Below are 144179 nucleotides of genomic sequence, written 5' to 3' on the forward strand. Positions count from 1 at the left end.
CAGTGCCTCTGCCTCCTCCAGGTACGTGACACCTGCCATCAATGAGTAATCACACAGAAGTGAAGAGCTTTTCAGTGGCTACCCTACTTCAGGACAAAAATGATGAGAGAAACGCAGACTTCACTGCCGTTTAGGACGCCACTGAACTAGATGGCAGCGCCAGTGCAGTGTGCTTGATGCTTCCATTTGAAGTGTTCTTGAAATGTCAAGCGAATCAACTGCAAGTTCTGCACATCAGTGCAGACCCCGGAGTCCAGGTTCGCGAAGGAGAGAGGGGGCTGCTTACTTCTCTTCTGATATTTCTTTACCTCCACTCCAAGCCAAGGTCACAATAATCCAGTGCTTATTTATCAAGAGCACAGGACAGCTGCCAAGTGCCCAGGATCAAGGCAGACGGGCAGGCGCCTGACTGCAGAACGCTCAGACAGGTTGAGGTTTAGCTCCCCAGGTGATTCTCACACAGAGACTTATTTCAAAACCAACTTTGGAATTAGCTTTTGCAGCAGATAAAGGAAAAGCTCTTTGGAATGAGAACTTATTAGGAAGTGAAGCTTCCATAAAGCTTTGTCCTTGCTTTTCTCTCCTTCTAGGTGTATGCCTAAACCCAGCGTAACCTACTCTGCCTCAGAATGGTCACACCTGCCCCGATAGTAACACCACAGAAAGACCTTAACTTTTGACAATGTGGGTAGTTTCATACAGCATAAAAACTACACCTGCATGCTGCATCAGTTAACAAAGGGGACATTTCCTAAGTGCTTATAGCAAAATTAGACTAAAATACTAGCTAGAGACTTAGAAAGCATTTCTGGTTGGTGACACACTAAATAGAATGCCACTTCTTAGTAAAAGCAAGGAATCAGCTTGAGGTTTTCTGAGAGAGACTGCATGGAAGATGATACAGCAGCCTTTCCATCCAGAGCCTATTCAGACTGCAGAATTCTAGGTGTAGTCAGACCCACGGAAGGTAGCAAATGTGACAGAACAAAGATCTAAGCTAGATCTAAGCAAAGGCTGTGGAGCCATCTTTTCTCGAGGATAAGATAGATGAAGTTCACCTGGCTGAATGCTGTGGCCTTCCCACATACTGTGAGCTAGCCACTGGTGAACACACAGGGGCCACCCTCCCCTGAAGAGAGCTCCCTCCCCTGAAGAGAGAGATTCTGTTTTTCTCCATGGAGTGCTGGAGAATAAGCATTTACATCAGTACTCTGAATTCTCAAGAATTTGGAAACATGTTTATTAGTGACAATAAACAGGAGAAGAGCCTTGGAATTACTTTAGTTCAAGGAGAAACTTATCCCATAAAGGCCTGCTTTCCAGGGGTAATGTTTTGTTGGCTCGTGGAGAAGTAAAAGATTCCTGCTCTAACATAAGGCCTCTTCCTAAATATGGACTCTCACAGTCAATGGTTAAGAAAAGTATATCTTAAAAATATAATGAACAATAATAATGAGATGTTAAAAGGAAAAATTTTGCAAATGATCTGGGATGGGTTAGCTGCCCTCTGCTAACAGTCTTAATCTCTTTCTGCAGCCACTACCAACTTGTTAGCTGGGTAGTAAGATGGCGGGGGCATATACAGGTTTAGAACCTGATTTAGTTATGTATTTTTTTATGTATTCAACAGCTGACTTACTTCACTTACTTTTTTTTTTTTTTTTTGGCGGTATGTGGGCCTCTCACTGTTGTGGTCTCTCCCGTTGCAGAGCACAAACTCCAGACGCGCAGGCTCAACGGCCATGGCTCACGGGCCCAGCCGCTCCGCGGCATGTGGGATCTTCCCGGACCGGGGCACGAACCCGTGTCCCCTGCATCGGCAGGCGGACTCTCAACCACTGTGCCACTAGGGAAGCCCCCACTTGTTACATTTTGATTAAAGTTAACATGCTCATGTGTTTTGCAGGAGGTGGGAAGTATGCTTCATAGGAGAAGACCATCTGAGAATAGACAGTGGTCATCAGGCTTGACCACAGAGGGAAATAATTCCCTTTTCAGTTTATGCACAGACAGAACAATGGACCATGAAGCAAAGACCTGATTCCAATGTCTGTTAGCTTGTCAACCTGAGCAAGTTCCTTATTCCAATCTGTAAAATGGGTAAAATGTGGATAATACTAATCCAACAAGCCCAAAAGTTTGAACAATAAGATGGAAATGTTTATGAAGGATTTCACAAACTTGAATATGTTGGGAAAAAAAAAAAAGTAGTATAAAAGGAACAAGCCATAGACCTCAAATATAACATCCACTCAAACAACCAGGAGAGACAAATCAAAATCTGTTATGATGTTAAGGAAGTTAACTTACAAAAGTACATTTTCCAGTCTGTATGAAAATGGTTTAATAATAGTGAAACTTAAAAAGTGGTAAAATTAACAATGTATATTGGTTAAAGACTATGTTTTCCAACCATGGCAAATAGTATGCAGACATTTATCAATGCAAAGCTTTTAGTCCCTCTATCATGTACTCTGGATCCTACTTACTATTCAACATGAAACACGATACAGTCAGAGGTTTCTTTGGCAGACATAATCACATGCATCAATAGGTCAAATTCAAAGCATTTTCTCCCTTAAACTTACCTGACCGAAGGCGTCTGATCAAAAGACAAAAAAGAACAGTTTTAATAAGTAGTTCAGTTTCTAGAAGGTAACAAAAGTACCAAGATCAAGCTTCTTGGAAGTTAAGTTAAAAGAGAAATAAATTTTACATTTTATTAAATCATCAAATATAATCACTTGGGTATACTTTTATTAGCAAAAAATAATAATACCAATGATAAAGAAAAGAGGAAAAAAGTAAATGTGCCTCAGACCAGAATACCATAACAAAAGTTTTGTGGAAGCTGCATTTTATTTGAAAATCCACCCATTTTTGCTAACATACATTTTAATATTGTAAACAAAAATAGAATCTGCAGAGACAATGCAACAAGTATGCTTAACTCATGTACAGAATTGCTTTCCTACAACAAACTGTCCTTCTTAAGGCCCCTCTCAACCCAAATGTTAAGATGTATTTACACAAAGCACCGATCAACAGTGCAGCTTAATTCTTCGTTAACTAAACTCTTGGCTAGACATTAACTTTAAAGATACTATTTCCCCTTATTTAAAAGGTACATGATCATAACATGGCATGAGCCAAATAAAAGGTTCAAGGATTTTGTCCCCTCCCCTCCCCCCATAACACCTCCTAGAGTTTTACTGAAAAGAAGGAAAGTCTTGAAGTGAAAGCAATTCCTCACATTCATTTTGGAAAGGCCCTAATGTCAAATGGAAAATAATGACATGCCAAGCACAAAGCAGTAAAGTCCCTTCCCAATGCACTAATGCTGAATTTAAAATGTAGTGCTTTTCCCAGTTCTGTGAACTGTTCCCTTGCAAAATCCTAGGCACAGAATTGACTATAAGGATTAATGCATTTATAATGCTTCCCTAAATCCCATAGAAACTGAGAATTCTTAAGCGATTCAGACCTATGGACTTGCCTTAAAATATTTAGTGCTCTGTATGTCAGCTGAAAAGCATTCTGAATCAGATTCATTCTTATGGATAAAAATCAAACATACTGTGTACATCCATACTCATTTTCATAAGGAGGTTTGATACAATATTAATGTTACGTAAATTGATAATCATAAATAAATACAAATACTTAAGGAATGTCTACTGCAAACTGAATATATAATTTTTTAAAAAGAAAAGTTAATTTTAGTTACTGTTTCTGTATCTGTGAGGACTGGAGAAAAGAAAGATACTGCATAATTAAGAATTATGATTTGATCCCCCCAAAAGAGTCCTGTTGCATTACAGTAAAGGACACAGCTCTTCTCTCCAGGCAGCTTTTCCAAATACAAATTTCACTCTTTCCAGATAAGGGCTTTTCTTGGTAGGTTACTGATTATGGGTATTAACAGGAGATGAAAGAACTGAAGAATTAGTCACCAAAAAGACAGTCTGAATTCATGGCAATTCTTGGCTTTATAAACTGTATTGATACGTTCTCCTATCGACTAGTCCCAATTTCCTTCATGGGCCTTCATTGGGTTACTGTAGCATTCTAATGAGAGTTTAAGAGACAGCAGTTTGGATTTTGCTGGAAGTAAGTATTTGCTGCTTGAGCACTTGTCTTTTTGGAATAATTCCATTCTCTTCCATCTAGTTACATAAACTGTATCTGGGGGAAAAAAAAGAGTGTAAGTTAATTCACTGCATTGTAGGGTATCTTCTCATAAGTAAAAATGCTTTGTGCCTCTTACTATTCAACTTGCCTGGAAGTGTTCATGGCATGCTTATCACAAACCCTGATTACAAAACGAAGTCAGTATTATCAGCTTATCATGAGCCAGAACTCAATATTTGAAGCATAACTACAGGAACTTCCAAATATCTTTCTAATTACTAAAAAACCAAGGGATATGGGAAGAAAGAAGACGAATGATTTTTCCATGACAAGTTCAGAAAATCTCTCCATGAACACAAATATTCCACATAAAAATCTCATTTAGGCAACAAGCAAAATTTGAAATATTATTTCCAAATATTATAATAAAATCAGAGATAATTAAGGCAACAGTAATATATTTATTAAAAATTTCTGATATAAATCAAAATCTGAAAGATCTACAAAAGAATACTTTTCAATAGGGTGTCAACTAGTCACTCAGATATTTCACTCATGATATCTTTATCCTTTAAACTGCTCATCCAAAGACATTACTGAAATGATGTGCTAATAAACTGTTGTCAAATCAGAAGAGTACAAACTCTCAAAGATCCAGAAGGTGTATCTACACTGGGGGCTACGGCATCAAGAAGAACAAATGACATTGTCTTCCAGGAAAAGAGGCAGTGTGGATCAAAAGCAGAATCTTTCTATCAAAAAGGGCACTAAGTATTCACTTGCCTTTAATTTAAAAAAAATATATAAGCTGTTTTTTTGGAAAATACTACTATTTTAAAATGAAAAAGGCATACATAAAAATATAACCCTTTAAAGAAATTGTTAAAATGAATTCTTCACAATGAATCCTGGCCATTATGTTAAAACTAAAGATGCTCCTAATAAAGCTTGAATCCAGTGTGTAAAATTGTGTTGTTCTCTATAAATCTTTTAAGACTGAATAAAACACCCAGTTTTTAACGGCTGGTGTTTGAGCTCATCCATCTGCTGTGCACAGTGGATGCTTATATGTACATATGTGAGATGGTCTTTTGATTTCACATCTTCTAATAATGTTAAAGATATTTTCCAAAAGTTCTTTGTCCTTATGACCTGTCTTGATCTATTCTTCACCTAAAGAACAGAGGAGGAGGAGAAAGAGAGGGAACCTAGAGTCCTTTAAAGAAACAGAGGAGAAGAGTAAATTGTGCTTAATGTTTGGTAATTTTTAAAAGTATTGATATTTAAGTCCCCATCTCCCCCAACAAGCAGCAATACCTAAAGTGATTTATAAGAAATCCTCCAAAGAGAGCTCTGCAAAAGGGTCCTTTCCTGAAGCTCTGTGAGGACTGTGACTGGAGGGGCTGGATGCTGCCGACAGCTGGGGGAAAAGAAGACAGAGAGAGGGAAAGAAAAAAAGATCTCAGAATGACAGAACATGAAAGCAGAAAATGTAATGAAAGAAGAAGTGGTTTTTGTTTTGTCAACTTTAATAAATATAATGGCAGCCCTTGCAGAAGGTGGAATTATTTAAACAAAAGTTTCAGTCACACGTCTAGTTAAAAGGGTATCCAATGGCATGTGTTTTTCAGAAAACAAATTCTTGTTTCTGAATTCCAAAGGAATAAAGTCTTTTACCCAAAAAGGTTGAAATAAGCTGACCCATGGTTAAGACTTTTATTTTATGTGTGTGTGGGAGAGGGGAGGACGGGAACCACAGCCTAATTGTGAGCCACAGAAGATGGCTTCCTGTGTCCAGGCTGTCTGTCAAACGGTGTGTCAAATCTGACCTCAGTCCAGACCCAACACATCTAGCTGCAATACCCTTTCCTTCCTTCCTCATAAGAGGTGGAAAGTCCTGTTCTCAGTGTTTACACTTTTTTCACATGGAGTTGTCTCCTGCCTGTTTATCTGGACATGCCACAGCTGATGCTTATACTTTGGGAGGTAGAAGGAGCTTAGAGGTTATCTGGTCCAACTACCCGCATACTGCCCTGAATACATGGAATACTTAAGATCTTTGGTTCAGCTTCCTGTTAGAATACATTCACTTGATTCTTGGAATTTGCTCCTGTTGTTTAATTTGAATATACAGTAAGGCAAGCAGACTGTTGAACTCCATAACGTATCTTTAGTAACCCTAAAGTACCAAGATGTTCATTTCATACATGTATCTCCTTCACCGAGCCTACTTTAAGAGTATTTTAAACCAAATATGAGCCATTTTAGTTTGGAACAAACTTTTAATTTTTTCCTCCTCCTGCATCAGATTGCAGAGGCATGAACAGGAATGTTCAACTGAGCATTAAATCAAAGTTAAGACTAAGTAGAAACAGTTTCAATTCATACCTCAACATTCGAATTCCTATAAAGGATTTCAAGGCTCAAAATCTGTCTTTGCTGGGTCAAAGTGATCTCATTTCTACCTTTTTATTTTCTTAAGAAAAGCACTATAAAGAATGAAGAGCCAATGAGCTTTCAACAAATATTACACCACAAGTATGTGCAATTTGTTGTTTTGGATGCCAAGATTAATTTACAGGTTTAGAAATCATCTTCAGTTATATTAGTGGTTGAGTCATTTTCTTAATCCATACCTTGTTCTCAGAAATAAATGTTCAAAGACAATGGGAAGAGACAATGGAAAAGTTGATGGAATTACACAAGCAGCTACAGATGGGAGGACAGGACAGCAGGTCTGGGTTTGGAGATTCAAGTATCATACGTGCTGAGACAGAATAAGGTGCAACTTATTAGAAAGACATTTCCTCCTCACCTTTCAGACCAACCAGGATGACCATTCAGAAGCGAAATGATTTTAAGTAAAGTGATCCCTGAGCTGGAGGGAGTTTAAGATTAACTGGGTTTTTCTCCAAAACAGATTTTCTTTTTCATTTGAAGTTAAAAAACAACAACAAAACCCCCCTGCTTACTGCAGATAGCTAAGCATCCAAAATCAACAGTCTCCCATGAGAGCCCCACACTGAAACATCTTCTTAAATCAAATTTTCATGAGGGCAGCAGTCTGAAGACCTGACAGTCTCAGGGGAAAATGTCCCTGAAGAATATGGTCAAAGGTAGCACCAGAATTCTGTTCTTTTCCATATGTGAGCATACTGCTGGAGAAAAGTCCTGGAGGCTCAAAAACAATGTTGAAGAGGATCAATTTTCCTTGAGGGAAGAAGTGCTAGTTTCTAACTAATACTTCTACTATTCTGTTAAATTGGCAAAACAAACACACACATATGTCTTATACCTATAAAAAATATGTAGCTAAATTAAAACATGAGAAAACAAGACTTAATATCCCTGCAGTAAGTTTCATATCATCAACATCCATTTCAAGCAGATGGAACCTTGGCCCAGACTGGACTGGCTGACTGCAGCGAGTGCCAAGGACTGAGCCATGGAGCAGCCCTTCACCAGCGGGCCCCACCCCTTCCTGGCACCTGTACCGAAGCATAGGCACATCTTGCACTGGTGAGAAGGTAGTCAGCTCAGCGAGTAAATAAGGAAGCAGAAGGAAAGGAAATATACTGCAATCGCCCAGTTAATGCTCAAGGAAAGAAGGAAGAACAAAGTACACAAAGGAGTAACAGGATCCTGGCGGGTGAGAAGCAGCAGGATTTAAAGAGCCTGAGAAAGTCAAGTTAACCCTCCTTTACTTATAATTCTTGGGAGTAGATTAAAGAACACGTAGGGTTGCTACGTACTGGAGGATAAGGAATTTAAAAAAAGAAAAAATCCAATGACCATCATTAATTACAATATCACCATATTTTACAAGCCAGCGTAAAACAAATTGTAACTGACCATTCCAGTAAAATTCTACTACAAATATGCCAACACACACACACACACCAAACAAAAGAAAAAGACTTTCACTCATTTATTTCAAGTAACATTCTCTATACCAAAATTCCCACAGAACTAAAAAATTAGTACAGCTATCAGTTTGTTCAAATTAAATCGACCTACCTCACAACTAAATATGCCATTTAAACAAAGCAGTCAGTCTCACTAGTCTAATACAGACATACTTAAAGTCTTCTCATTTTATAGGAAAATGAAATACTGAGAAGCAGTGAAAGAAGAGCCGCAGATAAATAAAAATACTAAAATGTACAAGTAATTGATGATGGCAACTCTCAGCTGACATTCCTTCACCCACTCCCGCCACTCTAATCAACCTTTAAAAAAAATATGTTGAAATAGAAAAAAAAAGAATCTAATGTTACCAAAAATCTTTGTTTTTATCTCCAGAGCAAAGATTTTTTTTTGGCTGTAGTGTGTGTTTAGTATAGTAAAGACAAGAGTACAGAAATCGTAAGTTAACTTTATAAAAAAGCAAACATACAGAGAATAAAGGAATTTTTAAAAAAGAATTCTATCAGCACACTAAAGATCATAAATAAAAATGGTTACTCCTTCATTCTACTCCCATTCAACACCAAAGAAAGAAAATTTCATGTTAGAACAGGAAAATAGCATCAGTCTCAGAAAGTGAACCTAGTGCAATTGAAAGCTTACGGGAGAATAAAAGACTGGGTATTTAAGGACAAACTTGGCTGTGCTTAAAATTCTTAGCGAAGAAGCAAGGTGCCACATCTTTACATTTGAATTTGTATCCAAAAGCCTGGATAGCAAATAGCAATGCTGTAAAGACTCATTTTGTCTTTCTTGAAGAAGCAAAGTTAACATCTTAGGAAAAAATGGGCGTATTTCCTTTGCCTGGGATGAGAGAGCACAGTTTTATGGAAAGGAATCTAATCCTGGCTCTTTTGTAAAATGAGGTTAAGAATATCAAGACCCAATACCCACATCCCCGTTAATGGCTGTCTTGAGGATTAAAATATACAAAAAGCACCCTGGCATATGTTAGTCACTCAAATATTAGTTCAACCTTCCTTACCACCTACAATCAAATGCTCATCTAGTCTTACATAATAGGAGCCACTCTGTCTTGTCCGTGTTGCTCTTATAATAGTTCTTATTTTACCATCAACCAGTCACTTGTGCTTCCATATTATACTCACCTTTAGGCTCCTCAGATGTAAGAAACATATTCTCCCTGTCTCTTGTTCAGCAACTAGCAGTGACTTACACATATTATAAGCATTCTATAACATGCTAAATTAAAATGTTTTTTGGTGATAAAACAAGCTCTGTATAAAAATGTCACCAAAGTCGGATATTAGAAGTATTAGAACTTCCCTATTAATTTTTACCCTTTTAAAATGTCTATTTTTACATGTTATTTAATGTACATATTGTTGTAGGGATATATAAATATAAATACACTGAGGGTACATGCTTAAAGAATATTTTCCTGATACTGCTGTGCAATGGACACATTTTAGAAACCTCAGCCCTACCTAATATGATTTCACAGAGATGTCAGATATAAAACTGAGCACAGAAAGGTATGTTGTTTTTGAATAATGTTAGACCATGGCCAGACCACTGAATCCAGATGCACAGGGATATAAACATATAGTGCTGCATTCCAAAATTTTATACTAAAGATAATGCTATTCTCAGCTGCCTCTGTGAAGTATAGCTAAAAGAGAGGACTCCTTTCTCCACTGCATAAGGTAGAGGGCCTGTCCTGTACGTTGAGTCTAGTGCCTTTTGATAACTGCTTCTTGGGTTTATGCTTAACACAACCCATCTTGGGCTTCTGCCCATCAATAACATCACAAAGTTACGCCAACCTTACTCCTGTCACCTTCAAAGCACTACTTCATCTTGTCTTAGTGGCACCAAACAGTGACCTAAGAGGATTTCTCTTTGAATGTGTTGTTTCTAAACCTCTCTACTGCTAGAGTCCACATAACTTAAAACTATTAACATAGGAGTGACATTATTCCAAAATGGCATCTAAGTCATCTCCTTAGAATTATGGCAACCTAAACCGACAAAGAGTTAAAGAAGACCAAATTGGAGAGAGGGAAATAGATCAGAAGATTTCCTAAACTCATGGGAGGAAATACTATTAACTGACCTAAGCCAAAAATAAACAACATTTCTGTATATCAGAAGTATTTGCAAGGGTAAGAGAAGTCTGTTTAAAGTTCCATTTGATGGATGGAAATCATGAAAACTGGCTCAGCTTATTTGAATAAAATGTTCACTGCTCATTCATATTAGACTCTTACCCCTTGAAAACCAAAGAAAATGAAAAGCTGTAACGTTTATGTCAACTGGTACATAAGGAGACAAAATAATAATTACATGTGCCTACAATGCACCACTTATTTGCTGTTTATTGAAAATATGGCACTTTTGTTTGGTTAAAAAAAATTTCCAAACCGTGTTCCATATATGAGCTTGAGGCTACCTGCTTTTACCTGATTTATCTATTGGGCTTCCACTAAAAACGTCTAAGACAGAGTTCCTTAGACTTAGACATTTTCAAAAGAGGTTTGCCCCTCCCCACAAAAAGAGACTTATAAACTGTATTAAATTGGACCAAATAAAGATTTTAATTACTATAAAATAAAGCTTGGTCCTTTAGGGTAACACCACCTCCACAAATGCTGAGCCAATTCAGGTGCTGCTGACAGAGTCCTCAAGAGCGGTGTGTCAGGTTCCTGTAAACAATGTCCAGCGTCTACACCTCATGTGGATGATTCAGGCCCTAATGCAGACCGTGCTCACCCAGCCTGCCCCATCCCCACACTACAGTGACTACCCTAGCCTGTGGTTCTCTATGAGTTTATCTGATGTCATCAGATAATAGTGAGTCATGATTAAGGTTTCAAAATAATGAAGTATGAATTATTATATTTACAATAAAGATAATTTGTAACACATGGGAAGAAATATAAACTGTATTATTATAAATCAGAAGTTGGGAATAGGGACACCTCATGGAATAGAAACAATTTCTGAAAATAGGGCAACCTTGTAACATTTTCTTCTAAAGACAAAAAAGGTTCCTTATAATCATCAATAAAAAAACATAAACATCCACATTCCTAAGTCAATTACAAATATTTTCATTTGGACCTTTCAACAAACTTATAAAGTACACAAGGTAAAAATCACCATTCTATATATAAAGAAACTGAGGCTCATCAAAGTTACGTAGACAATTTTCTCTGAAACACCCGGTTAAGTGAGGAGTCGAGCTGAGAGTCTGTTGAACTGTATCCCCTAAAAAGATACGCTGAAGCCCTGACCCCTATGAATGTATTTATGAATGTGACCTTATTTGGAAATAGGGTTTCTGCAGTTGTAATCAAGTTACGACAAGGTCATTAGGGTGGGCCCTAGTCCAATGACTGATGTCTTTGTAAAAAGAGGGAAAGGCCATGTGAAGACAGAGACACAAGGAGGATGCCATGTGAAAGAGGCAGAGACTGAAGTGCTGCAGCTCTAAGTCAAGGAATGACTGGGGCTACCAAAAGCTGGAAGCGGCAAGGAAGGATCCTCCTCTAGAGAATTCAGGAGGAGCGTGGCCCTACTGACACCTTGTTTTCGGACCTTAAGACTCCAGAACTGTGAGAGATTAAATTCCTGCTGTTTTAAGAAATCGAGTTTGTGGTACACTTTGTTACAGCAGCCCCAGGACACTAATAACAGACTCGAAAGCAGATCTGCTGACTCCAAGGCTGGTGCTTTGCTTTCTCTCTAAAATCTGCTATCTCAAGCTCAACTCAGCTAGAATTCATGGCTATATTTTAATGTACAGAAAAAAGTTTAAGAGTCGAGAAATAATTTTTTAAAAAGGACTTCTCTAGTAAATGTTAGACAGTCAATATACCTGTGTGCTTTCTATATTCACAGTGCCGTACACAATCACTGATGTTCATCATGAGGATTTTGAAGAACTTCACAGTCACCCAAGATTTTATGAATATGTTCTAAGTTTTGTTTAAAACAAGAATTAGATTTCCACCTTTTAGAAAAAATGTTCTCAGCAAAAATCCAGTGAAAAGGCCTGGTCGTACATGTTGTCTTATTAACAATAATGGTAAGCAGACGGGACTCCAGAAACATTCTTACCTATGGTCCTAAATCCCAATTCCCGAAGTAAATCCCCTCCTGAGCTCTTCTACTAAGCAAGGATGAATGAGCACAACACACTGCTGACAAGGAAAAAGGCTTTCACAGAAATGCAGCTGGGCAGATCAGCTGACAGAGAGGCACTGCCAACACCCACAGTTAACATACCAAGAAAGTAAACAAACAAACAAACAAACAAAACTAAACTAAGCCTAAAAGCAAAGAGAGCTATTAGTTCTTATACACAGGAAAGTCATTAAAAGGCTTTTTTTTTTTTTTGGTAAGACTTGAATTATTCCAATATCCAAAGCCAACAGTGCCCCCATTTACATCGGTAAAAAGCACTCACAACTAGCCATTGTGTCCTTTCAGACACTTAACTGATGTCATACTTACTTAAATTTGGCCAATACAAAAAAAACCCAGCAGCCATTTTACATCTTTAACCACAGCCTCCATTAAAAAAACCCCTCAAAGCCCCCCAATACCAACCAAGAAAACAATAAAACTTTTAATATGCTTATTTTAAAAAATAAATCCCCAAATGTAACACTCTACTATGGTTTTCATATTGCTTTTGGGAAAACAGATAAGGGATCAGTTTGAGTTTCTCATATAAATAAGTGATAAGAACATAATAAACACAACCCTCCCCCTCAAAAATCTTCAACATCTAAACTGTCTTATAAACATTCATTAAGAGAATGTTAGCTCACGTCACAGTAACTTAAAAAAAGCAAAACTAACTAGGTTAATTGTCTTCATGCTTAGTAACATAATAGCTGCATACTGCAACACAGAACGAGTTTATAAAATATTGACCAGCAATGGATATTTCAATTTATATACCAGTAAGTACCAGTAAGATTTATACAAAGCATGAGCGAGAGGGCATTAAGAGTCCCCACTCTCCCCAAGTTAATGAACACATTAGTAACCGGTAACAAGCAATCAAATAGTGTGAGGAAGCACAGAAGAGGAAAAAAAAGCATTAACCAAAGGTATCTAGTGTTTTCCATGTAGTCAAACACCTAGAAAGATGCACTCATGTAAAACATTAAAAAAAAACAAAGCTACAATGTTAGGCATGGAACACAAGAACGTAATACCCATCTTTAAGCATCTAATAGTTGTGTTAAAATATCTTAAAAAATACAGAATAAGCCAGCACAAAAAATGGGATGGGAACAGAACAGAAGAAGTGTATAGGTGTATAGGGAGGCATAATTTCAACACTACAGTGTAGTCTATTAGATTAAAGCTATTCTGAAGACCATTTCCTAAAGAACAAAAAGTCTGAGCTAACAGTCATGTGGAAGGTATTAGCTACTTTCTCACTAGCAGGCCCTAACACAGCACTAAGAGTAATCTAGATATAATTCAGAACACACAACACATTGTTTGAAATACCTCACTGATGGTAATATGATAAATATATGTGGGAGTGTTGAGGTACTCTCAAGAATATTAGCTTGGTTCAATGGTAAGTAGGCAAGAGACCAGGAGCTACAAGTTACACCTTTGGTAAGTAATGGCTCCCAAAAGAAATACTTCAAGGAATAGGAAAAGATTTTTGATAAGAGCTGGAGAACTGGGATTTGATTAAAAGATTCTATTTTGATGGCATTTGACTTACATTTAAACTATCATTTACTTTACAATGTACAAAGAGACGTCTCTGCCTCAAGGAATTTTTATTGAAAAAAAGAGCAAAACAATAAGAGAACAATTAAAAGGTAATTCATTAAGAAAAATTACTTTGGTTACTACTACCATTGGATGGACAAAGTTAATGCAAGGGACTGGCTAAGAATCATTAAAATACTAAAGCATGAGAAAATCTTTCCTACTTCAAAGATAAATCGTTTAATTTTTAAATGATTAAAAATATTCAATCATGAAATTAAAGGTGTCTTCATTCTTCAGGTGACAGTCATCTAACATTTTAACTTATGGTCTATTAGCATAAATTAAACCAATTTTGAACACTGCTATAAATTATTACAATGGTTATAAGTAAGTAAAAAGCTATACCAATGAGAAGCAGAGTAAGTTACGAAATGGTAAAGGTAAGTTTTCAACCAAATTCACTTGTTTGACAAATAATGTTCAAAAACTATCATGAATCAGGCACTGTTTTAGGAACCATGAACACAGAAGTAAACAAGCCACACCTAAGCCTGCCTCTATGAGGGTTACAATCTAATATGGGATCAGATGGATGGATGGATGAACGGACAAATGGATAGACTGATGGACAAACAGATGTCAAGTAGTGGTAAGTTCTATAAAGAAAAATAATGCAGAATAAGGAAAAGAACTTCAGATCTCAGAAGAACTGAAAAGGGACAAGACATGACTAAGATTGAGTAAAGAGTAAACGCACTTTATGACAGACAAAGGACTTCTGGAAAAGACAAACAGCAGCAGAACACTGGATACTTATCGAGAGTTATAAAGGCATGGGAATTGAATATTCTGTTTATTCATTATTATTCTTACAAAGAGGGAGATTTTGTGAGGTAGTTTTTATGACAGAAGGAAAGCCTTACATTTCAGTTATGTTAGATTTGTCTCCTCAGATTTTTGAATATGGAGATGATACAAATGCTGCCTATAAAAGTTTACTCCAGTATCTACAAAATGGATTAAATTAGAAAGGCAAGAAAAGTTCCAATCTGGGCAAAGGATATAGACTGCAAAAAGGGTGGAGCTAATAATAGCAGAGGAACAATTAGTGGGACTTTATGACAAGACATATGGAAAACAAAGGGGTAAAAGGAATTAAAAGTAACATAAAATTTAAGATTCTGACTTTCAACTGATTCAAATAACTGCATAAGGAGAAGACCAAAGCCTCTTTGAGCCACTTTACTGCCACCTGATTTTCTTTTCCTAGTTATCAATTTCCTTCCTTCACAGGCTTTTCTCAATCAGTAATATTTAAAATTAAGTACTCGCTTCAAATTTGATTTCTCAACTAGAAACTTATTACCTTAATGTTCTCATTCTCTTCTCTTCTGGTATAATTAGAAAAAGGCAGTTCTATCACTCTTTCATTTAAAGAACTTGGAAATTCTTGCACTTTTTTTGGTGTTTCAGTGAAAGTTACATGGATTTCAAAAGGAAACAGGATATAAAATCTGTGTTAAGAAAACATGCCAGGAGGCCAGCAATTTTTTTAAAGGTAGATTTTACTAAGATTTTTTTTTTACCATATTAAAAAAAACCCCTCATATAAAGTGTTTCAAGGTTAAAAGTATTATCCAAAATTGTATAGGATGCTCTTGACAACTACAGTAGTTATATCCCAAATACATAAATATAGTTTATAATATAACAGGAAACCCAAGGAATTAGCAGAGTGCTTCGTTGCTGACAAAAGGAAGACAGTACTACTGTAGTGGCCACAGGGGCTGAGTTGCACTAGTAGAGAGGCAGTGTGGCACAAATGAGCACTCGACCAGGAATCAAGGATTCTGGGAGCTAAGTTGCATTTCACCACTTATTTAGTTGAAGAACCTTTCCAAGTCTCAACTTTCTTTATCTATAAAGATAAAGGATGATGACAATAGTGATCCTAGGCCCATCTACCTTAAAGATTATTTTGAGAATAAGATGAGATAATGTATGTGAAAGTGCTTGGAGACTGTCAGGCAGCATCCAAGGTTAAGGTAACAATATATTCTGTTTTCTGTTTCTGTTTCTGAGACAAAAGCTTCAAATGGATCAATACAAATAATTTTGGCCATGTAACACTGTATGCACTGGCAAGTGTAATACTTATATCCATTCAAGTGGAAAAGGAATAAGTCCATTACCAAATGCTCCCATGAATGTTTTCAAATAGCATTAAACACATAAAGTAACCAATCAGTTGGCATCGGAAGCCAAGAAAGGTGTACTTTAACAATCACATGTCATTATTTCTAACTGTTAAATGATATGAGCACAGCCACAGATACAGAAGGACAAGCTGTCCTATCACTTTACAAGGATCTCATTCCATAGTATGCTGCCAGAGAAGTAAATAACAGAGAAACTTCATATCTCCTCTCCTAACCACAATGAGAAGCTTTTTTCAGAAAAAACAGATTCCCCTGATGCTAATAACGAGATGAAAAAGAAAGAGTGAATATTTAGGTGAATTTTCTTGAACTGGAAGAAGGCCTTAGAAACATTTGAAGAGGAAAGTCTTTCCTGTGAAGACATTAGGTCAGCATGGCATTTCAAGCTTTTTTGTCCTTTTGGAGGGGTTGCTTTTAAATATGATCTTTAGCAGCAGGAAGTTATCTAATGAAAAAACAGCATTCGCAACTTTTGAAGACTCGTCAAGTTTCACAAATATCTCAAAGGCAACACCTTTATTGTAGCACCATTCAAGCCAAGGCACTGAGTTCTGAGTTCAAGGTTTCTAAGGCCCACAAAGGAGAGCATGTCAGAATCATCATCAGAAAAAAGGTTCCTTAACCTCAGAAAAACCATCCTCTGGACCCACCAACTGTAAGTTATCAAGAATTTTCCATCTTTAATATTTGTAATCTGCTTATCCTTTCTTTCTAAATAATCAATATTCCTACAAACTCTTAGATGAGAAAGATATGCGAAGAAAATAACATCCACAATGAAGGGGAAAAAATGCTAATAACCTGCTTCTCAAGTTGTATAAAAGGATTTTTTGCTATTATATTTCTTCCACATCAAGCACATTAAAACAGTTACGTGTAGCATGTTAATTAGTACCTGTGCTCCTGATACAGGGCCAAAAGGGTTTGGTGGTCTCATGACAGGCTGGCTGTATATTAAGGTTGGTTGTGTCATTACAGGTACACTTCCCATTTGAGGAGGCTAAAAAAACAAAAAATGTCAAGTTAAAGGATGTTAACTCACATTTTCCTTATTATGAGTAAGTAAACAAGAAGGATGACAGGGATGAACAGTACTAGTACTTTTGCAGTAACTCAAAGGGAAAATACCTGTAAATGCAAATAAGACTGACAGCTACAAATTTTTTTTTTTTTTGCTGTACGCGGGCCTCTCACTGCTGTGGCCTCTCCCGTTGCAGAGCACAGGCTCCGGACATGCAGGCCCAGCGGCCACGGCCCACGGGCCCAGCCGCTCCGCGGCATGTGGGATCCTCCCGGACCGGGCACGAATCCATGTCCCCTGCATCGGCAGGCGGACTCTCAACCACTGCGCCACCAGGGAAGCCCCATCTACAAATTTTTAGGAGTATTTTTTTTAATATGGAAAGTCTTTAATGTGCTCATCTTTTAAAGTTTGCAAAAAAGCTCAACTTTTTCTACATGAGTTGCAAAATTCAAACTACGATAAACAGACAAAATAATTTAGACCAAAAAAATTTCCAAATTTGCCAGCTTTAGACATGGGAAACTTGAAGCTATAAAATGGCTAAGACATTTCAAAGAAAACTGCCTTTGTGTATCAAATCAAGTTCTTATGCCATTATGCAAATAAGCACAAGGGAAAATAGTTGATTGTTTGAAGAAGTTTACTCCCAATTGAAAGAACCCAATGGTTCTTTCATTTTATTTCAGACGTTTTTAGGGAAAACCAAGAGGCTTAAATTACACACAAAGAGGTTAGTTCATTCTTAAATAATTGAAAATCTCAACCAACCATCTCTTTAAAAATTACCACTCCATGGTATATAATTAACGTAAGTGACAAAATAAAGTACACACTGACCACCATATTATTTTGGTTAAAATGCTATATTCTAAAACCTTACCTTTCTGCAAGTTCTATTTAACCTTTTAGGATGACTCCTATTTGTAGTGAGATTCATTTTGAGTTTTTTGTGCAGACACCTTTTTAATGTAATGACTACTAATCCAAAAGCTGTGAAACTCCTTCATATGCAGGAAAAGAGCTACAGATGTATAATAAATAAAGAAGTAGCAGAAGCAGCCACAGTAGCAATACCAACGGATGCAGTGCTGCCTCCCAACAGCAACAGTTCCGCCAAGTGTGTGGTGGGCCGAAGCCACTACCTTCATTTCTTATTTATGTGAGTCTATGTATTAAGAGAGTTGGGAGAGTAAGGGCAGTCTAGAATGTGGGTTGTGGGCAGCTTAAAGGTTTAAGGACTGTTTCTGTACTATCCCAATCATGTCATAGGAAAATTTCTGTGGCCTTTACTAAACTAAATTTACCCCTACACAATTCAAGAAATATTAATTCCCCCCTTCCTCTAGAGTGGTATTCAGGTTATAAGACCTCACTGGTATTAATGTAAGATCACAGCAACGAAGACTTGGAGTTAACATTAATGTTTAAATGAGTTCATAATGAAGTATAAAATGCCTAACAAACTTATGAGAGGAAAAATAAGCCAAGTAAATACAGTGAACATTAATAAATAGTATCTGTTGTATAATGACTATTCTAGAAATACTTATGAAACCTATGCTTTGGTGCAAGGTTCTGTGTTAGGCATTAAGGATATATGTGGCACTAAGTTCTTTTTTCAGTTAAGCTGAGAAATAAATTCATGTTAAATGTGAGTCAACCTATTTTCAAAAAGCTGTGTTGGGAAAAATACTTACGATTCCATATCCTATCATGCCTGTTGGTGTAGTAGCAGGATAGGCCATTACAGGGGGTGCCTGACATGATGAAAGAAAAAATAAACAAGGAAGTATAACTCATGTATGTCAACGGAGTTCAAGGAATTAATAGCTGTAGTTCCACTAAAAAGAATTGCTAAGACAGCTGTGATTAAATATGACATTTGTGTTCGTTAATAATTGTGTCAATTAAAGCTCAATGAAAAAAAGTGTCTTGAAATTAGCGGAAAAGAAGAATTATCAGAAAGAAAAAATACCATTTAAAGTTAGATACAACAGTGATCTAAGATTTCATTGTGCTTTTACAAGCTTTAAAAATATTCAGATTTTTAAAAATACTCAAAGTTCTAAATTTAAAGTCTATCATTAACATAAAAAATGTTTGCCTAGAAAAGTAGCATTACTGAATGTTTTCCTAGGTACTTCATTTTTTGAGCAAAATAAAATGTAAAGATCCCAAATCCATGAACAATCTGATCTTCCAAAAAATTAGTTTCTAAGGACCTCATTCACTCTTTTCAAATAACTCCAAAGATTTCAAACCACTATGGAGTATGACTATTTCTAAGAAGCACAAGTTCTTACATAGAGCATGTATACTAGTATTCCTTCTAATTTATTTCATAAATTATTTAAACTATCTTCTGCAAAGCACCAATTTGGAAGAGCAATACATTTTTAAGTCTGTTTATGCTTTAAGTCCTAAAAGAGCCATCTACCACTAAGATGTTTAAGGTCCCTTCCTCCTCCCACTTTAACTCAAAATAGACAATCTCAGCACAGAATCATTTTAGACATATCTGCTGTCTTAACAACATTCCCTGTGTGTGTTATCTTATAATAAAAACTGAAGAAGCTGAATACAGGTGAAAGACCAATAACACTGCTAAAACATGAAAAATAACAAATTATATGGCAATTTGAACATACACATGGAGAAGTTAAATGAAGCATAACTAAAGTGAACAGTTAAAAGTTTAGTATTTGGGTGAGCATGTAGGACTTATTGGTCTCTCCCTACTTAAAAACCAAGAGCTGCGAGAGCAGTAGACAAACTGCCAAGTTCAGCAGAAGCCTGTAAGATTTCATGCAATTGTTATTTTCAACATTACCACAATCAACATTTCCCTTCATTCAGAAGTCATCAAGTGCATAGTGGCAGCACAGATACAGACACAGACACCCAGCCATCTGGCAGCAAATGGCAGAATATTAAGCAAGAAAAAAAAATTTGTATTTCCCATGCCACCATCAGAATCAATTCTGCAACAAACCCACAAAATCAGTAGATGCTAGGAAGAATTTTTGGCACATTGAAAATCTGAATGTGAAAACAAGTAATAGCTAGAAGGTTATGAGATTCTGCTACAGCATTGGTTAACAGCATGCCAATTTATTGCAAAAAAGGCTAGTTTTCGGTCACTTACGTATTGTGGAAAATGCATGCCATTCTGTTTTTCCCAGGGAGAACAATTACATAATGCAATAACACTGGATTAGAACAAGTACTTACACAACAGAAAATACATAGAGAGCATTTTAGTTCACATGAACATTCATTAACTACTTAAAATCCCTTGTATTTCCAGTATCTAATGGAAGAACATCTATACTAAAACACTATCAAGGTTGACACGGGAAATTTAGTCTTTGGCATCATCACCTTACTTACATAATAGTTTATCGATTACAAGTGTCATCAAAACATAAAATCTATCAGTAGCATCAACAGTGCATCCCATAAACAGGGTTGCATTGCATAATGTCTACCACAGAAAAAAAGCAAACAGTAATAGAAAGAGTTGGTAGTGTAACATCATTATATATTTTAATAAAACATCAATGAATGGTTAAAATTTTAAAAAATTTAAAAACCTTGACAGTGTTTAAGGATTAATTAAAAAGGTTAGAAATGTAAAGAAATGTCAAAAGCAGCAGTTTATCTAAGTAGTGAATCACATCACCAGCCCTAAATGTTAGTCATTACAAAGAACCTCTATAAAATACATACATACAAATGTTTTACCAAAATCCTTAAGAGATGATATACCTTACCGTATACAACACAACACCATAGATATTGCTTCTTATCAACAAATTCTAGATGGTTAGATGCCTATTAAATGCTAAAAGTCAATCTTAAGTCAAGTGCTATTCACAAACTTCTAATACTTCATACAGATTAATACTAATTTCATACAAAATAAGAAAATATTCATTGTATTTTTATATCATTTGGATTTATATCATTCCTCATATACTGTCAATGTATAATTCACTCCTGAGGCTATAACATCTACTAACCTAACCTCCTGCCATCCCTAGTCAGAGAGGTGTGTTAGAGTGGGAAAAACACTGATTGCGAGTCAGAAAGGATGGATTTCAATTTAAATCTGCTTTCTAGTTGCTTTGCAATTGAGGGAAAAAAAAATTGCATAACTTTATCCTTACAGCTGGGACAATAGCTGCTCAAACTCCCCCAAGAGTGCACTATTTACAGACTCCGGATAGTGTGTGTGTGAGTGTGTGAGTGTGTAAAAATGTAAACTATTTAAATGCAAGGTTTTATTATTGGTGACGGTAGTGACCACTACCAGAGAAAAAGTACTGATTTAAAAAGGTGGCTAAATTTCAATATTATTTTCCATTAATGGAGACTGAAACTAATAAAACTCTTTAATGTCATGTAAAACTTTAACAGCACACTATTTTTAGCTCAGCCCTATTAATTTTAACATACAATTAACCCAAGGAAACAGCAAAACAGCACAGTACTCTGGAAGAGATTTAATAACAAAAAGTAGCTATAACAAGGATAATGTGGGGAGATCAGCTTGGTGCTTTGTAAGGACATAGAGGGTGGGATGGGAGGATGGGAGGGAGACTCAGGAGGGAGGGGATATAGGTATACATATAGCTGATTCACTTTGTTGTACAGCAGAAACTAACACAACATTGTAAAGCAATTATAACCCAATAAGGATGTAAAAAATAAATAAATAAAATGAAAAAAATTAAAAAAAAGAACGCCCCTGAAGGTATATTAAAAAAAAGTGGGCAAATGGGGATATATGTATACGTGTGGCTGATTCACTTTGCTATACGGCAGAAACTAACACAACACTGTAAAGCAACTCTACTCCAATAAAAAAAATTTAAAAATTAAAAAAAAAAAGGATAATGGGGGTCTCTAACAACAACAGAAAGGATACAATGTGTGGCTCGTGTAATCAAATGCTGATTAGCACACACTGTTGCAAGAAAGCATGTTTCAAATTTTTCTACAAAAAAATTGGTTTTCTCCGATGCAGGGAGACTTACTGGATTGGTAAAACAGCAGCTGACCAAGGATTGGGGTACGGCCACAAAACTACTCTGGGACGACCATACCTTATATTAATTAAAACCATTAGAACTTCTTCAGTACTAGATGCTAACTCATTAATTATCATATACAATTAATTTTCATTACTCATGGATTCTGTACTTGCAAATTTGCTATGCACTGAAATTTATTTGTAATCCTAAAATCAATACTTGTGGTGCTTTTGAAGTCATTCACATACGTGCGCAAAGTGGTGAAAAATTTGTAACCGGATGCATTCATTCCCAGCTGAGGTCAAACAGGGGCTGTGCCTTGTTTCAGCTCTGACATGAAGATGACCAGAAGATGGAGAAGTAGGGAACAGTGTAGTGTACTGCAAGAAGCTCTGGGGCCAGTTGGATAGGGCAAGAGTCTCTCAATTCAGGCACCTATTAGTGGGGATGCCTCAGGCAAGTCACTTAATACCTCTGGCACTCGTTTTCTCTTTTGTAAAATAAAAAAATATATAATCCACTAGAATGAGTTTTTTTGTTTTGGGATTTAAGATTATAATCTATGTGAGATGTGTATGTGTATAGGCATACTCAATTAAAACTATACTTGCTTGGCTTTTGTTAATACTGTCATATAATTTATATAGTTGATTCTCCTTATTTGCTGCACTTACATTCTTAAAGTCACCAGAACACTGAATTAGTGAACACTGCACCATCAGTGCAGCGGTCCCCAACCTTTCTGGCACCAGGGACGGGTTTCAGGGAACACAATTTTTCCTCGGGTGGAGGAGCGGGGAGAGAATGGCTCAGGCGGTAGTGTGAGCGACGGGGAGCGGCAGATGAAACTCTGCTTGCTTGCCAGCCACTCACCTCTCCTGCTGTGTGGCCCGGTTTCCTAACAGGCAGCGGACCCATACTGTCTGTGGCCCCAGGCATTGGGGACCCCTGCATTAGTGAACACTGAGCCACTGTTGGGGGAAACACGTGTATGTGTGTGAATCTAGCAATTGGTTCAGTGTTAAGGTTATTTATTTATTGTAGATAGATAAATAATAGATTTGAAACCAGCAGTAGAGAATAGTGATTAAGAAAATATGCTCTGAGGTAAGGCTGCCTGGGTTCTAAAAACCCACCCAATCTCTGTGATCTGGGCTTACTACTTAATAACCCTGTGTTTTCATTTCCTCATCTGTAAAATTGGGATAATAGTTACTACCGTGTAAGGTAAATTTGAGGATTATATAAAACAAAACCACATATTATTTGTTAGAATCATGCCTGACACAAAGTAACCTTTAAATAAATGTTAGCTACTAAAATGTACCTGGCAAACATAGTCAACCAAGCTTCCTTTAAAAGAAATACAAATTACTTATATTTCTAAAACTTGGTAACAATCTTTCCACTTATGCCTTATCACTATTTAAAAAACATTTTCATGTTACACATTTACCTAAATCATTCATGTTAGTATATAATGAGCTTTTCCAACTCACCATTGTTGCAGCATTCCAAGCAGTTGTTGGTGCAACCTTCGGTTGCCAGTTAGATCCTCCAGTTAGCTTCTTTTCACCTGGCTGACTCCAATTTACATCACTTTAAATAAATATGAGTGAGAATATTAAGTGTGTGTAATTATGAAGTTTCTTTACTACACATGTAGATTGAACAGAGCATTTAAGATGCAGATGACATCTCTACACATACTTTCTTGAGAGGAAAGCCTAATCAACCTCTAAATGGCACATAGGGAAAGAATACAAATAAAACACTCACTTCTTAGTGGTTCCATTTCCAATGCCAAGATCTAGGACAGGAGAAAAAGAAAGCATTTAAAAACTAGACTAATTTTTATAAAACAACTTATTTTAAAGATTAAAGAATACAAAAAATACTTACTGCCAACAAGGTTGGCTAAGGATGAATCCAAGTCATCAGATACTAACTTGTTAGGTGGGAGTTTGGCAACAGGAAGACTCTGGTTCTGAGAGGCCACTGTTGGTTTGAGAAGTCCACCTAGTTCATCAAAGCCTTAAAGTTACAAACAGACGAAATAGGATTTGTAAGGAACTTTATGGTGCTACAGCTTTCTAAAGGAGGTCTCTGCCTTTTCTCCTTGTTTGTTTACTGGAGAAGTCCTCCAGGTAAATGGGCACTAATAAATGCTCTTAAGTGGAAAAAGGAGAAATCCACAATTTCAAATCCCTTCTCTGTGAAAGAGAAGGGAATGGAATTAATCCTTCCCCTCAGCTGACAAAATTTTCTGAAGACTCACTTATACCTGAAGCAATACAGGTAAAAAATATATCTCTGTAACTTTGAAAAAAAGTTCCTTTTAAGAAATAATATTTTATAGACCTTTTAATACTCTTCAAAGTGGAGAATGTAAGGTATATGTAAAACAGTATATTAGAAGCAAGTGAAAATGAACCACTAGGTTATCTCTTTTCCTGTCTAAAAACAGCTAGCCTAAATTATACACAGAAATAGTTAAACTACACTCAAACTGCATAAAACTATCTAGTAAAGTAGAACCCTGTTTAAAAATTAAAAATAAAATAAAATAAGTAAAATAAAATCCCTTAAGGTTCTCTACCAAACGGTAAAAGGTGAAACAGATCCAATCAACAAACCACCAAAGGACTGAACGGCACAACCCAGGAATACCAGAGAATATGAAAAAGAAAGTCACCAAAAACAGGGGTTTATAAAATATGAACAATTGGTTTCTATTTCCTTTATCCTTTTTCCCAGCAAGATAAACTCAAGAGGACAAAGTCAAATGCATCAAAAAATGTAATTATAAACCTACTAGTGCACAGAAAAAAATAAATTCCTAGTTCATACACATTCTTTATAAGTTTGCTTCTTACTTTTGTATGTATACTTATGATAACTAATTGTATATTATAAAATTAACACCTCAATATATTTCTTTAAATGGCTTGAGTTTAATTACTACACTTACCACCCCATGATTAAGAATATAATTTGGTGCCAACTTTACAGGAACTCAATCTTTACAAAACTTGAAATTACCAAGATGTTAAATGGAAACTTGGCTCTACAGATTTTATAAAGTTCTCTTAAGATGACTAAACAAGCATACTATAAAACAATAAAAAGCCCCCGAACCCACAACTCTGATATTTAGTTATTCTAGCTGTTCATTACACAGACTACCTCAACGAGGCAAGGTACCACAGGTCATATTTTCCTAGTTTCCAAAAAAGCCAATTTCATTTCAGTAAAGGTAAAAATTAGAGTAAAAGGTACAGCATTCTACACACAGTCCCTAGCAATTTAGCAGTCTAATCTGAGTAAAACCTCTTTTTTTCTCTCTTATTTAATAGCTCTGGGAGAAATAAAATCTACCCAGATTCAAAACTGCCACTAAGAAAAGAGTAAAGGCTAACAACAGTCCCTTGAAGCTTTCTTCTAGTGGCTGGGGGAAGAGGGACCACTTCTTTGGCTACCCCAATTTCATCTATTTACACGTTAAAAGGACCATTATCTGTCCTTACACAGACTCTAAACTAGAACATTATAGTAATGTTAATAAAGCAATTTTTTCTTACCCCCAGAATCTACAATAACGTTGGTAGATTTATTTCCAAACACAGATTCAAAGTCAACATTAAGGCCAGCTGAAGGATGTGGCTGTGCAACTGGAGAAGGAGTGAATCCTAAGAAAAACCAAAATGGAAAAAGCTCAATTCCTTAATAATTCTACATCTACAGCTCTTTAATAATGATGACAATAGAATGGAAAAAGCAGTAAATTCCCACAACAAAAAACAAAGCCAACCCTTCAAGCAAAATGCTTCCTAGACTACCACATCTCTTGTGATTACATTTTCCAAAACAAAATCATCCCACTAAGAAAACTAACAAAAGAGCAAGTGAAGTTGAACTACTAGTTTGTTTCATTACAGAAATAACATTTTTTGCTTATTTTTTTACCTTAAACTTGTAAGCTGATGTTAAAAAACCAAACACATCTAAAATTCTAGGATTTTGCATGAAGCCAAATTTAATTTAAGGGATCATTTGGGAATAAAATAAGTATTCTGTGGTGCTTTAAAAAAATATGAGTCTACTTAGTATCCCCCAAGAGTCTTTCTCCCTCTACCTACTCACCTTCCATATTTCTCTCTCCTTCCTTCCTTTCTCCCTTCCTTCCTTCGATGGTTAATCAAAAGCTATATGGTTTAAGTTAATTTGAGAAGTGACAGGATTCTGAAAGTTATAACCCACTAATCCTTATGAGCCCCCCCCTTGTGTCCAGATGTGTTCTGAATATTAAAAAAAAAACAAAAAACAGACTATTTTCAACACCCAACCACCCTCTAGCTTCAACTTAACTACTTCCTAAAGTGGAGCTGACATGTATAATCAAATATACTAATTTACCTAACTGTTCTGAAACACCAGAAAATTTATTCTTTCCTGTCCATGTTACACTGATGGTGGTGGCAATAAGCCAACAGACACCCAGCTCACGTTGCTGAAACCAAACAATGCTGAGTTAAACGTTAAGATTTTCAATTGTGTGAGGTTGTATTTTGTGAGGTGAGGCTCTGAATTTCCAGAGGCTGACAAGAAGAATTAAAATCATCTAAAACCATTAGGGCTGTCACATGACTTGGGGAGCTTTCAATCACTGAGTATATATCCAAGTAGAGAACAGCCTAGCAAGGATCACAAAGAAGGAATTCTTTTGCTTTGTGGAAGGCTGTAATAAATGGCTCCGGAATTCTCTTCCATTTCTAAATTCTATAAAGTCAGAATGTTAAAAATAAAAAAAAAGTCTGGTATCAGAAGATTAACAACTATATCATTAAAGAGAAGTTAAACTTTTGAGCCCTGAACATAGACTCTCTCTCTCTTCCTGTCCCAACTTTCTGCTAAAGGACTTTCAGTCTATAAGAATCTCACTTTGAACTCTTAATGTATACCACCAGGATATAAAGAAGTACAATAATGCTGTACTAAAAGGACTGATCTTAAAGAAAAACAAAAAGTAGGACAAGATTTGGTGAGAAGTTCAAGAAGGTCCTCAAAGCCAGAGAAGCCAGAAAGCAATGACTTATTATTAACAATGACCCACACAAGCTGGTATACATCAATGATACTACTTTAAAAGTAGCATTTTACATCATAGTATGAATATTCTGTAGGGCACAAAATTTTTTAAATGTACAAATTTGATCTTATTCCATAATTATTTAACCCTTTCTTAACTCAAAGACACTGGTCATACAATGAGAATACAAGCACTATCAAAACATAAAATAATTTAGTAAATAAATCTGACCATTCATCAAAAGGCTCCTAGAATTCTATAGATATACTGATTTAACAGCTCTTTGAAGTGTACAAACTGCTTAAGAAATATACCATGGGCTTGACGGTTCTTCTCCTAACTCCTTACAAAAAGAACAGATGTATCTACTCAAGAAAGACAAAAATCTATCATGCTTAATTATATGCCCATGCTGAACCACCACACATAGCATTCTTTAAATCATCCTGGAAATAATATCTGAGCTATGATATCATTAAACTTTAGAAAACACAGGGAACAATAATTTATAAAGTAGGATGGCATACCAATTTCTCTTTTCCCTTGCTATCTTGTCCCAAATTCTTTCTAGAATTTGATTGATATCAGAGATGAGCCTATCCTTTATAATAACACAAAAACAACTTCATTACTTTCTGTAAAGAGAGGAGCCATCTCCTGAGGTCCCTAGGGGCACCAATCTGTGAAATTATATTACTGCCTAAAAGTATAAAAGCTATGAAAAGATATAAAGTAATCCAGAGCTAGTACCTCAAATTTTAAAAGCTTCTACATAGCAGAAGAATAAACTAAAAGGGAAATTCTTAATAAATTATAATAGCTGATTAGATTGTCAACCTTCAATTTTTAAAAGTTACTTAAAGCAAAGTTACAGAATTAATATCACCATTTCAAAAGAGCAGATTTAGGGACCGCCCCCAAAAAAGATGAATAGGCTATCAAAGTTAAGGATAATTTTATGAAATAATCACTACACTGAACTGCCTAACTTTCATTTCACAAAGCCCAATGAAAACTCTGTCACTGAACAGCTCCAGTTCACAGATTAACATTTAGAAACCACTGTACTACAGGGCAAATCTTGAGAGGACAATAGTAAGGTGACGGAAAGGTACAAGATGAAAACGCTTTTGGGACAGAAAGGCAATCCAAACACCTTTGAGAAAAATTGGCTGGGTTGTTTAATAGATTTTGATGGTAGTTCTGTAATAAATAGGCCTCATTCTTTTTTGAGAAAATTACTGCTACTATTTATTAAACATTATGCAAGGGCTTTATAGATAGGTTATTATTTAAACCACACAATAACACTATGAAACAGTTATTATTATCCTCATTTTACAGATGAGGAAACTAAGAGATTAAACAACTTATCCAAGGTACAATAATTAGTAAGTGGCAGAATCAAGACTTAAACCCCAATTTGTTTGATTCCAGAATCTATTAAGGGTTTTTGGTTTATCCTGAGTATTTCATCTTATATAAATTAGTAGGTAGGAAAATTAGTTTTTATTATTATAGCTATAATAATTATATCTATCAGGACTCTTCAAGTTTTATGAACTTCTTGAGCTTTGAAATAGCGAATACTGGGCTAAAAAATAAATAGCCCTTGGCAATTTAAAAATCTATCAGCAATACAAAAACAATGAGTTTTCAAGATTATATCTGATGATTAAATAATTTAGGTAAGAAGTATACTCCAAGTATGAAATGATCTGCATACACAAGATAATTGCTTTTTTTTTTGGCCTCGCCCTGCGGCATGTGGGATTTTAGTTCCCAATCAGGGACTGAACCCTTGCCCCTGCAGTGGGAGCGCAGAGTCTTAACCACTGGACCACCTGGGAAGTCCCCACAAGATAAGTTCCCAATGCAAGTAGTTTTAATGATACTTCTGTGTCAGGCATTGTGCTAGATGTTATACAGGCATATATGTACACCTCATTAACAATCCTGCAAGACATTATAATCCCAATTTTCATAGTCTTAGAAAGGTTAAATCCTTGCTTAAAGTCACACAGGTAAAGGAGTGTAACTGGAATTCACACCCAAGTTCACCGTATTCCAAACATTTTCTTTCTGTTAAATGCCCTCAACAATTCCATTTTTAAACACTTTTAACCATGTCTAATTCTTACTGCCAGTCAAGAACCTCAGTTCTTCAGTTGTGTCAAACCTACTTTTTAATGCCAACTTAACTAAGGTAACAACTCCTATACACAAAAAAATTCAGCTGGATTTTGAGGTCTTATTGCTACTGCACTGGTCTAGACAGAATATATTTGGAAAGATACAGATCAAATTGGTTACACCTCCCTGGAAACTACTTCCCATTTCTATGGCCTTTGCATAGCGCTGGAAAAGTATACTTCTTTCCAGTATAATCTCCCTTCACCTGTGCCACAACTGTTCAAATCAAAATTATCTGCCATTCTATCACTAAGATCTATACACAGAGCTTTAAATTCCATAAGCTTGTAATATTAAAATATTATAAACTCTTCTGAAAATTTGAAAGTTTTGAGAATGAATAAAATCAGGAAGATGACAGGCATCCATTCATAAAACAATCGTGTTTAATCAAGGAAAACAAAATTAAGCAAAAAACTACCTGTTCTTCAAAACCAAGTATTTTTTTTCTTACCAACTCATTTTAAGGAAAACAACAAAAAGAAACCCCTCTTGCATAAATAAACTGATAAATTTTAGAGATTATTGTTACCTACCTCCAAATAAACCAGCTACAGTAGAAGGCTCATGGCACATAAGGGTAGTATTACGATAAGCTTGAGTACCACAAAAAGAATCTGACAAGGCATATAAGGGGGGAAAAGAAAGGACAGGAAAAAAAGAAAAAAGAGAAAGAGAAAAGTGAGAAAGTGAGGAGGAACAGTTAAGAGTGGAATGGAGTAATTAAAAACAAACAGAAACAAATAAAAACAAACAAAAGAAAAAACAGAGGAGTCCAAGCCATTGGTGTTCTTCAAATTACAACTTACTAAAAAAAAGCACTTAAGCCTCCATTGTAAGTACTATATTTAAAAAATATATATAAATAATATTCACAACAAATTTTTAAAAATAACCAATACTGCATTTCTTTAGATAAAGAAATATGAACCAGTTGGCTTTTTAGTCAATACCAACATGTCTTCTAATGTCTTCTTTTGCAGATGAGGAAGCAGGCCTAGACAAGGTCACAAACATGGTAAGGCTGAGACCACAACCCACTCCCCTTGACTTACAAATTTCAGTATTCTTACAGCTTTAATGAGGACAAGCTACAAAGTACACTGAGAATCATATCATCAAATCAAGGTCCTCTCCTGGAAGGGTTGGAAGGTATCTACATGCCTAACTCTGATTGTTCTTGGTTGTTCTTAATCCTATAGAGCAGGGGTTGGCAAACTACAGCCTGGGGCCTATTTTTATATGCCCATGTGAGCTAAAAATGGTTTTTACCTTTTGAAAGGGTTGTTTAAAAAAAAAAAAAGAAAGAAAAAAGAAAAGATGACGACTCAAAGATTTTATGCATCCTATAAAAACCTAAAGCATTTACTATCTGGTTCCTTACACCAGAAGTTTCCTGACCACTGTTCTAGAGCACTATCCAACAGAGCTTTCTAATAACAGAAATGTTTTATAAATCCACACAATATGCAGATATGTGCATATGGTACATTATGGTAGCCACTAGGCACATGTGCCACTGAAGAACGGAAATGTGGCTAGTACAAGTGAGGAAGTAAAATTTTAATTTTATTTAACATTTAATTTTAATTAACCTTTAAATGATGACATGTGGCTAGTGGCTAATTAGACTATACAGTGCCAGGAATGGCACACCTTGGGTGGTCCTCTCATGCTCTTACTACTCTGAGTAAGAAAGTATTGGAATTTTTATTACACAACTCTACTTCTCAGGAACTTTCAACTTGCATTGAAAGACTTATTAAAAAGCCTCTTCTAGGACAGGCATCAACAAACTACAGCGGCTTATCTTTGTAAATAAAGTTTTACTGGAACACATCCAAGCTCATGTGTTTATGTCTTGTCTACAGCTGCTTTCACGCTATAATGTCAAAGTTGAGCAGCTGCGAAAGAGATCGTGTGGCTCACAAGCCAAAAATACTTACAATTTGACCTTTTAAGAAAAAGTTTGCTGACCCCTATTCTAGACTAATGCCTAATGGTTTGACATCAGTGGTTTTTAATTTCCCCTTCTGCACTCATTTTCATTAAAAAAGAAAAGTATTTAACAAGTTTTTTTTCTCTAATGACAAAACTTAGCAGATGTGATTTTTTTTTTTAAAGTATACTTCATACTTTCATTTGTATTATTCTCCATCAGAAAGAGGAAGATAAGGGTTTAAATGAAAGTCTGCACTTCCATAAGGGAAAGAGCGCTGCAGAGCAAAGCTGCTGTCTCCTGATTTAGGCTTTGCTCCCACTAGCTGGGTTATCTTGATTAACTTTTCTAGGACTCAGGTGATGCATCCATAAAATGGTAATAATGTTCTCTTACTACTGTGAGAGTTGAGCTGGACCAAACATTCTCTGCAGGTTTTTGCAAACTCTAAATCACCAATTCTATGATTTTAATTTTCAAATGGACCGACTGACCTTGGAGTATATAGCCATCAACTTTACTAATCCGCTTTGCTTTCTGGTCTTCCTCTTGCCCCAAATCATAGGCCTTAAACTTAAAAAAACATTAGGAATATGACATTTCTAGGATATTCCTCTTATTACAGGCTTTTTTCCTTGAAAAGTCAAAATAATAATTAACTCTCTCACATGACTTTTATATATTTTTACTCTGTTTTTGTTTATATGTGAAATACCTACAACCTTCAGCACTTAAGGTTACTGTCCTCCATTCTGTCCCCCTTCAGGGGATACAGATGTGACATCCTGAAGCCCATGCACTGCTCTGACCTAAAAGATCTAAATATATAGTCCCAAAGCAAAGACGTATCTGTTTCATATCCCCAAATTAAGGCAACTGACTTAAAAAGATACAAACAGCCATATTTACAACATACAGACTATTCATATTCAGTAAATACGAAGAAAAGATAAACCTAAAAAACCACCACCCCAACAGAACACTCCAAAGATAACTCTAGTTACCCCTTATTACCAAGCAAAAAGGCACTCCATTTGACAAATTTCTAGAGCAACAAAATGTATAATTTAGTTTCAATTACTTTTTATATAATTTTTAAATGTACTACAATAAAGGAATTATTGCAACCAAATATTACACTTTAGAACTATTAGACTAGTTGTATAACTGGAGCACGTGCCTTGAAACTTTCTCATATCTCCAACTACTGCTTTCTAGTCACCTTCCATCCTCCCCTCTCTCAGATATATCTAACAGAATATGGCCACATGATCTACCTAGGGTACACAGATGACTTTCTGCATGCTGCTTTAATCAAAGATTTAAATTTGTGTCACCTTACGTTGTTTCTCTGAATTGAATAAAAGCAGTTTTCATCATCTTTTAAGGGGGTTTAGTATCTTTTTAGTAGGATTCAAAAACATTTATTTCAGTTTAGTATGTACTTAAAAACTTATTCTTCCTTGTACAACTTTGGTATGAAATTTTGCCTTTTTACAGATTTTTAGACCACAATTAAGCCTATTCAGTCAAGTTGCTTTTCATTTTCTACTTTTCACCCCAGGCTAACAATGAAATGAGACCCTTAAGATTGGACAGAGGGTATAGTGGGTTTTAGACAATATAAAGTTGTACCATTATTTGAAATTAAAAACGGAGAAAAAAGGAAGATTCAGAAAGCTACTAAGAGTGATAATCACCCTCTTTCTCAAGCAGAGAGGGGAAAATATAAGCACACATAAATACGTAACTAAGTTTAAGAGATGTTACGCCTTCAATCAACTCTCCTAATAACCACCTCTCTGAACTAATAAACAGGATGTAGCATGTGATGCTACAGTATGATAGAGAACAAAACAAAGTCCAATTTCAAAGGAAATTTTCTTTCCTAAAAACTTGCATTAAATAAAATTAGGGATACTGGTGTAAAAAATCTCACTACATTATTGCTCTTTAGTTTACTTAAAAATTTATTATTAAAATACAAAGTAATTATTGCAGTGCTTTAAAAATAATGGATACGTTAAAAAAAATACTTAGGCAGTATAAACATTAATTGGAAAGAAAGGTTAAATGGTACTTTACCAACAAACATTTCATGAGTAGGTGTCCTAGTAGTAAAAGTGGATACATCTGAAGAAATGGGAGGGTGAACATCACCACTACTTTTTGTGAGGAAAGGATTTAAGCTTGGAATGGCATCATCAACAGCATCTACAGTAGCAGAGAAAGGATCTGTGCAGTCCAAGTGCATTATAGCAAAATGAAGAGAGGAAGTAAATTAATTAGTATTGTAATCAGTCAAAAGATGCAAAGTGAAAAGTAGTAGCTATATTATTATTAATCTAAATGCAAATGATCAAATCTAATCACCAAGATAGAAGAAATGCATTTAACATATTTTAAAATGAACCCTCAGAAAAAAATACTTATGTGTCCATAACAACAGTAGCATACGAAGGCTAGATCTGCTTTACATCAGAAAGCCAACAGTCATGTAGTTAAAAAAGAAGATAAGTAAGAACAAAAATGTTTCTATAAAAGAGCCATCTACCCTGAACCGTGTTCCCCACCCAAGGTGGGAGTGTATCAGTTCTGGTGGCATAGCTATGTTTACTCACATAATTGATATAAATAATTCAAATGTGGAATAAGCAGTATTTCAAAAGCCAAAGGGAATTAGGGGTTTCTAACATGTGAATATAAACTCTTGTATGGGTTCAGATGTAGGAAACAAAATAATAAAGACGAAGAAAAGGTCTAATGATGGGAAAGGAATTTTAGAAAAATTAAGAACAGAGACAAAAGACTGGCCATCCCAGTAGACTGGGATTAGCTTTGAAGGCCTAGCTATGAGTTTTAAAGCCTAAATGATTTGGAAGGAATAACAAAAGTATTGTTCCCTACTAGAATGGTACCAAATATGTACTTTATTATCAAATTTAGAATCACATATTTACTATACCTATACCTCATTCAAGATAACTGTCACTGTAATGACTGAAAGCCATTCATCATACCTTAAGTTAATGGGGAGAAGAAAAAATAAAGAGCAGCGAAAATATAGTGTCATAATTTTTTCTCTTATAACACAATTAAAAATGAAAAGATACTCCTGTACTTCCAACCAGCACCTGTTCTTGCCTCTTCTAGTCTAGTTTGTGGTCCTTACTTAAGAATACAGTATTAAGCACTGTATTTTACTCTAAGACTGTATGACAAAACAATAAGGAAGCAATGGCCTAAGGATCAGCTTCTGCAAAACAATATAGGCACACTTTATCCTTAAAGTCAATAAATTCAAAGCTAGTGTTCCACAAATCCTGCAACTGCAACTTTAAAAAGAAAAATATCAAGATAATATTGAGGTCATTGTATGAAGTCCTACAAACATCAAAACTCACTGATGTACTATTCTAACTCAAATGATCATGTTAAACATCTTTCCCACCCCTCCACTTCTCAATAAATGGAAATATGGGGGAAGAGAGTCAGAAAAAATAATTCAGAAATAAAAAGCAGAAAATAGTCAAAAACAAGATTCATTTTTTTGTACTAAAATAAAAATGTAATGATGACCGCTCTAACTCCTTGTTGTATAAGAAAGGATTTGCGTTAAGTTTAGAGTTGACCAGTTTGGTTGAAAGTACTACTTTTAAATATTTGATAGAGGCATGGAGTTTTTAAAGTACATCATACTTTGTTGGACAAGTAACACAAAACTTCTCTCTGGTTTTCCATGCAAAAGAAGTCATGAGAGAAGTCATTCAAAAAGAGTACACATATTTCTACAACAGATCTATTAGGTTCATGAGAAAAGACATGTTTGGAAAAAGTTACTAGTTATCTGCTATTCTATTGATTGACACTTTTTACCTAAGCACTTAATATCAATCATTTCCTATTATATGAAACATCCTAAAGAAGAATATGCAGAAATGCATAAGTGAATCTGTATATTTAGATCAGTCAGACAATAAGAAAAACCAGCTCTTAATCTACCTTGACAAAACACTACTACTATGGGTAGCAGATTAACATCATTTAGATTAGATGACGATTTTTAAATCTAAATGTTAGTCTACTATACCATAAATGATTAATTCAAATTCATTAAAGATAAAAAAAATAGTAATAATGTTCCAGCTATTCCAACTTAAACTGTACTTATCAGACTGGCAACTCTAAAATTCCTTATACTTTTAATAAATACTTTTTTCCATTATTTTTATCATTATTCACTTGAAAGTTTAATTTTATGTTACATTAGAGTCATAGAAAAATAATGCAAAAAATTAAAACAAAAATAGTACCAGTCATATTACAGTCTTGAGGTAAATATTTGATATCTATGTTTATTCACAGAAAATTGAGAGTTTTCATAGTGTTGTGTGTCTCATGCCAGCTGAGACTAAAACAAATTCAACTTCAGAAAGGGTCATTCTTTTTTACCTGAATTAAATTTTGAAATCTTGCTTAAAATATACAACAGTATACTTAACCTGGTAATACTGTATATTTTTAGATTTGCTGTAACTCAAAGTTTTCAAGGTGATGAAAACTGATATCTCAAGATATTAGTATTCAACACCAAGTGCTTGTTTAGATGCCAGACCATTTCTTGAAAAATCAAAGGCTCACTAATAATGCAATGAGAGAAACAGGAGAGCTTGTGTTCTCTCTCTTCAATGTTCATTTTTAGGTGGAACCATAAAATGCCTCTCACATTAAACATACGAACTTTACCTCCTCTTAACTCTAATCACTAACCTAGCTGTGATTGGGAATATACATCGTTTCTGTGGTGCATATAAGAACTAAATTAAATACCAAATCTGTTGTTAACATCCATTTTTAGCAAATGAGAGCAAGGAAAGCATAGAATAAGATTTTAGAATTATCAAAAAAAAAGCATACCTCTGTTTCGTCACATACTATAAAAAGCATGATGTAAAATGCTACATATTTCAAATGTTCAGGTAAATGGTTAACGTCAAAAAAATGCCTTTTAGAATTTACTGTTATGATCAAAGCTTTTTATATATAAGATTTATTTATCTTAGTAACTTTAATTTTAAAAATAAAGTAAGAAGTCTTAATCTGAATGTCATGGGTATGAACAATACAATGACTAAATTAGTAAGTATTCAAAGTTCTTGGCTTAAAATACTCTTCCACTATCCAATTATGCAGAAGTCAAAACTCTGAAATTATCACCAACTCAGAAGCCAAATATCTTTATATGAAATATAAGACAAGATTTCATTCTTCTTAAATTGAGGGGTTTATATAAGATCACTGTCCTTTCCTCGTATATAATTGTAAGCTTTTGGAAAAATAGTAGTCAGTTGCTACTGCCTCTGCTCTCAACTATACTTGATAATACTTTTTTTTTTTAAACAGTTTAACAGTGTCACTTGGACACAGCAAGCCTAATGTTAAAATATGGGGGAAATTTTGATGAAAATAGTACATAAACCAAAATAACCTAAACTATAAAAGGAAATCATGATTAAATGTACTCCCACACTGTATTCACACACAAATTGCCATGGAATATTTCTTCTAACAGAATATAAAACAATTTTTACAGGTTGAAATTACTTAAAATTATTCTCCTACAGTAACAGTCTATCTGCCTTCATATATGAGCTCAATAATTCCAAGCAGAAACTTTGTCATTGTTAGAATTAATTGTACATGGTATCCAGACAAAATAATTTCACAGTTCAGTTTCATTGAAATGTTATATTAGTCCTCATTAAGCCTTCTGTAAAATTTTTCATCTATCTAAAAATACAACTTTTCAGCCTTAATTTTAGAAAAACTGGTTTGTTTTTTTAAAAGGTGAGCAAGCTAAAACTGCTTAAACGGTCATGTTAATCCTACTAATGTTTCCTAAATCAATTCACAATAAGCAGGAAATAAGCATGTAAATTTTGGCAGATTAAAAATCCTAAAATTGTAATGACTGTTAGGATATTAAGAAAATGCTTTCTTAACCTTAATTTGCTGTCTACAGATCATTCAGATAAATAATTCTAAAATATTTACTGACTTTAAAACTAGCTTATCATTTTTAGAAATTACTCCCAGATCTTAAGATTTAGCTAAATTAAACTAGCTTTCAAAATCAATTAGTTTTAAAAATCAAGTTATGGCTCACAAAATTAGTCTAAAAATCTAGTATTTTAGTGTTTCACTATTCCTGTTCCCTGCCCTGTCTTGAACCACAAATAACCTGCCCTCCAAAAAAGAAAACGTCTAATCATTCAACAAATATTTACAAAGTACATGTTATATATCAATAAGTGTTCTAGGCATCAGGGATATATCACTCAACAAAACATTTTGGAGCTCTTCCCTTCACATAGTTTACATTCTATTATATAAAATATAGTCTTAAGAAATAACTATTAAAAAACCCCTAAAAAGTTATTAACTCAAATCAGTGAAATAAAGATGAAAAAGTCGAATACACCATAAAAACTCACTAGAACAATGAATCCTGCTATGGGAAGTAAGCTAGTCAATTCCGATTTTACATGTGACCAACATAAATGTTAAGGTAGCTTGCCATTCTCTAACGGTTCTCTAGACAGTGTCCTTTCTCAGAGTATTTTTCCCTCCCAAATAATTTTTCAGTGTTTATAAAATAATATTGATACTTACATAAAAACAAACAGAAGTACCAAAACCAAACAAAGGAAATGATTTGAAAACATACTAAATGTCTAAGCAAAACTGCTTAAAAACTGACATGGACTAGGCTCATTCCTTCAAAGATGCCAGGTCATGATCATAATATGGTCACCTTAAGATCAAAGAACTACTCAAGGTCAGCAAACTTTCCTGTTGGTACTAGGGGAAAAATTCTTTGAATACCAAAATCTTGCAGGTCTGAATTAAATCAACATTTTAAATACAAGTAGCATAAAGTTTGTCATGACATTCCTGCAGAGAAGCTAGTGCACTGCCTGATAACACCATCCGAATTTTATTAGAACTTTTATTAGATGAGTTTTCCCCTCTGCAAGTAAATTTTTTTTTATATACCAAAGGTAAGATAACCATTACATATTTTTGGGTAATAGAACAGAAATTCAACATTGAAAGAATGATTTCACAACTAAACATACATTTGGTCCTTTTTCATCTTCATTAAACTTCATTTCATAATTTAATTGAACATACATTCCAAAATTGCATTTATAAATGAATGGAAATGTCTTCAAGGGGCAAAACAACTTCACTGTCATATTAATATTTTTCAAGTACTCATGTATCAAGTGTAAGGCAAGTAAACCCCACAGAATGGGGAAGGGAGATGCCTATACAACATACAAAGTAAGTTCATTAATGCTTACCTCCCCATGTACTTGCTACCTGAGAAGCAGCTGACATAGGAAGTACAGATGGGTGAAAAGTTGGCTGTTGCAAATCAAGCAGATCATTTGGTAGCTTTGATGTGCTAGGAAGATATTTTGAAAAGATGCTTTATTTATTAGATAAACTTTGCTACATTAGCCACTCCCCTCATCCACCCCGGTAAATAAAAACATTAAAAAGAAAAGTGAAAAAAGAGTCCCAATAATATAAATCTCCAAAGGAAAAACAGGTGCAACAAGATAACAGTTGCATACCCCTCACGTAACAGCATATTTCTAAGGAGGCCTGGAAAATTATTCAAGTACCATATCTTAAGTTTACATAGGATTCAAATAATAATAGCCCTTCTGGAAAGAATCAATGACCTCCCCAGGAAAAAACTAATTTCTTTATTGAAAAGAACCTAGAACCTAAACAACATAATTTTAAAATATGAAACGTCATGGCAATTAATTTTTTTTGAAAGAAATTTGTTTTCTTAATCTTCAAAAAAACTTCAATTAAATTTGCAACACTAATACTCCTACAAAGTAAAATACCTGTTAACCTTACCTTTATTGCTTCAAATATCAAACAACATACCAACAATACATGGAAAAGCTTATACATGCATATATGATATAAATTTACAACGAAGCCACCCCATTACATAACTCTAGGGGAGTACTACTTACGTAATATATTTCGTGTTACGTGATTAAGGAACAACACAAAAAAAGATCCCAGTTTCCATGAATTGAGGCATTATGTGTATCTCAGCATAGATTATTTTTAACTTACACTTATTCAAAAACAAAAGTTTTGAAGACATATCTTTCAGATGTAAAACGTAGTTTTATAAGTAGATAAATCAAAATACAAATGCATTTAGTGCTTTGGGGAAAAATACAGAATATGCAATAAGCATTCTGTAATAGGCTGTAGGTTTGTCCTCAATTACTGTTAAAAAGGTGAAAATGTTGAGGGTACTAAGTGAAATAAAAAGATTAGTTCTTTATCTAATAATTTGTTTCATCCTCAAACCGTCAACATTCTTTTCCATTTACCCCCATCCCCCCACCCTACTAAGACAGACTTCTTTTTAAGGTCCCTAAGTGAAAAACTTGACACTTAATGGTTCAGTGTTACTGGGGACTAAGGAAGGTATTATACAAAAATCAAAACAAACAAAAAGATAAAGCTGAAAGAGAAACACATAGCTAAATTCAACATCTACTAAGACTTCAGAGAGCAGGTAGCAGCTGAGTTAGTAAAAGTTACACTGAGCTGTGACAGGAGTCGGTAGGTGGAAGGGAAGACCATTTAAGGATGAGTTAATAAAATAAACAGCAACAACAACAAAATCAAAGAAACACAAGCAAACAAAACACCCCATCACTCTCTATGTAGCATTTACCATGCACTAAGCACTGTGTTAAACCCTATACTAGTGATCCTGTGACCCTGGCAGAAATGAAAATTCTTGGGCCTTACCCTGCAGGTGGGGCCCAGAAACCTGTGGTTTAATAAATCCTCCAGGTGATTCTAATGTTAGGTAAAGACTGAGAACCACTGACTTATACCATACATTATCTTGCTTGGAAACTGAGGTTTAAAAAAAAAAAAAGATTAAGAAATAAATAAACCAGGATTCAAACCAGAATCTGAACTTCAAATTTCTCTAAACCACTCTGAGGTAAAACATAGGAGGAATTTAGAAAAATCCAGTTATTCCAATTTGCCTGGAAATATAATATTCCTATTGTTAAGCAGCTTGAAGTTGGGCTGGTAAGCTTCAATACCACAGAAATCTGGCAACTAAACTCTTATTGTGTTCCAGATTACTGAGTTTGAGTTTAACACCAGGGACTAGATATGAAAAACATTTAACATCCAATGAAAGGATATCCTGAAATACATATCATACATACATATCCAAGAGTTATATACAGGGTCTTGAACCATTAGACACTTCACAAATGTGTTTAACTATAGTTAATTTTTTCACAATGAAACGTTTGCCCAGAGATAACCCACCACCTTTCCAACTGGTATACCACCACCTTTCCAATTGGTATAAGTCTATCATTTAGCCATATCCCATTTCTTAAATATTTGAAATATAAAGTCTTTCACTTTATATTTAGCTATTATACCACTACCACCATTTATCACTACCTCCTTTGTGTGAATTTATGATTACAAAATCATGTATCAAACTAAACCTGAAAAACTCTGCAAAATTTCTGTTAGAAGTCTTTAAGCCTAAGTATTCAAAGGTAATCATTAACCACTCCACCTACCTGTTAGAAGAACTAGGGGTAGAAAATATGTCAATGGCTGGTGCAGTCACTATACCCCCTGCTGAGGTGGACACAGGAGAGGCTGCAGTTGTTAAAGAGGTATGAGGTTTCTTTGCAAGTTCTTTTAGGCGCTGTTCCTGTTGAGAAAGGGAACTACCATAAGGAATCCAGAAACCAGATTTGTTTGTATGGCCTCTGAAAAAAAAAAGCATTTTCTAATTTTGTTTTGATAGCAGAAGGGTATTCTCTGTTTTGCCAGTCATTCAATGTCAGGATGAAAAATTAGACTACTGAATGTCACCCCATTTGTACAAATATTTATTAAATACTGTTAGTCTGTACAGAAGTCCCAGTTACTTTATGAACGCCTATACTTGTTTTTCCAAATAAAGAGAATGCACACACCTACCTTTAAAGCTTTTAAACGAGCCTGTTCTTCCTCTAATGCTGCCTGCTTTTCCCTTTCATCCACTTTGGTAAGAGACAGGCCAGTGCTTGCCAGGGAAGAGACTGCATTGGAAAGTGTTGTTGCCCTTGGATAATCAGACAAAGGTAATTTGGTATTTTGCCAAACATTTATTTCACTGGTTATGAAATGGTCTAGCAAGCTAGCCATGGATAGGCACCATAATTATGAACTAAACTTATGGAGTCAAAACCCATACTTCAGATGAAATATTCTACCCACTGACCTAGAGGATTATTAGAAATTAGTTGATCTACACATACATTCATTTATTTTTTTAAAGTAAGTGTTAGACTTTGGAAAGGGTTCACAGTAAAGGTGAGGGACATTGCCTCTTCCAAGCCCCAAGGTAGGGAACCAATGCAATTAGAGAAGAGCTCACATACTTCTAGGAAAACCCTGATGTGTAAAAAGTATTGAATTTCTCATAGAAAATGATCTTCTGCTAATTTACAGCCTGGGTTTGGCAGTACTACTACAGAATACTAAAACATAAGTACCAGCAATAAATAATGTATGTCTAGGTATGTTTCCCTTATAATAACACCCAAAGATGTCATTCCCAGAGGATCCACAGGTTCTCTCAAAGGAAGATCAGTTTCATTCCAGTCACTGGTCCATCTGGCTCCCCCTTTCTGTCTGCTATCCTTTTGCCAAGCTAGAATTTTCTTTTCAAACATATTATATATGCACAATACATCATCCCTTACTGATGGATTCACAGCAAACCACCTCATTTCTCTTATATCAAAACCTTATCCAGATCATAAACCCCAACATTTAATTCCCCAATGTTATTAATCCTAGGCAAAATAAACATGTGTGGTAAAGAATTCTAACAGGAAACTACTCCTCAGTGACTGCTACTAATTTTCCTTTTCTCACACACCAAACACCATTAATTTCTACTCTAAGCACACAAGTGGAAAAACTAAGTTTTATGTAAAATCAATTTTATAAATGAGCCAATATAAAGATATAACTCAGAAGACAAAGGAAGAGTAATACTGCTGTGAAGAAATACAAGAAACCCAGAAAATTTTATGTTAAAAAACATATGAGGTAAATCGGTGTACCTGAGCTACCTGGCTATATTTTTCATTACTTTCTCAAATAATCGGACCTTATAACTTGGCTTATACTTCTAAAAACCTACTAGAAAATCCAAAGAACAAATCTACAATTAAAAAGCATTAAAATCCAGTAATGACATTTTCCTTTACAAATTACTTAAATTTTGTTGCTAAAAAAAAAGTTCTGAAACAACAATCAAAAAGAAGAAGAGTTCTCATCATACTTCATACAAATTTCTTCTTCATACTGCTAAAAGGAAATCTTCATAAGAAAACATGAGAATTACTCAAGTTACTAACCAACACAAAAATCACGTTACAAGGTCAATAAGCGATGATGTATATTACTTTCAATTTGCTGGTCTTGGTCTTGGAAATCAGCTAAAAGTCTAATAGAATGATTAAAATATGTCCACAGTCAACCCCATAAACTGGCATTAGAGAAAGATGATGAAATCTTATGTCAGACATCCTAGGTTTGAGTCCCAGAATTACTACTGCATACTTCACAGGGCTATTGTGAGGGTTAGTCAAATCTGTAAAAAAGGCATCTTGTAATTATAATACACCATATGAACCTATGCATTTCATCTTAAAGAGAAATACTGACACTATGAACACCATTCTAAACCACGTAGTTTTCACTGCCATCATCTTAACAGATGCTGACATTTACTGAAAATTAAGAACTATCCCCAAAACTTACATGTGTTAATCCTTAACAGCAACTCTCTGAGGTTGATACTATTATTAAACCGACTTACAAATGGTTAAATCAAGATAAAGAGAAGTTCAATAACTTGGAACTTCAGCTAGACTCATCTACTTTCTCAGAAACATCACTACTGTTCTTTGCCCCACAAAGAATAATGTACCTGCTTGCAGCTGTAGAATCTTTGATTTTCTTTCCTTCCAAGGAAGCTAAATGTTGCTCCAAAGCATCAAGAAGACTGCTGGGGGCCTAAAATTGTACAAATATTAAGACTTTCTTTCGTCAAAATAAATCAAGTATCATCTAACACAGGAGAGCAATAAAAATAAATAGGTATATTCCTCATGATCTAATTAACAGTGTAGTTTCAGCCACCTAAGAATGACACTATTATTTTTATTACGTAAGTATGACCTGGTAAGGAGTATTAACAAACATAAAGATATAAAAACTAAGACTATGTGAACATGAAACATTAAGAGAATCTTAGAATTTTCTATATTTAACTTATTTAAATTTTAAATAGAAACACAACCCTAAAAATCAGACATACTGTTGAGCATGGTCCTGGTACTTAATAACTACTCACTGAGTAACTGAAAATGTCCAAACACTATTTCTGAATAGTTATTGACAAATGAAACTGAAGACTAACATCAAGGAAACAAAAACTGAAATCACAGTGAGATATAACTTCTTACCCACTAGAATGGTTAAAGTTAGATAGACTAGTAATATCAAATGTTGATGAAGATATAAAACAAATGCAACTGTCATACAATGCTGGTGGGAGTACATCCACCTTGAAAAAAGCTATGGGTTTTTAAAAAAAATAAAGTTAAATATACAACTACCTTAATTACCCAATTCTATTCCTAGTTATTTATTCAAGAGAGAGACAAATGTTATCTCCACAAGACTTGTTCAAGAATGTTTTAAGCAGCTTTATTTATGATAGTTAAAAAACTGCAAATAATCCAAAAATTTCCAAATTTTCCAATTTAGAAAACAGATAAACAAAATTGTGGTAAATTGACATGATGGAATACTATTCAGCAATTAAAAAGAATTAATCAATGGTATATTCAACAATATGGACAGATCTCAAAACATTATGATGAGCAAAAGAAGCCAGATATGAAAATAGTTGCATGATTCCATTTATATTAAATTCAAAATCTGATACAAATTATTCTATTAGAATTCAAAATAGTTATTTGTGTGGAGCGGATTAGGGAGTGACTGGAGGGGGACAGGAGGATTGGGGTGATGCAACTGATTTATATCTTGAATGGGGTGTTGATTACACAAGTGTTAATGGTTATCAATCCTCATTCAAATAGATATTTACCTCAATTTTTTTTAAAGACTAGCTTTAAACCTTCAGTCTATATATCAAATCTCAACTTAATATGAACAGTTAATTACTTTCAAAAGGAAATCTTTTCTGTGAGTTGAAAAGGAATTTTTCACTATTTTTAAGTGAAGCAAATACATCAGTGGCATTCACTTACATCAAATATTCTTTAGGATTTCAGATAGAGTTTCTCAATTACAGAGATCCAAAAGCAGTTGCAAGAGACAATACTAGCCAACTTCTCTGCCAATTATGACCTGAACAATTTCCTTCATCCTGTATTTTCTCTCTACATATCAAGACCTTAGCACAAGAAAGATATGGTAGAAAACATTGACTTCTTTGTTGATCTGAGAACACATGTGCACTCCCTCAACCCCAATAAATCAGCAGGCCAACTACTGTCCCAAGAGCTATTGTTAACAATAGCGGTTAACATTTAAAAAGCTCCTGTAACACCACAGGCACTGTGCAAGCTACCTTATATGTAATCACTGACTCTATGAGAAACACACTACTACATATCCATTTTACAAATAAACAACCTGAAACTGAAAATTAAGCAACTTGTCCCAGATCACATATCTGATACATAGCAGGAGCTAACATAGTGTGCAAGGTTTGTCCGATCTGAAAGCCTAGATACTAACTACTATGCTACAGAATCCTAAATTAAAACTGTGGTCATTTAAAGTGTACTTTAATTTTTTCTGAAGGGTTTAAGCTGTGCTTACAAATATTAAACTACCTAGTTATGATAATTAATAAACTATTTCCCAAATCCCTTCTAAATGTATCTGGCTGTTCTTTAAAAGTCAAACCCACATTACAAAGAGTGAAGGAAATGTGATGCTTCACATCCTAAAAAGAGCAATTTATAACAAACAAAAAAAGAATAAATAATCTCAAATTTCCTCTCTTGTGTTTAACTACCATCTTCCCTTAAGTATAAAAAGCTTTGTTTTAATTCACTTGAAAATTTTCTGAATCATTCAGAGATCATCAATGAAGAGGGAGGGACGGAGGAGGGTCAGAGGCTGGCCAACCCAACCCAATCACAATACCATGAATATTAAAGTACAGACACATAATAACAGTCTGGCCTGAGGCTGATGCTTTTTAAACAAAAATAGGTGAAGCTGACATGACAAATGGGGTAATGGCTTATCTGAAACTGCCAAATTAGCTTATACTACTATTGTTCAAACAATGACTCTTCTCACTTTTAGCCTACAGTAATGTGCTTAATCTTAATGACATCAATTATCTCATGTGGGCATATGCAGAAATTTTTTATTTACATACAATCCATAACTAAATCTAGTGCATACTCTTAGCCTGGTGATCAAAGGGATGAATTAGAACAAGTGAGTACAGAGAAAAACAGTAAGAACCTTGATACATAAGGATAGTTTATGCCAGGTACTTTCATTCTTAATGCTCAGTACACAAACACCAAAAAAGGCCAGAACTTCAGGTTTAAAGTTTCCTTCCCAGAAATTTTTAGAAGATAATGATGATAAAAATAATATTATAATAGCTAACATTGAGTACTTAATGCTCTAATTGTTTTTTAGGTATTAACTCATTTAATCCTCCAAACTACCTAATGAAATGGGTATTGTAATATCTGCATTTTAGAGATGAAACTGAACCATAGAGAGAACTTCTCCAAATCACAGGGCCAGCTAGTGGAACGGCCAGGACTCAAACTTAGACAAAGCCTGCTCTCTTAACCCAACATCATGTTCTGAGGTTTATCCCATTTAATATATTTACCTGAGCCAAAGAGCCAAAGTGGAAGGTTTAAAACAGGAAAAATAAATCCTGTATAAGATCATTTTATACTGTAATAATGTTAGAACAATTGTCAGCAATATATCAAAATGTTAAAATCTGTCAAGAAAAATTACACTGATCTCCTTGACAGCAGAGGCTGCATATTATTCATCTTTGTACCCTTCATACCTAGCAGAATATAGCAGGCAGTGATTGGTATTATAACAATACTTACCTGTGAAAGGTCTGGTATATCACCTCTGTCAATTCCAACTTGCTGTAAGAAGAAGAAGCATTGTATTTAATAGATAAAATTACAATAGGGTGTTTTATAAGTAAAATTTAGAAAATGACATTTATGACTAGTACTATGAGCAATATTTTAGAAAGAATTCTTTAAAATTAGAAGAATATTTAATCCCCACAGATATCATTCAGTACTTCCAAGGACACAGATGTTGTCTGATGGCTCTACAAGTTCTAACAGGAGGGGAATAAGAGTTGGAAATTCAACAAGGCTCTTAAGTTACCATCTCCACATCTTCTAAACACCTATATAAACCACCTTGTCACAATCTGAAAAATCCATCACTTCTATGACAAAAACATTACACCAAGAATGAGAAAGGCTGACCATGAACAAGTCCTCTGGGGCATAAGAAGAAGTTAAAGGAACAAACCTAATGACAATGACTCTCTCTCCATATAGTATGCTTTCCCTGGCAATCACCACAGATAACAATTTTTAAAACCTATGTTCACTCAAGCAGGTCAGGTTTTATACAAATACCAAGTGATATTTAACCAGGATATAACTGTCACCACAAAGCAATCCCCATACACTTTCATGATGTTCAGGTACTAGGTAATTTCTAGCAAAAAAGATAAGAACCATTTCTATTTATTACAACACCCAAATTTAAAAATTCTTTTCCCTCCCATGACTATATGACTATATTTCATTTTCTAATCATTCTCTCTTCCTTTTCTCAACCTCTCAAGGGCCAGTCCCAGAATGATAGCAGTAGAAAATTTGATAAAATAATTCATACTAAGATCTTAAGAGCTAATTGATATATTTGTCCTCTTCAAACACATTTAAAAAGGTTACTTGTGTCTTTTTTCATTTTTAAGTATCATTTTGACTTTATTTATTTTTATTTATTTTGGTTGCGCTGTGTCTTCGTTGCTGCGCGTGGGCTTTCTCTAATTGCGGGCAGCGAGGGCTACCCTTCGTTGCAGTGTGCGGGCTTCTCATTGCAGTGGCTTCTCTTGTTGCATAGCATGGGCTCTAGGCACGCAGGCTCAGTAGTTGTGGCTCACGGGCTCTAGAGCACAGGCTCAGTAGTTGTGGCGCATGGGCTTAGTTGCTCCACAGCATGTGGGATCTTCCCGGACCAGGGATCAAACCCATGTCCCCTGCATTGGCAGGCATACTCTTAACCACTGCGTCACCAGGGAAGTCCCAGTTATTTGTGTCTTTACTCCAAGAACTAAGGTCTCATAATGAAATTGCTAGCCCAAAGACCGCCTCATGAAAGAAAAGAAGCCAAAGGGAAAAGCCAACAAACTAAAACTTTATTTAAGGAATTTGCTAGAATCATAGCATAAACACTACCTTTTTCTGGTTTTAGTATGTGACTGACCCTAAAGAAATGGGGAAAAAAAACCCATTGATTTCTCCTTGAGAGATACTTTAAATCCAAAATAAATTTCAGTACACTTCACAAAATAGCTGATTAACACCACAAAGCTATTTTCTTCAAAGGTCTCGTCATCCTTTTCTATCCTATTCCATCTGCTACAGAATAAAACATCACTATGTAATAGAGCTAGAATCACCAACTTGCTAGTTTCAGATTAACTACTTTGATATTATTAATCAGTTATATAGTCTATTCATCTTCTAGAATTATCCTAGCAAGACACCTCTGGTGGTAATGCATAGAGGGCAGAGAAAGGGAAAACAAACAAAAACACTTCAAGTGCCGCCTCTGTGCAAGCAAGATAATGCCCACAAGCATTACCACAACTACCTTCTGTGACAGTCGCAGAAAATTATTTTTTAAACCGATTTGTAAAATTAGATTATCCTATAACCTACGTTCATGGTTTTCATAATCAATGACAAACAATAAATGCACTATATTCACTTCTGAAGGGAACAAAACATTTTGAACAATGTGGCTCCAGCTGCAACTCTCGCTGGAGAAAAGAGACTTGCACTAACATAGAATATTCTCTACCATATTGAATAGAATAAATCTTCTACAATACATGGCCAATTCCAAACATAAAAGTCACTGCCACCTACTTGATTTTATAGAGAAATGAACAATTTAAAAATAGATTACTTTTCAGTATTCAATACTGAATTAAATATACAGGAAATTTTTTATTCAATATTATATCATATTCATACCATAGCACAGAATTCAATATTGCATAGTGATATAATTGAATATATACCTTACTATATTTGACACTTCTTTCACTTGGATATAGACTGATTTCTTTGAAATGCACGCTTAAAGACAAAAAAAGCAACTTAAGAGATACAGTCACTTAAAGACAGTTTACCTCTGCAACTTTGAGAAACTCTGAGATTCTTGTCATCCTAGTCAGGAACTTCTTATAGATGTCAAGACCTTCTTTGCACTGGTTCTTTTTCATATCGAAATATTTTTCTGCAAAAAGTAGATGTAAATATACTTTTATTCACTTCAAAATATAACACTCAAAAAGGAAAAAGATTTAAAACAGCTCTGAAGAGATTATATTGATGTCTCAGAGAACACATTCACCCTACAGAAAAAATAGTGTTAAATAAGCTTAGATATTTAAAGCAAATTAAAATAGAGATGCTGTTATACTAAAAACTAAGAAATTATGACTTTACTCATATTACTAGTATGTTCTACAATATTTCTTCCCTCACAATTCCCTAAATATATACTTGCATGTTAATACAGATCACATTTGACTCCATTTAAAACAGTGCTAACATCTATTTCCAAATATTCTTACTAATGATAAAGAAAGATGGGGGCTTCCCTGGTGGCACAGTGGTTAAGAATCCGCCTGCCAATGCAGGAGACATGGGTTCGATTCCTGGTGCAGGTAAATCCCACATGCCACGGAGCAACTAAGCCTGTGAGCCACAAGTACTGAGCCCATGTGCCACAACTACTGAAGCCCGCGCTCCTATTGTCCATGCTCCTCAACAAGAGAAGCCACTGCAACGAGAAGCCTGCGCACCGCAACGAAGAGTAGCCCCCGCTCACTGCAACTAGAGAAAGTCCACACGCAGCAACAAACACCCAACACAGCCAAAAATAAATAATTAAAAAAGAAAGAAAGAAAGAAAGATGGCAACTTTTCCACGTCCAAATGTCACTTGGAAAGCTAATTTAACTTAATATATAAACAGCAGTAAAGAGCTTAATTTATACCAATCACAGGGTGGGAGACTATGCCTTCCAAAACTTTGTAGAAAAGAAAACTTTCCATTTTTCACTTGTTAAAAAAAACAACAACCTTATTTCCCTATCTCCATAGATTAAAGCATCCCTGAATGAGTCTGTGTTAAGCCAGCCTATGAAAAACAAATTTAAATAAATTCTAAAAAAAAAGAAGTACTGAAAAGGGAGAACAATTACATTGGAATATTTGACATCTGACACTTGATACTTTGGCACACTTGGCAGACTGTTAATTGTCTACTCCAACCAAATCCCATTAAAAAAACTAGCATCTCTAGGCGAAATTAACTGCATTCCATATATACTGAATACACAGTAAAGCACCACATTCCTACAATGCCTCAAAAGTAAAAAGCATCCTTAAAAATGCGTGTTTAATTATTTTAAAATAATTAGCAATCTGAAAATTAAGTTTAGAATAAAATACCAATTTTACAGTTAAAGTTCATTTTGGAGTAAATTGTGAGGAAATGATTTTCCTGAGACAGAAAATTCCAACTTAATTTTTATGAAATTTTTGTATTTCTAAAAATAATAAAACTGATAGAAAAAAAGATATATCTAAAAAATACAAAATTCATCTAGCTGAACATTCTAGTTGTATAAGTATTTAATCACTTAGCATATGTAATCAGATATAAAATTCTTTTCTCCGAATTGTTACAATGAATGACTATATCTCAGTGGATTTTTAGGCAGCTTTAAGTAACAACTTACTATATGACACAAGATAAGAAATAAAATGTTATTTAACTATAGAAATACTTACCCAGCAGGTTAATAATTCCTTCATTGTACGCTGCAAACAGTCTAATGGCATCTTTGAACAGGAGCATGAAGGCAGCATTTATTACCCCATTTGTAAGTTCATTGCTATTAACCTGGAAAAACAAAAAGAAAGATTAGCTAATGTTTTGTTTTAAAATGACAATTACTTCCTTCAAATTAAAATACAATGAATTCAAACATTTAGGTGTATGAGAGGAAGACATTTACCTCTAGCAATCAGTTATAGCCATATAGTGCAAAAATCTTGATCAAAGAGTTCAGATTTATTTAAAAGCTACAAACACAAATCCTACAACATTCAATTTAGTTCAGAAATAAGTCATTGAGAACAAAAGTACCCTTTAACTCTTGAAATTCTTAGGCTACATCTCAAAAGTTTTTTAAGTTCAATTCAACATTAAATACTTCTAACTGCAAAATAAAGCCCATTTCTAGGTAGAAGTTCACTCTGAGTCATGAAGAATTTACTGAATATTTATAAATCAAAAAATATTTATTAAATGGCTACTACAATCACCAAGGCACTGAGTTAAGCTAGGCAGAATATATATATTTTAAAAATATAACTTTTCCCAATATTACAAACAAGCTCACCTTCATAATGGTTATAATAATATTTCTACCTCACACAGTTACTGGGAGAATTAAATGATATACTGAGTGTAAACAGCCTGATGCAGTACTTTACAAATAAATGATCAATATTTATTATTATTAGTGAATTATGCTTTAACAAAAAAAGCACTTATTTGTTTACCAAGAAATACAAGAAACACCTTTAGTTTTATCTTAAAGAAAGAATCAAAAGGATAAACCAAATTTATCTTAAATTCCTTTTTAGATATCTAAGTACATGATAGTTACCTTGTTAGGTATAGAAAAATATAAGCACAAAACTGAATGGTAAGCAACCAACTGGTAAATATTTGCAGAATATCTGACAAGGTTGACTTCCATCATAGAGAGAATTCTATAAGACAATTCACAAAATAAAAAATACATACAGCTAATAACATGTGAAAAGAAGTTCAACTTCATTGATCAAGTAAATTAAAATAATCAAATTAAATTCCTGAACTATCCTTTCTTGAGCACCAGACTAGTAGGTATCAAGATAATCAAAACCAAGGTATTATTCTATACAGATAAGGATGAAGAAAAACAGGCACCTTTTGACAAGTGACTAGCTCAACCCTTTTGGAGTGTTAAGTTGGCAAAATTTAAATTTCTTAAAAATTTAAATGCTGGGACTTCCCTGGTGGCGCAGTGGTTAAGAATCTACCTGCCAATGCAGGCGACATGGGTTTGATCCCTGGTCCAGGAAGATCCCACATGCCGCAGAGCAACTAAGCCCATGTGCCACAACTACTGAGCCCAGGCACCACAACTACTGAACCTGTGAGCTGCAACTACTGAGGCCACACTCGGCAACTACTGAAGCACGCACACCTAGAGACAGTGCTCCGCAACAAGAGAAGCCCGTGAACCACGACGAAGAGTAGCCCCGGCTCGCCCCAACTACAGAAAGCCCCCGCGCAGCAATGAAGACCCAATGCAGCCAAAATAAATAAAGTTAGTATTCCTTAAAAAAAAAAAATTTAAATGTTTATGTCCTTGAACCACCAAATTCTTTTCCTAGGCATTAACCCTATAGAAGTAGGTTTATAAATGTGTAGATACACTATTATCTAACACACACAGAGTACGTAGTGTCCCTCCCACTTGTTTTTTTTCTCCATTTATTTTCTGAATTAAAAAACCAAAATACCCTAAATATTTATCAACAGGAGGATCATATAAGTTGTTACACACAATGCAGTATAATAGACACTGAAAAGAATATGCAATTTTATAAAGGTACCCACAATAAATTAAGTGAAAAAAAAAATTCATGGTTGAACCCTTTCTCTATAAAAACCAAAATAAAGCTCAGTAGTTACATTAATCCCCTGTCATGTAGACTAGGGGCCAGCAAACTTTTTTGTAAAGGGCCTGATCGTGAGTATTTTAGACTTGCAGGCCATATGGTCTCTGTCACAACTACTCAATCCTGTTATTACATCAAAAAAAGCAGCCACAGACAACATGTAACCAATGAGCCTGTTCTAAAAACACAATTGTGGACACTGAAAAATAAACTTCATATACTTTTCACCTGTTAAAAATATTCTTTTTTTTATTATTTGCAACTATTTAAAAATTTAAAAATATTCTTTGTATTATTTGCAACCATTTAAAAATGTTCTCAGTTCACAAGCCTATAAAAAAATACTGGTTTGAGAACCTGTTCTAGTCTATAAAGCACCTTCAGGATTCATTTATTGAATGTTTACTGAACACTATCTATGTGCCACACGCTACTGACAATGGAGACACAGCAGGGAAAAAGAAGACCCGGTCCCTACCCTCCAGAAGCTTAAGACTACCAATTAATAGCATACCATTAAAGGAAAATCAATTTCAGCATAAAACTGTCACAGTTCCAATCACTAACTTGCACTTACAAGCTCTAAAATACAATGTCTCTAAGCTAGATGAACCAAAAAAGAAAAGACTTGTAAATGCTAACACCTAACATATTACAAACAAATGACAAAGCTGGCAATTTGGTTCAAGTAACAGTCATTAAAACAAAAATCCCAGGGAACACAACATCCTTGGGCAATAGCTATATAACATGTTGTTACAAGTATATTTGAACTTCCCTTTATTTCTCAATAACTGTCATGCTTTGAGTTCTACAATGCAGACAAAAAGTGAAATATTAAGTTAGCTTATCATAAAGAAAATCTTTATACATTTTTAATATCTAAAAACCATTATCAAAAGAAAGTAGATTTTCACATCAATCTCTTCATCTCTCCATCACTTTCTTTAGCTTATATACCCTATAATTTGGGGGTTAGAGAAGCACCACCAAAGAAATCAGAGTAAATCTAAAACAATTATAAAAACGGAAAGTAATCTGGTTTGGGACCACATTTATAGAAAATCCTTAGGCAAATAGGATATTAGTGTGAAAAAATTAGTCTATGATAACTTGAGAATAAAAACTCTGACCAATTAAAATGATATAATTTTTAAAATCTCAAATTATAAAAGCATTTATGCAATCAACTTACATTAAAATCAAGAAGGGCATCCATTTGATTTTGAATAATTGGTACAGTTTTTAGGAGTTTTTCTGTGTTCATTGTTCTCATAACTCCATCAGCCCTGTTTAAAAAAAAAAAAAAATGAGTTTGTTATTAAATCTACATTTTGAACTCCCATCTGATTCTCTATTTAAACAGAGAACAAGGTGCTACAAAACATCGCATGTTTTTATCACTTTTTTTTTTTTTTTTGGCGGTACGCGGGCCTCTCACTGCTGTGGCCTCTCCCGTTGCGGAGCACAGGCTCCGGACGCGCAGGCTCAGCGGCCATGGCTCACAGGCCCAGCCACTCCGCGGCATGTGGGATCTTCCTGGACCGGGACACGAACCCGTGTCCCCTGCATCGGCAGGCGGACTCTCAACCACCGTGCCACCAGGTAAGCTCCATCGCATGTTTTTAAGTCATTATTGAACCTGAAACCTCAAGTATCAATAGAAATCATATAGAGAAAACAAAAACAGGAAACACCGTTATGTCCAATATCAAGGTGCTCGTTTATAACTAAAAAGAAGATGTAAAGCATGAGACATAAAAATAAAAGCTTGCATTATATAGCCAAGTTTATACTATACTTTTTACATGAGAAAATCGTCTGATCCTCACACCACTCATATGTGTGTACAGGGCAGTTTTACAGATTTTTTTTTAATTATAAATTTAAAAAAATCATTTCCCTCAAATCACTAAATAGGACACAATGGAGTCTGCAGTTGAACACAAGTCTTGGTGAGCACCACTTTACTTAAGGTACTTTATTTGTGACTCAAATCAAAATAAAATTATTTTATTATAAAATAAAGAACAATTTTACCAAGTCATTCTAATCTGGCCATTAAAATAAGTGATAATTAAGAGGAATGGTTTTTAATAAAATGTTCTGTTAAATATTTCCAAAAAGATTTCTTTAGATATTTCTAAAAATAGAGAAATATCAGCAGTACCAAATAAACTAGAATTTTACAAAACTGACAACAAAAACACTATATAAGAGGTACCGGGGTTAAGGTGCAGAACTAACACTAAGTGTTTATTATATATCAGGCTCCATATTAAGGGCCTGATGTATGTTTTTAAAATCCTCACAAAAATCCTCTGGACAGTCTTGTCCCATTTTATAGACATGAAATTTTAGGTTCAGGGAGGTTATGACTATCTAAGTTCAGAAAACAAATTCATTTTAGGGTCAGTATGTAAACCCAGGTGTATGAGACTCCAAAACAGTGCTTTTCATAATCTTTTGGCAGAGGAACAAGACCCTTTCAAAAAATATACAGGCTTTCCCTAATTTACAAATGATCCATACTTATAAACAGCTGTTCTACCTTAAGCTACCCCTTCAACCACAACTCCAGATACCAGAAAAACAATTAAGCTATGAAAAGCAAAAACAGTGCTTTGCAGGACAAAACAAGAGTTTAAAGAACAAACACTGGACTGCCTTACATAGGCAGCTATTGACCAGCTTTAGTCCAACAACTCTCCCACATAAGATGTGTTAACCCACCGACACCTATATCCTCTCAGGTATTAAACTACATTGACTGGAGTTTGGGATAAGGACGCCACTCCCTCTTTGTAACCCTTTCTTTATTCTCATACACATCACACTCTCGTTTTATCAGTCACTGTTAGTCCCCTTTTAGTTCTTCCTCCCTCTCCTTGCTGAAGTAATTTTTGATCTCCCGGTCACTTCCCCTCCATCACAGAAGACTTGAATACTGGCTCAGTTTTTCTCAGTTAACTTCAACATCTTAACATGCACAACCAATCCAACATCTTGATCGCAAAATCCCTTAACCACAACCCCTATTCCCATAGTCAGATCCTAACCTTAACTGCCCACCCCCCAAGAAACAACATTATCCCTACTCCCACTCCTACTCCCTTACCCCCAACTTAAGAAAAAGGCAAAATTCAGACACCTTATCCTGACAATAACCTTTTAACTTTCCAGCTGCCTTGGTCAAGTGTCCCATGGCAAAAACTATTTGACTTTATCATAAACTTCAATGCATCAACCCCACCACTACCCACATTGATCCCTTTTCATTTTTCCTTCTTTAATCTAGCTTATAATTCCACAGGTCATTATTATAATCACTCCCTTGCTAATACCCTAACTCTCTTACACCTCTCATTCCCTTGCGGTCACCTGGCAAATTCACAATCCTGGGTGAACACACATTTATCTTCTCCGTGCCTGTACACATGCAGCTGAGTGCTAGTAAAGAAAACTGGGTAAACTGGTTAAACTACAAATTCTTGATCATCAGCCTCAAATGGGGACTCAGCATTGCCAGCAGTCCTCTTAGCCTCTCTAGTGAATCCCTCCCCTGAGTACTTTCAAACCACCTTCTCCCACCTGTCCTTCTCCACCCCTCCCCCACATCCAACACACAAACTCTCAGCTCATAACTCTCAAAATATTTCATTCAGAAATAGAAAATGACAAAAAGAGATTGTCTGATTATCTTGCCACCAAAACTATATTTATCTGATCTGCTCATATTACAACGGAGGGAGTCTATTTCTTTCTATCAAATGTAAATATCAATCACACAGGTCCTTTGGATCCCACTCTGTCACAATCTTTGGTTATCCTCTTTCTCTTTAACACAGCAGTGTCCAATAGAACTATCTGCAATGGTAGAAATGTTCTACACCTACACCATTCAGTATGGTAGCCACCAGCCACACGTGGCTACTGAGCACCTGAAATGTGGTTGATGGAACTAAGGAAATGAATTTTTAATTTTATTTCAGGTGAATTTAAACAGCCACACGTGGCAAACAGCTACCATATTGGACAGTGCAGATCATTAATCTCTTTTAGACTATATTATTCCCATGAACATGCAAGCGAAGTCTACCACACTTTAAACACAACCACACTTTAAACACAAACACACACACACTTGCACTAACCCCACATTCCCATTCAGCTACCACTTCTATTGCATAGTCAAGCACACTTTTTAAAAGAATTGCCACTTCCTTTTCATTCATTATTCAATTCACTCCAGTAAAGATCCACTCTTGCCTCTCCATGTTGCCTCTCCAATGGGTACTTGCCTAACATTACCTGACTAGACTTCTCAGCATCATTCAAAAGTTTCCCTCATTCTTGTAATACTCTGTACTCTGTCTTAGCATCCCCTATATCCCCCACTCCTTGTTTTCTGCCTACTTCACTACCACTTTTTTAGTCTCTTTCATTGACTCCTCATCCTCTACTCATTCTCTAAAATAAATGCTGTGTATCTCAAGATGTTTCTAGGCCCTCTCCTCTCATTCTGTATTTATTCCCTAGAATACTGTCATTCCCAAGCCAGAAATTACCAAACTGCCACTGATATATTTATATTCCCAGACTAGAAATCTCAAAGTTCCTAGTTAGTATTGTTGAATTGCCTAATTGATACTTTAACTTATAAAAATTACAGGCATCTAAAAACTAATATTTCAAAAACGAAATCCTTAATTTTTAATCACTATACCCTACCCTACCATTCCCAAAAACCTTCCCAGTAAAAGGTAACATCTCCCCAGTGACTTAGGCCAGAAACTATGGGGATGTTTTTTTATTCTTCCCTCTCTCACTAGCCACATCATTTCATCCCAGAGAACTTTAAATTTTTCAATTAAGAAAAATCCTAAGTTATCACATGCTTACATCAGACTTCAAAAAACTCAACTCACAAACCCAAATGCTTAAATATGATTCAGAGCAAATGTATGACAGTTCATACTCTATGTAGAAAACAAGCTTTTATTACTTCTTAAATAGATTATAATTCAGATACTTGCTTCCCAAATATAAGAGCAGTGAATTAAAGGATGATCATCCATATCCTTACTCACAGACAATACCTCTAATATTCTTTCTTTTGCTTGTTATGTAACAATGTCTTGTTACTTTGAACCGTACTAATTTAGAATTCAAGATAATTAAACATGGTAAGTTAACACTATCAAAAAATGGAATGTTAAACAAATAGAAAATGAAGGGACCAATCTTTAACACAACTAACTAAAAAGATAAATCTACAGGCAATTTACTGGATCCATTTTTCATAGAACCGTTTAATGTACTATTTAGAAACACCTAGTCATCTTTTCAAAAACTATTACATATTTACTATGTTTAGATACTGTGGAAAGTCCTGAAGATATGAATCTGAGTAAGACTATATTGTCTTCATGGACGGACAATCTCATATAAAATCTAACAGAAATAAGGCTTCCTCAAAAAAATGATGTTTGAGTGAATTCTTGAAGAATGACTAAGAATTTGCCAGAATAATGAATAAGGGGCTAGATAAAAGAAGTATATTTAAGTGAGAAGTCATTTAACCATACAAGGGTAATAATTCATTTTGATTTTGAATATCCTATATTTCTATTAAAAATTACAGTTATCTCCACCTCAATTTCTAAATACCAAGATATATTCTAAATGAATTAAAGATTTAAATATAAAATACTGGATCCATAAAAATATCCAATGAAAACATAAATACCTAGTTGATCACTTTGGGGTAGAAAACCCCGCTCCAAGTTTGCTTAAAAAACAACAGCCATAAAAATAAAGATAATGGGCTTCCCTGGTGGTGCAGTGGTTGAGAGTCCGCCTGCTGATGCAGGGGACACGGGTTCATGCCCTGGTCCGGGAAGATCCCACATGCCGCGGAGCGGCTGGGCCCGTGAGCCATGGCCGCTGAGCCTGCGCGTCCGGAGCCTGTGCTCCACAAAGGGAGAGGCCACAACAGTGAGAGGCCCGCGTACCACAAAAATAAATAAATAAATAAAATAAAGATAACAATTTTTAACACATAAGATTTTTTTTAAGTTTCAATACTGCTAAAATAAAACCAGGAGCAATATTTGTAACCTGTGACAGTTTATTTTCCCAATAAAACCAAAAGCTTATTTGTTACTTTGCCATGTGCTATAAACATTACATAAAATATATCATTTAATTCTCATAACAATCCTAATAGATAAGTGCTATTAACATCACCATTCTACAGATGAAAATATATTTACAGATGAAATAACTTGGAGCATAAGTCAAGGCTTCCCAAGTTGTGCCACAGCAGACTACTGTGGTACAATTGGATTATATGTATGCCAACACATTAATGCCTAACCCTTCAGCCTCAAACAGTCTTCTCCATGTAACTAACCCACTGTCCTGTACAAATAACATAAGTTTGTGTAGCATGATGCCGAAATAGTTAGCAAACTGATGGATATGTAAAAAAAAGATACTTGTTCTTAGGAAATAGACATTGAAGTATTAAGAGCTATACAATGTAAAAAGGCATGAGGTATGTAATCCACTTTCAAATGGATCAAAAAGAGAAGTATACAAACACACATACACAAAGAATGATTAAACAAATGTGACAAAATGTTAAAGCCTGGTAAATCTAACTAAAGTGTATAGGAGTTATCTGTATTATCCTTGCAGCATTTCAGGAAGTGAAATTATTTCAAAATAAAATTATTTTTTAAAACTTAAGCTGGGGGCTTCCCTGGTGGCGCAGTGGTTGAGAGTCCACCTGCCAATGCAGGGGACGTGGGTTCGTGCCCCAGTCCGGGAAGATCCCACATGCCACGGAGCGGCTGGGCCCGTGAGCCATGGCCACTGAGTCTGCGCATCCGGAGCGTGTGCTCCGCAACGGGAGAGGCCACAACAGTGAGAGGCCCGTGTACCGCAAAAAAAAAAAACAAAAAAAAAAACTTAAGCTGGCTGAAGTATCCTACTAAAATCTTTCATATAACTGGAGTGAAGCTAGAAATCAAACCTAAATTTATCTGACAAAACAGCCAGTTAGTCTTAAGACAACAGAAAAGAATTGTAAAAGCCCAACAGTGAAGTGGGCAAAGGACACTGAAAAGCAATTAACAAAGCATGAATGGCATTTTTAAAAAGAGAGAAAGAGGCTCAATATCACCATTTAAAAATTAGTTGATCAACCAACATAAAATGAACACCTAATGAGATACATTTTCATGATGAGGGAAGAAAACAGAGGAAGAGGTATTTATAGCTGTAATTAACTCAGTAATCTGGTACCACTTTTATCCAGGGCAACTTAATATTTTCTAATAAATGGTAAATGTCTGTAACGTTTGACTTGTCAATTCTAAGAATTTATTCTACAGGAAACTTCACTTAATGCAACCAGAGAGGACAGACGGAAGAATTATAATCCCGCAGCCTGCAGAATGAAAACCACAATCACAGAAAGACAGACAAAATGAAAAGGCAGAAGACTATGTCCCAGATGAAGGAACAAGATAAAAGCCCAGAAAAACAACTAAATGAAGTGGAGATAGGCAACCTTCCAGAAAAAGAATTCAGAATAATGATAGTGAAGATGATCCAGGACCTCAGAAAAAGAATGAAGGCAAAGATCGAGAAAATGCAAGAAATGTTTAACAAAGTCCTAGAAGAATTAAAGAGCAAACAAACAGAGATGAACAATAAAATAACTGAAATGAAAAACACACTAGAAGGAATCAACAGTAGAATAACTGAGGCAGAAGAAAGGATAAGTGACCTGGAAGACAGAATGGTGGAAATCACTGCTACAGAACAGAATAAAGAAAAAGGAATGAAAAGAAATGAAGACAGACTAAGAGACTGCTGGGACAACATTAAACACACCAACATTCACATTATAGGAGTCCCAGAAGGAGAGAGAGAGAAAGGACCTGAGAAAACATTTGAAGAGATTATAGACGAAAACGTCCTTAACATGGGAAATAGGCACCCATGTCCAGGAAGCACAGAGAGTTCCAGGCAGGATAAACCCAAGCAGAAACACGCTGAGATACATAATAATCAAACTGACAAAATTAAAGACAAAGAAAAATTATTAAAAGCAACAAGGGAAAAATGACAACATACAAGGGAACTCCCATAAGATCAACAGCTGATTTCTCAGCAGAAACTCTGCAAGCCAGAAGGGAGTGGCACGACATATCTAAAGTGATGGAAGGGAAGAACCTACAACCAAGAATACTCTACCCAGCAATGATCTCATTCAGATTCAACGGAGAAATCAAAAGCTTTACAAACAAGCAAAAGCTAAGAGAATTCAGCACCACCAAACCAGCTCTACAACAAATGCTAAAGGAACTTCTCTAAGTGGGAAACACAAGAGAAGAAAACGACCTACAAAAACAAACCCAAAACAAGAAAATGGTAATAGGGACATATATATCGATAATTACCTTAAATGTGAATGGATTAAATGCTCCAGCCAAAAGACACAGACTGGCTGAATGGATACAAAAACAAGACCCACGGGCTTCCCTGGTGGCGCAGTGGTTGAGAGTCCGCCTGCCGATGCAGGAGACGCGGGTTCGTGTCCTGGTCTGGGAGGATCCCGCATGCCGCAGAGCGGCTAAGCCTGTGAGCCATGGCCGCTGAGCCTGCGCGTCCGGAGCCTGTGCTCCGCAACGGGAGAGGCCACAGCAGTGAGAGGCCCGCGTACCGCAAAAAAAAAAAAAAAAACAACAAGACCCATATATACGCTGTCTACAAGAGACCCACTTCAGACCTAGGGACACATACACACTGAAACTGAGGGAATGGAAAAAGATATTCCATGCAAATGGAAATCAAAAGAAAGCTGCAGTAGCAATACTCATATCAGATAAAATAGACTTTAAAATAAAGAATGTTACAAGAGACAAGGAAGGACACTATATAATGATCAAGGGATCAAGCCAATAAGATATAACAAGTAAAAATATATATGCACCCAACAAAGAAGCACCTCACTACATCAGGCAACTGCTAACAGCTCTAAAAGAGGAAATTGACAGTAACATAATAATAGCAGGGAATTTTAACACCTCACTTATACCAATGGACAGATCATCCAGACAGAAAATTAATAAGAAAACACAAGCTTTCAATGACACAACAGACCAGACAGAACTGATTGATATTTATAGGACAGTCCATCCGAAAACAGCAGATTACACTTTCTTCTCAAGGGCACACAGAACATTCTCCAGGACAGATCACATCTTGGGTCACAAATCAAGCCTCAGTAAATTTAAGAAAACTGAAATCGTATCGAGCATCTTTTCCGACCACAACGCTATGAGATCAGAAATAAATTACAGGAAAAAAACATAAAAAACACAAACACATGGAGGCTAAACAATACATTACTAAATAACCAAGAGATCACTGAAGAAATCAAAAAATACCTAGAGACAAATGACAATGAAAACACGACGATCCAAAACCTATGGGATGCAGCAAAAGCAGTTCTAAGAGGGAAGTTTATAGCAATACAATCCTACCTCAAGAAACAAGAGAACTATCAAATAAACAATCTAAACTTACACCTAAAGGAACCAGAGAAAGAACAAACAAAACCCAAAGTTAGTAGAAGGAAAGAAATCATAAAGATCAGAGCAGAAATAAATGAAATAGAAACAAAGAAAACAATAGCAAAGATCAATAAAACTAATAGTTGGTTCTTCGAGAAGATAAACAAAATTGATAAACCTTTAGCCAGACCCATCAAGAAAAAGAGAGGACTCAAATCAATAAAATTGGAAATGAAAAAGGAGAAGTTACCACAGACACCGCAGAAATACAAAGCATCCTAAGAGACTACTACAAGCAACTCCATGCCAATAAAATGGACAACCTGGAAGAAATGGACAAATTCTTAGAAAGGTATAACCTTCTAAGACTGAACCAGGAAGAAATAGAAAATATGAACTGACCAATCACAAGTAATGAAATTGAAACTGTGATTATAAATCTTCCAACAAACTAAAGTCCAGGACCAGATGGCTTCACAGGTGAATTCGTTCAAACATTTAGAGAAGAACTAACACCCATCCTTGTCAAACTCTTCCAAAAAACTACAGAGGAAGGAACACTCCCAAACTCCTTCTATGAGGCCATCATCACCCTGATAGCAAAACCAGGGAAAGACATTACAAAAAAAGAAAATTACAGACCAATATCACTGATGAATATAGATGCAAAAACCCTCAGCAAAATACTAGCAAACAGAATCCAACAATACATTAAAAGGATCATAAACCATGATCAAGTGGGATTTATCCCAAGGATGCAAGGATTCGGATACTGTAAAACTCTTAGAGTAAAACATATGCGGAACACTCTCTGACATTAATTGCAGTAATATTTTTAATCCACCTCGTTGAGTAACAGAAGTAACAACAAAAATCGACAAATTAAAAGCTTTTTCACCACAAAGGAAACCATAAACAAAACCAAAAGACAACCAACAGAATCGGATAAAAATGTTTGCAAATGAAGCAACCGACAAGGGATTATCTCCAAAATATACAAACAGCTCATGCAGCTCTATGTCAGAAAAACAAACAACCCAATCGAAAAATGCGCAGGAGATCAAACCAGACATTTCTCCAAAGAAGACATACATGGCCAAGAGGCACATGAAAAGCTGCTCAACATCACTATTAGAGAAATGCAAATCAAAACTGCGAGGCATCACCTCACACTGGTTAGAATGGGCATCATCAGAAAATCTACAAACAAATGCTAGAGAGGGTGTGGAGAAAAAGGAACCCTCCTGCCTGTTGGTGGGAATGTAAATTGATACAGCCACTATGGAGAACAGTATGGAGGTTCCTTAAAAAACAAAAAAACAGAACTACCATATGACCCAGCAATCCCACTACTGAGCATATACCGAGAAAACCGTAATTCAAAAAGACACATGGGGCTTCTCTGGTGGCGCAGTGGTTGAGGGTCCGCCTGCCGATGCAGGGGACACGGGTTCGTGCCCTGATCAGGGAGGATCCCACATGCCGCGGAGCAGCTAGGCCCGTGAGCCACAGCCGCTGAGCCTGCACGTCCGGAGCCTGTGCTCTGCAACGGGAGAAGCCACAACAGTGAGAGGCCCACATACTGCAAAAAAAAAAAAAAAGACACATGCACCCCAGTGTTCATTGTAGCACTATTTACAATAGCCAGGTCATGGAAGCAACCTAAATGTCCATCAACAGACGAATGGATAAAGAAGATGTAGTATATATATATACAATGGAATATTACTTGGCCATAAAAAGGAACAAAATTGGATCATTTGTAGAGACGTGGATGGACCTAGAGACTGTCATACAGAGTGAAGTCAGAAAGAGAAAAACAAATATCATATGTTAACGCAGGTATGTGGAATCTAGAAAAATTGTACAGATGAACCAGTTTGCAAGGCAGAAATAGAGACACAGAAGTAGAGAACAAACGTATGAACACCAAGGGAGGAAAGCAGCTGGGGGTGAGGGAGGGTGGGATGAATTGGGAGATTGGGATTGACATATATACACTAATATGTATAAAACTGATAACTAATAAGAACCTGCTGTATAGCACAGGAACTCCACTTCACTGTAGAGTAGAAACTAAGACAACATTGTAAAACGACTATATTCCAATTAAAAACAAAAACAAACCAAAAAAAACTGCCCAGTCATATGGTTTGGCCCTCTTTAGGCAGAAGAGTGGATATTCTCCAGGGATCTCTGATCAGATCCCTGGAAGCTAATTTATAACAAAGCCCAACGCTAATGGCTCCCTATGAGGGCCACAGCAGCATCCACATATAAGGTGTCAAGATGAGGAGTGGACCTTTGGTAAATCATACAACTACTATGCTGATTAATCCTTCTGCCCACAGTTTTCTTGTTGAAAGCCCTGACATACATTTTGATGCTGTGTAAAGGTTCCTTATTCCGCATGTCCATTCCTAGGGAGTAAGCCCAAATCTAGTTTGTTATTCCCCCTTATTCTCTAAAACAATAATACTTGTATATACATCTAACATATAATTATGTTACTTACATTAAAAAAAATGCAACCATATGTAAAAGAATGGTCAATGTGTTACTTTTGTAAGATAAAAAAAATGGGAATAGGGCTTCCCTGGTGGCGCAGTGGTTGGGAATCTGCCTGCCAATGCAGGGGACATGGGTTCGACCCCTGTGCTGGGAAGATCCCACATGCCGTGGAGCAACTAAGCACGTGAGCCACAACTACTGAGCCTGCGCGTCTGGAGCCTGTGCTCCACAATGGGAGAGGCCGCGACAGTGAGAGGCCCGTGCACCGCGATGAAGAGTGGCCCCCGCTCGCCACACCTGGAGAAAGCCCCTGCACAGAAACGAAGACCCAACACAGCCAAAAATAAATAAAATTTTTAAAAAAGGGAATAAATCAAATGTACATCTAGAACATAATTCTAAAGCCATTCAAAAGAATGAGATGGGGATTTCCCTAGTGGCACAGTAGTTAAGAATCCACCTGCCAATGCAGGGGACACGGTCTTGAGCCCCGGTTCGGGAAAATCCCACATGCCACAGAGCAACTAAGCCCGTACGCCACAACTACTGAGCCTGTGCTCTAGAGCCCGCAAGCCACAACTACTGAAGCCCATGCAGCCTAGAGCTTGTGCTCCTCAACAAGAGAAGCCACTGCAGTGAGAAGCCCCGCACCGCAACGAAGACAGCCCCCATCTGCCACAACTAGAGAAAGCCCGTGTGCAGCAATGAAGACCCAACGCAGCCAAAATAAAAAAAAAAATTAAAAAAAAAAAAAAGAATGAGATGGTTCTATGTGTACAGACATTGAAGATACCTAAAATATATATTAGGGGAGGGAAGCAGTCTTCAAATAATGTGATTATGTAATTTTCTGTGTCCCTTCATACACGTATTTACACACAGAAAACTGATTAGATACACCAAAATATTGTTTCTTTAAGTGAGAATGCTATGTTGCCTGAATTTTTGTAATAGTTTATTACTTTTGTAAACATAAAAATTCGTTACCCTAGTAAATAAAACTTTACTATATACTACACAAACCCTCTCCAAAACTGAAACAGTCTACTCAGGTTTTTGCCATCATATAATAAATTTCACACCTTCATCTTATACTCTTATGTTCTATATTCTTCTTTCTTATTTATACTGATATATATGTGTATGTGTAGGTATCCGGGTATTTTATACACCCAGATACATACACATGTTGTGCTACTCTTGATTCCACTCAATCATAGGTCCTCTTTGATTCACTTTCCTTTTCCTTAGCATTAAATAAGAGTAATTTCCTTTAAATCAGTACTAATTACATTGTGTATAATCAAGGACTGTTCTCATCCAAGTAATAAAAGTTTGCTCTATTAAATATAAAAATGCAACAACACTCCTCAATTGAGAAACTGACCCTTCAGATTAGAAAAGAAGTTACAATTTTTAAAATATATTAATCTGGGACTTCCCTGGTGGCGCAGTGGTTAAGACTCCACGCTCCCAAAGCCAGGGGCCCAGGTTTGATGCCTGGTCAGTGAACTAGATCCCACATGCATGTCACAACTAACAGTTCACATGCCACAACAAAGGAGACTGTGTGCCACAACTAAGGAGCCAGCGAGCCGCAACTAAGGAACCCGTGAGCAGCAACTATGATACAGCGCAACCAAATAAATATTTTAATATATACATATGTGTGTATATATATATATATATTAAAATGTGAAATCTACAAATATCTTGATCAGTTTTAACTGAACATGCTTTACAGGGAAGTATTAATATAAACCCAGCTGGAAAGTGGTTTACTCGACAGAATACTGAGGGTTAAGAATCAGACCTCTAATATGATCTCCTCTATCATAATCACCTACAAAGTACCTAAATATATGAAACAAAAATCTGTGGAATTCAGTTTTGGTAGGTTCCAAACTCATCACCTCCCAATTAATTTGAAACAGTGACACAGAAACATTTAAATTCAGCTTTAAAACTTCTTGAATAACTGAGAGGTTACTTTACATTTGTATTAAAATTTCCATTTCAGTCTAGTAATTTAACATGTCAAGAGAACAATTTAAAGGAACATATTAATTGCATAGATCTTTGGGATCTTTAAAGAGCAGGGAAATTCAGAAACTCAGAGTATTTCCGCAGAAGCCAGATTCCCCTCAGGGCAGGCCTCCATAGTTACAAGGGTCATCGATGCCCCTTAAGAATGTCTTCTTTCCTGAGGACTCATCATATATCCTAAAAAAAGCCTGTACACCGGACTTTTTATCAGGTATAGAAACACTGATTCTATCATTCGTGAGATTAGTTCTTATGACAAGAAGACTGTGATTTAGGGCACAGCAAGAAATAAATTCAACCTCTGCGTTCAAGATTAAAAAGAACCTTAAATGCAAAACAGCAATGAAAGAAATTACACAAGATAAACAGAAAGATATCCTGTATTTATGGATTAGAAACAATGTGTTAAGACACTTAACGCTTCCCAATTTGATCTAAAGATTAAATGCAATCTTTATCAAAATCCAGCTACCATTTCTGCAGAAATTGATAAGCTAATCCTAAAATTCATACGAAAATGCAAGAGATACAGAATAGCCAAAACAATCTTGAAAATTAAGAAGAGAGCCAGAGAACTCACACTTCTCAATTTCAAAACTTACTACCAAGCAACATTCTTCAAAACAAGTGTGGTACTGGCATGAGGACAGACATAGATCAACAGAATAGAATTGAGAGCCCAGAAATAAGCCTTTACATTTATGATCAATCCATTTTCATCAAGACCATTCAATGGGAAAAGAAAAGACTTCAACAAATGGTGCTGGGATAACAGAATATCCACATACAAAAGAATGAATTTACACCCATACCTCATACTACATACAAAAATTAATTCAAAGTGGATCAAAACCTAAATGTAAGAGCTAAAACTACAAAACAGAAAAAAGGTAGGAGTATATCTTTGTGATCTTGGATTAAGCAATGTTTTCTTAGACATGATGCCAAAAGTATACACAACCAAAGAAAAATAAATAAATAAATAAATTGGAATCCATCAAAATTAAAAACTTACGTTTTTCAAAGGATACCATTAAGAAAGTGAAGACAAGCCACGGGAGGTGAGAAAATATGTGCAAATTATATATATGATAAGGAACTGATGTCCAGAATATATTAAAAAACGCTTACAATTCAACAGTAAAAGGACAACCCAATTAAAAAACAAGGACTTGAACAGACATTTTTCCAAAGAAGATATACAAATGGCCAATAAGCACATAAAAAGACACTCAACATCATTAGCCATCAGGAAAATGCAAACCAAAACACGATACATCACTCCACACCCACTAGGACGGTTATAATCAAAGACAGAAAATAACAAGCATTGACAAGAATGTGGAGAAATTGGAACCTGTATACATTGCTGGTGGGAATGTAAAATGGTTCAACTACTTTGAAAAACAGTTTGCTACCTAAGGAGGCAAAAGACCTGTACTCCAAAAACTATAAGATACTGATGAAAGAAACTGAATATGATGCAAACAGATGTAAAGATTTACTGTGTTCTTGGACTGGAAGAATCAATATTCTTAAAATGACCTTACTAACCAAAGCAATCTGTGGATTCAGTGCAATTCCTATCAAATTACCAATGGCATTTTTCACAGAATTAGAACAAAAAAATTTTAAATTTGCATGGCAACACAAAAGATCCCAAATAGCCAAAACAATTTTGAGAAAGAAGAATGGAGCTGGAGGAACCATGCTCCCTGACTTCAGACTATAAAACAAAGCTACAGTAATCAAAACAGTATGGTACCAGCACAAAAAGAGACATATAGATCAACAGAACAGGATAGAAAGCCCAGAAATAAACCCATGCACTTATGGTCAATTAATCTATGACAAAGGATGGAAGAAGATACAATGGAGAAAAGACAATCTCTTCAGTAAGTGATGCTGGGCAAACTGGACAGCTACATGGAAAGAAAGAAATTAAAACATTCTCTAACACCATATACAAAAATAAGCTCAAAATGGATTAAGCACCTAAATGTAAGACCAGATACTATAAAAACCCCTAGAAGAAAACTCAGGCAGAACACTCTTTGACATAAATTGTAGCAATATTTTTTTGGATCCATCTCCTACAGTAACAGAGATAAGAACAAAAATAAACAAATGGACCTAATTAAATTTAAAAGCTTTTGCACAGAAAAGGAAACCACAAACAAAAACAAAGACACCTATGGACTGGAAGAAATTATTTTCACACAATGCTACCAACAATGGATTAATTTCCAAAGTACACAAACAGTTCATACAGCTTAACATCAAAAAAAGAAAACTCAATCGGGACTTCCCTGGTGGCTCAGTGGTTAAAAGCTGCCTGCCAATGCAGGGGACACGGCTTTGTCCCCTGGTCCTGGGAAGATCCCACATGCATGGAGCAACTAAGCCTATGCACCACAACTACTGAGCCTGCACGCCCTAGAGCCCGCACCACAACTACTGAGCCCACACACAGCAACTACAGAAGCCCGCATGCTCGAGGGCCTGCGTGCAGCAACTACTGAGCCAGTGTGCTGCACCTATTGAAGCCTGTGTGCCTAGAGCCCATGCTCCACAAGAGAAGCCACCTCAATGAGAAGCCCACGCACCACAACGAAGAGTACCCCACACTCGCCGCAACTAGAGAAAACCCTTGTGCAGCAACAAAGACCCAATGTAGCCAAAAGTAAATTAATTAAATTTAAAAAATAAAATCCAAAAATGGGCAGAATAAAAAAATAATTTTTTTAAAAAAGGGCAAAAGGCCTAAATAGACATTTCTCCAAAGAAGACATACAGATGGCCAACAGGCACATGAAAAGATGCTCAATATCACTAATTATTAGAAAAATGCAAACCAAAACTACAATGAGGTATCACCTCACACCAGTCAAAACGCCCATCATTAAAGTCTACAAACAATAAATGCTGGAGAGGGTGTAGAGAAAAAGGAACCCTCCTTCACTGCTGGTGGGAATGTAAACTGGAGCAGCCACTATGGAGAACAGTATGGAGGTTCCTTAAAAAATGAAAAATAGAGTTACTGTATGATCCAGCAATCCTATCCTGGGCATATATTCAGACAAAACTCTAATTCAAAAAGATACATGAATCCCGATGTTCACAGCAGCACTATGTACAATAGCTAAGACATGGAAGCAACCTAAGTGTCCATCAAGGACAGATGAATGTATAAAGATGTGGTATGGGGCTTCCCTGGTGGCACAGTGGCTGGGGGTCCGCCTGCTGGTGCAGGGGACGCAGGTTCGTGCCCCGGTCCGGGAGGATCCCACATGCCGCGGAGCGGCTGGGCCCGTGGGCCATGGCCGCTGGGCCTGCGCGTCCGGAGCCTGTGCTCCGCAGCGGGACAGGCCGCAGCAGTGAGAGGCCCGCATACCTCAAAAAAAAAACAAAAAAAAAAAAAACAAAAAAAACCAGATGTGGCATGTATATACATATGGTGTCTCTACATGATAGAATATTACTTGGGCATAAAAAGGAATGAAGTACTGATGCATGCCACAACAAAGATGCTGTAACTTGATTATGCTGAATGAAAGAAGTCAGACACAAAAGGCCACATATTGTACGATTCCACTTATACAAAATGTTCAGGACAAATCCATAGAGATATAAAGTAGATTTGTCGTTGTCAGGGTCTAGAGGAAGAGGAAAATGGGAAGCAATGAAATGTTTTGGGATTAGATAGCTGTGATGCTGCACAACTTTATAAATATACTAAAAACCACTTAATTATACACTTCAAAAGGGTGAATTTTATGTTGTGTGAATTGTCTCAATAAAGCTGTTATAAAATTCAAAAGAACTTTGAAAATCCTAGTGCAAAAAGTATCTGATATACTTCTTCAGAGAAAAATGAAGTTCACCTTTTAAAACTGGCCTGAAATTCCATAACGCATAATCAATAATGCCTACGATTTATATTTAAAATATTAAAATACATCAGATATCAAAAAAAAAAGCAAGCTTAACTCACCCTCTTTTCACTTTTGTGAAATCAAATGCAACTTGTCTGTATGAAACTGCTTTTTCATTTAGATATCTACTATACCGCCTAATAAAGGTAGACATATCATATCCTGTAAGAAAAGAAACAGAAAAGGGTTTCATAATTAAAATCCCAATTAGCTTAGAAAACCAACTCATTTCATCCAATGGCCATATTGTCTTGTTATCCCACCTTCAATTTAGTGATGTAAATTAAGTGACATTAAAATCTAATACTTAACATTTTTAAAGTCAGTTATGTCATATGTGGCTTAGAAAAATTTTCCCCCTTAGAATTTCAATAAAACAACAATTCTGTTTTACTTCTGACCAATATTCCTATCTTTTATTTATCAGGAATTGAAAAGCCTGTTTTCTTATACTACCTGATAACCTCATAACTCAAATTTAACATCCTATGGAACCACAACCCCACTCCTTAAATCATTAATCAATTTAATTATTTTCATACTTACTAATCTTTAGCTGCATATGACTTAGAACAACTATAACTTATGTGTGCCAACCTTATAAGTAGCAGAGAAAATTACTGCATAGTACAATGAAAGAAATGGCAATACGAAAGTTTAAGGCCTAACAAAAAACAATTATGTGAATGATTTCAACTAAACTTCCAAAATGAATACCTAAATCATTCTAAGATTTTGTTTCATCACAATCATGAGATTTGAAAACTTCAGCACCATAAAAATCTAATCAGTATTACTAAAAAAAAAATTTGTGTTTTAGCTATTGCCTGGCTCAGTGAGGTCTACAAATTTTTGCTTCTCATTGTACAAGCAGGTCCATTCTATCATTCTATTTTAGGTCATCTTCATCTAACACATTCAACTTTAGTTGTTGATGGTCTCTGCTACTTTAAAAAGATAATACCAAAACAAGCAAAAAAAAAAAAAAAGAAAGAAAGAAAGGAAAGGAAAGTGACTGGATTTAACATAATCACCAATTCATTTATTCAGCAAATATTTCTTGAGTGCCTACTAATTTGCCACTGGAGAAAAATCAGTAAATAGAAAAAAAAAATCACTGCCCTCAGATATTCTCATAGCTACTAGTGCATTTTATAAGGTGTTACATACTCACATTCTTCAGCTCTTTAGTTAATATTGTCCCCTCTAATCCACTCTACTCCATCCTCGATAATGGGAGAAATCTCTCTTATCCTTCAAGGCTCAATCTCTGAAACTTTCCCTGAGCTCTTTGTGCTCCCATATTATTCTTACTCCAAGTACAGCTCAAAGCTATTAGATGTACACAGTGTCTATCTCACTCACCAGACTGGAAGTTTGTATTATATACACCCATTATATATTTAAGAAAATATACCAGACTCCACCCAACAAAATACATCAGCAATCAAAACTACAAAAACACCACTGAATTATATACTTTAATTACCATTTCAGTCTTACCTTCATAATCTCTTTAGAATATGAGCTTTAAATAAAAGGCCTAAAAACTGTTCTCTACATAAAAGGAATGAAAGCCTTAAAACCTTATCACTAGAAGTGCTTAATTTCCATCTTAAGAAAGTAGAAAATCAGTAGCTAATAAGACACAAAAAACCCACTTGGACATATGCATATTTTCTGCTCTAGAGTAGTGGTTTGTATGTTGCTTTCCACAGACTCTTACAGTTCAAATGAACTGAATAAGGGGGAAACCAGAAATAAAAAGATGAGCAGGCAGAGTTTTCTCCATGTTCCGGAAAACACAGCAGCTCCAGTTTCATCTGTTATATGTATCTAGCTTCTATTTAAGATTTTATTTGAAAAAGGGATTCCACTGCTTCATTTTTTTCCCCCTTAACTATTTAAGGCATTATATCTCTCATTAAAGTAAAATCAATCTTGTAACACTTGGTCCTATGTATAGATTACTGACCTTCCAGAATCTCTGGAAGACTGGGTATTCAATTCATTCTAATTAATACTTCCATCTGCCAAAAGTAAATAAGTATTGAACTGGACAGTTCCTAAACACAAACACAGTTAGTCACTAAATTCCATTGATTTTTATTGCCGTAAAAACCACAATTCAGGCCCTCATTAACTCTCTACCAGATGACCAAAATAATGACCAGAGCAGTCTCAAGGTCTTTAAGACTTTATTCACTCGAATCCAACCTGCACTGTGCTATGGTGCTTTCTTTATAACACACACTCCCTCTGTCCTCCTCCCTCAACTCAAAAAAGTTTGATGGTTTCTCACTGCATTACAAAATCCCAACTATATCAAAATCTTTTGTGCATGATTTTGGCCCCAGACAGCTTCTTGAGGGCTATCTGTCACTACATGTTCTCTAATACCTCCACCTACATTCTATTCACATTCATTTGCTCTATAAATCTTAAACACCCTTTCTCTTTCACATCCACGTCCATCTGTGTACCTCTGCTTAAGCCAACTCATGTTCTCATCCATCTTTCAAAGCGCAGCACACATCTCACAGATCTCTAAAGATACTTCCCAGTTGAACCTTATTGCTGAGTATTCCTTTAGTTTGTCTTAGTATGGTCTTAGTATGTCCTTTATGAGGCTCTTCCTAGAGTTAACATTCTATAATGCTAACAGCCTAGTTCTGGAACTAAGTATAACAGATCCCATTAAGACAGAATGTACATGGAGGGTGAGAATACCAGATTACAGCAATTTCCACTTACTGAATTAAAAGTAAAATAAGTAACAGGTAAGTATCAATGAACAATTCATCTGAATAACACATAATGCTTACCTTTGCTACTAAAATATATGATATTCCCAACTACATTTCTTGGAATAAAGCATAAAATAATAAGAACAACAATGAAAGCAGATACTTACATAGTGTTTCCTATTTGCCAGGCATCATTCTAGGCACTTTACATGTATAACTAGGTTAAGCCTCATGATAATCCTACAGGGTGGGTGCTATCATTATTCCTGATTTTACAGATGCAGAGAGGTGAAGTAACTTGCTCAAGTTTATGCAGTTGGTAAGTGTTACAGATGGGATTTGAATGCAGTCCGTCCAGTTCCAGAACCCATGCTCTCAAACTGCTACCTTATGCTACTTTTCAAAAAGCTCTGGGTGTCAAGTAGTGAAGTCCATCTTTATCTTCACATGAAAATACAGTTTTTCCTTCCCTACAACCCTCACTAAAACATGAGGTTCCTCCATAGCACATGTTCTAAAGGAAAGAGTTCAACTCTGCAGTAATCCTCAAATGGGGTCACTCTTGATTTTCTATAATGAATAAGTTGTTTTTTACCTTGCAATCCACTTTTATCCAAAAAATTGCTTAAGTTAAACAACGTGTTTCTTGAAGCCAAATACTGAATAAAACGCTGGGGAAAAAAAACAAACAAACAAATAATTATGTCAAATAGTACTGCCATCTAAGAAACTCTAATTTGAGAATTAAGGGAGAAAGTGGTGGTTAACACATTCCATTAATCTTATCTAGTTTAAATTTATCATCCTCAATCCCCCTAAAAACATAAAATATATTTTTCACTAGCATGCAGGAATTTATTAAAGTCTAATGCCCACAGCTATGGTATTAAAGTTAAAATAAAAGGAAACAGGCACTTTTAAACTAGAAGCAGTAATTTTTGGCTTTACTATAGCATATTATGGCTATAGTTAATCATACTCAGATGGTGCCCTTATTTTACACGGATACCTGGTGACTCAAAAATTTTTATGACTTTTTTTTTAAAAAGCAAAATACCTGTAATCATACTGGAGTATAATATTACAGACATCCTCTTACCCACTGTCCAGATTAAACACATTACCATAATCACTTCAGACCCCTTACAGAATCAAATTACAGACTATTGAAGACACACACCTTCAAAACCATTCCCTTCCCTCCCTCCCTCTTCAGAGGCAATGGCTTTTCTGAAGTAGGTTTACATCATTCCCACAAATGTTTTTACAATTTTACTACATATATAAGTATCTATAAACTGTACATAGTTTTGTTTTCTATTTTAAATTTACAGAAATACCATACTGTACTTATTCTTTTCCAATGTGATTTTTAACAACTTCTTCCCAAGAATTATCCATTTAATACATGTACATCTAGTTCATTCATTTTAAACAACGTTTGAGCATTTAAATGAACTACTATATCATTATGTATCCATTTCTATACGGATATTTAAATTCTTTGCAATTTCACTATTATTAACAATGTTTCACTGACATCTTTGTACTGGTCTCCCACCTGCAAACATACAAGAGTTTCTCATGATATATACTTAGGGTTGAACTGTTGGGTCGGTATGCGTATGAAAGTTCATTTTCTCAAAATACTGTCAAAACCCTCTCCAAAGTGCTTACCACAGAACACTACCTTAGCTTCCCTTTACATACAACCTCTAAAATAGCTAAAGAAACTCCTTTCGATTTCCTTTAAAAGGATTACTTTTTTGTAAATGTATGCAGAGGATTATTATCAATTTTATGTACACCATCACTTCTCTGACTCAATCTTGTTCATCAGCGATCACCCCAAACAAACCAGGATTTTGAAAAACAATTTGTAAATCGAAGACTCCTGTTTCATCATTTATCCTAAAACAACCTGTTTAAAAAGGTGTTAAAATATCCTAAGAAAATATTACACTCTATGATTTTTTTATAAGTTTTGATCATTCTGATCATTTTTGTGGGGGCCTGTCCTGTGCATTATAAGATGTTTAGCACGCCAGTAGCCTCTACCTACTACATGCCAGTAGCATCCCCTCCAGTTATGAGCAATGTCCCTTGGGGATGAAAATCACTCTCCGCCCTTGCCCTATTTGAGAACTACTGTTCTATGTAATTTCCAACACCATAGCATAGTGAAATCCTATGCATACTCTCTCACGGACTAATAACACCTGCCAATGCAAAAACCTGAGGGTTGTACAAACTAGCACCAAAAAAAGAGCAGAGCATTGGATTTCTCTTAGCTGCTGAAGGGAAACTAGAGTTCATCTGAAAACCACTACTGAAATGCTACCTTTCTCTTTCTGTCAGTCAACTGTAAGGAATGACAGTCAACTTTCTGGGTTTTTTGCCTTTATAAAGTTTTTGCTTCTGGTATCATCACCTTATTTACCTCTGAAAGTCACCACTGATAGTGTGCCTCCTTATCCAGCATTGTAGTTGGTTATATTTGTGGCTTTTTCTTTTTAAAGAATAAACTATATATTTCTTTTTAAAGAATAAACTATATATATTTTTTAGAAAGGTAAAAAATACATACAAGCCTGAAATTCTTCTGAATAAATGATCATGATCTTAGACAAACACATTCCTGATGAAAACAGAAACTAATATCCTAGTTAAGATCAAAACGTTTCAAGTTACACGGAGGCTAGTATATCCAAATTTTTCTATTGACTCTATATACTGCTTATAATGAATGAGAAAGCAACTGAGTAACATATGTCCTAAAAATGGTCACGTCTGTTACCCAAGTAATCATATTTCAGGTAACGCTTCTGGAACTAATTTTTAAAACTTAAGAACTACAAATAAAATCATTCAATGTGGTACTGTAACGGTGAATAATCGGAAAACTAAATTTCCAGGAAAGAGAAGAATTAAGAAAATGATGGACCATATGATCAATTATGTAGTCATTAAAGATGATAAATAGAAAGAACACAGAATATGGAGATGCTTCTTATGCTGTGATATATAAAAAAGTTAAATATAATATTTTATATAAATTATTATAGCTATAAAAAAGACCAGAAAGGAACATCAAAATATGCAAACAGATCTGTTGCAATGTAAGAGTTATGGGTAAATTTCTGCTTTAATTCTGAACTCTAATGATGTTCTCTTTGGTATCTGTCAAAGATAACAGCAGGGGCTTCCCTGGTGGCGCAGTCGTTGAGAGTCCGCCTGCCGATGCAAGGGGACACAGGTTCATGCCCCGGTCCAGGAAGATCCCACATGCCACGGAGCAGCTGGGCCCATGGGCCATGGCCGCTGAGCCTGCGCGTCCAGAGCCTGTGCTCCGCGACGGGAGAGGCCACAACAGTGAGGCCCGCGTACCGCAAAAAAAAAAAAAAAAGATAACAGCAGAGTCTCATGACTGAAAAACCCAAAATAATGAGTAAAGTGATGATGTCAGAAAGTCATGTTTATAAATCTGATACAAATGAATAAAGTCCCTCCCCATCTCTATGGGAGCTATCTCCCAGCAACCAGTGGTCTGCATTTTTCTAAGGCACATACCAAGGTACCAGATTTATCTAGTTCCATTCAAATTTTCTTTTAACACAATTTAAAATACTCCTTTTGACACAATTTTACAAGTAAGTATGCTAGGCTGGGAAAATCACCTAAGGTAAGAACTCAAAAATTAGCTATCATGGAAAACAAGATGATTCTCTCCAAACAGTTAATTGCAAAAGCTCATGCATCTTATCTGTTACCCTTTTTTGGGAAACAAAGGCTTTAGACACAACTCTTTGCTGAAGAAGGCGTTCTTCAGTCAGTCTCCTCAGCAAAATGCCATCTTAGTCCTTAATATCACAGCCTTGAACTAGGCAAAGAGCGTCTATAGACAACTACATCAGATCAGACAGAAATCTGATTGGGCTACGATAAAAAAGTAAATGAAAATAGACGAACATACAATCTATACACAAAGGCCTGCAAAAAATCAGTGATGCTTATAGAACCCATCTCTAGGCATTAATCTTTGCTTCCTGATCCCATTACTGAAAGTGCCCTGTGCTCTGACCCATTTTCTGCTTTCTGACTTAAAGGCCATCTTTCCTCAAAGTGTAGGGTCTACAGTTATATTTCTGTATAAGCACCTTGCCCTTTTTACCTATATTATTCAGTTGCTATAGCCATTTCTGAAGTGTCAGTGAGAGAAACAAGCTGAATCAGTCAACTCCCCAGTATACTTGTTAACTAAAAATACTGCTTACCTCATTTCCATACACCATCAAATGATGAGTTGTAATGAGAGATTTGAAGACCACCACCCAACTACTGTTAGTAGTTCTTTCAAATAAACTGTCTGCCAACTGCGGGATGTTCACATTCATCTCATTTGTGCACTGAATTAAGTCTGCAAAAAAAAAAAAAAAAGATTAATTTACTCTGGCTTTCATTTATTTTTAATGCTAGATCTGCATACTAATAGGGTAAAGATCTAAAAAGAGTGGAGCAACAATGGACAGTTTGCAGAAGTTGTTAAAGATCTCTCAAGAGAACAATTGAGACAGTACTTCCACCTGAGAAGTAAACAGCACATTGATTAATATCACACAATTGATCAGTAATACCAGAAAGTAAATCAAACTCCTTTCATCCTGAAGTATTTTATGTATCTCAAAAGGAACTGTTTCAAGGCCTTGAGTAACACTTTCAGTTCTCTTACTACTCACAAACCTTTAGTTACAATACTAATATTATACATCCCTACATTTAAAAAAGAACTTTAAAAATTCATACATATGGAAGCATAAACAAGCTTAAGTTCAAACACTTTATTAATATCCCCCCCTAGAATGCTGTGTTTGCACTAATAGAAAGAGCAGATATGTGGTCTGTGAGTGGATAGGATTCTCAGTTTGTTTAAATAAAATAATTCTCATTCTTTTCTCCCTTCAGTTCTACTGAGTTAGCTCAGTTTTCACTTGATATCAACTAGCTAACACTGACAAACAAAACTGAAAATGAACTGAAAGTTTCTCAATGCAATAAATTTCCAAAGAAGTGATCCAGGAATTCTACTTGATTATTACTCTGAACAGTTAAAACAATGTAAGTTCTAATTTTATATTTTAAAATATAAATAATTGGAAAGTATTGCCATAAAATCATCTAATACACAATTGTTTTAGCACCAAAACTGAAAAAAAAAGTTAATATACCTCAGAGTTTCACCTCCAATCTGCTTCAGAGATATTACTGGCAAATTCAATGAAGAAAATACAAAATATGGTCCAATTTAGAGACTTAATGAAGAGGAAGACCAAGAAATGAGTTGTTTTATTTTTAAAGTATGCATAAAACAAAGTGTATAAATACCTCCATTATAACTACCATAAAGGGGAAAAAATTAGTTATCTGTGCCTCATCAGCAGTTTTGTCCACTTTTAACCTTTAGTACCTAATGATTAAATATGAATTCAAGCGACCTAACTTGGCCGTGATTGCTAGTAAGAAACATCAATGTTAACTATGACCGTTTATCTGCTTATAATCTTTCAAAAATGTTTGTTCTAACAGGTCTAATTACTATACAAAGTAACATTTGATAAGCAAATGCATTTTAGAGAAGCAGTTACCCTGGCCCCCAATGCCTGAAGAACAAAGCACAAAACAGTCAAACAGAATGCCCATGGAACAGGAGAACGACACAAGGTTTTCACAATTGAGACTACCTGCAACAAAAATTAAATAGTACATTCAACTTGGTTTGTATGGCTCAGCTTCTGATATTTCACTTCTGGTATTTTATAATTTGACCTCTGCCTTCTCTGAAAACTTCTTGAATAGTACTTTATACCAGTCCTATGGTACTGAATATACTGTACTTGCCTTATTCCCGAAGATAAATTTTCTGTCTCTCTCTCAAAATATAATTTACTGGGGGCAAGGCCTATCCATGTCTTGCTCATTCTGAATCCTTTAAAACTTCAAGCACAGTGGTCAAGTTCTGAACTTTATAAGAAGTTATATTTCTAGCTTCCTTTTTTCCCATGGATTTATCCTTATATATTTTTCTATATCCTTCTAGAAACTATCTTGATAAGCTATTCAGTTCTTAAATATAACAGTTACTTTCTCACAATGACATCAATAGTCATTTTACTCCTCAGAATCTTATTTTAGTTTCCAAAATTGAATCTGTCACAAAATTTCTTGTCGCAATACTTGCCCAAAGGTGCTCCTACCTGTGTGTGTGTGTTTATAAACACTCCCTAGAGCCAATAGGTAACCAAGTCTCTTAAACCTCTAGCAATCCCACCTTCTCCTCTCCATCCCGTTATCACTGCCAAAGCCAGAGTTCGGATCCCATTTTTCCTTAACTAGAGGTCACCACTTCCGGGAGCATTCAGAAATTGGGGAGAGTGATTATCACGCTCTCTGAGTTTTACTGGCACTTAATGTCAAGGATGAGGGAGACTGTCATGCAATGCACAATTAACACTCCACAATTAAAAATTACCCCACCCAAAACTGTCCCCACTGAGAAAATGCTGGACTGACTGGTCTCTTCACTTCTAACGATACCTAATTTGGGGTCTTACCCACGCCACACTTCCAAACATTCTCTAAACTGGCCATAAACTGACCTATAACGCAACACTGACTGTCACTGCCTAAGCTCAATGATGTCCCAAATGCTTACAGGATTGGCATACATTTCATCTTTGTCCATATCCTCCTTCTTGAACCTTAGCTTCCAACACAGAACCACCTTCCAGCGTTCTGTAATGTTACCTTTTGCTGTTACACAACCGAATCCTTCCATTCTTGCTCATTCTTCAAAATGAATGACGTCTTTTCCTTTGTGAAATCTTCTCCTCCACAGACTAAGGTACCCACCAAACAGACACTAAAGCTGGTACATAATTCTACATTTTCATTATTTACTTCCACATCATTCTCTTCTTCTACAATGAGAGATTTTAGAAGGAACCTGCAAACACTTTTGTTAGTAATTTCCATACTCTTAATCAGGGAGGTAAGTAAACTGCTAGATTAGTCAGATAGAGCCTGATCCTAAATGAAGCCAAAAGTATAGATTTCAGTTTCAACAACTACAGTATTTTATATATTAGAATATATATATTCTATCTATGCTATGTTCCCTTTGTGATCAGCTCTCCTCTCTGCAGCGCTTTGCTTCAGTTACACTAATGTCTCCTTTGCAATACCTCCCATGAGTCAAGTACCCTTACCTCAGGAGCTCAGTACTTCTGTTCCTTGTGCCTAGAATACTCTTCTCCCAGATATCCACACTTCTCTTACTCCCTGGCTTTATTACTATAGATCTTTGCTCAAATGCCATCCATCAGAAGAACATCTCTCAATATTTATAAAAAGTAGTAAAGCCTTAAGGGCACTCCTCTACCTCCATACCCTCACTATACCCTCTTACTCTGCTTTATTTCTCTCCAAAGCACTTATCATCACCTAACTCATTTTAATTTGTTTAATGTCTTTCTCTCCCAATTAAAGTATAAATTCCATGTAGGTAGGGCTCTATTACGTTCTCTGCTGTATCCCCAAAGGCCTAGAATAGTGCAACACATACAGTGGTCACCCATACTTTTTGAATAAATACACTTATTTTAGTATGCACAAGGACAGTCGTAACAGGACCATCCAAAATGGTTTTTTTTTACGTAGACTAAACCAACGATCCACAACTCTCTGCACAACCTGCTGTTCCCAAAAAGTTGAAAAACAAACCTGAGCCCATCGCATGTGAAAATTTTCAATTTCAAGTTAAAGAGGATCTAACAAATAATGGTTTATCGTAATGCTATGAAAACTATATAGTATGCTTTAGAAATGACCACATAAAAACTGAAGGAAAACTCCAGAAACTAAAATGTAACACTTCACATAAAACAGGAAAAATGAGATGAGTTCATGCATGAATTCAGAGTAGACCAAAAGCAAAACCAAAGATATACAAACATTACTGGGAGAAAAAATACTGCACGGGTTATACAAACTCTGCAGAACACACTTCCCCATAGTACTTTAACTCAACCAGTCATTTTCTCCAGGGGTAACTTTTCCTCTGAACAATGTTTCTACTATAGTAGTAACCTGAAAATGCTTTTAAATCTGACCTCCAACAACTCAGGAAGGAAGATGTTTTCCCCACCTCTGACTAACCAAAAGCAAATTGTTTCAAACAAAAGTCAAGCACATCATGGAAATCTTGATAGCTACTGCTTTTCTCATTCTCAATCCAGATTTCATTTCTTAAAAAGCACAAACTTGGTATTAAACCTCCTTTACCAATCAAAAGGCTTCCAAACTAGAAACTCATATTTTTTTTTTAGCTATTTACCTTAAGAATATTAAAAACTGTAAAACCTTCTTTAATATTACATTAGTAACAAATCCTAAACCCTACACTCAAAAAGTAACTACTATATGACATATAGATTCTCTGCTTTAGGTAGGTGAGAATTCATGAGGATTTCTAGTATTTAAGGGCAGGGAGAAAACAGGCCCACTATGGAAATGAAGAGCATTTTTCCATACAGAGACAGCAGAAAGAATCAATCCCTACTATATTAAAAAAATGTTCTCACTTTTATTATTTAATATGCCTCTCCAACAAACAAGGTCTGGGGTAGATAAAATAAATGTTAATTGTATTAACACAGGTTAGGTGCTTACCCATAGGTAAGGTCACAGGAGCTCACTACTAAATATAACAGATTTATTAATAGAATTAAATTTTTGTAAAAGATAAGGGTGCTTGGAAACATATACGAAGTGAATACCCAACCAGCCAATTTAATGCAAGTTCTAAATTTCTAGCTAACTAAAAACAAAAAAACAGAAAAAGTAGTGAAATGCAAAAAAAAAATTTTGTATTCAAGGGAAAATGTTCAGCAAAGTACAAAACTTCGGAAGTAACTAGTTACCAGATGGTTTCATTAATCTTACAGCCGTATTCATAGAACGTGCCACACATCTGTATAGACCTCCCCAGGCAAAGTTCACCAACTTTAGAAACTTACAGGACTTGGGGCTGACTTCCACAGCAAGTCAGGCAATCCAGCCAGTGGCATGCACCATTAGCAGAATGTAGAGGCCTCAAGTTCCCATCTAAACAGGCACTCTCTAGGCTATATCAAAACTATGCTGACACCCAGGTAGATTTTCTAATAAATGAGCTTGCCTAAAACTTGTCTTTAAGATAAAAAAAATTATATATATATATATATATATAAAATCATTTAGCCACATATCATTGTCTCTTTCAAAAGGGTCACTTCGAAAGATACTCTTTTTGCAACTGCTTTCATAAGTGATTTTAGTAACATAAGACTGATTTCGTCAACCATCCAGAAAACTGGAGACACTCAGTTTGGAAGGCAAATTAAGTGGTTCATCAAATGTTCCTTCACTGATCAGATCTCTGAAATTTTTCCTGGGTAGGAGTACAAATAAAAAGAAAAAATATTCACCAAATATCCAGTAACTAGAGGATAAAGAAAACAGTTTCTGAACTTTTGCTATAAAGTATTGGCACAATTTTTTTCACTTAGCAAAAGTGTGAAAGTATTTAGAAAACATGCAAGCTGAAATCAGACCTCAGCCAAAAGATGTCTGGGAAACAAAATGAACAGTCTTATACCTTACTCCATTCAATTTTTTGTGTAAGGGGTCACAAAACACGGTCCAAATTAAGATGTAACTGTTATAATTTTATCTTTAAAGTTTGTGGGATCCTCTGTGAGAAACATGTTACACTTTAACATAACTTCCATTAGAATTCACTCAAAAATACAGTCTTCACAGACTGATTTATACCTTAAGGAATAAATCTAACCAACATTTTAGTTGGATGTTAAAATTAAAACTAGGGAAAGACACAAAATATAGAATGCTCAGTACAAGTAATAAGGATTGAATTAATTTGAAAAGAGGAGAGAAAGGAGCATCCAAAGTACTAAAAAGAAATGACAAAGGTATCTAAAAGGCTTTGATAAAAGTACTATGACGCTAGGATACCTAAATCACAATGTGGGTGGGCACGTCCAATAATGGAGCAATAGCTCATTAAATGGCAGCAGTCTGACAGTGAAATACTATGAGGCCAACAAATACATGGCAAGAAAAGCTGAGTGGGGAAAACGCTCACAGTATATTATATCAAAACCATGTTAAAGGGACTTCCCTGTTGGCACAGTGGTTAAGAATCCGCCTGCCAATGCAGGGGACACGGGTTCAAGCCCTGGCCCAGGAAGATCCCACATGCCGCAGATCAACTAAGCCCACATGCCACAACTACTGAAGACCCCGCGCCTAGAGCCTGTGCTCTGCAACAAGAGAAGCCACCGCAAGGAGAAGCCCGCGCACCGCAACAAAGTGTAGCCACAACTTGCCTCAACTAGAGAAAGCCCGTGCACAGTAACAAAGACCCAACGTGGCCAAAAATAAATAAATAAATAGATAGATTTATTTAAAAAAAAAAATGTTAAAGAACAATGCAGAGTAAGATTCCATTTTTAAAATCATAGATATACTATATTTTCCGATATATAGTGTATTTGCCCAAATATGGGATGATGCAAAAAGAACTGAACACTTTCAAAATTACTCAGCAATTAAGTTATATATGAACATGTAGTTAAAACCAATATGTAACAGAACTATATCACTGTTATTTCCATAATTTCACAAATTTCAGTAAGCACCTCTCATGTCACACAGCCAACACCAATCCTGTACTGTAATTCATTCCAGACCCTTTGGAGCATATTATGATCAATGGTTGAAAGGACAGCACTGACATGTCCCTTTATTTCCTCAAGAATATGAGGAAGAGGTGGTAAAAGTACAAGCGTTGCATGGTATAACAGCTGGAAATTCGGCAGCCACTCTTGCAGAGGTAGGCCAATATTTTGAATACAAGCTCAATCTCTCACCATGGTAGGTGAGTCTTGAGGAATCTCCAGAACCCATAAAGAAAGTAAGGCAAACTCCCATCTTACTAAAAAGAAACAAGTTGCAGCTGTAGGAAAAATCAATCTGTTAGCACAACTAGATATGCTATTTCTGTCACCGTGTTTTCTGCAAAATGAATGGACTAAGAATTCACACGTGAAAACTAAGAAATGTAAAGATAACTCTACAATTTGATAATCATATATTAGTATAGTTATATTAATAGTATGATAGTATAGTTATTTTTAACCTGGTTATTGAGTGGTAAGTTTTTCTTTAACTGTTTTTTTTTTAATCACCATGTAAAAGGAGAGGTTTTTTTCCCCCTTAGAAACTATTCAACAGAAAAGCTGCTATAAATCATCACAAATTCTCTCATTACCTGGTTTTGTTTATTTTAAACAAAGTTTTTTTGAAGAAGATATTAACCTGAAAACACCTCCATCAGTGCTAATTTCAGGTGCTTATGGAGGCCACCAAAAGAAATCAATTTTTTTAGTAAGAGGAATTAAAACAACAGATTTAGGAAGTGTTCAGTGCCTTCAGAACACTTTAAAAACCAATAGAAGAGAAAGGATTGACCTCCTTTACATCTGTAGCAGAAGAAAGAAGAAGAACTAAAAACGGAATTCCTGGGCTTCCCTGGTGGCGCAGTGGTTGAGAGTCCGCCTGCCGATGCAGGGGACGCGGGTTCGTGCCCTGGTCCGGGAAGATCCCACATGCCGCGAAGCGGCTGGGCCCGTGAGCCATGGCCGCTGAGCCTGCGCGTCCAGAGCCTGTGCTCCGCAACGGGAGAGGCCACAACAGTGAGAGGCCCACGTACCGCAAAAAAAAAAAAAAAAAAAGGGAATTCCTAAGAGAAGAAAGAATTCAGATGGAACTAGGTAAACAAAGCCAACCCTAAGGTACTCTACATTAATATTTCACTGAAATTTAGCTCTTCTGTCACAGATTAACACAAGCCAAGTTTGCTGAGTCGTCCATACTTTAATTTTAAAAGTTCAAAATAAATTGTTTTAGTTAATGGAATCATCACGTAGTTGCCGTAAAATTTTAATCACACACCAAGCATCTTCTTCAAATCAGCTCAACCTGTCTCTTAAAATTATCTATTATTATTTATTCATCGCAATCTGTCATACATAAAAGTCTTACAACAAGAGCAGAAGAAAGTTTAAGTCATGAAAGCACTACACAGAGAAACATATACTCCTGGAATACTCTCAGAATTCACTGCCACTACCTTCTTTCTCAAGTGAAATGGTCGTTTTCCACCCCCCGCCACTACCAAAATGTTTTAGCCTACTATGTAAAAGCATTCTTAATATGAAAAAGTCTGAAAACCTAAAGCTTTCTCCACAGTGTTGTGGTGTATTCTGCATTCCTACCACTAGATGGGAGACTGTACAGAGAAACAACAGGACTGGCAAGACCAGACAAGGGTTCAAGCTTACCTATAAACAGACCCCTTAATTTTGAGACTGCTTAGGATTCCACGTAATTTCCAAACCTAGACAAGTTTAGTCCCAACCCAGATTCCAAATAAGATCTTAGAGGTGAGGAGAATCACATTTTGGTAAGCACTACCTCAGAGGTAACTATTACTTCTGTATTAATGTTTAATTTACCAGATAATGTAAGGTAACAATAAAAAGTTACTTAATAGAATAAAAACACATCGCTTAATATAAGAATAAAAAAATTTATTTAAATTTATTTAAACAAAATAAAAACATTACAGTGTTCCAACTTAAAAAAAAAAATCACATGTCTATGGTACAAGCACAAGGCATTCTCCTTCCCTTCTTTGAAGATCTGAAGTTTCAGAATTACAATCCCACCTGTAGAAAAGAAAACAAAGTACAGATTGAGTAATTTAAGAGTAAATGCCAAAATTACAAATTCTCTTTGTACTACATTCTAGGAACTTAGTAATAGTTCATCAGCCCAGTTAAGGAGATATAACCAGGATTCTCAAAAACAATCGAACACTGGATCAGAAACACACAAAACCTGATTTCCTAAGCAAAATAAAAGGTCAACTAACAATACATTACAAGTTCTGTACTTACCTCCACCAATGCTGTAAACCAGAACAGTCCAGGGCTCCAGAAAATATGGAACGAATTCTTTTCATTCCACTGAGACCAGGAAAAAGGAACCAAAGCTTGAGATTCTATGAGTGCAGATCAGAGTTCTCTAAAGGAGAAAAAAATTATGTGGAGAGGTTCAAAGAACTGGGACTAAGTCTGTAGGAAAGTATGTTATTAGTAAGGGGCGATCAGTGCCCTGATTTTCCTGGAACAGTCCTGGTTTACACCTGTTGTCCCAGTGTTCCATTCAGATAGCATATACTTCAGATAGCATATACTTTCACTCTTGAAAGTGACCCAGTTTGGAATATAAACCATATGTCACTCTAGTTATAAGTGACCTAATAAAAGTCTACATGTAGCTACGGAATTAATAGACAATCACCATCTACTCCTAGTATATTTTGCATTTTTCTTTCTCTGAGGGCTATACCATTCTATTTTGTCCTCTCATCCCCAACAAAAACCTCTAGGCAAATGATTCTCAAGTTTCTTCTCTGGGGAATTGGAAATACTAGAAATTTTCACCTCTATGTCCAAAAATATCTTCTGCTTAAAAAACAGGAACATAATCTTAACTGTAACCTGACTGTCCCACCATTTTTGTTTTAAGTGATCAAGATTCATTCTTTGCTTTTTTAAAATAAATTCAGGAATCTTTTGTTTCCTTTTATCTTCCACAACGTGTGGCATGATTCCTTGTACATGTGTTGATATGATGGTATAAATACTTGTAGAGTTATAGGTGAAACAAAAGTCCATTTCTCCACTCTAAGATCCAGAGGGAAGAAGAGAGAATAAGAGACAGAAAGTCCTCCCCATAGCTAGGTTAATGTTATTCAGTAACAGCCAACCCCACGTCTAAAAAGTAGGAATCCAAAAGAATTTTAATGGCTTCTCTTAAGAGTTTAAATCTGGCTAGACAGAGGGAATAACAAATTGCAGTTAGCCTCTGTGCCAAAGTCTACTCACCCAGAAAGCACAAATTTCATGTCCCCAATGCAATTAGAACAATAGAATCTTTATATTCCATCTTCCCACAACTTTGCAAACTTCAGTACAAACAAACAGAAATCCCATTTCTTCTACAATACTCACTGCATACTATAATATGCCAAACAGTCTGACGAGTTAGAAATATACAATAGTGGACAAAGTTCCTGCCATCATGAAGCTTATATACTAGTGGGAGAGACAATCAATAAACAAATGAACAAAAACATGTCAGATGGTGAGAAGTGCTAAGGATTTGTTAGGCCTTAAGAAGAATGGGGCAGGTGCTTGGGGGAGGTTGCTATTTATACATGATAATCAGGAGTCTTGCATAAACAGACTTCTAAAAATTAACAGCAACAATGGTAGGGTGTCACCAGTGGCTTGGAGGCCTATGGAACTGACCACCATGATTAATTACCATCTTCCACATAGTAGGGAAGTACGGAGGCATTCCATTCATTCTACATCACCTATGTGTGCTTCACCCTTACCAAACCAAAGTTATGCTGAACAGCAATCTTGTTGATTCTGCAAAGCCTCTAGTTTTATGTAGTTAAGTAGAGACAGTGGAAATCTCATTTATTCACACATTTCACAATTAAATCAAAGCAATACGTTCACCTTCAGTGAGTCAAAATGGTACCAGCCATCTACTACAGTTCATGAAGTAGGCATCAAGAGACCCCTCAAAGCTAGTGGGTAACAAAGTGAATGCCATTTCTGAAAACCTTTTTTCAAACTGATGTAAACAGTAATGACAGATAAAACCAAAAATAGTAAGCACCAAACAATAACCCACCTACATGGCTTTAAATTTTGAAATAATGCTAAGTGAAAAATGTGAGTAATCAATATATTATTAACAAATCCCAATAAACTAAAGCCAAAGTATTTTTCCTAGTAAGTTTAAACTTGAGCCTTTAAGTTTCTACAGGAAAAAATAATCACTCGGAGTATTTCAGCCAAAAGATCTCCATTCTCACACATTTCGTAACCATACAACTGTTCTTATAAAATTCACTATAACTCATGTTAGCCTATTTCTCAGCATAAAAGAAAAAAAAGCTGAAACTTTCATGACAAATGACTTTCTTGAAAGGCGTAATAGCTTCTGAGATAAAAATCTGCTTTATAAGATGTCAAAATTGAAGATATTACTTTTTTTAACTTAAAAATTCCATGTAAATTATGCAATAATATTAAAGAAAAAAACACCAGTTTGAATCTAAAAATCCAAGCTTTGGCCATTAAAAATTGTTTGTTGATCTGAAAACAACACTTTTTCAGAACTATGCAGGAGAATAGGGAAGGAACTTGGTACATTTATTTAAATTCTAAAATAAAGTTATTTGAGCTGTTTAAAAGTCATCAACCGATTAGCTCTTCTATTAAAAGTTGACAGGATCACAACTTATTCTACACAGTTAGTTACAGATTTATTTCCCCTAAATATAGGCTTTAAGTATTTCTCAATACAAGACATTTTGATAAACAGATCTCTGCTGCTACAGAATTTGGAAACAATCAATTTAACACAACATATATTGTACATAGTACTTACAGTGGGTTTTAATTTAGTTCTGCTTTTATGTACCAACTTCAATAACGCTAATAATAAAAGACTAAGAAAAACAGTTGATTCTTTCATGTAAGTATCTATATTTAGGTAGATAGATAATATCACATATATTTTCAAAATCCACATTCTGTCTGTGGATGGATATCTGAAGAGTTCCTCAAATTTGAAAGAATGTATCTTTCACTTGATTTGTTATGGTAAGGTAACACAAATCTTAAATGGTCCAGACAAGTAGCAGGGAAAATTTAACCACCTTTCTCCCTTCAATTTACAATACCACCCTTACACCAATTTCCCTTTTGCTGCAGTGACAAAGGCTCCCCAAGTAGCCTTCTACCCAACTAAAATGCTACTACTTTGAAGACTACTATTTTTAGGCTACGATCCTTGCCAAAAGACAATTTTTCCCACTGAAGGCGGGGGTGTGGGGGGGTGGGGGGGTGGATGGTTCAGGCGGTAATGCGAGTGATGGGGAGCGGCAGATGAAGCTTTGCTTGCTCTTCCACCACTCACTTCCTGCTGTGCCGCCGGCGTCCTGCTAGACCAGGAGGACCCTGCTATATTGGATACCTTCCAGAATGACTGGGATTGGCCAGTGAGGAGAAGGAACGTCTGTTTTTAGTTCTTTCTATTCCTTTAAAGTTCATTTCTCCCTATTAGAGCTCTTCTCTGACTCCACTTATTTGACAGTCTATCCTAAGTGCTATTCATTTCCAAAATGCATCGAACAGTAATGATGGGGATGCTAATTCCACCAATCGCTAAAATTCTGCTCTAGGCTCTCCTTCCAACACTCCCATGCATGGCTGAATCCACTTCCATGTGCTAGGACTGTACTGTAACAGGATGAAGTGACATCAGAATAACCAAAGGATCCAGAACCAAATTCTAGATTCACTATTTTACCATTATGACTTCAAGCATGTTAATTAGCCACTCAGTTTCAATTTCGCCATTTTAAAAACAGGGATAGCAGTAATTAATTTTCACAACAATATAAACTGTAAGACAACATATTTAGAGTACTTTACAAACTTTAAAGCACGATTAAATATTAGATATCATTCATTTTACTTAGTATCATATTTTACTGGTGAGTTTTCCCTCATTTTAGTAGACTATATTCCTCTATCACTTTTCCAATACAGTACTATGAAACCACCTCAAACTCAAGGACATCTGCAAAACCTTCTTCAGAATGTTTATAAAGCCCAACTTCTTCCACTGAGAAGTGTTAACCAGTTACTCGCACTGGATTGTAAGAGGGGCAAAATCTTTATACATAGGGATTTCTTCATACTTTATAACAAAGTTCTTTCACATCCTCAGTCTTTTGATTTTGTATTACAATAGCCTTGTGACAAGGCAAGGGATGCTTTGTTATTTCCATTGTAAAGATTTAAATACTTGCTTACCTTGCCTACCTAAAGTAACACAAACTAGTAGCTGTGCTGGAATTAGAGTCTTTAAGAGTATTTTCCACTAGAGGAATGGATGAAGATATATACATATTTTCCTCTCAATTCTCTCTCTCTTCATTTCACATGGTTCGAGTCTTGTCTTCACCTTCTCTAATTATTCTAAAATTCACACATTTCTTTTTCGCCGTCACAAATCTAATTACTAGTACAGACAGTAACCACCTCTTAACTAGTATAGTATATTCTGCTCATTAGCATCCTCGTTTTCATTCTGACTACAATAAACTGAAGTTGACAGGGTGTAAGGAAGGAACCATATCATTCAACTAAAGTTCACAAGGAATGGGTTTAAAGAGTTTTGGCATCCCCATCTCCAAGTGACTCAGAAACTGCAAGCCTTAATTTATAAGCAAGGTTTAAAAAGCCAAGAATATTACAAAACAAAGTCAACTCACCAGATTTTAGGTGAGTAGGGCTTACATGATTTTACATGAGAGGAACACATAAGGCAGTTTTCCAGTCATCTGCCAGAGATGTTATCATTCCCAATTCTAAGTAATAGGAGAAGAGGTAAACTATGTTTAAAAGGGCCTCAAAAACTACCATACCTTCTGGTTGGTCACTGGCTAAGTTAGGAAAACCTAACTCTGATGAAGAAAGTCAAAGAAAAGGCACTTCTAGGTTAAGTCTACAAGCCCAAGGACAGGAAGCAGCTTAAGCTTGTCTTAAAAAGTTTTCCAGCTCCTGATCGGAAGAAACAGCTTTCTCCCAGCAGTTAAGCAAGGAGTGTCTCAGCCTCCTCAGCTGCTTTATAAATATCAATAGCTTTCTAACTTAGCTGCCAGTTGTAACTCTGTAACTAATTTCTTTTTCTGTAACTGATTTTTAAGTCAGTACTTATGGTTGTTGTTTACTGCCACTCAGCTATGTTTATGCAGTGTTTCTGGGATGTGCTACAGAAATCACCTGCAAATAATGCCTTGGTCCACTCTAGGTTGCCAATTCAAAACATTTTGCAAGAATATGAAGAACAAAAATAAAGGAGGGTTGGGCTTCCCTGGTGGCACAGTGGTTGAGAGTCCGCCTGCCGATGCAGGGGACACGGGTTCGTGCCCCGGTCTGGGAAGATCCCACATGCCACGGAGCAGCTGGGCCCATGAGGCATGGCGGCTGAGCCTGCGCATCCGGAGCCTGTGCTCTGCAGCAGGAGAGGCCACAACAGCGAGAGGCCCGTGTACCGCAAAAATAAATACATAAATAAATAAAAAATAAAGGAGGGTTTATACCATACCATGTCTAAAATCTCATACTGAATTAATACCTAACACAAATTCCAAACCTGATAACTAATACACAATTACATAGTTCTGTGAAAAGTTACAAAAGTTAATGCTGAGAAAAGAAAAATAAAAAAGGAAATACTGCCTGCTAAACCTTAACTTCTCAGTCATTGAAAAGCTGGTGTTACTTCTAAAAAGAAATGTACAAATGGGAATAAGGATAATGTGGTTATATCTTCCAGATCTGAAAACTGAAGACAACGTGATCATGTAAAGAACAAACCAGATCTTGCCTCCTTGAGTTTCATACCAAGAGATCAAACGCAGCTATCCTGTAACCCTCTTGGATATGCAGTTCTTAAAAACAAATTCACTGTAGAGCAATCCATTCAATTTCATTCAATTGAATTGAATTGAGCAATCCATTCAATTGAATCCATTCAATTAATTGGTATTTATACCAATTAATCTTCACACTGGCCTTATAAATCAAAACTAGACCCATTTCCCCACAACATCTCATCTGAAATAAAGCTAGTAACTGCAATTAGTGAGATGTTTTGTTTTCTACTCACCTAATATAAATGCTACACATTTCCAAAATCTTGCCCCTCCCTCCCCAAAAATGCTACCTGAAGACAAACTTAGCAGTTAAAAAAGATACCAACACATATTAAAACAAGTTTCCTAGGTATAATTCATATTGTATACAACTAAAGATTATTCTAAATGGTATCAATAAGTTACTTACTTAAAGTTAAAAAAGGTAAAAAGACTGCCAAAAAGAAAGACAGCTCACACTGTATTTGACAAGTTAACTCAAAACTAACTACACATACATGTACCTGCAAGTAAAACTTTTTTTTTTTTTTTTTTTGGCTGCACTGAACGGCTTGTGGGATTTTAGCTCCCTGACTGAATCCGGGCCCTCACCAGTGAGAGCGTGGAGTCCTAAACCTGGACCGCCAGGGAATTCCCTCATCTTCTCTTAGTGGTGGCCCTAAGAACACAAAAGGTTGCAGGCCAAAAAAGAGTAGGCAGCTATACTTGGAGAAACGGATGCAGTGTTGGTCTATTACAAGTTCCAGCCTTAATAAGTAGACATATGCAACCCCCATCCACAATAAATATCCATAGTATACATATAATTCAAGAAACAGTCTCCCCAACAAATAAATAATCTTTGAAACAAAAATAACGCTTAATTTCTATGGTTCTATGAAATAAAATAAGTGATAAAAATAAGGTATAAGGCTTTAATTCACAAATTCATCACTTAACCAAATAATTTTAAATTACTGTGCAAATGAACACAAGGGGATGGATTAGTGATGCTCCATTATATACAGTCAACTGATCTCCCATTATAACCAACAGCCAACAAAAGCAAGATAATCACCAGCGTACATCATTTAGTCTGTGGCAGTAGTTAAGGGACCACCACCATCACCGCTTTTCAGGTATCAAATTCATAATCCTAGCATGAACACTATGAACTTATCAGGTGAACCAACTAGCTAAAGACCAAGATCATATCTGAATATTTGCAATAAAGATTCTGTCCAGGAAATTCACATTTAAAAAATAAAACAAAAAACTGTTGACTAAATAGTTCATTAACCAGCCCAGTATATTAAGTCCATTATCTTCATCAAAGATTTATTAAATATTTACTAAGATATAATTATGCACCAGGCATTCATTATATTCTGGGTATTGGGGATACCGAGACAAAACAGTCCCTGTTTTCAGGAGAAATAAACAGGCTCAAGATGCTCTGAGTTAAAAAAAAAAAAAGAAAGAAAGAAAAAGACGACGACGAAAAAGAAAACAGAAAAAAGAAAGCCTCTGCAGAGGGATAGAGGAGCAATTTGATTACAACTGCTACTGAAGGCTTGACAGATATGGCTCATCTGACCAACCAGGGAAGGGGGAAGAGGGGAGAAGGGTCCTGTTCTCCCTCACCAAATAAGGGCATCCAACTCAAACATAAGTGCCCCAAGGGGGCAAACATGAAAGGAAGATAAACATCCTGTGGTCAACCTGGCTGACTTAAGTGAAAAATTCAGAAAAGAAAGCATTTGAAACATGGTTGGAAAGGCTAATAGGAAGTATTTTATTATCAAGTATGTTAATATTTTACATAATTCACATATTTTTAATAAGATAGAAGAAAATTCACATTTTTGTTGGCCATTTTCTCCTAAAACAAAGTCACAGAAAACAATGCTACCCCTCCCTCACAATGACAGTAAAATATTTAAGTTAAAATTGTTTTTCAAGGAAAGATGATATATTGGTAGGTGAGCTACTCTAATTAATGGAGAATGAAGCAAAAGCTCATAAAGAAACCATCCTTAATCTTAGTTTCCAAAGCACCAAGCCAAGAACAAAAAAGCTAAAGGGGCACAAATATAGCATCACAGAACAACAGAGCAGGGAGGCAATTTAGAAAATGAGCAATTTAAGTGAGTAAGGGATTTTCCTAAGGTCATATGGAGCTGGGGCCAGCACACCACATTCCGGTTCAGGCTTATTCCTCTAAAAGCATAAGAAGCATAAGAAGTTGCTGTTTCCAAATGTAATCTTACATATTTACAGAAATTATATTTCTCAAAGAAAGGCTTTCTCCTAACTATATCCCATTCCCTAAAAGTTCTCTGTGAGCTAAGAGATTCCCCAGATTGCCTGACTTCCACTCAAGGTTCTTCATTGCCATTTAAGTGCTAAATTTATTCTCTATTTCCTTTTATTAATAATGTTTCCTTTATGTATCTGTATAATAGAGCTAATAAGACTACATATTCAATAGGTTTTTTTATGAAGATTAACTGTGTTCATGCATGTCAAGTGCTTAAGACAGAAAGGATTCTTTAAATCTGAGCTATTATCCCCACCATGCAGGTTGTGTCCTTAAAAAAAAAACTGATCTGATCAGATTTTGTGCAACACTGAAGACTGAGTTTCCTTAAACTTTAATAAAATCTCTATCTTCAGATCAAAATTAGGAGTATATTATTACTGTTTAGAAGACTTCTTCAATAATTCATTCCTGTGCAATCTATATACTCAGAAATCCCCAAAGCCTTAGATATTGCCACTATTAATACAGTCTATAACCAAGTTAATATGAGATATAAAATCTCATTCTCAGCTTCAAGATCAGCAAAACTTCTTGCCTTCCCTATTTTAACACTGGCAGCAGAAAACATAGTGCAACTTTGAAAATCAGCTCTAACTATGGTTCAACTTTACCTACAGCAGCCAAAAGCTACCAGGAGATGAGATATATCTAAAGGTCATATGATTAAAATCCATACTCCCTCCACAATCTCACCTCAGACAATTGCTCCAACTATCTCTCTCCTTACGCCTAACCTGTCCTTCCTCTGGCCTCAAAGCACCCCATTTACCATCTCAAGTTAAACAGATTGCTTTGTTCCCCAAGCACAGTTCCAGCTTTCCTACCTACAAATGTTTGCTCAATGCTCTTTCCTCCAGCTGAAATGCCTACTGCTCCTCCCTAATTATCATTTAAGGTCCATTTCTCCCCCTCATCGAAAGCAGTTATCTCTCTCTCTTCTCTAATTTTCAATGACGTCTGATCTGAGCTTATCTCACACTGCCTGGTAATACAACTATCTGTATATGTCATCTTCCTTACTAGACTGAGGACATGATCAGCAATTTCAGTTTTAGATTTCTCAATAATCTCAACATGGTAACTTGTTTATATAATAGACACTCAATATGCAATTGCTAATGAGTATATTAATTTCCACTAGACTAATAAAGTCTTGTTTGGTAGAAATCAGGCTTTAAAAACCTAAAGAAACTAATAATTAATGTATCCTTTGTAAATAAATTGATATCAATTGTTAAACCACATAAATCAAACATGCCCCCAAGAATCTTATCAAACTTTTCCTCTTCACGCTGACCATCGTCAGATGATAAGATAGTTTGTGTTTAAGTTCATTCATAAATTTGGAACTCAAAAACACTTCACTTGCATCCAAGCCCACAAAAGCCATGAGATCAGTGTACCTGATTTTATTTACTCAGTGAGCCAAACCACCATGTATAACAACATTCAGAAGTACAACTTCAGGTGCCAAAGCTCATCTAGCCCCCTGCACAAAAGGCAACAGGATTGTAGATTCCTATCTTCCTTCCCTTTCAATAACTCTGCCACAAATTACCAGGAAAAAGGAAAGCAGTTCCTCCAGTTCCATAACACTGGCATCTAAAGCTAGGAAAGCAGCTAATAAATGGGAGGAAAGGGGATCCTAAAATCAGGATCTGGGGAGGAGAGACCAGAGTCTATCAAGATAACTCCTGTCCTTACAAGACATTTAAGGGCTCTCTCTCCAACCTCATCTCCCTCTTACTCTCATCAACACTTTACATTCCACCATACAGCACTACTTAAAGTTTTCCCCAAACACATCAAAATGCTTTCTTGCCTCTGTGTCCCTAAATGTGCTAACCTATTTAGGAGGAATCCCTTTGTCCATCTGGCAAATCACTGTTCATTCTTAAAATTCTTGTTACCTCCTCTACAAAGCTGTCATTAACTCCTTCAAAATTACTCCAGCCCCTACTTTGATACTTTATGTAAATAATATTACGCATTTATCTCAATTATTACAATTATTTGTTTACACATTTTCAACATCAGATCTCATGTTCCTTTTAGAGTAACAATTAAGTGCCATTCATTTTTACATTACTTTCTAGGCCTTGATCACTTTTCCTCAGCACCCCATTTAATGCTTCTAACCAGGGGTTTTGCCAGCACTGTTCAATTCAACAGAACTCAATCTCAGAACTTTCACCCCATATTCTTGCTCATAGAACAAGTAAAAGATTTTAATACAGTTTCCTAGATAATTTTACTAAAATAACATGAAATTTTAAAAAAAGATTTGCTCTTATAATTCTTTTTTCCACTCAGGTCTTCTCCAAGAAATATAAAGTCACACAAAATAAACTCTTGAGTCTGTAGGTACACAAATGAATTAAGATTTATCTACATTACACATTCAAAAAAAATTAATTTGGATTTCCATAAGCAATTCACCACAGAGCCCTAAGACTAGGACAAAAAGGGCATAGGTGAAGTAGGTAGTAGAAAGAAGCCAATCAAGGTCAACATCCAGTTCATTATAGCCTATTAAAGACATATACTTCATTTCTATCTTACTTTACAAGTTTTGCCAATATCTTATAACAAAAAACACAAGCATTTAGCAAATAAGGCCTATAGCATTCTGCTATCAGGTGTGAACTATCACAGGTAACACAAAGTCTAAAATCAAAGACTGCCTGGAATTCACTTACAACAACCATACATTAGCAAATAATACTCATAATAACAGGGGAAAAAAGAAAACAAAAACAGAAGAAACATTTGAAATCAAATATACCAATATTAAGTAGGTCCTGGAATAAATAATATTTTAAGTGTGTCAAACTACCCTAATTTTATATAATCTAACTCTGGAAATTTACTTCTTAACTTCCATAATTCCTCACATTTTCAACCAATAAAGAATAAAAATTTACTTCATCATGGAAACAGAAAGAAGTTTAAACAAACAACTACTACTTATAGCAAAGGCATTAGCCCTACAGTAATCTTTCTCTTCCTTTATGGAAAAAATCCTAAAACGTTCTTTGATAACACATTAGAAACCCCTCATGGAAATTTCATCCCTTCTTCATTCTTCCAGCATCTTTTTATTACATACTTGCTATATGCTCTATTTAGCACAGTAAAGAGGACACACAAGGGTTTTCTGTAAATACTTATAATTATAGAAGCTATACGTACCCCAATGTCCACTGCAGCACTACTTACAATAGCCAGGACATGGAAACAACCTAAATGTCCAACAACAGATGAATGGATAAAGAAGATGTGGTACATATATACAATGGAATATTACTCAGCCATAAAAAGAAATGAAACTGGGTCATTTGTAGAGATGTAGATGGACCTAGAGTCTGTCATACAGAGTGAAGTAAGCCAGAAGGAGAAAAACAAATATCGTATATTAACGTATATATGTGGAATCTAGAAAAATGGTACAGATGAACCTATTTGTAGGGCAGGAATAGAGATGCAGACATAGAGAACAGACATGTGGACACAGGGTTGGAAGTGGAGGGTGGGATGAATTGGGAGATTAGGTTTGACATAAATACATTACCAAGTGTAAAATAGATAGCTAGTGGGAACCTGCTGTAGAGCACAGCGAGCTCAGCTCCATGCTCTGTTAACGACCTAGATGGGTGGGATGGTGGGGTGGGAGGGAGGTCCAGGAGGGGGGATATAGGTATACATATAGCTGATTCACTTCATTGTACAGCAAAAACTAATACAACATTGTAAAGCAATTTTACTCCAATAAAAAAAAGTAGTAGTACAAGTCATTATGGAGAAGTACAAGATACTATGGAAACATACACACCATTCTGTATAGACAAAAATTACTGCTTATGGACACTCATGCAACTATGTATTATCTCTTCACACATTTAAACTATCCCAAGAACCTAAAAAAAAAAAAAAAAAGGTTGTTGGATTAGATTAATTAGTCCATTCAGTTGAAAAATGTTTGACTTGAATTTTCCATAGTCAATGAACTATTACCAGTACTGGAGAATGCCATCAAGGAAAATTTTTTCTCCCTCACTAATCTCTATTTCCACATTACACAGAGGTAGCAGAGTTGTACCCCATGTAAACCTCAAAAGAAGGGGAAAAACTCAAATATCCTTCATTTTCCTTAACGTCATCTTGTGTCCACACACCATATATAAAAATTAACTCAAAGCTGATCAAACCTAAAAGAGCTAAAACTCTTAAGAGTAGGTAAGGTGTAAATCTGCGTAACCTTGGATTAGCCAATGGTTTCTTAAGATATTATACCAAAAGCACAAATATTCAAAGAAAATATAGACAAACTGAACTTCAAAATTAAAAACTTTTGTGCATCAAAGGACACTATCATTTATTTAAAAAATTATGAATCACTATGTTGTATACGTGGAACTAATATAATATTGTAAATCAACTATACTTTGCTTTTTAAAAGGGGAGGGGGAACACTATCAAAAAAGTGGAAAGACAAGACACAGGATGGGAAAAATATTTTCAAGTCATATAAGGATCTAGTATCCAGAATATGTAAAGAACTCTTCTAGCATTCCAAATAATAAAGAACCAAATTTAAAATGGGCAAAGGATCTGAATAGACATTTTTTCAAAGATATACAAAGGGTCAATAAGCTCAACATCATTAACAAGATGTTTAACATCATTAGTCATTAGGGAAATGCAAACCAAAATCATGATATATACTATATATATATATATTTAACTAGGATGACTACGATGAAAAAAAATTTTTAAATACCCTGAAAATAACAAGTGTTAGCAAAAATACGGAGAAACTGAAACCTTTATACATTGTTGTTGGGAATGTAAAATGGTGCAGCTGCTGTGGAAAACAGTCTAGTAATTCCTCAAAAAGTTAACATATAACCACCATATGACCCAGAAATTCTTCTCCTTTGTACATACCCAAGAGAACTGAAAACACATGTTAACACAAACACTTCTATACAGATGTTCATAGCAATACTATTCTTCCTGGATTTAAAGGGATAAACAACCCAAGTGTCCATCAATGGATGAATGAGCAAAATGTGGTATATCCATACAAGGGAATATTATTAGGTTATAAAAAGAATGAAGTGTTGTTACATGCTACAACATAAATAAACCTTGAAAACATTATGCTAAGTGAAAGAAGCCAGACATGAAAGGCCATGTATTGTATGATTCTACTCATATGAAATGTCCAGAATAGGAAAATCCATAGACAGAAAGTAGATTACTGGTTGCCAGGGAATGAGGGTGGAGAGATGGGGGGAGTGATTGCTAACAGATAGGTGGTTTCTTTTGGGGGTGGGGGGAAACGTTCTGTTATTAGATACTGGAGATGGTTGCACACAACACTGTGAATATATTTTGTTATGTGAACTACATCTCAATTTAAAAATTGCATTAAAAAAATCACTTTGCCTCACAATCCCCCTTTTCACATTAGCTTTGGATTAAATGACAATATCTCAAATCAGTCAATACCATGCATGATAATAAATTTCTGCAAACAACTGTTTCTAATACACCAAAAAGGTCTGCAAATCCTCTCTGGTGTGAATACCACCCTATTTACTTTTTGGTATATACTTGAATTACGATAAGATTTTTGCATATTAGATGTATTTAAAATGTTACATTTGTATTTCTCAAGCTTCCACAGGATAACTAACTCTATTACCAGCACATAAAAATTTTAACATACATACACACACACACACCATGACCCTTGTTCTCAGAGCTTATAAATCACATGAGGAGATCTATAATCAGCAGAAACATGTACATTAAAATACAGCAACTGAGTATACCCTATGAAGTCACTTGTAAAGTATACCTGCAATCTTTAGTGAGGGAAGACGTTTGCAAAGCATATCTAGCTTCCTCAACCACTACTTGAAAGAAATGTCCCTTGAGTAAAATCAGGGCCCCTAGCAAGCTTTCAAGTACTAAGTTTATGACTATAAATACCAGCACCGTTTCAGAAATCACTGCTGGAATTCCAAGCATTCAGAGAAGACTTGCAGCAACTCCTACCAGCCCCTGGAATGAACTGATGATCTGGATTTAGTGGTCTTACTATCATGGCCATCACTACTTAGCACTCCAACCTTTGCTTACCCTACAAGGCTTCGTTCTAAAACCGTCATTTGTTTTCTTTTGCATCTTGACGTTACCTACTACGTGTACTTTAGGCCATCACTACTACTACTCCAACCTTTGCTTCATACCTCACAAGGCTTAATTCTAAAAGTCATTTCTTTTCTTTTGCATTTTGACATTATCTATTAAGTGTACTTTATCCTAAAGTGAGGCTGCCACACAGTTATATACTGGAGGCACCCTGCACATAGATTATAATGTGATCAGCACCTCCTAGAGCTGTACAAGGAAGCAGCTCTGATAAACATTTCAAATCTAATTCTGGTACCCTGTTTAATTCTTAAAATTAATTTCTACTTTTAAGACCATATCCTCAAAAACCATGCATTTGAATATAGTTTTCAAACTGAGTAGCTGTAACCAAGAAACTTTTTTTCTTTGCTATAACAATACTTTGGAAAAACCACATAATACCTAAACAAAACTAAACCTCAATGCCTCATAGGTGCCATAGCAATTTGTTACAATCTTTTTTTTTATCAATGCTACTGAATGACTTCATATATAATTTTGTAATCAGGTGATTACCATTCACTGCAACTAAGATAATGCCCACAAAAACATTATTAAAATATCTACTGGAATAGATCTCTACGGTGTGTCCACCATACATTGTTCATGGAATAGCCTGAGCTGTGACGGGAGATTATGTGTAATCATTCAGTACTTACTGGGCACCCAAAGGGCCACTGATTAGTTACTTTGAGAAGAGACATAGAACAGTACAAAAAAGAACAGTTCCTATTCACAGAGAAAACACACATGAACCCAATATATACATAAAAGCATAATACTGAGTACAGTTTAATAAAAAAAATATATATATATGTAAACTTTAAATGGTGATAATAATGTTGGACTGACAGAACCAGGGGGAGTTATTCAGTAACGTCTTTAGGAAAGTGGTTACTTTAAAGGTGAATGTTAACAAAAGCAAGTCAGTTTAAAGAAGGTTTAAAAGGAAGGATGCATCTGTACTGACAGAGAGGTGAAGATATTTTTGTGTCCAAGGAATGGGATTTGCAAAGGCTGGCTAATAGTTTGAGGGTCAAGAATTTATTTTGGTTCAACTGGTACCTAACCTGCTTGACTGAAAAGAAATAGCTTAGATATATTTAAAACAAAACAAGTGAGGAAAAATAGATCAAGAGTCTCAATTTCATGCCCCGGTCCGGGAAGATCCCACGTGCCGCGGAGCGGCCGGGCCCGTGAGCCATGGCCGCTGAGCCTGTGTGTCCGGAGCCTGTGCTCCGCAACGGGAGAGGACACATGGTGAGAGGCCCGCGTACTGCAAAAAAAAAAAAAAAAAGAGTCTCAATTAATGATGGACTCTATCAAGGCCTTTTAGGAAAACTTACATTATTACTGTTAGAGACTCTTTTTGCCCCCCAGAAGTCTCCTTTCCAAGTCACACAGCACATTCTTTCCAATCTACTCAACCGCATGACATAATCGAAAGATCACGTCACATCTCTTGCTCAGTCCTACAATGATTGGACCACTGTTACCCATCAAATCAAATCAAAATTACTCTGAGAATTTAAAGGACCACTTACATCTAGTTTCTCTCTAAGTATTCTTTTCTCCCCTCTTCTAAACACCATTCCTTAGAGTTGCATTTTTTAGTCTCAGAACCTTTACAATCTTAAAAATTGAAGACCCCAAAGAGCTTTTGCTTATGTGGTTTTTCTCTATTGGTATTTACTGTGTTAGAAATTAAAACTGAGAAATTTTTAAATATTAATTCATTTTAAAATAATAAAGTCCATCATATGTTAGCATCATTCATAAAAAATAACTGTATTTTCCAAAACCAAAATTTAGAACAGCGGCATTGTTTCACATTTTTTTCCAAAACTCTTTACTATCTGGCTTAATAGAAAACAGTTAGATTTTCATATCTGCTACTACATTCAATTTGTTGCAGTACCACATAGCCTCTGGAAAACTCCACTGTACAATAGTGGAAGAATGAAAATGGAAAAGGAAAATAATGTCTCAGCATATGAATATAATTTCGATTTCACAAATACGCTGAAGGGGTCTTGGGGACTCCCAGGAATCCCTGGACCACACTTTAAGAAACAGCCATGAATAGATAAACATGGTCTATTCATTCTCTAGAATAGAAAATCATTACATAAAAAGTTACACTAAAGTGAAAGCCAGACCTGATGCTAGACTACCTGGGTTCAAATCCCAGTTCTCTTCTTCCTGGCAATGTGACCTTGGGCAAATTACTAAACTCAGTGCCTTAGTTTCCTCTTCAGTAAAATGGTGATAATAATAAAATCTCTTGGACTTCGCTGGTGGCACAGTGGTTAAGAATCCGCCTGCCAATGTAGGGGACACAGGTTCGAGTCCTGGTCCAGGAAGATTCCACATGCTGCGGAGCAACTACTACCGAGCCTGTGCTCTAGAGCTCGTGAGCCGCAGCCCGCACACCTAGAGCCCATGCTCTGCAACAAGAGAAGCCACTGCAATGAGAAGCCCACGTACTGCAACAGAGTGTAGCCCCCACTCGCTGCAACTAGAGAAAGTCTGCGCGCAGCAACGAAGATCCAACGCAGCCAAAAATAAATAAATAACTTTAAAAATAATAATAATAAAATCTCTCACAAAGTTGTTGAAAGGAATAAACAAGTTTATAAATGCAAAGTGTTCAGTAATGTGAGTGCCCAGCACAAAGTAAGCATAAACATTTGTTAAATAAATATAAACACAACCTAGGCATAAACACAAAAAACATGTCTAGCTGTGAGTATTGCCACTATATTCTAATGTAACTTGAGAAATCCTTAATATTCTGATAACCCGGCAAATTACAATTCTGAACATAATTTTTAATACAAAGGTTTAAGTTCATTAAAATTCCCTTTTAAAGGAATATCATTAGTAAATTGTAACTGCCTACAAACAATTCTCCATGAAAAGAACCATATACACAGTGAATACACAAAATTCTGAAACATCAAATCCAAAAATTTCAATTCTCTAGAGAAATATATAAAGCCATTTAACTGGGAACATACTGAGACAGAACACAAAGTAACGGAAATGCCACTTCAGCCACCAAAAGAACAGGAAAAGCAAATATTAAGCCTTTACTTTGAAAATCTAACCCTACTTCTTCTTGGTAGGGCGCTAACCTCTTGCCAAGAAGTCTTTAAGTTTATTTTACTTGCTTCTTTGACTTTAAGGGCAAAATCACGGAACTAAGCACTTTGAAACTGAAGAAAACAGAAAAGACTTTCTATGTATTAGGGTGAACTTTCACATTAAATATTCTAAATGATAATCAGAGTCAAAATAAAGTATTTTATTCAAATTAAAGCAATTCTGATGACTAATTAAAATCAATTATTTTAAACAAATTGGTGAACTTTCACATTATTTAAATTAAACCAATTCTGATTAGTTAAAATAAATTAAACAATGTATTTTTAAAACATCTGGGGGGGGGCTTCCCTGGTGGCGCAGTGGTTGAAAGTCTGCCTGCTAACAGGGGACACGGGTTCGAGCCCTGGTCTGGGAGGATCCCACATGCCGCGGAGCAACTGGGCCCGTGAGCCACAAGTTCTGAGCCTGCGCGTCTGGAGCCTGTGCTCTGCAACAAGAGAGGCCACAACAGTGAGAGGCCCGCGCACCGCAATGAAGAGTAGCCCCCGCTTGCCACAACTAGAGAAAGCCCTTGCACAGAAATGAAGACCCAACACAGCCAAAAATAAAAATAAATAAATTAAAAAAAAAAAATCTAGGTAATTCCCTGGCGGTCCAATGGTTAGGACTCCACGCTTCCACTAAAGGAGGCACGGGTTCAATCCCTGATCAGGAAACTAAGATCCCTCAAGCTGTGCGGCACGGCCAAAAAAAAAAAAAAATAGGGACTTCCCTGGTGGTGCAGTGGTTAAGAATCCACCTGCCAATGCAGGGAACACGGGTTCGAGCCCTGGTCCGGGAAGATCCCACATGCCGCAGAGCAGCTGGGCTCATGTGCCACAACTACTGAGCCTGTGCTCTAGAGCCCGCAAGCCACAACTACTGAGCCCAGGTGCTGCAACTACTGAATCCCGCATGCCTAGAGCCCATGCTCCTCAACAAGACAAGCCAGCACAACGAGAAGCCCACACACCACAACGAAGAGCAGCCCCCACTCACTGCAACTAGAGAAAAGCCCGCACACAGCAATGAAGACCCAACACAGACAAAAATAAATAATAAATAAATATTTTTTAAATTTAAAAAGTAAAGTGGAAGAGCTTAAAAAAGTTAAAAAAATAAAACATCTAATTAAATATCATACAAGTGCTTTACAACTCAAATGAGAGGGAAAAAAGCATGTCACTTCATAATGATGCTTCACTTCTTTTCCACTGAAATTAAATTCTAAGACATCTTTAAAAATTATTCAGACATATAAAATATATAAACAAAAAAAGCACTGCTACAAGGATAAAAAATAGATGAATAAAGTCTAAACAGTATTTCTTAAAGTAACAAGTCCACCAGTGAAGCCTAATTACTTTACAAAGAAATTTTAGAATTAATTTGCTAGTTACAAATAAGGCAGCTACCGAAATGGCTACAGGTAAAATTCTCTTCAGGTTGCTCTTTTAAAATACATACTATTCAGAAACATAACTAAATATGTCAAGGAGGAAAAACTTATATTTGTGGAGTTCTACTATACATCTCCTACAATTGACATAAGTAGTCAAATCTTGCTATTACCACTTTGATGACTCAATTACCATTTTTTTTGTATTTCAGAACTATTAAAGTAGTAAGGGACAGAATAGGTCAAATAATGAAAATGAAAATATAAATCATACGATTAATTCTTATGGGAAAGAACAGTAAGCTCAAACATAACTATGAAATAATTGTCCATTTGGAAAGCCCCAGTTACCTTATTTCTAAACAAGCGCCATCTAGGGGCAGATCTTCTACTTACTATCTTCCTCACAGGTACCTTCTTTCAAATCAGATCCCAGTTACCAGATATATTCTTGACAATACGCAAACTAAGGACCCATTCGATATCATTAACTAAGACATTAAAAATCAATAATTTGCTTAGAAAGATAATTATTTTGGGTGCATGTCAATATTTTATATGTATTTTCAATGGTTATACAAACCACTTACCCAAATACAAATTCTACCCTCTACATATTCAAAACATTCACAAATTCTTACTTAAAAAAAAATATGTTTCCACAATTAAAATTAGGCAGAGTCTAGAGCCATTACACAACACACAAATACCCACACTGTATCTACTTTAGAGGTATGCTTATAACGGATACTTAATAAGAACATGATCTTGATTTTGTTATACAGAATGTAAAGCAGATGGTGGCTGGAATGAAGTGTCCCTTGAAATTAACTGTAAAAAATATGGATATAAAAGTGAAAACATTAGAGCCATTAACATAATATTTCATCTCAGTGAAACATGCCCCAACATAAATGTCCAAGGAAAGTAAACAAGTATAGAAAAAAGTGTTCTTGTCAAAAAAACAAGAGTAAAGGTTGTGAAATCAGGTAAGAATGTTTTTACTTCAAGAATTTATAAATTTTAAAACTCTTTTCTGGGCTTCCCTGGTGGCACAGTGGTTCAGAGTCCGCCTGCCGACGCAGGTTCGAGCCCCGGTCTGGGAGGATCCCACATGCCGCGGAGCGGCTGGGCCCGTGAGCCATGGCCGCTGAGCCTGTGCGTCCGGAGCCTGTGCTCTGCAATGGGAGAGGCCGCAACAGTGAGAGGCCTGCGTACCGCAAAAAAAACCACAAAAAAACAAAAAACAAACAAACAAACAAAACCTCTGTTCTGTCTGTACTTCAACCAATAATGTTTTAAGTATTCTATACCTCTTTAAATTTAGTTACAGATGATCTTCTATGCATATGACTTGCCTCTCCCATAGCTATGAGAAAGGATTAAATTAGATAATGGTTAATAAGTGCCTGGCAAACTGAAGTCCTTCAAATACAAGGCTGCTATTCTTCTATCTTGATTATGGCCATTAGAGGCCTGAAATTAAATGCAAACCATGTTTAGTTTTAAAAATATGCTTCAGGTTTGACAACTCTTTTCATATTAGGGACACTACTTAACATTATTATCTACTGACCCCTATAAGCAAAGCAAAAGCTCTTTCTTAAACAAGTATACAATGTAGTATGAATTAAGCCATAATTCATGGATTACAATCATCATTTCCTAATATAGACAGATTTTGGCGAAGTACACAGAAACCACCTCCACACTCTAAAGGCTTATAGGAAAAAGCAGTCTTAAGCATATTTTTGTTAAATACTAATATTTAAAAAATAAAATCATTTTCATTAGGGTCAACTAATTAGGCAACAGTTTCTCAGTATATTAAAAGGCACAAGAGAACTAAGCCTTCACTAGAAAGAAAAATTCCTAAAAGAGGAAAAATTGTATCTACATTAAAGACTTAAAAGTCCATGATGTCAAAACCCAGAACTGTTTGTGAAAGCCTTTTCAATTTCCTCAAAGTATGTTAAAGTGTGTGGGGGAAGAAGGTGTTTACAAAAACCACTCATTGGTCAGACTTAAATTTATTCCATTAGTGGAACTGGTTATAAGGGTGTTTTAAACAACAATATAAAGAAAATAGTATTTTTAAAAAATTGTATTTTAAAAATAGTATTTTAAAAACCTCACAGAGTAAGTGGCTCCTTATTCATACAGATTTTTTAAAAAAATCAAACATTACCAGGAATATTCAGGTTCTAAAGTGGGAATTTATAAACACAGCAGTGGTAGAGAAAAAGACTACAAATGTGAGATTATCCATATACCAAACTTAATCCCAGTTCTTATCTGCAGCAGCTTCCATTACAAGAGAAAAGGCTAACATTCATAAAACCACAAGCAAGTCTCACTCTCCTAAATTTACCTAGCCTATTTTCTGACCTTTTCCACAATGTGTTAGAACTGCAACATTTGAAATAAGACAAGAACCTTTAAAAAGACTTTTAGAAGTGGTATCTATTCGTGTTATAATTTATCATTTTGAAGGGAGAGATGAGGATAACAGTTCACAAAGTCACAAGTAGTTTCTTCAACGCCAAAAACAAACAACCAACAAAACCAACCTAACAAAAGAATTAACAGTGTTAGGGCAAACCATAGATTGGGTAGAGCAAGCCAAGTAGTCATTTGAAGAGAAGTAAACAGTAGAAATGTCTACTCCAAATATCAGACAATCAAAAGAGGTACTTAACAGCTTCATAATGTATTTAAAAGAATTGTCCATTTATAAATATGTCACCATTTAAATATATTCTGAATTCTTTAAAACAGTCAAGGATTGATAGTTAACAAGTAGCCTCCATGAACCGCACGTCAAAAGAAGAACCAAGCAATAATGATGCCTTTTTAAACTTTTCCACAAGGAAGGAATAAGTCACAGTGAATAATGGGTTTGTCTGTAGCAGTAACTTGTTCTAACAGTACTTCATGAGCAAAGTATCTTGGAAGAATTCACATTTTGTACATTTTTTTAAAAAGCGCAAACCTTACGGCCAAAGTCCAAACAAGAACTCAAAACAGGACTCCCGTCAGTGAATTCCCTTTCAGGACATGCTCACTCTTGCTTCATACAGTAAAGCAAAGTAACTTTCACGTAGGATGAAGTCAGTCAGGCTTATGTGTCCAGTAGCCATTTAAAAAAGGAACTTATCTATTACAATGCCTTTTTCACTATGTTTCCCTGAAAAGTTTCAGGTCAAAGCTCCATTGAGTCAAAGCTTGAGTAATCCACTGATCTTTGTACCTTGAGGTAAAGGAGTGGAATAAAAAAGGAGGATATTACAGGTGGCTTCCAGGTTTGGAAAAAGTTGGGAGGAGTTAGCTCTAGTAATTGTAGCTAAGTTAGTGAATGGTGTAATATCATGCGTGTAAGAAAAACTAGTTCCTCAAAAGATAACCAGCATAAATTAAAACGGAGTCCAAACTCAAGCATCACCAAATATCTTTTTACCAGTTTTTTAAAGGATGTATGTTATTTGTAGATTTGATTATTAATCTATTTTGAATTCCAATAGTCTACGCTTCACTCAAGCTTCAGAACTCAAACCGCCAGGCTTAACAGCTCTAGGAACTGATACCAAAATCAGCAAACCCTTTTCCATATCCCCATTAGAAAAAAGAAAAGGGGGGGGAGGTGACTGACATTCACAAATTATCCCAGTCAAAAGCATGAAAATACAATGATTAAACCCCACCAGAGGTGATTAAAACTCCCGGCGTTCCACAAAGCTTTCCCCACACCAACAGAATCCCTTTACTTTCACGCCCACGAAGAAAGTAGTCAGAGGAAAAAAGTCGGATATTGAGTATGATATTTACAATGAGACGAAGGAACTTAAGTGAAGATACAGAGGCAAAGAAAGGTAACCCAAAGGGCGGGGTGAGGGGGGGGAAGGTGGACGAGAAAACCGGGAAAGGAAGGGACAGAAGAGGCCAGTGGAGCAAAGGAAGTGAGAATCACTTCAAGGGAGGCGGCCCTCAGGGTTGCGGAGAAACAGGGATCCGGGCCCACGGAACCAGGCGTTTACGGAAACCCGAAGAAGGCTAGTGGGGAAACAATAGGGCGGTGAGGCCGGGAGCAAGCGGGGAGACGCTCAGGAGAGGGCGGCTAGGCAGCACGGGACAGATGGGAAGAAAGAGTAGAAGGCTGCAGCAGACAGAGGAGGCCGGGAGGTGAGGGGCTAGGTGGAGAGGCAAGTTGGCCGGCTGTAATGTGTATCGCGGAGCACCGGGCAGAGAAGCCAGGGTCCCCTAGGAACCTGGAGGGGAGTGGCTTGTCAGGGATTTTTAGACAGGGAACGGAAGCCGTGAAGGCAGGTGTGATGGAAGCAGAAAGAACACAGCTCGGATGAGCACAGGACCCGCCGCGCCAGAGAAGACGCAGGGAGGGAAGAGGCAGCTGAAGCGGGGAAGAAGAGAGATAGGGAGAAGGACGCGGGTCGCGGGGGCAGCGGTCGGCTTCACTCACAGTCCAGGTGCTTTTTCTTGGGCCCCATGATCTCGTGGGTCGTGGCCTTGCATACTGTCTTGGACACGGCGGAGCCGGTGACACTGTGTTGGGCGGCGGTGATTCGGTCCGTCAAGCTCTGGCCGGACATCTCTGCGGCTCCTCCGCCACCCCTCCCGCTCGGCAGCCGGCGGGGACTGGGACCCCCAAGCGCCGGAGGACCCCCACCCCCCCTACCCCCACCGGCTCCTTCTCCGCCTGCCGGCCTGGGGCGGGGCTCAGGGCCGCGCGCTGCCACCCAGCCCGGAAAGAACCGGCTCTTGTCACCCGCGGGGTCAGGCACGATATCGGGCACTCCCCTGCCCCCGCCTCAGCTCAGCCCACCCCCTCCCTGGTCAGCTGAAGCCGGGCAGGGCAAAAGGGACAGGCAGCTGCAGGAAAATGGCGGCGCCAGGCTCCTCCTCGGAGCTTTCCGGGCTGCCCCGGGTCACGTGACTCGGGCACCGCCCCTCCTTCTCCGTCTCCCGCCCCTTTTCCCTTCTCTTTCCTCTTCGACGCAGGCCCTCCCTCGCTCGGCGAGGGAAGAGCGGGGCGGCGCCCGCGCGTTACGTGATGGAACCCGCCCGGCGGGCGCAACAGGAGGCTCCCCCGCGGGGGCAGTGCGCGGCCCGCCGCGTCACGTGACGCTCCCTGCTAACAGGTCGCCCGAGGCTGGGCTCGCTGGGGTCACGGGGGGGGGAGGTGGGAGGCGGGGCGAGGGACGTATGGCTTCTCCCTTCTCCCCGCACAAGGGTGTCCTAGTGTCTGTGATTGAAACCAACGGCTCCCCACAGAGGAGGTGCAGCTACCTTCACAGCTACCCCTGAGCAAGGGGGTGTCAGAGCTGCTTGGGCTTTCCTAGCAGAATCAAGAATGTGTTTAGGGAGGCCCCCAAAACCATCCTCCTGGCTTTAATGAAAAGGAAAAGGCTTCCGTCGGCCCATTCTCGGAGGCTGTCAGCAGACCTCTCCCTACAGTGGGTATTGAAGCTCTCCCTGCTTACTTACCCCAGAAGGGTTGGGGGTTTTTTCCCCTTTTCTTGAGAGGCTTGGAAATGTCACCTGTTTTTGTTTATCTCTTCCCTGAAAACTTGACACATTGCTGCCAGTCTAAATTTGGATACTAATGGACCAGTATTTTTTTCTCTAGGGTGTCAAATAGGACAGGAAACACATAGCTTCACTGGAATTTGAAAAGGGAAGTAGTACGATGATGTCAACAGAGATTAGCTGACCCTACAAGGCTGACTGCTGTGGTGATTAAAGGTCCAGACCATAGAAGGAAGTGAGAAGGTAGTAAGTGGAGAAGTCCCATTCAGAGAATCCAGACATCACTACCTGCCATCTCCCCTGGTTTAGTCTTTGTTCTCTTTGGCCTCTTTTTCTCTTGCGTAAGCCAGATTTTCAGGGAAAGAAGACACTTGAAACTGTCCTGTGGGCATTTTAGAGGAATTATTATATCCTGTGAATCTATTCTATGAGATCCAGATCTATTTCACAAAGTCTTTTAAAATGTTAAAATGCCCCACTTTCAACACAAGTTTAAGGATAAATTTTAAAATCTCCATGAATGTTAAATTACCATGATAGTCCTATGTAATCTTGCTAGTTTCAAATGAAATGCTAACATACTCAGAAAGTCTGTGTACACCATCTGCTAGCCAAGTCCAAAATACTGTGCTTCAATCTGGTGACTCTCAAAAGATGCAAAGCTAATGGTTAACATTTTATGTATCATCATGAATTTTGTGGTCTCCTCCCATTCCCTTTCCCCCCCTTTTTTTTTCACTATGGCTGGTGAAAATTTGCAACACCATGCTTTTGCCAAGAACATAAAGTGCTTAAACCAGCAGGCTTCATCTGTGTCAAGCCAGCCCCAAATTTCTCAAAACTGTAATGACTTCCTTCAGTGCATCTGCAATCCATCTGCAGTTTGGTGCCCAGTTTGCTGCCCTGTGTCCATTGGGCCGTGGAGTTACCCAATTCTTAAGACCTCCTTACTATTCTTCTGTGGGTTCCACTTAATAAGTTACCGAGTGGCCTGAGCCTCTGCATTGGTAGACCCCTGCTGAGGTAAACAGGAGCTAAATCAGTAGCTAAATATTTCATCTTTAGGGAAAATGTAAAAGTTATTCCTAAACACACAGAAGGCAACGTGTATTTTTTGCACTACTATGAATGTCATTCTAGGAAGGTATTTCACCATTACTTTTACCAAAGAGATTCTTACAAACCACCATTATTCAAATAACTGTAGACATGTTCACCTTATAAATAAACTAGCTTCTGTTAGAAATATCACTGTACTTTTTTTCAAGGGTGTATTTTAGAAGTTTCTAAATATGTAAACAATTAGTGTCAATTAATTGTTAGGGTCCCCTAAATTAAAAAGTATATTGTAGAGAGGTGCGAGGTACGGGGAGGGAACAACCGTTTTTTGAATGCTTTCTATGTGCTAGGAACACTACATGAATTTTTTCATTTAGTTCTCATTACTATAACTCTAAAAAGTATTGTGCCACTTAATAAAGGGAAGAAAAAAGTCTTAGAGATTAAATGCTTATATAATTTTCTCTATTGCTTAAAAAAAAAATTCTTAGAAGTCCCAGAATCCCACAAATACTCAAGTGATAGAAGCAAGATTTAAAAACTCATTGTCTTTCCATTACTTTATCTAGATTCTTTAGACAAGACTTGAAGCAACTACCATATATATTAAATTCATTCAACAAATATTTCTTGCCTGCATACCCTGTGCTAGGCATTGCTAGGTGCTGATGTAATAATGTGTGATGCAAACATGGTCTCTGTTCTCAGAGTTCTTACACTATTTTAAACGGCAACAGAGGAGAAAAATAAGTGGGGAGAAGAAAATATGCTGCACCTGAAGAATCTTTATGATGTCTGTAACTTTAAGAAAATGAGGGAGAAAAAGAATATGAAAGAGGGGATTGATCAGAATTTTTACCCTTTATTATTTCAGTTAAGCCCATTCCCAAATCCAAAGAGTCTACCAGTTCCCTACACCCACTCTTCTTAGACATTAAGGTTATCTAAATTATAATCTTTTGACATTCTGTTAGCTAAGCTGACATGAACAACTTGGCAACCCCTTCATCCCTCACCTTTCAATGTTTATGTTTCCTGATGCTGCCAAATCAGTTAAAGATCATAATCTTATATAACCTTACACAAAGGTAAGGACTTTTCTTTGAATGTAGCTGAGCTCTCTTGCTAGAACCTCCAAGCAAGGACTTTACTTCCTTATTCAGACTCGCAGCATACACCCTTGTGATAATAATAATTACATGCAACTATGTTGATTACTTACCCTATGCTAAGCACGTTACATGCATTATCTCAGTTAAACCCTAAGACCACCTCATGACCTGAAGTGGCAGAGACACCTCTGAATTCCCCAAAGTCTGTTTCCTTTTCTCCTGAGCACACATACTATGTTTCCCAGCCTCTCCTGTGATTACTTGGGGTCAATACACAATAGACTGTGGACAGAAACAGTGAAAGCTGTTTAAGTTTTGGCCCACAAAACCTCTAAAACCTCCTACACATGCGCCATATTCTCTTTCTTTCCCTACCTACCAGCTGAATGAAGATTTCAAAGAATCTAGAGGAAGTCAAAACTGCAAAATAGAAGAAGCATGGGGCGCCAAATTAGTCCTTGAAGGAATCCTGCCCCAGAGAACTGCATGACTAGGAACACCTGTATTGGATTTTACTTGTTTTATTAAATTATGCCTCTAAAATTTTAATGCTGTGTGTTATAGTAGTAATTAGCTACCCTACCTAATGCCCTTCTTTTCTCTCCATTTTACTGATGAAGAAATTGAGGCTTAAGAAAAGTTAAGTAACTTGCTTAAATTTGCTCAGCTATTAGGTAGGGGAGCAAGGATTAGATCTCAGGTCTGTCTGACTTTAGAGCTTGGGCTCTCACTGCTTGAGATCCTTGTGATACTATTTTATGTACTTCTAAAAACTTTATTAAAATTTTAATACACACTGCTTCACCTAGCATGCAGAAAAGACAGAAATCAGGGTAACCACCAAGTTCTCTCCCATATGTGAGACTATCTTACTATCTTTAACTCATTCCTGCCACATTTTCCTTTCTTCCAGGTATATTAATTCTATAATTTCAATATGACTTTCAATGTATTTGGGCCTTTTATACCTCTTGAAAGATGACATGTGGACTAGCTCTTAAATATAATCCTTCTCTTAAAAGGAAAGACTAACCAAACCTTGACCCTGAATCATCATCAAAAACTCTCTAATTATGAAGCAGAATAAAAGTAGGATACCTGTGCTGTTAAGGTACCTGGGGTCCATTCTTCTCTGTCATATAAAGAGGCTGAATCAAGTAAAAATGTATTCGAGCATGCAACACTGAACTAAAAGATCAGAGTTTCAATGTTAATGGTAAAATTAAGATATTAAATTTTGACCAGTAAGTATCACTAAAATTAAGGAGATTTATTAATTCATTTGAGGCAATGGGAGAAATACCAGTTTGGAGTCAGACACACTTAGGTTCGAAACTCTGGGCAAGTTATTCAGTTTCGTCGTATGTAAAACAGGGGTAGTAGCATATATCTTACAGATTTCTTGTCAGGATTAAGATAATGTACATTTGTAGCCTTTATTTAGATTCCACGTATAAGCGATATCATGTGATATTTGTCTTTGTCTTACTTCACTCAGTATGACAATCTCTAGGTCCATACGTGTTGTCGCTAATGGCATTATTTCATCCTTTATTATGGCTGAGTAATATTCCATTGTATTTATGTACAAATGAACTTATCTACAAAATGGAAATAGAGTTACAGATGTAGAAAATAAACTTATGGTTACTGGGGGTAAGGAGTGGGGGAGGGATAGATTGGAAGATTGGGATTGACACATACTACTATAAAATAGATAACTAATAAGGACCTACTGTATAGCACAGGGAACTCTACTCAACACTCTGTAATGGCCTACAATGGGAAAAGAATCTACAAAAGAGTGGATATATGTATATGTATAACTGATTCACTGTGCTGTACATCTGAAACTAAAACAACATTGTAAATCAACTATACCCCAATAAAAATTAAAAAAATAAAATAATGTGCATAAAAACTAGTACAGTGCTTGACACACAGTTGTCACTCAATGAATAAAACCATTCAACAAACATTTGCTCAGAATTTACTATGGGCAAAGCCCTCTACTAGAGTCTCAGGATACAGACATAGATTAGACAAAATGTTAATGCAATGTACAATTAACCCTTGAACAACATGGATTTCAACTGCACAGGTCCACTTATACGTAGATTTTTTTCAATAAATACATACTATAGTGCTACATGATCCCTGGTGGTTGAATCTGCAGATGCAGAGGTAGGACTGTAAAGCTATGCATGGATTTTCGACTTGACAGTGGGATGGGAGATGGGGGCTAACTCTTGCCTAGTTCAAGGGTCAACTGTATTAAGTAATATGATAGAGGTATGCCTAGAGTACTATTAGAACAAAGAGAGATGACACCTAGTTCTTCCTGATGGGATCAAGGAAGGTTTATCAGGGACAGTGACACATAAACAGACTCTTGAAGGATGATTAGGAATTGTGAAGGAATCAAAGAGAAGTTATTGCAGGCAGAGGAAAACCACATCTGCAAAAGAAGGAGCCATTTGGGGACTGCAAATTGTTATATACGGCTGAAACATAGTGTATGTGACGTTTTTGTTTATTCAGTCAATCAGCGAGTAGTTATTGAGCACCTACGTATGCTGAATAGTGTTCTAGGTCCTGAAAACACATCAGTGAACGAAATAGAAAAGTTTTCTGCCTTCTTGAATGGTGTGTATATTCAAGTGGGGCATATAACAAATAAATATGAAACAGATGCAGGGAGAGAAGAGTGCTATGAAGAAAAATTAAGCAAGGTAAAAGAATCAAGAGGACTTTAAATTGGATGATGACAAGGGAAAGCCTTTCTAAGAAGGTGACATGTGACCTGAGTGGATTGTGGGAGTCAGCGGTGCAAATATTGGGGAGATCATTTTGCATAAAGGGAACAATGAGTACAGTGTCTCTCAGACAGGAACAAGGTTAACTTGTTTGTGGAACAGTAAGGACAGTGTGGCCACCAAAGAGAGAGTGAAGAGAAAAAGATTCAGGAAATGATCCCAGAGATATGACCAGATTATGAAGGGCTTTATAAGGCATGTTGAGGAATCTAGGTAACATCTAGAGGTAGATGTCCCATGAGAAGAGACAGCCCTAAGTCCTTGGAACAACTAAAGACTGCATGAAGTAGGCTGTTTCCAACCAAGACAGCTGGAACAAGACCCCATTTGTTGCCATGTTCTTCTTTGTACCTGTATCCCCTTGGGTTTGCATCTTTATCTTCTCAGCTATTTTCTTCCCCCACTTCAGGATTAAGGTCCAAGATAGCTAATGGCTATCTGTGTCCTTTACTCATGGTATCCCCAAGACCTGTATTCCTCGTACACTAGTAAGGTTGATTAAACCCTACCCAAATTAAAGGGCAAAAGAAACTTGATTACATAAGGAAAGTCTAAATAGATTGTCACATGCTTTCATTGTTCAGTTTTCAAAATCTAAGAATATGGCTTTCAAATGCCTTTCAAACTCTAATAATTTTTGTCTTAGTGTCTGTCTGCATAGCAGTTACCAGATATATGATCTTCAGAGTCTTAAATGCTGCTGCACAGCCACTGCTAACACTAGATGATTTACAAATGATCATCCAACCAAAAGAACAAGAAAGCCTGATACTTATAGAGGTCAATATGACTACCATGAAAAATTCAATACGTAATTGCAACTTACTAAATAGCAGTGCAGATCTGGATTGATCACCTCCGCAGGAAAATAATCGTCTTTCTTTCGACTTACGCTGCAGATTGACCAAAAGAATGGGGACTGAGAAATGAAGCAAAAACTAATGATTTGCAAAATGAAATGAAGCAAAAACTGAAATGATCCCCTGTACCATTCCATGATATGTAATAAAAACTATTTAAGCTCTTATTGTTTTAACACCAGCTTATTTAGGCCCATTTGTGACAATATAAGACCACAAATAAACTGATTTAACTGTAACTCTGCATAGATTCATAGGTTCTGGTAATTCAATTACTTTACAAATTCTAACCAATTCCTGCCTAGGCTACTAATATCCACCTCAAAGGCAGCCTATGGTTAATCCTATAAATATCTTTCCCTTACCACCCCCTTTTGAGACGTTATTGAGACTCTATTACTGTGATGCTTCCCCTTATTAACAACTTTAACAAATCCATGTTTTTATGATGAAATATTTTTCTCATGATCTTTGTATGGAATGTGGCAGACTAAATCATATGCCCCACAGAGGTGTCCATGTCCTAATTCCCAGAACCTGTGAATTTGTTATCTTACATGGTAAAAAGGATGTAGCAGATAAGATTGAGGATGGAGAGATTATTATCTGGGTGGGCCTGATGTAAAGGGTCCTTATAGAGGGAAAGAGGAGGTCAGAGGGAGAAGAAGGCTATGTGACAGGAGAAACAGAAATTGGAGTGATGTGACCACAAGCCAAGGAATGCCAGTCACCTCTAGAAGCTGCAAGAAACAAGGAATGGGTTGTCTCTCGAGCCTCTATAAGGAACCAGCCCTATTGTCACCTTGAAGTGAATTCTGGAGGTTACAGATCTAAAATAAGACAACAGAATAAATTTCTATTATGCAAGTCACTGAGTTTGTGGTAATTTTGTTACAGTAGCAATAGGAAACTAATGCAGAGAACTTTGGCAGGAATTTGGATTTTATTCTAAGTGAGATGAGAAGTCATCAGATGGATCTCAAAAAATATATATATATATATATATATTTTTTTATGTACATTCTTGCTGTGTGGAGAACGGAATTTAGAGCAAGGTAGAAGCAGGGAAAGTAGGAAGGAATTGCTTTAGACAAGAAGAGCAGTCAGTGACAGTGACTTGGATTAGAGTGGAAGGCATGGAATGAACAGTAGATAGATTTAGGTATATTTTTAATGTAGAATCAACAGAATTTGCTGGTGGCTCAAATGGTGGAGAGAGACTCTGAGGACAGTGACTCAAGGGAAAGAGATTATACAAGGATGACTTCTAAATTTTGGCCTGAACAAGTGGGTGAATGCAGAATAGGGGCAGATGAAGCTGGAATGAAGATAGTAGGCAGGTCATGAAGAACCTTGCTGTGTTTAGGAATCTGGATATTGTCCTGAAGGCAAAGGGAATGCATTGAAATATTCTAATCACAGGAATTGGATGGAGGTCTAACTGACCTTTGTGTCCCTTTCATTTTCTTAGTTCGATTAATACAGTAAAAGATGTCCCAAAGCCATAAACCATTATTCCATCTCTTTTCTCATTCTCTACCTGTGTAATCCTTTGGTTTTTAATTTAATTGAAGCCTTGGTATGAGAAAAGTTATCAAGAAAGTTCTGAACAGCTAAGCTTTGCATTTTATGGTCTGCACTGGGCCTGATTTACAGAAGTCTGATAGATTAGAAAACAAAAAGCTTATAAAAATAGTTGTACTTGTTCATAACAATTAGCGCAAGGGTAGATCAAGGGAAAACTGGTTGGTGGGTAGAGGGCATTGTAGCAGTGGCATTAGAGAGGGGAAGAAGGAGATAGATTCTAGAGATATGAGGGGAAATGCATAGAACTTGATAAAGAGATTGTATGAAATATGCAAGGGAGAACACAAAGTAAAGGTTGATTCCTAGGTTTCTGATGGGGTTCATCTGGATACATCATGATTCCAGTTACTGAAAAGGAGGAACCTAGAGGGAGAAGAAGTTGGGAAGATGGCAGGGAGAGAATGATGCATTCAATTTGGATATAATTTATTTTTTAACTAATAAAATTGATATTTTAAGAGCAGTTTTAGGTTCACAGCAAAACGGAGTAGAGAGTACAGACAGTCCCCGTACACCTCTGTCCCCACACATGCACAAACTCCCCCACTATTGACGTCCACAGCGGTACATCTGTTACAACCAATGAGCCTACGCTGACACATCATTATTATCCCAAGTCTGAAGTCTACTTTAGTGTTCACTCTTGGCGGTGTACATTCTATAGGTTTGGACAACTGTATAATAACAAGTATCTACCACTGTAGTATCATAAAGAGAAGTTTCTGCCCTAAACGTTTTTGTGCTCTCCCTTTTTATCCCTTCCTCCCCACCCCCAACCTCTGTCAACCACTGATCTTTTTACTGTAGTTTTGCCTTTTCCAGAATGCCATATAGTCGGCATCATACGGTATGTAGCCTTTTCAGAGTTGCTTCTTTCACTTAGTGGTATGCATTTAAGGTTCCTCTATGTCTTTTCATGGCTTGATAGCTCTGCTTTTTTGGTGCTGAGTAATATCCCATGGTCTAGATGTACCACAAGTTACTTTTTCATTCACCTACTGAAGGACATCTTGGTTGTTTCCAAGTTTTGGTAATTATAAATAAAGCTCTATAAACATCTGTATACTGGTTTTTGTATTTTGTATAGACATAAATTTTCAATTCATTTGGGTAAATACCAAGGAGCACGATTGCTGGATTGTATGGTATTAGTATGGTTAGTTTTGTAAGAAACTGCCAAATTGTCTTCCAAAGTGGCTGTACCATTCCCACCAGCAATGAATGAGAGTTCCTGTTACTCTACATCCTCACCAGCATTTAGTGTTTTCATTGTTCCGAATTATGGCCATTATAATAGGTGTATAGAGGTATCTCTTTGTTGTTTTAACTTGTAATTCCCTAATGACATATGATGTTTAACATCTTTTCATATGCTTACTTGCTATCTGTGTATCTTCTTTGATGATGTACCTGTTCTGGTGTTTTGCCCATTTTTTAAGTGGATTGTTTGATTTCTTATCGTTCAGTTTTTAAAGTTTTTTGTATACTTTGAATAAGTCCTTTAATCAGATGTGTCTTTTGCAAATATTTTCTCCCAACCTGTGGCTTGACTTCTTTCTCTTGACATTGTCTTTTGCAGAGCATAAGTTTTTTACTTAATTAATTCCAGCTTATCAATTTTTTTTCTCTCGTCGATGATGCCTTTGGTGTTGTATCTAAAAAGTCATTGCCATACCCAAGGTTATCTAGGTTTCCTCCTATGTTATCTCCTATGAGTTTTATAGTTTTGCGTTTTACATTCAGGGCTATGATTCATTTTGAGTTAATTTTTGTGGCAGGTGTAAGGTCTGTGTCTAGGTCTTTTTGTTTTTGCATGTGGATGTATTCTAGTACCATTTATACGAAGACTATTTTTGCTCCATTGTATTGCTTTTGTGCCTTTGTCAAAGATCAGTTAACTATGTTTATGTGGCTGTATTTCTGGGCCCACCATTCTGTTCCATTGACCTATCTGACTATTCTTTAGCCAATACCACACTGTCTTGATGACTGTAGTATTATAGTAAGTCTTGAAGTTGGGTAGTGTCAGTTCTCCATCTTTGTTCTTCTCCTTCTATATTGAGTTGACTTTCTGGGTTTTTTACTTCTCCATATAAACTTTAGAATCAGTTTGTCATTGTCCACAAACTAAATTGCTGGGATTTGGATTGGGATTGAAAGGAATCTATAGATCAAGTTAGGAAAAACTGAAATCTTGACAATACTGAGTCTTCCTATTTATGAATATGGACTATCTATTTATTCAGGTTTTTAAAAAAATATCTTTCACTAGAGTTTTGTGGTTTTCCTCATATCAACATTATACATATTTTGTTAGATCTGTACCTAAGTATTTCACTTTTCTGAGTGCTAATGTAAATGATAATGTGTTTTCAATATCAAATTCTGCTTCTCTGTTGCTGGAATGTAGGAAAGTAGCTGACTTTTGTTTATTGGCCTTGTATTCTACAGACTTACTATAATCACTTATTAGATCCAGAAGGTTTTTGCTCTTGTTGATTCTTTCAGATTTTCTATATAGACAATTGTGTCATCTGCAAACAAAAATATTTTTATTTCTTCCTTTCCAGTCTGTATATCTTTTAATTCCTTTTCTTGTCTTCCTTCATTAGATAGTTTTTGTTTTTTTTTTTGGTACGCGGGCCTCTCACTGCTGTGGCTTCTCCCGTTGCAGAGCACAGGCTCCGGACGCGCAGGCTCAGCGGCCATGTCTCACGGGACCAGCCGCTCCGCGGCATGTGGGATCTTCCCGGACCGGGGCACGAACCCGTGTCCCCTGCATCGGCAGGCGGACTCTCAACCACTGCGCCACCAGGGAAGCCCCTCATTGTGGTTTTGATTTGCATTTCTCTAATGATTAGTGATGTTGAACATCCTTGCATGTGTTTATTGGCAATCTCTATACCTTCTTTGGAGAAATGTCTATTTAGGTCTTCGACCCATTTTTGGATTGGGTTGTTTGTTTTTTTGATATTGAGCTGCATGAGCTGCTTGTAAATTTTGGAGATTAATCCTTTGTCAGTTGCTTCATTGCAAATATTTTCTCCCATTCTGAGGGTTGTCTTTTCATCTTCTTTATGGTTTCCTTTGCTGTGCAAAAGCTTTTAAGTTTCATTAAGTTCCATTTGTTTATTTTTGTTTTTATTTCCATTTCTCTAGGAGGTGGGTCAAAAAGGATCTTGCTGTGATGTATGTCATAGAGTGTTCTGCCTATGTTTTCCTCTAAGAGTTTGATAGTTTCTGGCCTTACATTTAGGTCTCTAATCCATTTCAAGTTTATTTTTGTGTATGGTGTTAGGGAGTGTTGTAATTTCATTCTTTTACATGTAGCTGTCCAGTTTTCCCAGCACCACTTATTGAAGAGGCTGTCTTTTCTCCATTATATATTCTTGCCTCCTTTATCAAAAATAAGGTGACCATAGGTGCGTGGATTTATCTCTGGGCTTTCTATCCTGTTCCAATGATCTATATTTCTGTTTTTGTGCCAGTATCATACTGTCTTGATTACTGTAGGTTTGTAGTATAGTCTGAAGTCAGGGAGCCTGATTCCTCCAGCTCCATTTTTCTTTCTCAAGATTGCTTTGGCTCTTTGGAGTCTTTTGTGTTTCCATACAAATTGTGAAATTTTTTGTTCTAGTTCTGTGAAATATGCCAGTGGTAGTTTGATAGGGATTGCATTGAATCTGTAGATTGCTTTGGGTAGTAGAGTCATTTTCACAATGTTGATTCTTCCAATCCAAGAACATGGTATAGCTGTTTGTGTCTGTTTGTGTCATCTTTAATTTCTTTCATCAGTGTCTTATAGTTTTCTCCATACAGGTCTTTTGTCTCCTTAGGTAGGTTTATTCCTAGGTATTTTATTCTTTTTGTTGCAATGGTAAATGGGAGTGTTTCCTTAATTTCCCTTTCAGGTTTTTCATCATTAGTGTATAGGAATACAAGAGATTTCTGTGCATTAATTGTGTATCCTGCTACTCTACCAAATTCATTGATTATATTTAGTAGTTTTCTGGTAGCATATTTAGGATTCTCTATGTGTAGTATCATGTCATCTGCAAACAGTGACAGCTTTACTTCTTCTTTTCTGATTTGGATTCCTTTTATTTCTTTTTCCTCTCTGATTGCTGTGGCTAAAACTTCCAAAACAACATTGAATAATAGTGGTCAGAGTGTGCAACCTTGTCTTGTTCCTGATCTTAGAGGAAATGGTTTCAGTTTTTCACCATTGAGAAAGGTGTGTTGAGCCACCAGCAATTTGTCAATTATAGTTTAGGTTTCCCTACGCTGGTACTGGTTCCCGTGGAGGTTTCTGCTTGTGGGTTTCTGCTCCTGCAAATTGTGATTCACTGTGTTCACCTGTGTGTCTCTCCAATTTTAGGGGCAGTTTGCTCTGTGACCTCACTTCTCTGACAAATGTATGAAGAGTTCATTTTTCAGTTTGTTCAGCTTTTTACCTGTTGTTGTGACAGTGTGCTGACTTCTAAGCTCCTTATATTTGGGACCAGAAACCAGAAGAGGGGATTTTGAAGTGCTCATGAGACACCCAAAATATACCAAGGGATAGTAATGTGGCTTTCAGTAAGCTGGAGATACAGGCCCAAACGATATGAGTGTACAAGTTGTGCAGTTGGTGAAATCACGGAGTGTATGAAGTCTACCTAGGAGTGAGCTCCCAGGAGTGAGATGAAGTCCTAGGGGATTCCAACATTAAAGAGGCAGCATACAATTTTAAAGGAGCACTGAAGATATAGCCACCCTCCAATAAAATTAAATTTTCTCTGGTACTTTGTTGTAGCTCATATAAATTTATCAAAGTTCATTACCTTTTATTCTTTTACACCCACACCTCCCACACTCCAATTAACTGAAGCAATTATATTACATAATCTTCTCATCCTGGGGCAACTTTTAACGTGGAGACTTTTAAAAAGTACAATAAAATATTTTAAACTGCCTTTTAAATTACGATCTATAGATTGTCCTATAAATTTTTTGTTTAAAAGTATCACTGTAAAGAGAAGATATTTTATTCCAATTGGCAGGCCACCAAAAGTTTTGAGTACCAAGTTCTGAGCCTCCAAAAGTAGGATTAAAATTTTAGATACTGAAAGCTTTCAGGAAACAGCAGCATTCTGCCTGCTACAGTAAAATGAAGACAGGAGGGATACATCTGCCAAACTTGACATTGTAACTAAATCACTTTGTACTGACATAGCTTTACTTTAGCGGAGAATGTTTGTGGGGATTTTTAATCAGATAAAAATAGGGCTGCTGTTTTCTCTATACCAATTAACATAGTTGACATTTAGCCAGATCTGCCCTGGACACAGCAGGGGATGTACAGTTTGTCCTGATTCTGTGGGAAATGAAAAATGCAGCACTTGGCACAAGAGAAAATATGTGAACCCAAAAAATGTTGTCAAATATAGCAAGTCAAATTAAGAAAATTGATTTACTGAAGGGCAGTCTCTGCTTTCTAGAGAACAAAGGAGGAGGGAGGATTCTCTGGACTTCTGAAAAAATTAGGGATCTTGAGTTTAACTATTAATATTACATATTAATGAATAAACATTTAGTTAAAGACTTTCCTGCAACCCTATTAAATATGCAATTTGTCTTACTGTGAGTTTGAGAAAGGAACTGGTAGTGGCTCAAGCATAGCATACAAAGACTTATTGAACATTTCTTAACAGAAAGTCAGCCTAGATGTCATCTAGTCAAATTCTTTCATTTATGGATGAGGAAAATTGGTCCCAGAGATGTTAAATTACTTTTTATGAAGTCCCTCTGATACAATGCCCTCACAGACCCTTTGGCTCATGGACCGAAAACTTTATGGGGACATCAATTCTATAGTAACATTTCAAATAACCAGAGTGTTTGAAGAATAGTGTATTCTAGTTCATTTAAACTGATGGTTAAATAATTGTTTGAAAGAAAAGTGTTTTTATATGTATAACTGCTTAAAAAATCGATCTAAGGTATCTTAGTTCATAGTCCTACCTTTATAAGTAGTGGGTTGAAAACATGAAATTGCTGATATTGGATAATTATTTACCCATAAAAAATCACAAATTTCATATGGTTCAACCTAAAGTAGGAAAGTGAACTGAACTGAATATTTAAATAACTTGTAGTAACTCAAGTTCATCACTCCAAAGAGTATTTTGTATACTTTATCATTATGGCTTCAAATATAGATGGTTCAAGTGGCTATATAGGAAATATTCTGGTTCCCTAAATACCCTGAAAAATTTGGGACCTGTGCTAGCCAGCCTCCATGATGGACTTCAGTGATTCTCACCTCATGGTATTCATGTCCCTGTATGGTCCCCTCTCACAATGAACAGGAATGGCCTACGTGGGAACATTGAGGAAATGATGGCGTGTGTCTTCTCAGGATTGATCATAAAAACTATTGCAGCCTTCACTTTGCTCTCTCTTGGCTCACTCACTCTGTCAGAAGTCCATCACCATGTTATGAGAACACTCAGTCTAACGGAGAGGTGCACGTGGCAAAGAACACAGCCCTCCCGCCACCAGCCTGCATGAACTTGCCAGCCTTGTGAGTGGGCCATCTTGGAAGCAGATCCTCTGGCACCACAGCCAAGTCTTCAGAAGCCCTGACCAACATCTTGATTGCAACCCCAGGAGAGACCCTGAGCCAGAATCACCCAGCCAAGCTGTTTCCAAATTCCTGATCCACAGAAACTGTGTGAGGTATTGTTTTAGGCCACTAAGTTTTGGGATAATGATAACTAATACAGGGCTTTAAAAACATATCTCTGCCCTATGTGTTAGTTTTCTAGGGTGACTGTAATAAATTACTACACATTTCGTGGCTTAAAACAACACAAATTTATTCTCTCACAGTTCTGGAGGCCAGAAGTCCAAAACCAAGGTGTTGGCAAGGCTGCACTCCCTCCTAGGCCTCTAGGGGAGAACCCTTCCTTGCCCCTTCCCGCTTCTGGTGGCTCCATGTGTTCCTTGGCTTGTGGCTGCGTTAACTTAATTCTGCCTCCACTTTCACACGGCTTTCTCCTCTTCTCTGTGTGTCTCCCCTTTGTGTGGCTCTTACAAGGACCCTTGGATTTAGAGCCTACGCAGATAATCAAGGATGATTTCATATCCAGATCCTTAATATAATTACATCTGCAAAGACCTTTTTTTCAAATAAGATCACATTCATATGTCAGAGAATATGGACATATCTCTGGGGGGGGGCCACCATTCAACCTACTACATGTTATATGAGTTTACATATAATTTAATATATAATTTGCTTAAGTCACCTAAAAGAGTCATGAAAGCAAATTGATAATAACAGTAATAATAATAGTAATAATAGAAGACCTGGTTAATTGAGTGCTCTAGTGAATGGATTTAATTCTCAAAGCTGCATCATATCATCTTTTTGTTTTTATGAAGAGGAACAAGAATCCTGGGTTCTAGCTACCACTGGTTGTATGGCCTTGGCAAAAAGCTTTACTTCTATGATCTCCCTTTCTTTTTTTTTGGCCATGCCGCGCAGCCTGTGATATCTTAGTTCCCCAACCGGGGATCGAACCCGTGCTCCCTGCAGGGTAATCATGGAGCCTTAACAACTGGACCACCGGGGAAGTCCCTCTATGATCTCTTTTGAGGGAAACTCCTTTCCCCTAGCCTTCTTCCATGTGCAGATACCTCCACTAGAGTAACCCCCCTGGCCTCTCTTTTCCTCCACAATCACTCTCCCTAGGGCAAGAGGAGGGATTTACCTGATGGGTGAGTTCAGGAAAAAGAAATGGACATACTGGCTAGGGCCAGGATGGTATGAGGCCAGGGAGGCATCTGGGGCACAAAATTTAAGAAGGCGCTCACACTCAGGGTCATGAGACAGACATGGTCATGAGCCTGAGAATGCAGGCCTCTTTGAATTCTGTACCCTACACACTCTAGTCCTGTGCATAGCCTTCACCTGTTTGGATCTGCCTGCCTGCAGAGGCCTCGTGTCTGGTCTGTCTCGGCTAAATGGTAAGGGGCCTGGGCCTGCTTAGGGAGGCCTGGTGTCTCTAGTGGACCCATGTCTAGATGAGTAAGTCTACCCAATTTGGGGGTGAAATGTATATCAGATTGGAAGATATTTGGTCACATATCAAAGCCATATCTTCCCATTTAGCTTTTCACCACTAATAAAGCTGCTATTTTAATCTTCAGTTATTTTAATCTGAATTTATTCACTATTTTAACCTGAATCCTATATCTGTCTCTCAGCTGATTCCTATATCTGTCTCTCAGCTGATTCCACAGTCAGGTAGAGGAAAAGAGCGCTATTAATGACATTCACACACACACATCACAGTTCCCTCATGGATAAAAAAAAAAAACAACTAAGTAACAGTAGGAGCCTTTATAGCATTGTTATGGAAGAGGAAGGAGACAGAGGGATGGCATTTCGTTTGTTTGAAAATATTGTTTACAGCTCATGTGATTTCCCTGGACCTATAAGGCCCTAACTCCATTCCAGGGATTATATTATTGGTCTCACTCCAGTGCCCCTCTGTGAAATCCTCCCTGCCGGATGATTCAAGATCACACCAATCTTTCTCTACTTTGATCCTCCATAATACTTGTTTGGACCTCACTGTTCACAGTTCTTAGTAACTATTCTCTAATTTTTCCAAGTATACATCATTTACCCCTTCAATTAAATTTTAAACCCTCGATGTTGGCCAACTATGTTGGGGCACATTATATGAACATCATTACCCATTTATTGATTGACCAAATTAATAGGAACACTTCTTCAAGAAAAACCCACTGATCATGCTTTTCCTCCATGAAGATCATTTTGTCTCAGAAATCATTCTTTATTTTAGAACATAGTACAGAGATTTTCCACATGGACTATTCTCCCCAAGAAAACTGTGTAATACTTAAAACACCTCAATCCCTTTTGTAATCCTCTTTAAGGTATTCCTATTTCAGAAATGTGCTAAATTTTTTGCTGTTAATTTGCTTTCCCGGTTTCTTAATTTTTGACTCTACTTGTGAGGCTACTGATTTAACTATATTATTTTAGACAGGCCAAAATACCAGTTAGGCCAAAATGAGCTTGCTGTGTATGGACTCTGCCCAAAAGGCACACCCCTAACGTATGTGGAGGTGAGACCAAACGGTACATAGAGGGCCACATATCATATGTCTACATGTTTAGAAGTTACATATCAAGTTCTCAAAGTTTTAGAGAAAAAGAACACCCTATACTTCTACTTGACATATTTTCTCTTTTCTTTTCTGAATTTCACATTTACGTTTTTCTATTTTTATCTTGGCCTGAACTTGTACTCACTCTTAATGCTTTAAAAGACTGAAAAACAAAATGTAATTGTATTCAAACTGTCCAAACTTTGAATGTATTTTCCATCAAAAAAATGTAAAGTAAACAAAACAACCTGAAAAATTACAATTATTTTTGGATTAAGGTGGTCAAAAAGTGCAAAATTTCAGTTATAAGATAAATAAGTTCTGGGAATATAAAGTACAACATGACAGCTATAGTTAAAAATACTGTCTTGTATATTTGAAAGTTGCTAAGAGAATAGATTATAAAAGTTTTCACCACAAGGGGAAAAGAATTGTGACTGTGATTTAATGGATGTTAACTAAGCTTATTGCGGTAATCATTTTGCAATATATACATACAGTTGGCCCTCTGTATCAGCGGGTTATGCATCATGGATTCAACGAACCATAGATCAAAAATATTTGAGAAAAAAAAAGTTCCAGAAAGTTTCAAATAGAAAAACTTTAATTTGCTCCATACAGGCAACTATTTACATAGCATTTATATGGTATTAGGTATTATATGTAAGCCACAAATGATTTAAAGTATATGGAAGATGTTCATAGGTTATATGCAAATACTACACCATTTTATATAGGGGACTAGAGCATCCATGGATTCTGGTATCCAAGGGGGTCCTGGAACCAATCCAGAGATGACTGTATCAAATTATTATGTTGTACACCTTAAGCTTACACAATGTTATATGCAAATTGTATCTCAATAAAACTGGAAATAATGGCAATATTTTATATGTTTTTTTAACATCTTTATTGGAGTATAATTGCTTTACAGTGGTGTGTTAGTTTCTGCTGTATAACAAAGTGAATCAGCTATATGTATAGATATATCCCCATATCTCCTCCCTCTTGTGTCTTCCTCTCACCCTCCCTATTCCACCCCTCTAGCTGGCTACAAAGCACTGAGCTGATCTCCCTGTGCTATGTGGCTGCTTCCCACTAGCTATCTATTTTACATTTGGTAGTGTTTATATGTCCATGCCACTCTCTCACTTTGTCCCACCTTACCCTTCCCCCTCCCCGTGTCCTCAAGTCCATTCTCTACATCTGTGTCTTTATCTCTATTCTGCCCCTAGGTTCTTCAGAACCATTTTTCTTTTTTTTTAGATTCCATATATGTGTGTTAGCATATGGTATTTGTTTTTCTCTTTCAGACTTACTTCACTTTGTATGACAGACTCTAGGTCCATCCATCTCACAAAAAAAGAAACAATTTCATTTCTTTTTATGGTTGAGTAATATTCCATTGTATATATGTGCCACATCTTCTTTATCCATTCATTTGTCGTTGGACACGTAGGTTGCTTCCATGTCCTGGCTATTGTAAATAGTGCTGCAATGAACACTGTGACTCTTTTTGAATTATGGTTTTCTCAGGGTATAAAAAAAACTTTTTTTCTAGAGAATTCAAAATTCTCTCCCTAAATATTGAAAAGGGAAAAATAAATTGTAGTTATTGAATATCAAAATTTTAAATCAAAATTACAGAAAAAATTTTTGAACGTTTATTTGCATTATTTAAATATTTTAATTAAAATAAAAGTATTCTTGATTCTCACATTGACCATCCAGTGGCCAACGTGAGGAACTGATATCACCGCTTCGTGTATGTTATGTTAGCCTACATGTACACACATGTAAGAGTAATATGAATTGTTTTATGTTGCAAAATGTCCCTCAGCCATCATGTTCAATTACTGTAAATAATATGCTAATTCACAAGTACGTCTGGAGACACAAATTAAAACGTGAAGAAAAGCAAGAAAATGGATGCTTGATACGCTAGAAAGTGATACCACACTATGAAAAAATCTCTTGCGCTCACACTGTCTGAGAGGAGGAATCTGAAAAGGTAGTCTTTTATTCTTCCTAGGTGTTTCTACTATCTAATACCCAAATTGCTGATGTACATCTCCAAGTGTGGTGGTGATATAATCCACAGGACTTCAAAACATTTAGACGCAGTTGCCTTTTCACTCAAGGACATAGGAGAAGGATCATAAAGAAGCATTTCCCTGGGACCTGAATGCTGTTAAGCATGAAAGTGAATGTTTAAGGACATACCGTGCCAATGCTGAGCACAGAACTCAAGTGCCAGAGGTGCCCATGTGCTATTTAATAAATTTTGTGTGTGTTTTTATGATAAGTGAGGCCTTCTAAAACACAGGGTCTAAGGCAGGGCCACCTTGGGAGCAGAGTTGGTTGCACTACTGCTCCAAAAGTCAATCATTGAAAGTCAGAAAGTTCGTTCTAGTCCCTTATGTGATTCATGGATTAATGACTTAAGTTATTTGTAGTGTTACAGTATCATAGTGAGAGCACACAGACTCTGGAGACATAGTGCTTAGGTTCACATCCCAACTTTGCTACTTAGTTTTGTAACTTTGGGCAAGTCACTTAACCTTTCTACATCTCAGTTTTCTTATCTGTAGAATGGGGGTGCTAATAACAATAACTACCTTGAAGGACAGTTGCCATGCTTAAAAACACCTGTCTCACTGAGTAAAGTGTTGAGAACAGTACATGGATTATAGCAAGTTATATATATATAATTATATATTAATATAATATATAATGATTAATACAATATATTAGTAATTACATGATATATCATTATTACTATATATGATTATTCTATGTTTTAAACCAATTCATTCTTGGAAATAACACAATCATTAATAATAATTATAATAATTACAACTAGTTTTTGAGTGCCTTCTATGTGCCAAGCACAGCATTTACATTATATCATTTGAGCCTCAGAACACTCTCAGAGCACTGAGAATAGGCATTATTCTCAATTTTCAGAGGAAGAAGCTAAAAGTAAGACTAGTTAACTAATCTGCTCAAGGGCACAGGTAGTAAGTGACTGGACTGAGCTTCAAATAGATGTTTTCTGAGTCTTCAGCCTGTATTTTTTTCACTTTGTTCTTGGTGAATCAACCATGTCTCTTAATCCCAGATTCCAACTTCACCGGGTACAATGTTACTATTATTCTTAAGGATGAAAATTGTGAGTAACTTGTCATCACCAAACTTTGAGCTCCTTGAGGGCAGAGATTGTTTTATTCAGCTCTTAGCACAGTACCAGGAATACAGTTGACACGCAATATGTTTGTCAAACTAGAAAAAGACAAATGTCATATGATGTCACTTATATGTGGAATCTAAAAGATGATACAAATGAACTTATTTACAAACCAGAAACAGACTCAAGGACATGGAAAACAAATTTATGGTGACCAAAGGGAAAAGGCAGGGGTTGGGGGTGAGAGGGACAAATTAGGAATTTGGGATTAGCAGATACAAACTACTATATATAAAATAAAAAACAAGGTCCTACTGTATAGCACAGGGAACTAAATTCAATATCTTGTAATAACCTGTAATGGAAAAGAATATGAAGAAGCTTATATATGTATATGTATAACTGAGTCACTTTGTTGCACACCAGAAACTGGTGTACATTGTAAATCAACTACACTTCAATTATGTATATATATAGGGTTAGCAAACCAATGATGATTAATCTGGAGCCAAGAACAGGCTAGGGAAATTAACAAACATAATATTTTGTGATTTGAGAGTCTAAAATAGATTCACTGAGCTAACTGCAGTACTACCTCTGCTTCATGTAACAAAATTTTATATGATTAAATAATGATTTTTTAAGTTCAGTCATTTCTATACCCTTAGTTCTTGTTTTGACATGTTTTACCCAGGGCATGTAGGCCTTGACTTTGCCATGAAACTTTTTGAAGACTAGGAACATTCAAATTTTTTCTTTCCACTATTATTCTCAGGATCCTTGCTAGAAAACAAATTACAGGATGTTTAGAGAGATGTTTTCCTTATTTAGATTTGAACTGCATGTGGCTATATTTTTCTCAGAAAAATCTCACGGTAGACACAGGTTCATACCAGCTTGGGATATTATTTGTTTGCCTGCCATTTTAAATAACATTTAAATTTAAGTTCGTATATTTACAGATACAGTGATGATTCTATAGAGTTTTATTCTGAGTTTCAGTTCTTCTGGAGTTCCACAAGGAACAACCAGCAACTAGTACTGAACAACATCCTAAAATGCATTTCCTAGCAATTAGTAGGAGGAGAAAAATGAACCGCTGCCAGTTCTTCTACTGGACCAGAAGCAGCAGCTATTTATTTACACTTTAGTCCAGACTGGGAAAATGGGATTTCAAGCAGACTCAAGCAGCATAAGCCCAAGTGAGTGGCTAACCAAAACGGTGATGACAGAAGAAAAGACTTGTGTCAGACGTAATCCCAAATAACCACTCCTTCATCCTTACTTGGTGATGGAAAATTGAGTTAAGCTGGGTTTATAGGCGCTCAAAAAACAAAACAAAACAAAGTTTCTTTTGCAGTTAGGTATGTCTATATAACTAAATTCTCATCAGTGAGATGTTAGTAGAACTTTCCTTTGCAATTCAACCTGGTTTATATATAGCATTGAAAAGAACCACACACTTGTTTCTCCTAAAAGCTTAGCATTTCTTTCCAAATGTTCCCTCATTTTTATAATCTAATCTCTAAAATCTTTCAATCTATTATTATATATTGAGTCTTATGTTGTAAGGTTATAAATTCATTTCTTTTAAATTTTCTTTTTACCCTTGAAAAGATATTTTACGTTTTGAATAGTGAATAATTATTAAGGAGGTAGATAAGCATGGGGGGTGGGAGGAGAAAAGAAAATGAAATGAAAAAATTAGGCTTTAACACAAAAGAAAACTTATCTAAGCGCACATTAAACATTTTGGCCAAGAAAATTCTAATAAGAAATACCAAAAGATTTTTAACCAGCAGGAACAGAAGAAGTCTGACAAAACCAAAAGGCAGGTTGCCTTAGGATCTAATAAGATAATTTTGTCTTCTTATTAGCGAATGCATGTTGTTAAAATAACACATGGAAAAATATGCTCAGATGTGCCCCCAATGGTAACAATGTGCATGATTCAGTCTGTGAGCAATGGCAACTTACCATGATGTTGGGGAAATGCACACAATTGCCAAATCATATCCTCAGGCACCAGAATATGTGTGAGTCCTCTACCCACTACCGACTCATGTCTCTAAGATATGTTGACACACTTGTCATGTGTCTGTTTTTAGTCAGCAGTGTAGTGTAATACAAAGAGCACTGGGTTCAAGGTCAGAAGACTTGAGCCCCCGGCCAGGTTCTCACACTTCATGGCCTTGTGCAAGCCGCTTGACCTTGCCCAGTGTCAGTTTCCTCATCTTTAAATTGGGGTTAATAACACCTGCACTGCTTGCTCAGAAGTCTGTTGTGAAGATCCAACGATGTGTATGTGTTAGTGCTTTGTAAATTACAAAAGTTCAGCATTCTCTTACTGCAGGCTTTTTGGCCTATACCTTCGGATCTACCTTGATATTTCTTTTCCTGAAAATCTTTTTTTGAAAATTAAGAGTGAGTCTGAATCCTTCAGTTACCTCTTTCGAGAACAAATCCCTTATCCTCTTCAGCCTCTTTATCATAAATGGTGAGTTAGACTAGACTAATAGGTCAAACTTCTATTCAGCTGCAGAAAAATATTTTAAATAAATGTATTCAGAAGATCAGCGTGTAAAAAGGACAGAAACAGTTTTGCTCTTAGTTGAGATGGTTGAAGCTGGAATGAGGAGACCTCAGAATCCTGTCTGATTAGACTTTCCCCCCACTATACCCGGCTCGGGCAGCTCCTGAAGCCTTCTCAACAAAACTCAGATCCTTCCCACTCTAATCTACATTGTTGATGTTATGATTCCAGCCCTTATGTTTCTATGATTCTTCATACAAACTCTGTCTACTTGAAAAGGGTAAAGAAAAACTGTAGTATGTTATGGACAGATAGATGCCTTGGCATCTGAACTCCTACTAGCTGGCCAACAAATTTGCTGAAATACAGCCAAATCCGTTTAACCAGATAACTACCAAACTCCTCGAGACAGAAGATGTCTTTAAGAAGCTACGTGAGGGCTTCCCTGGTGGCGCAGTGGTTATGAATCCACCTGCCAATGCAGGAAACACAGGTTCGAGCCCTGGTCCAGGAAGATCCCACGTGCCACGGAGCAATTAAGCCCGAGTGCCACAACTACTGAGCCTGCACTCTAGAGCCCGTGAGCCACAACTGCTGAGCCTGCGTGCTGCAACTGCTGCAGCCCATGTGCCCTAGAGCCCGTCCTCCGCAACAAGAGAAGCCACTGCAATGAGAAGCCCGTGCACCGCAACAAAGAGTAGCCCCCGCTCGCCACAACCAGAGAAAGCCTGCGCACAGCAACGAAGACCCAACACAGCCAAAGTAAATAAAATAAATAATTTTAAAAAAAAGAAGAAGAAGCTACGTGAAATATCTCAGCAGTCCCCATGAAGCTGAGAGCTCTGCCTGAAACCATAAAATAAATATTGAATGGTCAATTCTCCAAGCTGTTCTACACTAAATATACAGCAATTCTGCAGGCTCTTTGAAACTGTTTTCAGTAAGAATGACTCAGAGATGAAGAAGCCACTTATAACAAAGCAAGTAATGCAATACCATTTCTCAATGCCCCAAACAAGAGAGCTTGCTTAGGGAAGTTGGCTTCAGAATACACAGATCATATAATCGCATAATGTCAGAACTGGAAATAATGCTAGAGAACAACTGGTCTATTTTACAAATGACAAATCTGAAATCCAGAAAGACTGTGAGCTGCCCAAGATTAGGAATTCATTCAAGCTTCATTAAGTAAACATTAGCTGAGTACGAACTATATGCCAGGTGGTAAGAATAAGTAGGCAAGTAAAACACAATCTCTGTCCAAGTGGTGAGAAAAGACAAGACAAGTAAATCCATAATTGCAGTTAGATTGTTGCAAAACCAGGTTTCAAACTCTGTGTCCAAGTTCTGAAGCCAGTGTCTGTCCCACCACCTCACACACTACTTCTCAGATCAAAAAGCTTGAGAAATTAGTAGTGGGGAACTATGGCCAAAATGATCCAAAGATAAATTAATGTCAACTAAGCCTCAGTCTTTGGGGTGCACAGGTACTTATCCCCATTTCTTAAGGACCTATGAGTAATAAAGAGGGCTCTATCCTTAAATGAAAGAAAATTTTTATGACGATCGCTCACTAATATTTATAAGGACTTCTTAGAACACTGAGGAAATCACGAATGAGAAAGTCCTACAAAGAAAACTAATGATAACATGGCCTCTGCTCAACTTTTGGAGAAGATGCCATCAAGGTCAAAGTCATGAAAAATTCCATTAACTACTGGCCTACTTTTCAACCTACTTAAGCAAGAAAAGGAGACTTTTTTTTTTTTTTTTGCTGTACGCGGGCCCCTCACTGCTGTGGCCTCTCCCATTGCAGAGCACAGGCTCCAGATGCGCAGGCTCAGTGGCCATGGCTCACGGGCCCAGCCGCTCCACGGCATGTGGGATCATCCCGGACTGGGGCACGAACCTGTGTCGCCTGCATTGGCAGGCGGACTCTCAACCACTGCGCCACCAGGGAAGCCCAGAAAAGGAGGCTTTAATCAGCTGTTTTCATGGGTTTATTATTTTTCTTTAGTATGTAAAATACTGAAGAAATGTACGAGATTTCAAAGACCTATGCCATCATCCAGAAAGAAAAACAAAAACAAAGCCAAACAAAAACCTATGGCCCCACCTATAAAATCTCATTTCTTCATTACTGGTAAGAGGCTAACATGAATTCTTTCTTGCCAGTTCCTACCTATTGTGTCTTTTCTAAACTGCATTGTGGTTTTCAACTACAGTAAAGTAAAATCAACACATATACCTAAACAAGAAAACTTTAGGAAACAATATCCCTACATTTATTTGGCAAAAGCCTAGCATTAGTAGACCTGAGGTCAGGCGCCTTACAAGGAATCCATCATCTATCCATCTATTGTCCATTCATTCATCTAGCAAGCATTTATTGAGTGCCTTCCTCATGAATACCATGACATCAGAAGCTATGTGAAATACTTACGACACAGAATAGTATTTCTCAAAATGTAGTTTGAGGATCCACCTGCATCAGAATCACTTGGAGAACTTGCTAAAGCCTAAGTTCCTAGACTTCACTAGTATTAATCATTTATATTGGTTATAGCACCCTATAGTTCTGCAAGCAACAGAAACCAACTCAGGCTACCTTAGGCAAAGAAGGAGCTGATTGAAAGGATGTCAGAGGTTCACAGAATTTACCAGAGATTGGAAACAAGGAAGCTTTAGAGGAGTCACAACAAAAATCATAAGGCAGGAACGATGTGGTCTGCATGCTGACGCTGCGACTATCCCCAGTTGTAATGTCAACGCATCACTGCTCTAGACTGAAAGTTCTGAAAAAGAGCCTCCAAATGATGGGGCCTGCAGCCCAGGCCCAGGGGACTTTTCTGAAGACTACACAAAGGGAGATTCCACTAAAAAGAAATTAGAAAGAAAATGAGAAGTGGAGTTAAATGCCAGTTAGTCAAAACTGACAAATGACTAGGTAGCTATTAAATCAGAATCTCTGAGGGTTAGGCTGGGAGTTGTCTACATTTTTTTAAACAACTTTCTCAGACAATTAAACAAGCTTCTTCAAAGTCTGAGGAACAACGATGTGAAGGATAGGATCTATACCCTAGAATGCATTATTTTTTTTTTTCAGTACGCGGGCCTCTCACTGCTGTGGCCTCTCCCGTTGCGAAGCACAGGCTCCGGACGCGCAGGCTCAGCGGCCATGCCTCACGGGCCCAGCCACTCCGCGGCATGTGGGATCTTCCCGGACCGGGGCACGAACCCGTGTCCCCTGCATCGGCAGGCGGACTCTCAACCACTGCGCCACCAGGGAAGCCCCCTAGAATGCATTTAAATTGATTTTAATCGAAGTGGAAAACAGAGACATCTTATTTATGAAACTGAAGAATAATTCCAAGTTTCTTATCAGATGTCTCCCTGTAGATATTGCTCCCCATGTCTACCTCTTGCCCTCATCAGCCATTATCTCTTCAGTCAAAAATGAACATCTTTATAAAAAGAGATATTATGCTTATACAATAGAATATGCAATTACAATAGAATATGTGTACACTCATATTTTTATGGAAAAAATATATAAATGCATAAAAGTAGGTTTGGAATACTACATATCAAAATGTAAACAATGAAAAAAAGAATAATTCCAAAGAAAATATAAACTGCCTGACAGGTACATAGAATATACAGTACATACAAGTAACAGAAATCCTTTATTTCAAACTCTTATGTATTTCAGTATTTTCTAATTTTTCTGGAATGAAAAAATACTCTAATCCAATGCATTTGGACTGTAATTGATCATTGTTAGTGACCACCTTTAGACTTTCATATGGCTGATAGTTTAGGACTTTCTAAAAGCACTACATGTCAAATTTTTTAAAGTTATAGAAATTTTCATCAGTATCACTTACTGAATGTCAAATGCAGAGAAATGGTCACCAAGAAGACGCTACAGTGCAATTAATTTATTCATTCCAACTGACATTTGAGTACTTTCCACATGTATAGTGTTATCCTAGGCTCTATGTTATACAAAAAAAAAAAAAAATGTAGAAGGGAACTAGTTAAAGAAAAAAGATTATTTTAGTAGGAGACTACTAAAAAACACTGTGAAAGCAACTTATAAACAAATACATGATGGTATAATCTAGATTCTAGATAGTGTCTAATGTCTGCTTGAACAGCCCTAAAGCATGCTCCTCTCAAACTAACTCCAGTGGATAAGAGCAAGATAAACCATCAGCTTTTCTTGTGTGTTGCATTGATCTGAGATAGGAGTAGTCATAAAATAGAAGACTTACAGGCAGTTCTGAAATACAGCATCAACCACTGTGTGGTAGCTGCCTCCCAGGACAGCTGAGAACAGCCTGGCTCCTTTTAACAGAAAAGTACCCAGCATTCCCCAACAATTACCTTGCCTCTGGCTGATCACAGGGCTCGGAGGCAAAACTGAGACCAGGGAACCAAAAGGGCAGTTAGTAGCTGTGTTCAGGCAGTTAGGACAGTAGCTGGCTCCTAGGAGGAGCTCAGTGAATGCTCCTTGTTCAATAGTCATTTATTTGGAAAGAGCTGCTGCCGTTAATGGGTCTATCCAACTCTTCTCTCACCCTTTCCTCCTTATTTTCTCACTCCTCTGGGTCTCCCTGCCACATAAAACACAAAGAGAGAATAATCACCATCCACATTCAAAGTGCTATCATTGAATGCAACACAGAAGTGTTTACCTGGATGCCAAACACTTAAAACTACCAAAGTATCTCAAGTGCATTGCAAAACATAACCTAAAATGTATGTTTAGCTAGAGGCCCCTCGAAAGAAAGAAAGAATAAAAAGTAATTTGGGTTCAGGCAAGAAGGGATGTTTCTGCTGTTTTTATGCGTAATGTTTTAAGCTTTGTCTCTACAAGGCTTAGAGAGACTTGTTAAAAGCACATTAAAATGCAGCTAGCTGGTTAACTCACAAGTCAAGTCTTGTAGGTGTAGATCTTTATTATTATAATTATAACAGCTAATAATTATTATAATCAACACTTATGTAGTGTTGTACGTTACCAAATGCTTTACGCTATTCTTGGCTCTTATTCTGCTAATACTAAATCAATTAAAGCCAAGAGCATTTCATTTTTATTCACTAATGACGATGAAGTTTGAATGTTTTGTGGAACTTACAGAGAAAAAGACAGATGGACTAAAAGTTTAAATATTTGGTGTAAATTACAGTTAAAATATTCAACTGTAGGGACTCCCCTGGTGGTGCAGTGGTTAAGAATCTGCCTGCCAGTGCAGAGGACTCGGGTTTGATCCCTGGTCCCACATTCCGTGGAGCAATGTGGAATGTGATCCCACATTCCGTGGAGCAACTAAGCGTGTGCGCCACAACTACTGAGCCCACGTGCCACAACTACTGAAGCCCGTGCACCTAGAGACCGTGCTCCGCAGCAAGAGAAGCCACCGCAAAGAGTAGCCCGCGTACCACAATGAACAATAGCCCCCGCTGGCCGCAACTAGAGAAAGCCCACGCGCAGCAAAGAAGAACCAACGCAGCCAAAAATAAAAATAATTAATTAATTATTTAAAAAAGTAAGAGCAAGTTTTAAAAAAATATTCAACGGCGTAATTTAATTGAAGCTTCACACATTATAAAATCAATTATTAAAGTGGCTATTTAAAAAATTTATGTATTTATGTATGTATGTATTTATTTATTGGAGTACAGCTGATTTCCAATATTGTGTTAGTTTCAGGTGTACTTTTATTTTTTATTGTTTATTTATTGAAGTATAGTTGATTTACAATATTGTAAAATAGTTATTTTATTTTGATTTTGCTTATAATTACAGAACATAACAGATACTGATAGCCTATATCAGTGTTTCCATAACTTTTCTAATGATATGAATTACAAAGGAATATTTATTAAAAATACAATTCCTTAGCTCCCAAGCCTTGGAGTTTCTGATTCATTAGTTCTGGGATGAGACCAAGAAAATTGTAATTTTAACCAATACTGTAAGAAATTTTTATTATCAGGGAAATTTGGGAAACAGTAGTTTCTGTTAACTGGTATCCAACTCCCAGACCCCATGGGAACTTGGAACATACAAACTCTACTTGTATAATCAATCTGTCAGACACTGGGCTCAGGGCTTTCCACCTCTCTTTTGGTCTCCACAACATTCCATAAGATAGACAGTGTAACCATTTTTGGGAATCAAATTTTGAAAGGTTGAATAACTAGACCAACAGAAAAGTTGAATAACCAGAACAGGAATACAAAGCCAGGTCTACCTGTCTCCAAAAGCTATGCCCAATCAGTCTGTATTTTCTTCTGCACATTGCGAAGTCTTGCATCTCAGAAAAGGAAAGAAGAGAGGAGGAAAAGAAGGCAATAGAATTCCAGTAAGTGCACTTTAGCTTTTCAAGAGATTATTGAATATACACACTAAGTCAAAAAGTTAAATACACCTTAAAATTATCCAACTGAAATGTAAAATTGTTAAAAAGAATCATGTAGAAGTTCCAGGGGAAGACCAAAGGGAATAGATGGTCGTAAAATAGATCTAAGATGATAGTTGATTTCTGTATTAGTGTTCAGGTAGTTGTTATTTTGTTGGGAAGTAGAGAGCCCCTTCTGTTTGAGGAAGGAGAGGAAAGAATAACTAGGTTATGATGCTTGAGGGGAACTGGTTTATGGTTTCTCTGAAGTTGGCAATTTAAACTATAAGGAGAACATTCTTTTCCGATGGCTGCAACCATTAATCTTGACTGAAGGAATGAAGCAAAAGTAATGCACAGTCTGTAGCTCCGATCTTTGTTCTGCATTAATGATGCTGAGAAAGGAAATTCTCCAAAGTCTCTTGATAAGCAATCCTAGTTATAAGAATCAGATTATTTTATAAAAATGCAAGACCTGAGTTGAGCTAACTTTTTCAGAGAACACAAGCTGAGTTGAGCTGGTTTTTGCGCAGAACGCAAGCTCTAATGTTACGCTGAAAGGCCCAGCAAGCAAAACCTTCAGGCCTTTGGTGCAGAAATGGGACAGATAGCCCATGACGAGAAAGGGTGGAATATGTCAGCAAGTTATTATTGAAATAGCACCGCCCCACTTTGGGTTGGTGGTATTGGTCTGAATGCAGACAATGGTGATTATTTTTCAGTTTTGTTATGGATGTGGCTGCTTCCTTGGCTTTCAAAAAATTCTACTGCCTTGGTTTCTCTGTTTCAATGTGTCATAATATCTCTGCTTTACAATTAGGGGCGGTGGTCTTGGAAATAGACTAGTATGCAGGTGGGATTTATAGCTTAGGGGAGACTACAGTATGGTAATGAACTTAGCTCAGGGGAGCTTCCAGAAAGGTAACAGACCCATTAACCTGTAAAAGGACAGTTATAGGAATGCGTCTGAAGGTGAAAAAGCCATTATAAAGAGCCTGATAAGCTGAAAGGGCCTGGCTATAAAGCAACATCAAAAACCCTGTTAATTCCCACCCTTCTTATATAGTTGATATAGATCAGAAATTAATCTAAGAACTTTGTGTTAGAAAAGCAAAGTAATATCCCAGGGGAGATGTTTAAACACTAGGGCAGGGTGTTGTGGTTTTCACTTTCAAAGCACAGTTTGCATATAAGGAAGCATCCTGGTGAATATAAATAATTTTATTATTTTGTCTATATTGAATTTATTTCATTTACACTTAATTTTTTAGCTGAAGATAGGTTTTTAAGACCTGAATGTGTAAAGTAGGGATGTCGAAGAAAAGGCCCAGTTCTCAAATGCAGAAAACTACTACAAAAAGTGGTGTGATTTGTCTAGGCATTTGCTGCCTTGATGCTTTGCGTGCCTGAGATCAGGGGTTAAACGCATTGTTCTTTGAGATCCTCCCAATTCTAAGAGCTATATATCTATGAACCAGAATCTGAAGGGGAATAAAAATAAAGCCTTTTCTCATTAGTATGTCTAAGAAACATTTTCCAACTAGATTGTATTATCTCTCTGTGCCATGTCATATACTATCTACATGCCAAGTGGAAAATATAGTTGGAAATTTTTTTTTTTTTTTTTTTGCCAAATATAACTCTGTTCTGGGAAACTACTTTCTTTACCAACCATGGCTATTCAGTCACATCTTAGAATGTAGTATAGGTGTCCAAGGAATACCCACCATGGTCTTCTGAGTCACTGAATCAACTCTTAACAAAAATTACAGATATATTACAAAGGCACCAGGGACTGGCATAGTGTCCACCCGTTTTTCTTGCAGATGTCTAATCTAGCCAACCAATTGGTTGTGCATTGTGAGAGGGGAGAACAGAAGCATCCTGTAATAGCCAAGCAAGTTGGTTTCTTAGACATCTCCATATGACTGTCTCATAGGTCTATCGTACTTAACATATCCAAATCAAACCACATCCCCACAAAGTGTTCTACATGCAATCTTTCCTATCTTGGTAAATGGTACCACCATACACCCAGGAATTCAAGTCCAAACCTAGGACTCATTCTAGTTCCTGCTTTACCTCACTCCCCAAATCTAATTCACCAACACATTCTGGAAATTCTGAACAAATTCTTCTGAAATAAATCCTGAATTTCACCATTATTACTCTTATGATCCCACTCTAAGCCACCATCATCACTCATCTGGACTGCCATAAAAGCCTCCTGTTTTCACTGTTGCTCCTCTATACTCCATTCTCTAGCCAGAAAATAAAATCATCTTTAAAAAACACAGATCAGTTCATATCTCTCCCTTGTTTAATTTAACCCTGTCCATGGCCTTTCACTATAAAACATAGCCAATAGTCTTACCAAACCCTATAAGATCCTACATGATCTGGCCTCTGCCTACCTCTATGGTCTCACCTCCTACCTCTCACCCTTTTCTTCAATTCACCTCAACTAAATTGTCTTTTTCTTCTGTCCCAGGAACCTGTACACCAAGCTCCGTTGCACTCGGTGCCTTTGGGTTACTGTTCTCTATGCCGGATATGCTTTTCCTGGACCTTTTTATAGCTGTCTCCTCATAATTCAGGTCTCAGCTCAGGGATCACCTCCACAGAGAGGTGATCTTCACCTCTTCACCTCTCCTCTCCCTATTCATTAGATTTATTTTGGGATTTGATTTTTTAAAAGCTATATTATTTTTTAAAGCTATATTTAAAAACTCTATTACTTTGATTTTTTAAATTAAGGAAAAATAAATATATAAACAAATAAAATAGCCTCCCTAGTCACTATTATATGACTTTGTTTTGTTTTCTTCATTATAATCATAATTTTCTCAAATTAATATTTTTATTTATGAGTTTACTTGTTTATTGTGGGTTTCTCACTATAATGTAAGCTCCATGAGAAGGGGGATTTGTTTCAATGACCCCCATGTCTGCCATATCAACCAGTGTATCCCAGCACCTACAAGGTCTTTTGTACATTGTAGACTCTCAATAAATATTTGTTAAGTGCATAGATTTCAGTCGCCTAAGAGAAAGGTAGTTTCCTTTTGGCTGGGAATGGTCACATGCATTCATTTAAAAAGAATGTTTTAATGAAATATTTTGTTCAAGTTGGGTTCTGTTTGCATGTTAAGATACTATTGCCAGGGACATCCTTGGTGGTCCATTGGTAAGAGGCCATGCTTCCAATGCAGGGGGCCAGGGTTCGATCCCTAGTCGGGGAACTAGATCCTGCATGCATGCCACAACTGAGTCCACATGCCGCAACTAAAGATTCCTGAATGCCGCAGTGAAGAGCCGGCATGCTGCAGCTAAGGCCTGGAGCAGCCAAAATAAATAATAAATATTTTTCTTAAAAAATCCAAGAACATGGTATACCTCTCCATCTATTTGTATCATCTTTAATTTCTTTCATCAGTGTCTTATAATTTTCTGCATACAGGTCTTTTGTCTCCTTAGGTAGGTTTATTCCTAGATATTTTATTCTTTTTGTTGCTATGGTAAATGGGAGTGTTTTCTTGATTTCACTTTCAGATTTTTCATCATTAGTGTATAGGAATGCAAGAGATTTCTGTGCATTAATTTTGTATCCTGCGACTTTACCAAATTCATTGATTAGCTCTAGTAGTTTTCTGGTGGCATCTTTAGGATTCTCTATGTATAGTATCATGTCATCTGCAAACAGTGACAGCTTTACTTCTTCCCACGCACATATGGTCACCTTATCTTTGATAAAGGAGGCAGGAATGTACAGTGGAGAAAGGACAGCCTCTTCAATAAGTGGTGCTGGGAAAACTGGACAGGTACATGTAAAAGAATGAAATTAGAACACTTCCTAACACCATACACAAAAAAACCCTCAAAATGGATTAAAGACCTAAATGTAAGGCCAGACACTATAAAACTCTTCAAGGAAAACATGGGCAGAACACTCTTTGACATAAATCACAGCAAGCTCCTTTTTGACCCACCTCCTAGAGAAATGGGAATAAAAACAAAAATAAACAAATGGGACCTAATGAAACTTCAAAGCTTTTGCACAGCAAAGGAAACCATAAACAAGACCAAAAGACAACCCTCAGAATGGGAGAAAATATTTGCAAATGAACCAACTGACAAAGGATTAATCTCCAAAATTTATAAGCAGCTCATGCAGCTCAATAACAAAAAAACAAACAGCCCAATCCAAAAATGGGCAGAAGACCTAAATAGACATTTCTCCAAAGAAGATATACAGATGGCCAACAAACACATGAAAGAATGCTCAACATCATTAATCATTAGAGAAATGCAAATCAAAACTACAATGAGATATCATCTCACACCAGTCAGAATGGCCATCATCAAAAAATCTAGAAACAATAAATGCTGGAGAGGATGTGGAGAAAAGGGAACCCTCTTGCACTGCTGGTGGGAATGTGAATTGGTTCAGCCACTATGGAGAACAGTATGGAGGTTCCTTAAAAAACTACAAATAGAACTACCATATGACCCAGCAATCCCACTACTGGGCATATACCCTGAGAAAACCATAATTCAAAAAGAGTCATGTACCAAAATGTTCATTGCAGCTCTTTTTACAATAGCCCGGAGATGGAAACAACCTAAGTGTCCATCATTGGATGAATGGATAAAGAAGATGTGGCACATATATACAATGGAATATTACTCAGCCATAAAAAGAAACGAAATTGAGCTGTTTGTAATGA

General features: G+C 36.5%; 1 protein-coding gene across 12 annotated transcripts; it reads right to left on the reverse strand.

The window, feature by feature from the left end:
* Window positions 1-2740: 2740 nt before the first annotated feature.
* Window positions 2741-109882, reverse strand: PICALM (phosphatidylinositol binding clathrin assembly protein). 12 transcript variants are annotated; one of them, XM_079928289.1, is made up of 22 exons: window positions 109636-109882; window positions 77669-77811; window positions 73990-74065; window positions 70707-70809; window positions 53761-53854; window positions 50619-50730; window positions 48948-49054; window positions 46603-46644; window positions 43395-43480; window positions 41390-41513; window positions 40981-41117; window positions 38677-38780; window positions 33395-33544; window positions 29907-29987; window positions 25670-25777; window positions 23991-24122; window positions 23868-23898; window positions 23588-23687; window positions 20198-20221; window positions 18750-18809; window positions 16924-17028; window positions 4198-5551 (listed from the first exon to the last, which is right to left on the reverse strand). In XM_079928289.1, exons 1-22 carry the CDS (start codon window positions 109763-109765, stop codon window positions 5459-5461), a joined length of 2142 nt encoding a protein of 713 aa, XP_079784415.1. In that variant the 5' UTR covers window positions 109766-109882; the 3' UTR covers window positions 4198-5458. The 12 variants fall into 12 exon arrangements, with proteins under 12 accessions (XP_079784418.1, XP_079784414.1, XP_079784422.1 ...); XM_079928292.1 differs by lacking the exons at window positions 4198-5551; window positions 29907-29987 and adding an exon at window positions 2741-4185 and having other exon boundaries at window positions 23991-24107; XM_079928288.1 differs by lacking the exons at window positions 4198-5551; window positions 29907-29987 and adding an exon at window positions 2741-4185.
* Between the last annotated feature and the right edge of the window lie 34297 nt (window positions 109883-144179).

The sequence above is a fragment of the Stenella coeruleoalba genome (assembly GCF_951394435.1).
Source record: "Stenella coeruleoalba genome assembly, chromosome: 8".
Classification (NCBI taxonomy): domain Eukaryota; kingdom Metazoa; phylum Chordata; class Mammalia; order Artiodactyla; family Delphinidae; genus Stenella; species Stenella coeruleoalba.

Coding starts and splice junctions, on each gene's coding strand:
- PICALM (XM_079928289.1), bottom strand. CDS start 109,765: ATGTCCGGCCAGAGCTTGACGGACCGAATCACCGCCGCCCAACACAGT. Junction 50,731..53,760: donor ATGCCCTTCTTGATTTTAAT/GTAAGTTGATTG, acceptor TTGTTTTTCCAG/GTTAATAGCAATGAACTTAC. Junction 38,781..40,980: donor ACCCCTAGTTCTTCTAACAG/GTAGGTGGAGTG, acceptor ATATCTTCCTAG/CACATCAAAGCTACCAAATG.